This window comes from Dryobates pubescens, chromosome 1 (genome assembly GCF_014839835.1).
Source record: "Dryobates pubescens isolate bDryPub1 chromosome 1, bDryPub1.pri, whole genome shotgun sequence".
NCBI classification, from domain to species: domain Eukaryota; kingdom Metazoa; phylum Chordata; class Aves; order Piciformes; family Picidae; genus Dryobates; species Dryobates pubescens.
In genome coordinates, this window is record NC_071612.1 from 24,884,299 (window position 1) to 25,028,477 (window position 144,179).

The 144,179-nt window shown below is 42.6% G+C and overlaps 1 protein-coding gene and 1 long non-coding RNA gene across 2 annotated transcripts; one reads left to right on the plus strand and one right to left on the minus strand.

Moving 5' to 3' along the window:
- Positions 1–6,903: 6,903 nt before the first annotated feature.
- On the minus strand, positions 6,904–114,428 carry RAP1GDS1 (Rap1 GTPase-GDP dissociation stimulator 1). Its single transcript, XM_054163091.1, has 15 exons — positions 114,153–114,428; positions 77,741–77,851; positions 56,351–56,473; positions 49,211–49,336; positions 37,403–37,549; positions 28,092–28,220; positions 25,341–25,466; positions 20,504–20,647; positions 20,115–20,246; positions 19,564–19,698; positions 17,879–18,004; positions 16,801–16,940; positions 13,072–13,198; positions 11,683–11,811; positions 6,904–7,564 (listed from the first exon to the last, which is right to left on the minus strand). Exons 1-15 carry the CDS (start codon positions 114,154–114,156, stop codon positions 7,437–7,439), a joined length of 1,827 nt encoding a protein of 608 aa, XP_054019066.1. The 5' UTR covers positions 114,157–114,428; the 3' UTR covers positions 6,904–7,436.
- On the plus strand, positions 98,118–99,048 carry LOC128897338 (uncharacterized). Its single transcript, XR_008462344.1, has 3 exons — positions 98,118–98,377; positions 98,803–98,843; positions 98,988–99,048. It is a non-coding gene; the product is annotated as an uncharacterized LOC128897338 (long non-coding RNA).
- Positions 114,429–144,179: the final 29,751 nt, after the last annotated feature.

Consider the following 144,179-nt stretch of genomic DNA (forward strand, 5'->3'; position numbering starts at 1 on the left):
CAGTCCTGAGGAGCTACTGGTGTTTGTTTCCCCCAAGGGGACACACCATTTTACCTGCTAGCAACAGGACAGACAGATCATCAGCACCAGTGTTGTAGCAGTGTGACAAAGTGATGTGGGGAGAAATCAGGGAAGCAGGACTGAAGAAGCAAGCCTACCCAAGAGCTGTGGTTGTGACCCGGTGCTTTGGTCTGCAGAAAAAGAGAGAGCCTGCATTACAGAAACATTCCTTTTTGCCACTGATCTTGAATACTGCTGTTGCTGCTGTGGGTTTCTGAACAAAATCTCATTCCTCTACTTGAATTTCTGCAGTTGTACTGTATTGCCTGCCTTCTGTCTTGTCACTCTGTTCTTTGAGTTCCAGTCTGCTGGACATGCTGTTGCCAGTGTCAGACTGATAGGAAGGTAGATGCTGTGAGGTGAGCAAATCTTGTTCTCAGTGCTTGCACGTGTAAATGCAAATGTGCAGCACTTCTTCTGAGTCCCAGAATGACTGACTGTTCTTAGAAAAACCACTAAATAACCACTTTTGTAGAGCTTGTCTTTGTTGCTGCAGATGCTGCTCTTCCCACACCCCTTTGCCACTTCCAAGAGATGCTCTTGTTTTCCTCATTTTTGTAGTTGCTTGGTGGATGCATACTGAATGTTCAGGATTAGCTCTCTGTGTTGCACATTTTTGTCTACAGATTGGGTAAGATGTCCTAGAAATGCCCTGTCAGCAGCTACTCGACAGCTTAGGCGTCCTGCTTGGAAAGCATATGGGAGGTCTTGGAGATCAATCTATTATTGTCAGAGCCTGCCAAATGCAACCAAGCTTTCTTCCAGAAAACTTTGTGAAAGCTTCAGCTGAGCTGTAACTAGAGCACAACTGCTGGCTACAGGGGCTCATTTTCTAAAGCAATAAGATGTGGTAGGCAGTAGCACTTGGCGATTTCTAGTCTGCCCAGTGTGGTCGTGAGGTAGGTGTGAATTCAGAGGTCAGTCTAGTTATTTCTAATGTGGGTAGTTGTTCAGAGATTCATTGTCAGGCTTATGGCCCCTGTGGAGTGTGAAATAGCTCTGTTTGGGTGATTCATATGGGATAGTGGCATTGCTAATGAGAAGTGTGGTGGCTTTAACGGTAGCCCTGAATTCGAAGCCATTTCCAGATTCTCCACTGAGCCCTGCCAGAGAGCATCACTGTTTTTACTCTTCTGACCTCTCAACACTCTCCATATTCACAGTATTCATAGGCCTTTCTCTTCTTTGAACTCTGTGGTTGGGTTTTTTGTTTATTTTTTTATTAATAGCCTAATGGACAAATATTTGTTTTGTCTCCGTGTGTCTCTTTCAGTAGAAGTAGAATCCTTTGGCTTCAAAACCCATAATTTTGATGTGTCCTTAGAATTTGGAGCTGCAGAGGTGCTTGCTCAAGTGTCCTCTGTCCTGAAAGCCACCTCGGGAGAGATGCTAATTGTAGTTCTGGTGTGTAAATAATGTTTGAAATGTAAATAGTAGCATGCGGATGAAATGATTCTTGCACATGACTGCTTTTCTCACCCTAGAAGTGTTTGTAATAGATATGAAAGGTGTCCTACCGTGAGCGTGGGATGCTGAAGTGGCTCCGGCTTCGCCTCTGCAGGAGGTGAGGCAGGAGTGTTTTCCTCGCCTGCCCTCTAGTGCCTACCCAGCCATCTGCAGCAGGCACCTGCGGCAGGAGGCAAAACCCCGGCCAACCACCCAGCCTCGGGTTAGTAGCAGGACCTCCCTTGCCTTTTCCCTCTGCTACTTGGCACTGGAGCAGCGTGAGACTGCCAGATGGGGAGGGTCGGAGTCAGCAGCCCCTATCAGTCATGGGAAGTTGCCATCACTTGCAGCAGGACTCACCATGGTGCTAAAAGGACTGTCCTGGACGTTAATCTGGTTTTACTACCTTAGAGATGCCCTTGGTAACATTAATTCTGATTAATAATGTTGGTTTCAGAAGAAACTCGTGTGAAACTTTGCTTCTGTTTCCTTTCTTGCTGTGTGTGCCTTCTGGGTGCATTGAAATGGCAGTTCTGCAAGTACCTGGGAAGGAGATTAGATCTCAACAGGTGTTGAGCACCATTGAAGGTTCTCTAGTTCCTCCCATTTTTGTCTTCTCAGAAGCTTTTTCAGGTATCTGTTACTGGTTCTGAAACTGTCTGAAGCAAACAAAATAAAACTACCCTGTTAGTTACCAAATTTTGCCACTTGAATTAAAAAAAATCCATTTCCTTTAACATGCAGTATAACAGTAGGTGTTGTGACTGCTAGTGTGCAGCAGGCAGCACTGCTAGTGGTCTTTTGTGTTTCAGCAATATAAATGTGTTAATGAAAAGCTCCATCTGTATGTGTGTTCATGTTCATGCTGTGTACATGGTCGAGATGGACCCAGTACCACTTTGAGCTCTCAGGAGCCTGGGATTTGGGTTTTGTGGCTCAGACCCATCTCTGATCTGTGTATTCCGCAGTAGTTCCCACTGAGTCTCTCTGTCTCGGGTTCATCCTGGGGTGTACAGCAAGGTGTTGATATTTCCCCTTTGTGTATCATTCCTTTTTATACGAATGTATTCTCTCGTGTTCCTTTTTTTTATGGGTTGTAAAATTGATTGTAAAAGCCAACTACACTTACCAATTGAAAGTATTGCTATAACAGAACTGCATGCCCAGTAGAGTCTGACTTGAGCTTTAGTTTTCTGATTTCTGGTTTTTGTTTGGTTGGTTTTTTTTTTGGGCTGGTTACCTTCAGTCTAGGAGAAAAGCATAGATCAGGTGCATAATGTTATTACTTGTCATCTTTAGCATTAGACTGTGGTATTGTATCACATGCTGAGCTCAATGGATGTAACTGGAGTCTACTTAGGAAGTGCACACAACTTCCTGTTAATTCATTTTAAGCTATTGAAAGTGGTCTTGATCATGCTACTTGTGTTCTTGGGTTCTTGGTTTTTGATAGAGGCATTTTTTTAGGAATGTTTTAATACACTTAACGATGGACAATACAATAGTTTTAATAGTTGTGCAGTATTCTGTATTTACTTGAAGTAAATCATTTTATATGCAATTTGTTAGATAATGACAATTTTATAAATAAAGCTGCGTGAAATACGACGTTGTAACTGCGTACTGTTGATGCAGCACTGCACCTCGACGGTGCAAAGATGCCTTCCTGCGAGATTCCTTCAGGAGAAGACTCCTGCCTGTCCCCCCACCTCCCCAGCTAACTGGGGGAATAAAGCCCCAAGTCTCCTGTATACAATGAAGAATATTGTGTCCTGATTAAGTCACAGACTGCATTGTCACGCTGCCCTTAAATGAATAAAAAGCTAATACATGAAGAGCACACACACATGCGAGGAGATCCCGTATCTGCTGTCGACTGGTCTTAGAAGTCTCTGGCTAATGAACATGCTCTGCTTCTTTCTGACAGGTCGTTGGTGTTCCTCGGGCTGCTGTGGCTGCTGGTTAGTACAACTGTTGGAGCTCTCTCCATAATAATTCTAGTGAGCCTGAAGTGTTCAGGAGTTGCTGCTTTGCAGGGAGCAGCACTAAAGCGGTTTGTCACAATGTTAATTACACTTCTGTAAAGGGAAGTGGGAATTTCGTGTTTCTGAGTGCAACGTGGCGCTGGTTAGGCCACACCTTGAGTGCTGTGTCAGTTCTGGGCCCCTCAATTCAGGAAAGATGTTGAGTTGCTCAGACGTGTCCAGAGGAGGGCAACAAGGCTGGTGAGGGGTTTGGAGAACAAGCTCTATGAGGAGAGGTTGGGGGAGCTGGGGTTGTTTAGCCTGGAGAGAAGGAGGCTCAGGGGAGACCTTACTGCTGTCTACAACTACCTGAAGGAAGGTTGTAGCCAGGTGGGGGTTGGTCTCTTCTCCCAGGCAACCAGTGATTCTGTGATGCCCTTAAAAGTGGTGAGACCTGCCCTATTTTATTGTGGAGGTAAAAATGGGTAGTGATGGCTTGTGCTTGTGTAGTCAGAGGTGGAAGAAGCCCAATTTTTAGCACTGCAAAACCTGTAGAGCAAGCTAATCCAGTTCAGTATCTCAGACCTAGTTTTGTCCACAAAACACCACTGTGACTATTTAAAAGCATGTTTCTATATCCAAATTGAAGTCCAATGCCTTTTCCATGTTTCAGGTACATACAGTTATCTGAATGTAGGGAAATGACTTGGCAAAATAAGAATGCAGATGTGGAGGCCTTGGCAGGGGAAGGAAGAACTAATTCAGCCAAAAAGAAGTTGAAGGTATTGCCTAAATCTTCGTAACATGCAACAGATGTGACACACATGGATAAGCCATGTTCATGCTGGGGGGGTACCTGCAGTCTGTGAATCTTAACAGACCTGTTCTTGAGGTCATGCCTGGGGAACATTTCTATGTTTGAACAAAGGACTTCTGGGTCTGATGGTCTCATTTGATCATTGGGTTCCCTCTGCATCTGCTCATATTGCTGGGGCTTGTGCCTTACCCAGGTGGAAACCGTTCCTTGCATTTCTGCAGTGTGAAATGTAAAAGCACACACAGGCTTTTTGTCTTCCTGACTGGTGTGATGCTGGGTCTTGAAAGTGTCCTACAGGTGCCAGACATATGTAGCACACCTGGGAGGTACTGTCTGCCTGTGTAGTGTGGCTGCAGTGCTGGTTTTGGCTTGGTTTGCTGTGGCAAATGAAAAAGCCCCAAATCTGGCTTCACCTTCATAAAGACAGTCTGAGCAGCAGGTACTGAGCAGTGCTAAGCATCTAATCACAACTTCTGTCAACAGGTTCAATTCAGTTGACTTCTGTCAAGTGAGTAGTGAAACACACATTATGGTAACATCCTTAGGTCCTGTTTCTCTTACTAGAGAGACTCAGATGATAAATGATTTACCAGCTATGCAGAGATGAGCTGTGGGCTGCAGCATACCTCAGAACAGCACAGCTTGCGTGTGCATAGACACAGTCTCCTCAGCTACCCTTTTTGATTTGCCCTTAGGCAGACTTTCCTTCTGTGCATAGGCTTAGCATGGATCTTGCCTAGAAGTGAGTCACTTGATACTCCATCTGCAAGTGGGACATTGGTGCTGGCCTGTGTTTGTGCTTGCTGTGACAGTGATATCCCTAAAAAAACATTTGGTGATATAATGGCTGATGCTCAAGCTAAAGTCCAGTTAAGCAGGTGGTTGGAATGGGAATTTTGCTGGTGTCACAACTTTGTCAGTTAGGATCAGGTGGTGGGAGCATTTAAAGTTTATACTTGTGTCATAAGGAACAGTCTGCTCCTAGAACCAGGTAAGTCATTGAAAACATCTTTCTAATGTATTTTGAAATCTCTTTAAACCAATGCAAATTATTTCCTTGCCAGGGAACACCTGGGGTCGTGTGGGTCATTGTGAACTCTGATTGTAGACACGCTGCTTAACATTCACCAGTCCTGTGTTTGGAGAACCCCCTGATTCACAACATCCTGGTCTGTGTCCACAGCTCTGCATTGTCAGTGCTTTTGCCACACCACTACTAGCAAATGTCTTTTGATATCTTTCTGGTTTTAAGTAAGAGGCTGTTGTATAGTTGTCGTGGGTTGAGTTGAAACTCTGCTGCTGTAATCCATAGCACACTGCAGCCATGCCAGCTTCAAAAATGAAAGTGCTAACCGGAGGGTCTAGGCACTTTTCTAGGCATGGCAGCAAGACGGGTGGGAGTCAGGTAGCTGCTGGCTTTAGTTTTCTGTTTTATGCTGTTTGTTTGTTCCCCCTGCACTGCTTCTGCAAATAGCCTTTAAGGTAATCACGCGTTGTATTATTAGATGAATTGGATTATCAGCTAAGGTAACGATGCATTGTGATATCTTATATTAAGCTCTCTTTATCTCAACCCTGAGTTGTGTGGGTTACTCTTTCCCTCACTTTTGTGTTGGGGAGCAGGCAGGTTAGCCCTTGAATTCACTCATTAGTATTAGACACTGCTTCTGTCTGTTTCTGCTGCCAGATTAAATGGATGTGAAACCTCTGCTGCACTTTGCTATGGTCTTGGAGCTTAAACTATCTGAGGAGAGTTTGGTTTTATACCTGTCTTATATACATAATCCCATTTCCAGCATGACTTCCACCTTCCCCTGAGTGCATGTGGGATAAGCAGTGGTTTCAGGGAGCTGGGAAATCGATTTGGGAAGGTATTTTTGCAACCACATGGCACAAGATTGCACATGTGCTTGGCTTTTTGAGCTTGCCACTTCTGATGATTGAAATAGGAACCTGACACTTCTGAGGCTGGCAGTTGAGCACTGCTAGTGCCAAACTTGGTTTAAAGTGCTATAGATGTTATGATCATTGTGTGTTGTGTCTCTGATCAAGCTGGACAATGGTATTATATGGTGAAAAATAACGTGGAAACTGCTTTCTCAGCTGTTCTGTCTTCCATGAGAGCTGTCTGCTGCTTCACTCACTGCCATGTTACAGATCTACGAAAGAAGAGCTGTGAGATAAGATACTGAAACTGGCAATTTCCCAAATCTACCTAGGAAAGGAGGAAAAGGAAGACTCTTGCATGCTGCATTTCTCACTTGAAAGGGTTCTGTTGAAAAGTTGTTGCAAGATAAGCCTTTAAAAATCCATCTACAAAAAACTGCCAACAAACAAAAATCCAATCCCAAGCAAGCCCTAGAGAGCTCAAACTCTATAAGGAAGAAGGATTGTCCAGTGTATTCCTGTTAAAAAGCAGGATTGTTAAGCCACACAGTGCCTCTGTGTGAGCATACACAGTGAAAGTGGTTGGGTTTCCTTTGTATTTGCTCAGCTGAAAGACAGTGATTGCACGGGGGCCAGAGCCAGGAATGAAAAGTGCTCCTCACCAGTGCGTGGTGGTGCAGCCACGGCTTCTGCATGTGAGTACAATAAAGGACAAACCACAGGATAAAGTGGGAGCACTGAAATTTTTATTTGTTACCTCTAGGTACCACGAGTTTGACATTAACAGGCAAGACCAGTGAATGAGCAGCAATACATTGCATTCAAACCTGAATCTCCAAAGCACCAAAAATGGAGCTAGATTTACTACTTATTCTTACTTTCAGCACGCTAGTCTGGACTTGCTGCCTCTTGTACTGTCCCTAATTTAGTAGTACATTATTATGCAGTTAGGGGCATGAGGAAAGAGTCATTGTGTAGTACCACTTCTACGTCATCATAGGACTACAACATGCACATTCTACTACGTGGCCCAAGCAACGAGAATACAAGTAGAACAGTTACGGGCGAAGACAGGTTCATGGTAACACCACCTATGAAGTTGTAGAAACCTTTTGGGATGGTACCTACAGCAGTTCATCAGTTTGTGTGGGAACATTACACGCATGCACGAATGATACAGTGGAAAACAGAGCAGGAGCAGCAGCAGGACAGAGGACAAAGGTGAAATCTGTGAATGGGATGCACTGGAAACGAGACCTTCCTCAGCTTTCTACAGCAAGTCTCTGCTCTGTTAGCGAGGCCTGCTGGGCAACAGTTTTGTTCTCGTGGCTGCGGAGTTTCGAGACAACTTCTAGAAACGCCATGCTCTGCACTTCCTTTTGGAGAGGCTCTGGAAAAAGAGTAAAAGAAATGGTGCTTTGGATGAGACCAGCAAAAGAACAGAGAAGCTTGGTGAGGGCACAAAAGGCCTCTACACACAAGCACAGAAATGTGTGTGTATGCATCATCTTACTGACTTCTTTTAATCGCTTTTGAGGATGGAGAGCGAACTCTCCAGGGCCTGGGGCGTGCACAGACTCTGTGGGTTTCAGGCAGAGATGCATCAGAAAGCTGCCACATAGCAGTTAAAAAGTCCACCTGGATTGCCTTCTAAAACAGATGCTTGGGAAGTACTTTTTAGTGACAATACTCTTCTGCCTTATTGCTTAAACTAGTCTGTATCAAATTGGCTCTGGCTGTTTGTGAGGGTGTGGAGTGGGTGATGTGGTTCTTTAACGGAAGTGTCACCACTTGGTCACTTAGCTGTCATTAGTAACTCTGAAGTTGAATGCAGACAACACATGGTGCAATGCTGAGTGCTGTGCTTATGTTTTACTCACAACTGTGAGAGCCTGTCCTATGATTCTCATCCTGGATTGCACTGTACCTTGTGTAGGACAAGGGGCAATGGCTTCAAGCTAGAGAAGAGCAGATTTAGATTGGATGTTAGGAACAGGTTCTTTAGTATCAGGGTGGTGGGACACTGGAAGAGGTTGCCCAGGGAGGTGGTTGAGGCCCCATCCCTGTAGATAGTCAAGGTGAGGCTTGATAGGGCTCTAGGCATCCTGATCTAGTTGGGGATGTCCCTGCTTACTGCAGAGGGGGTTGGACTGGATGACCTTTGGAGGTCCCTTCCAACCCAGACCATTCTATGGTTGTATTAATAAGGAGAGGTTGAGAACAGCCCACAAAAATGGAGCAATTAAACAAAAAAGGCAGCTTTCTGAAAGGCCTGTGTTCTGGCTATCTCACAGTTGAGAGCCAAAGCAGTTAGGTTTGTTTCATGCCCTGTTCAGGCCACTCTACTGAACTTCCACTCAGCCCCAAATATTTATGTACAGTTTTGCTTCCCAGGTGCTGCTGGGAGCTTCATCTTTGAGCTTCACAGGAGAAGTCCTAACCCTCTGTTTCGGATAGCTATGCTGTATGCAAATTACTGGGTTTAGTAGCAAATTTTGACATTTGTTTCCCTTCCTACCTACTTTCTTGTTGACAAGTTTCCAGTTTTCTTGCCATTTTAACCCTGCCCTGTAAGAGCTGGAAACTCTGGCATTGCTCTGCAGCTGGGCACTTTAGAAGGGCAACAAAGTTGGGGAGGGGTTTGGAACACAAGTCCTATGAAGAGAGGCTGAGGGAGCTGGGGCTGATTAGCCTGGTGAAGAGGAGGCACAGGGGAGACCTTATTGCTGTCTACAACTACCTGAAGGGAGGTTGTAGCCAGGTGGGGGTTGGTCTCTTCTCCCAGGCAACCAGCACCAGAGCAAGAGGACACAGTCTCAAGCTGTGCCAGGGGAGGTTTAGGCTGGATGTTAGGAAGAAATTCTTCACAGAGAGAGTGATTGCCCATTGGAATGGGCTGCCCGGGGAGGTGGAGGAGTCACCATCATTGGAGGTGTTTAGGAGGAGACTTGATAGGGTGCTTGGTGCCATAGTTTAGTTGATTAGGTGGTGCTGGATGATGGGTTGGACTCGATGATCTTGAAGGTCTCTTCCAACCTGGTTTATTCTATTCTATACAGAGCGGTACTGGTGAGGCGCTCAGGATGGTTATGCTCTGCAAGCAATCTCTGCTCTTCCTGGGATACCGTTGTGTTTCAGCAGATGTTACTGAACAGTTTAAGGAATTCTCAGTAGCTGAGTAACTATTCAGCTATGCTGTTTGACTATACTTAACATCCAGGTTCCTGTGAGCCTGGAGATGTTCACACAGAGAAGTGACTGTGCTAGCTGTGAATGCTCTGCTTTTGCTGACATTCCATGTTTCCATTTTCCATTGTTTCCTCTCTCCACCCATTTACTCAGTTTCAAGAGCAACTTCCAGGTGGCAAAATTGATATAAACATATATATATATTTACTTCTTAACACACAGCTGTTGGCAGTATCAAGTTAAATGTGGTGCCAGATCCCCTGTAACAAAGGACAGTAACAACAGCAATCTCTGGAGAATTAAACTTACCAATAATTAAAAGAATGCAACCCCTTCTGGTCTTTATGGAACTCTACTGGGGGTCAATTACTTTAAAATGACTGCTCAAGTCTGATTACAGCAGAATATGGAGATATCATTATAAATGCTCACTGTGTGGAGATGGTGGTGGAAATAAGAGATGTATTTTAGTATTTTTCACATGCAGAGAACAGGCTTTGCTCTTTTGACACCCTCCCTCCCCCTTGTTTACAATTTAGAAGTGCAAGCCTGGGTTGCTCAGTTGTGACTCTCATGTGCTCACTGGGCTGTTCATCAGGAAGCAGGGCTGAACACTGAGCCTTAACTTTGCATCCCCATACTGCAGTTATATATTGCAGTCTGTTCCCTGTGAGCCTGGGTGTGGGATAAGGCACCTCAAGTCTAAGTTAAGCTAATGGTATGGTGGCAGAGCAAACTCTGCCAGGTGGGTAACACTAAAAACCCCTGAGACAAGACTGGTCCTTACTCTGGTGGAATAGAGACAGGTATTTGATGTTTACTCTGTCAGTCTTGCAGGTGAATAGGACTCAGGAAAGGGATAATGCAAGTGTCAGGCAGAATTTCTGAGGAGGATGATTTTAGCTGGAGCCAGTGGGAATGCTCACAGACATTGCAGTGAGGCTGAGGGGTACCCTCTGCAGAAAGTCTTCTGCTCTGATGTTGAATAGATAATTTCAAGCAGGAAATAGCTCAAGAAGGTTGTGATTAACAAGTACACTACATTGATCTGACATTAAAGTGAACACTTAAGGGGAGCTGAGGCTTGTTAGTGAAGTCTGAGCACAATCTTTGTATACTGAGACATGTATACTGCTCTCAAAACAATTATTTGTTCCTTTAAGATGGCAGCGATGCAGCATTCGCTCACGTGGATGTACAGGCCACCAGAGTTCACTTACAGTAGGCATGGTGAACTCTAAGGGGGAAAAAAAGCAGCTTTGTTTACAGAAAGGGTACATAATTAGCTATGATGACTTAATTCAGCTGAATTGCTCTAAATTCATCTCTGAAGAACCTTCAGATGTTTCATACTTGGCAAATCATATGCAGACAGGCTGAGTTTCTACCTTGCTGTACTTAATCCAGGTCATTGTCATATTAGTTGTAAAGTTCTGAAACCTTTATGGAATGAAATTTGTTCTTCTTCCACCCAGTAAACACTTACAGTACTAAGTAGAGGCAATGTAGCTACTTCTTGAAACCTCAGTTGGAAACCAAATTTCCCCATGAAACGTTGCTGCTTTTTGTTTTATGTGCACACACAGAGGCAGGAAGCTGCAGTATCAAACCACAGCCTGCTACACCATCCTCAGAACATCTGACCTTTTTGCAGAGTTAGCTCAGAAAGATTCAAGTTTACAGTGTCCAGCAGTGAGCAAGTCCTGCTTGCCTTTCAAAACAATCATGGACAATTGTGCCTGTTGGGGCAACCATGTGAGGGCTGCCGAGGGAAGGACTTATCCTAGTGAGGAAAGTGTGGGGATCACTCCTAAAGCAGGATTGTTGCTTTAAGTACTCAGCTGTGTGCACACATGCCCTTGCAAACGTTACCTGTGCATCTTTATTTGTTTCCTACTGTTTTTGGTATGATTTTACCAAATTGTACTTGGTTACGTTCACCAGGACAAAAAATAAAAGCTATCACATTGATTCTGGGGAACTTGTAGTTCTTGTTATCTCCATATTTGCTAGGAAAGCCTGGTAACAGTAGCATTCTAAATGCCTTTCATTTCTCTCCTGTCAGTTGAAATGTCAGCTCGCTGCATCCTGCAGAAGCCAGAGTCCAGTTTCTGTAGTTAATACCTAAAACCGAGTTAACAGCCTCTTTTCGACACTGTAAAGAAACACCATAAAGTGCCACAGCAAATTGAACCCTTCTGTATACACTCCTTGTGACTGGAGAACCAGTCTGAGTGTCTGCACGTGCTCTATGCTCAGGCTAAAAAGAGTTTAAAATACCTAAACCTCTTAGGCTAGCAGCCTCTCCTGAGCACTCACCAGATCCTATAAGGGCACAGATCAGCACCATGGAGTTGTATTTTATTTCTGGAGCGCTCCTGTCGTCCGAGAGCAGTCTGTGTAGAATCTGAACAAGCTGAGCATTTTCCAGATCCTTTTCAGCAGTGCCTGAAACACAAGTCAAAATGTGTAAATCAGAAGTGCTGCTTGCCTTGATGCTCTGTCTGTTAGTGGTTTCGTGAAACATGGATCTCTCACGGTAGTAAGAGTGGTGCTGTGGTGTGTAAAACTGAAACAGGTGGTGCGATAATAAAAATCACAGCTCTTGCTATAAAAATGTAAAACAGCCCCATGGCTTGGAAAGACAATCAGAGTTTAATGACAAAATCCAATCTTAAACATGCAGTGAGCTGATGGAAAAGCCACCAGGCTTTCTAGCTATTTCTGCAATATTTCAGCTTTCAAGACTTCCACTGCCTCGATTTTCTCTTGGAAACTGAGTAAATACTGATGGTGTAATTCTTGATTCCAGGGTAGAGGGAGCTCAGGGTCCATTATAAGGGCTGTGAAAAAAGATCAGAGTGTGAATTATTTCTTCTGTAGTTTTCTAGGAAACATTTTAAAGATCAACAGCTTTAATGTCTGAAGATGAGACAAAGAAGGCCAAGACAATCTGTGTGAATAGGAACATTTTTCCTTTTAATTAATTCCCTGCTGCATTGGAAGAGATGTGGAAGTTTAATGTAGCATTCCTGTAGTATCAATGGCAAGAGATAAAATCAAGAGCAAAAACTATGTAATGTTGCTTGTTTAGTATCTTGTCTTAGTTGACAAGCAAGCAAACAGGATAAACAAAACCTCTCTGGGGCATTTGCCTTTCTATTTGATAAGCTGAGTTATTTCAAAGGCAGGTCAAGACACATAATCATCTCTGCCTTCATATGGTAGCTCTTGCACCTATTGCTGTGGAATGTATTGGGGGCATCATCCACTTCTGCATGTTCTCTGGCTCTCACTGCTGAAGGTAGGTGGAAGCTTTGCTTTGACAAGGCCTCTCAGGAGATGAACTGTTCCACTGTAGGAATGCAGGCAGTTCACACAGTCTCCACTATAAAGAATGTTTTTATCCTATAAGGAGTGATATTTTTACTCCAAATCTGAAAGTTCTGTTGAAGGGCCTTTCCAGATTATATAATCACCTACCAGAATGATGGAGCAGACGCTTCCAGCAGACACCACTCCTCTGCATGACTTTACTGCCTGCCTATGACTGCGTGAACTGTCAACTATTTCCATGCTTCTGAAAGGCAGGTGGAACAAGGAGGTTGCTCTATTCTGTGAAAGAAACTTGGACAGCTCTCCCCGGAGCTCTCTCCTGTTTCACAGACTGGAAGGAGACCAGGTAGAGTGAACTGCTGGGATACTCACCCAACTCTAAGGCTGCTATTAGTGCCAGTGCAACGAGAGCTTCGTTTTGCATTATTACGTGTTCACTGGTTGCCATGGTTACTAAATGCTTGATGCCACCGCTCTGTACAATGGTCCTAATTACATCCTAAAATAAATAAGAGATGAAAAAGTTCTCCATGGCATACAAACTCTATTAAGGAACAAAACTGTCATCAGTACTGTGTTATCTTTGTGTAAGGGTGCTCAATGGCTTTATGCACAAGTAATCGCTTCATCCCTAAATGAGCATACACGTGGGCCTGCAAATATCTGCTGGTACTCTGCAAGTACAGGGCACAAGCTAGTTAGCCACATGACTAAATTAAGACACATGTAACTGACTCCAGTTATGCTGTGTAACTCAAGTTCTTCTGGTGTACTATCAATTGCCTAATAATGACTCTGGTGCAACCTCTGAACACCTTGAGCTGAATTCAGGCACAATTAGTTTTAGAATTACAGAATCACAGAATTGTCAGGGCTGGAAGGTACCTCAAGGATCATCTAGTTTCAATGCCCCTTCCATGGGCAGGGAAACCTCACACTACATCAGGTTGCCCAGAGCCAGATCCAGCCTGGCCTTCAAAACCTCCATGGATGGGGCTTCCACCACCTCCCTGGGCAACCTGTTCCAGTGGCTCACCACCCACATGGTGAAGAACTTCTTCCTAACATCCAGTCTAATCTACCCACTTGCTCCATTCCCCCTAGTCCTATCACTACCTGACACCTTAAGAAGTCCCTCACCAGCTTTCTTGTAGGCCTCCTTCAGGTACTGGAGGGCCACAATTAGGTCTCCTTGGAGCCTTTTGCTCTCCAGACTGAACAGCCCCAACTCTCAATCTGTCTCCACAGGAGAAGTGCTCCAGCCTTCTGGTCATCCTCGTGGTCCTTCACTGGACGCATTCCTGTACATCCCTTCCTTATGGTGTGACATTCAAAGCTGCTTATTAAAAGCAACTAAAAAAACATGTGCTTGGGATAAGGAGACATGAGGACATTGTTTTAATAAAGCAATCAAATGCTTCATCTCTCTCCAAGAATATTCAGGGCTTCTTTAAATCGCTCAGGCAGCTGCAGGCTGCTCTGTAACAGAAAGGCTGTATGTGAAAAAGGTTTTTAGAAATGGGATGGCAAATGAGCTGCACTCTCTTGAAGGGCAATGCCATGACAGTTCAAACACAACTGCGGGTTAAGAAAGGATAGTTATGGGGTGCAAATGTGTTTGTTTCTGTTCTAATGCCACCAATTAAAATGAACTGTTGCCCAGTATCTAAGAAATGAAAATGCTGAATGAGGTAAATGGCTTTAAAGCAGTTCAAAACTAGGCAACTGGGATTCCCTTGTCCAGTCCAAAAATGCTGCCTGCAGGTCTTTGCTTGTTAATGGCTGTTTAAAAAGTCATTTTGCATCTAATGTTTTCTTCATTACATGTCCCAAAATGCTTGCAAAATGTTTGTCTGAGAATGAGGTAACTTGGCCCTTCCAAGGGAAACTGAGGAAATGTGGTTTGGTCTTTATTATTTTTATTTGTTCTGTGAGTGCATTAAGTTTTGAAATAGCAGTTGTGTCTTGAAATAATTTGGTGAAAAAACTGGTGTGCTGAATTTGCATGTGAAGTACGTCTTGATTTCTCACTTGAGCCACAAGCCAAAGCTCATTACCTGGTAGGTGTGTTTAGAATGGTTTCTGTCCCAGTGCTTGCACAGGCTGTGCAATCACATTCTTTATGCAAGCAAACAGACACAGGGTTCTGTGCTTACCACCTGGAAGCCAATGCTTATCCCCTTCCCAAGCTCTTATCCTCCAGTTGAACAGTGAGCATGATGTCACACAATATGGAACAGGCTGTCCAGGGGGGTTGTGGAGTCTCCTTCTCTGGAGATATTCAAGACCCACCTGGATGTGTTCCTGTGTGATCTGGTCTAGGTGATCCTGCTCTGGCAGGGGGGTGGGACTGGATGATCTTTCGAGGTCCCTTCCAGCCCCTGACATTTGGCGAGTCTGTGAATATCCCCTTGGCTAGTGGCTCTACTCACAGCTTCTTGTGACAATTACCCTTATCCCAAGCCAAACCCATGGCACACAATGTGATCGTAACCCTTGCAAAGAGGATGCTCACACTGAAGATGCTAGTGACACAAGTCACAGCCTGGGGACTCCAGAGTTTCACATTTAGAACAACTTTTTGCCTGAACAACACAATGCCAGTATGACAAGCACGTGAGTATGATGCAATTTGTGATGGTGGAACTCCCAAGGACTGTTGAGACTTGTGTTTGAATTGGTGTGGGATTTTGGCTGTGTAAGCCTTGGCAATCAGTCAGCACTTTTGACAGGAAAATTTGTTTTAGAGGTAGTACCAAACACAGAAGAGACGGCAGCAGTCAGGTTTGGTGCTGGTGTGGCTTAATTCACAAGTACTCACTCCCTTCTTCAGAATGAGACATAAGCTTTCTAAAGCACTGCTGCTTTTGTAAATATTACCCCAAATCCTTTAAAATTAAATCCCAAATGTGGTGTGAGGAACCATACAGTCGTGCTCATTCAAAACTAGAGGGCAGTAAAAGCATTCAAAACCTCATTCTCTCAGCTCTGTTTACAGGTAAGTTTCCTCTGTAAGTACAGAAACCACCCCAAAGCCATAACTAACTTCTGTATTAGTATCTATTTGATGCCATCAATAGTGTCTCTTTATTTAGAACTGGATTCTGTTTTCCTGTGAAGGGTACTGATAAAAACTTGCATCTGTGGCAGCGTGTGCCACCTACACAGGCATCTTGGGGACTCTGTGTGTGTGGTGCAGAAAAAGAGAAAACTTGGGGGAAAATGACACCTGGTCATTTTTAGATGCTGAAGGTACAGAATGGGCATTAGAAAGAGGCAGTAATACTGGAAATCAGCAAAGGCTGAAATCTCCCTAAGGAAGGGTCAGTAGAGATCAGGTCAACAATATGTTCTTCACTTTGCAAATGCTGTGCCTGAATGAAGAGGTCGCTGTTGAAGTCTGAGTTCTTTGAATCACACTTGTTATTTAAGCTCAGTCATGCAGGCTGTGTTTCTGTCAGTGAACACTAAATGAACTCTGAGCCTGGAATAGCTTCATTCCAGAGGAGATGCTTTTGTCCCTTCTAAAGCTCTGTTTTGCATAATGCTTTCCTGAACTCAGGACAGCGGGCTTGAGCTGCTCGTGTAAAGGTCTTTGGTCCCACAGTCTCTCTTTGGCATGTTTTGTTAGAATTTGGAATCAATGACAGTTTCTCGTGATCAGGTGGAATCTTAACACACTGAAATAGTCTATCCCCCTACTCTTCATACAGCAGACTTCTGGATCTCAATTTAATACAAATATTTACCAGCATCACAACAATTGAGTGCAGTGATTCCTCATGTACTGCATCAATAAAACATAAAGAATATGCTAAACTTCAAGAGGATACAAATACAACAAAGACAAGGCAGGTGAATCCTAACAGTGTAGCTTCAGCTGGCCTGCCCCTCTGAAACTGGCTATTTTGGGCTTTTTAGCTACATAGTTGCGGTGAGCTTTTAAACCCCTGCTTGTGTCTGACTGGCAGGTCCCAGAGGCAGAGGAGATGTAATCCATGAATTCACCCCCCTGGCTTTCTAGAAGGATTACACCACAGAGCTCAGAGGTAACTCTTAGTTCTCACAAGCTGAGTTTTTTGGATTGTTTTTCTGACTTACTTTTGATTTGCTGTGGCGTATAAGAGCGGAAAGTAGTCTGTTGGACTCTCCCATCACACCTGCATGATCCTTGGCTTCACACCATTCCACCAATCGTTCCACCAGTTTTACATTTTTGCCCAGCTGTTCAGCTGCTTCTGCTACATGGTGCCAGGGCCAACAACACAACAAAAAAGTTGTCACTTTAAGCAAGTGCTAGAAAAATAAGCTGAAAGTTACTAACTAGAATGAGCGAAGAACTTCTTCACTAGCTTGCACTAACAGAGGGAGAGGTCAAGCAAATAAAGCCAGTCAAAATGGACACAAAATACAGAAAAATATTTATAAGCCAGCTTTTGAAAACAATTTATTAGCCCAGTTCAGGGGGCTTGAGTACTGTTTTAGAGCAGGGAAAACACAGGTGATGTCACACCCCCAATGTGAGGGAGCTCCAAAATGTAATCCTGGAGGGAGCCAGGAGGGAGCACTGTGCTCAGTTGAAGTTTTGTGGACTCTGAGCTACATACATTTCCTCAGCGAATTTCGGTTTCACATCTCAGAGTTTTGTGAAAACTGTAATAGAGCTTCCAAAAAAATGTGCAGGACTGGGTCAGAAATAAACACTTGGCTGATTTCTCTCATTAACTGCTTTTGGTTGTTAGCAGAGTTCTGGTTCAATAAATCCTCGTCCTGGAACAGAGTGTTAAGCTAAAAGATACTTTATTTGGTTTTCACACTGCAGTTTGAACAAGTGAATTGGTCTGTTCCAAGGAGCCAGGTAAGCAAACAGCAAAACAGGAGTGGTGGTTTAGAACACTCACACCTCAATATTTCTCCTAATGTGACAGTGTAGAGGTCTGAAGTACAACAGTAAATAAGCATTTGACAGCTTCTGCTGAGCATCCTGCATAGTCAAGTTAGGAATCCAGGGGTGGGGGTGGGGGGAATCCACCCACATCCTACTCCCTTAGATTTATTCCAATACTCTAGGAAATGAAATTTTAAGAACCCCTCTGCTTCTCTCTTAGAAGAATCTTGGCAGCATATCACAGACTGAACCAAAGAGAATCACTTAACGTAGAGAACACTTTATTTTTACCTTGTGCATCTATTAACATTCTTAATGTTCCCAGAAGCTTGAATTGAACAGGGGGCATCTCCGATCTGAGGAATTTCAATACAGCTTCTGCCACGCCAGCTGACAGCATCTTTGCCTTATTTACAACTGCATGAAAAAAGAACAGGGAGCATCTCAGCAGCATTTCTGGAAGTGCAGTTAATTTCCAAGTCTGGAAGTGAAGGCTCAGATGTGGTTTGAAAAATAGCTTGTGAACAGAGACTTGAGGAACATGAGTGTGTGCTGACAGTACTGCCTTGTGAGAAAGTGTCCTGCTTGCTAAGGCACTGGTGTGAAACTCAGTGCTTTTTCCTAGCATGCACATCTGCTTTTCAGTGTACATAAACTGGAGGCTAGACTTTTCCCCCTTAGTCTAGGAAAGGTGTCCTCCACAAAATGCATCAAGTAGAAGCCCAGGCTAGCACTGACACCCAAAAATATGAGGAAACTTCTCTGTTTTCCAACAAGAGTCTTCTGTTTTACATAGGCAAGGGAACTAAAGCATCCAATTAGCAGGAGAACCTCCTACCCACTTCTGACCCCTGATAGAAACAACGCTGTGATTGTGGCCTGACAGGCTGGAGCCTGTAGTCCTTGTATTGCCCCTCTGAACTCTTTCATCCCCTCTTTTATCCCCTCCACTTGTCTGTTCTCTGCTTCTATGTAAGGTGCAAACTTGGTCTGGTATGGAATTTAGCAAGAGACACTTATTCCGTGTTCAAAGTACCATTTCACAAGCAGTTAACCACAGCCACTGGCAGTTAAGCACTGAGGCCAGTTAGGACTTGCTCATTTTTCGCTTAACAGTATACATGAAATGTTATGTAGGCCTCTGGCATCCTTGAGCATGGGCTACAGGGGGGCTTGCTGACTGCTAGAAGTTTATGGAATTGCTCACCTGAGACAGGTAAGCAAGTGGCACACCACTGGAGCTGCGTGGGTTTAGTTACTGTATGTGTGAATGCTTCTGGAAAGTTTTGGTTGTCAGAATTGAAAATACCAGAATGAGGTTAAATGGATGAAAGGTTGTTTTTGGTTTGGTACAGGAAAGCATGCACAAGTATTCCACACCTGCTTTGTTTTTATGTGCATGTGCTCTGCCTGTTATGCTTGGGTAATCAAAACTCATGCAAGTTATTAATAATTGCCAGATTAGCATTTGGTTCACTGCCTAGAAAGAGTAACTAATTGCAGCAGGCTCCTGTTCTAGCAGTCTGCTTCCAGCTCTGCTTTGGGAACTGGCAAAGGCTCAGGAAATTACATGAAGCTGATGTTTCAACAAAGTGGGCACTGCTCTTTGGTGCTCTGTGGGAGCAATCCCAAATAAAACAAAATGCACACAAATACAGAGCTCTGTGCAGAAAGGATTGAGAAATCCTGTCTGAGACCTCCTCAGCTGCCTGCCCATCACTAAGCTTCCCTTGCCTTGGCGGGGGATAATACTGTGGGATCAAAGTGGTTAAGGATGGTCATTAGGCCTGTGATATATTTAAAACTGCTTGACACTACTGCTGTGTAAAAGCCATAAAAATGCTGATGGGCCTGAATGGTGGGCACAAGTCTGACCTGCCTTTAGGACTGGGCAGTCAGTTCTCCCACCCTCATGCCCAGCAGGGTCCAGTGGGAGAAGAGCATTTTACCGTTGGGCAATGCAAAGTGAGGCTTACCAGGAATAGCCAGGTTTCTGAGAGCACTCAGAGCAGCATGCTGCACAGTCACATTTCCATCCTCCACATGTCTGTCTAGCAGATCCATCAGCTTTTGAACTATGCCATTATCCACCATATGGATACAGTTTCCATCTGTGCAAGATGACACACATCACTTATGAATGGAAGATTATTGCTAAGATTTTTATAAGAGCTTTTTAAGAATAAAAGGGCTATTTCCTTGCTCCTTTCTAGATTGCTTTGTTGAGAATCTGACCACTGTCATCTGTGGCATGGTAGTCATGATCAGTGATCGTGACAAATTTAGAAGAGTGATGCAAGAAACACTGCAGGAGGCAAAAATCCCCTGTACTTCTCTGCAAATGTGAAACAGTAGTTTAAAATTAGGCTTACCACTTTTTAGGAGTGCAGAGTATAAAATGACTGATATGGCTGCACAGCTCAATACCAGCTCCACTGCAGCACACAGGTTGTGTTTATAATGTAGAGAAAGAGAAGGACAGAAGGGCACAGATACATTTACATAAACCTTTAAGGCCTTTTCTTACCATTTCTGGCGAAATTTGCGATGGCCAGTGCTCCTGCAAGCTGTAGCTGATGGCTGTTGGAAGGAATCCATGATAGTACTCTTTGGAACACACTGCCTTTTCCTCCTTCAAATAACTTTTGCATGGACTCATCTGGGGTAAAAACCATAGACAGTCAGCAAGCCAAAGAAGTGATTGTTAGGGAAAATTCTTCATGTTTATGCAGCTCTGCTGGCAGGACTACAATTAATGCAGTCCTACCGTGGAATGAGAGGAAAGCCTGACCCATTGAACGTTAACTAGCAGGCAGCAAAGCTTCTAGGTTATTCCGAAAATTAGTAAACAGTAAAACTCAGGAGCTGAATTGCATTACAGGTGTCTGCTGTTGCTTTGTGAGAGACCAGACGTACCTCCGAGCAATAATAAAACCATCAGATCAGAAGCTGTTTTGAGCTCTGCAACATCATCCTCTTTGTCACTGTCCACAGTCTTCTGGACGATCTCAAGTAAGCACTCCACCAAGCCTGCCTCAACCAGCTGCAGTTTAATGACATCTGAAGAACAGCATGGATAAGAGGAGTCAGAATGGTGGTTTTATTTTAAGTACCTCCATGTAAGTACATACACATGGGTCAGACTGTGAAAAGAAGCAGTGATGTCAATGGTTTCATCACTAACAGCTTGTGTAGATAAAGCTGCAACTTCTCAGGACCAACTGCTGCTACCATTTCCCAGCCACTGCCTGAGCAGAGCAAACTTAGGGTTTCTTACTGTGTTTCATGTACAGAACTTCAGTGTATGAAACTAGGGGTGGCATGTTGTAGTTTGAGCTGGGTGCCCCCCTGGTGCATTCACTTCCTGTGTCCAGAAGTCCAGCCCAGAGGGATGGACACAGGAAATTGTGTATTTCCTACCATAATTCTTTGCACCACTATAAGATCCAGTGCGGGGTCTGGCACTTCCTCTTTCCTTCCCTCTCCGAGACTTGGTAACTGGGGGAGAGATCTCCCGGCCATGGGCCTGATTAGGCCCAAGGCCACAGGGGGATGGGCAGTCTCAGGCCTGGCCAGCTGAGACTAGCCCAGCAGAGGGAGGGGGAAGAAGGAGCCCTGGGGGTTTTGCATGCACCCTCAGGTGGGGATGGGATCTTTCTTTGTCACTGCGCTTTGGGTTTTCTGTAACATTCACTGCTTTCTATTTAAACTTTCATCACTTTTGCAATCCGTTTGTCTGAGTCGTTATTTCTGCCTGTGGTGGGGAGGGGATCTGCCCCAACCCATTACATTTTTGGCGCCCAACGTGGGGCCAACTGCAGCTCGGATTGCAAAAGATGGAGAGTTTAAATTTAGTTCTGGGCGTCGGTTTGGGTTTGGAAAGTTGGGGCTCAGGTTTTGTGTTACCGGGGCGACTGTGTGAACTCCTGTGGACTGCAGAAGGATAGCTGGTGCGTAGCTGATGGCATGGAAGTCCCTCCTGTTGTTTGGGAACAGCGAGGGGTGGTTCTTTCTGTGACTTTCTGCCCAGGGTAGCTTAAGAATGCTCGAGTAGCCTAAGAAGGCGAGACCTGCCTTCTCCTCGTTCTCTGCGGAGCGGCAGGGAGCGGAGGAGGGGCAGCGGCAAGCAGAGTGTGGTCGGCCCGCGGCCGCTGCGGGGAGCAGACACCCGCGGCGAGCGGGCAAGCGACTGCTGGAGGTGACTCGGACTCTGCATCGCGGCGACAGAGCCGGCGGGGGCCGGGCCGGGCCGCGTTCAAGCGGCGGCGGCGGCACCGCCCGAGCCGGGCTGCGTTCAGGCGGCGGCGGCAGCTGTAAATCTTTCCCTGGTGTTTTCGGACGTGTTCCAAAAATGGCGCCGAGCACCTGGCTCCGCCTCCCTGCTTCTTCAGCGGGCTGTGGCGCAGCTCCTCCCTCTTCCGGGGGTGGAGGTTGTGCAGCCGGATGCTGTCCTGCCTCGGTACGCGAGCGCCCAGCCGGGGGGTGCGGAGTGCCTCTGACATGCATCCGTGTAGCTTTGGTCCGCGTGAAAGCGGTTGGCTGCGGCACCCTGGATGGATTGAAAAAGGCAGTCGTGGAGCCGGATTGTTCCGACTGGCCTGCCCCAGGGGTGGAGAATTTGCCGCTGAATAGGAGAGTAAAGGCTTGGCTGAGAAGTTGTGAGGTATTTCCAGGTGACCAGGATGTCCCAAGGAGTCCACAAGGAATTCACACTGCAGGAGAAGGACTGCGTCGCTGGGAGGTTCCATCACATGAGGAAGAACAACTGGAATGGACTGATGCTTGAGCCTGAATGAGAGACTGTTTGAGTGGACGCCCAGATGAAGATATGGACTTCGCCGGACATGTCATCAGAAGTTTTCTGATCTGATGATGTGTTTGGGTGCAAAGATTATGGTATGAAATACAGGGGTGGCATGTTGTAGTTTGAGCTGGGTGCCCCCCTGGTGCATTCACTTCCTGTGTCCAGAAGTCCAGCCCAGAGGGATGGACACAGGAAATTGTGTATTTCCTACCATAATTCTTTGCACCACTATAAGATCCAGTGCGGGGTCTGGCACTTCCTCTTTCCTTCCCTCTCCGAGACTTGGTAACTGGGGGAGAGATCTCCCGGCCATGGGCCTGATTAGGCCCAAGGCCACAGGGGGATGGGCAGTCTCAGGCCTGGCCAGCTGAGACTAGCCCAGCAGAGGGAGGGGGAAGAAGGAGCCCTGGGGGTTTTGCATGCACCCTCAGGTGGGGATGGGATCTTTCTTTGTCACTGCGCTTTGGGTTTTCTGTAACATTCACTGCTTTCTATTTAAACTTTCATCACTTTTGCAATCCGTTTGTCTGAGTCGTTATTTCTGCCTGTGGTGGGGAGGGGATCTGCCCCAACCCATTACACACATGGATGTATAAAATACAGAACTTCTTGATTAAATCTCAGGGCAAGTTATCACCTCTTTCTTCTAGCTGAAACAAGATTTCTACCATCTGCTGAAAGGGCTGCAGAAGTACAGTAAGGCCAAATCCAAAAGGCTGAGCTGGGGGAGAAATTTGCCTTGGCTAAAGAACTGGAAACTGATGAAGCGAACCCATGTCTTGGTTACTGGCACCACGGCTCAACAAGTGGGGACACAAGACTTGGGAGCAATATTTTTTTCCTGTGGTTTCTACAACATAATCTGTAACAGATTCTTTTTCCCCTGTGAACTTGGAGGTGACAATCTCCTTTACATGCCTAAATTTCCTTTCTGTTAAGTGGGACTGGCAGGTGGCAGTGCCTGCCTGATGCTGTGCTATGTCGTCTTGTGATGTGAAAGTGATTCTGGTAGTTTTTGCACCGATTTTAGAAAACACAGTCACAAACCTCTGCAGAAATGTGGATTGCTCTCTGTATGACACAACATAGTAACAGTAACAAGTTAGCCCACGTTAAAATGCTTGTAAAGGCCAAACCTTTGAAAGTATTTTTTTATGTAGTTTACAAGCAACAGCTGGGCAAGGAAGTGTGTTCTACCTCTGGTGACAGATGTGTCTGACTGTTTCTTGCTGTCATTAGGCTTTTTGCCCGAGTTCAATTCATTGCTTCTCTAAAAGCAGGTGATGATCTCATGAATTTGTTAGGGAATGCCATATATCCAGTTGGGATTTTTTTTTAAATAGGCAAAATATCCAATTGTGGTTTGGTTTGTTTTTTTTTTAATAGGCACTTCTGAACTCAGGCACTAAAAAAACAAAAGAGAGCTCCCTTATTTACAGGACACCAGGCTGCAGATGTTCTGTGATTTGAAATGTAAATTGCTACAGCAGTGTGCTTAAACAACAACAAAACAAAATGAGCCTCAAAAAAACCCCCAAGGACCAAAACTGAGACTCTGCAAACACTTCATTTAGATGTTTTTGTCTCCTGACCTATTGCTAATTATCTACAATCAACAGCACCTGAACAGTACCAGCACAGTGAGCTCATTGAGGTATGCTTTGAATCCTCAGTGGGAGAGCAGCTGACTACCTCATAACATGCAAGCACTCCAGTTATGTTCAGAAGCAGTGAACTTACCAAATTCTACTGTGACTATAAAATACAGTCTAAAAGATATTAAACATCTGAACTGAAATATGAGCTGGACTTGCCAAAGGTTCGACCCAATTTTGTGCCAGTCTCCAAGGATGGAACCATCTTAGGCCAACTTGCTAGTTACTGTATCATAAATGAGCCTGTTTGGGCACAATGTGGATTTTTGTAACTGACTCCTGTTTTCACATACCACTTCATATAAAAGACAAAATCTTTAGCTGAAGCAAAAATTTACTTTGATTTATACTATGGAAAAAGAGATTCAGATAGTGTGTAGTGTGTACAATGCAGTAGGATGAAACCTGAAGCTTCAGTGTTTAGAGTTCTGTCCAGTAATTTGTTAGCTTTAATGCCAACTTGATTACAACACAGCTACAGAGGCATCTAATGTTGTCATGTCATCCATGCTCAGGACTGCTTCCCACTTCAGTCAAGCTCCAACCCTTAACTGCCTCATTTCTTTCTTGTCTTTAAAGGGCAGGCAGTAGGTTATACAAACCACCCAGAACTCCATTGGGAGGAAGGTCCCTGGAGGGACGATCTGGCACACGGATTCCAGCACTGGCTTGATCAGTGAATGAAACTCAAGTTTCCTGAGGCTACCTGGAGCTACTGCATATATGGCACCAAACACCCAAATTAAATTCCTATGATCCCTCAATGTAAGAGCATCCAGCTCTTAAGCTCTGCAATTAACATGGCCCTTGCAAAAGTAACATACCTTGGAAGTGGAACTGCTGGTGGCTCTGTGATCCCAGAAAATGACATAACAACCCATGTTCTTCTGCTGGAATCACAGAATTATTGAGGCTCCAATAGGCCTCCCAGATCATCAAGTCCAAGTGGACTGTCAGTGCCTGAGCCTGTGTTTTGTAGACAAAACATAAGGCCCCCTAAAAAGCAGCTTTTGATATTCCCACCGTGGGCACAGAGAAGTAGAATGTAACATAACCAGGCACAGAGTGAATTGGAGGTGCAATTAGTGTGTTAGCTCCTGTCGTATGCTCAGACAATTAAGACCTATTCAATTGATGTGAAACTATCATCCCAAGACCTGCTCTAGCAGCTTCTGAACAAGGCAGCCAGTTACTCTGCACTTAGTCCCTAGAAAAAAAACATCTCTATTAAAGAGATCACATACAGGGGATTAGAAATACATATAGGAGAGAAAAAAAGCCCTCAAAGTTTTACCATTTTCTGCCAGGGGAGCCAAAACTTCAAAAATCATCTCTTTTTTGTCATGCTCTATTTGCTTCTTGAACAGTTTCACAAGCTCTTCAGCGATGTTTGTGTAGGCGAACTGCTCTTTACTTGACTCTGTGAAGCAAAAGGGAAAAATCCAGTATCAAGTAAAGAAATCACATCGAAAAGTAGGGCTGGGTTTTTTTTCTCCTCTTTATTACCAAGTTTATTCAATAGTGCTCTTCACAGAGAAGAACAACAGCCTTGTGCTTGTCACTAAATGAAAAATGTCTTGCTGCTTTAAGATAAACATACTGACCTGAATTACTTATGTCTAAGGCTGTTTAAATATACATAAATACACAGTCAAGGTTGTTGGGCTGTTTTTGCCTAACAGAAAGTAAAGGTAGCTATAGAAACAGTAACACTACGAACATATCTATTAAGTCTTTGGCTCCCTTCAGCTTACCAGGAAGGCTAGCAGATTATATGCTGCTTTTTCTTACGTGGGGAGAAAAAGAGTTGTAGTGAATGCTTTAATATTTACATGGTTTCATGATGGTGACCTTAACTTTGAAAGCTGTGTGTGGCTATTGTGGGGCCATTTCATACTGCAGGGACAGCATAAAGCAGCTTTACAGATGGGCTAGCTTGCCACCAGGAGGTTAGCCAGCAGAGAGTGGTTCTTCAAAGGTAGGTTCAACAAAAGCATCTTTTATTTCATTGCCTGTATCTTATTCCTCCTTGCTGGCAGTATTACAGCGGATGCAGGTGGTAGGGTTGGTGTCCTGCATTCTCCAGTTGCCACCTCCTGAGGGCCATCTGTAGTTAGCCTCCCAGCACCTTTTTTACTGCTCTGATGGATGTTTAGGGATATTTTAATGTATAATTGACACCAAGGCCTGGGGAAATGCATCAACTGCAGACCTAGACCCTTTTGTGCAATCCTATGATTGTTTTCTCTGAATATGCACAACTGTATAACATAATGCAATGGCTTTAAGCTGGAGAAGAGCAGATTTAGATTGGATGTTAGGAACAAGTTCTTTACTGTGAGGGTGGTAGAACACTGGAAGAAGGTGCCCAGGGAGGTGGTCGAGGCCCCTTCCCTGGAGATACTCAAGGTGAGGCTCAACAAGGCCCTGATCAAGCTGATCAGTCTCTGCTGACTGCGGGGAGGTCAGACTGGATGACCTTTGGGGGTCCCTTTGGGCCCAGACCAATCTATGATTCTATAATCAAAGTGGATTTTTTGATCTTTCCAGCATTTTTAAAAGCAGAACTATCACTGTGGTTATTGGGGGTTTTGCCCTGCTTTGATACAGAATAAGCGTTTCATATAATGCATCTCAAGGGATCTGCGCCATGCAGTTGTCTCTTAAGTGATGAAAAATGACAACCTCACAATAAAATCCCCTGAGGTTACAAGGCAAAAATAAAATATTAGAGTTACAATGTGACTGACTAAGCTATTGCTTAAGGGAGATTAAAGTATTACAAGCTAAATTAATTCTCTGCCAATCTTAAAGAGCAAACGTCTTTTCAGCCTATGGGAACAGGAGGGGAAGCAGCTGCTGTTAAGCTTCCTTCCCATGGTTCTTATTACTCAGCTGGGCAGAGCAGGATCTTTCCAAATAGGGAAAGAAAATGTATTTCTTGGTGAAGATACCATTTATTCTATTTAAGATCATGATGGGTTTAGCTGCATTCTAGCAGTAGAATTTCCAGTATACCATCCTATTATGCTTTATGCTGTGCAGATACAATATATGATCTTGAAGATCTCTAATCTAGTAATGTCTTCAGTGCTATTTTGATGCCTCTTCCTGTTGTTTTATTAAGCAGAGCTGTCTGCTGTAAGTATAGGTATTATGCATGTGATCAGACTACACTAAATGATGTTCTCTCTGGCCTTAATGTCTATGAATTTAGGACAGCTGTGAGTAACTTCAGGGGACCAGCAGTAGAAACTCACAGGTATTTTTTTCATACTTTGAACTGCTGAATCTTCTTGGCAAAACAGGATGATATCATAACTGCTATATTATTGTGCTCCAGTGGGAAAAATCACACCCAAACATCGTAGGCCTAAAATTTCACATAATAAGCTGGCAAAAGAAAAATAGTAATGTAGAACTCAATTGATAATAAAACATCTGTTGGTTTACATGTGGTGGAATTCCAGTGAAAACTAATCCACTTGCAAAGACACTGGATCAAAGCAGGACCACAAACTTCAATTGAAATGGAGCTAACTAAAAAGAACATCTGCATCTGAGTAGTAGTCATTGTTTGTACATGCAAGTATTTAGACTAGAACACATTAAAGCTCTGCATCTCTACAGGTAGATTTATGGGCTGTGCCTGTCTCAGCTTCATTCAATGATTTCCATGAGCCAGTGTAATCCTGATACAACTTTGTGTAGTTACACCAGAATAGATTATTTGTATCATTAATAAATACTTCAAAGTAAGCAGTGTGCTCATGAAATACTGCTTAGATGATTTAAAACGTGCTTAGGTGTAGTTACATTGAGGAATGTTAACATAAAACATAAGTACCCAGATAAATTCCAGTTACTGAAGGAGGAAAAAAACCCAGACAGCCCCCTATTACAGAGACAATAAGCAGAAATTGTTTGCTTTAACTTTTGAATGTGCCAAAAGGAATGCAACAGGCACCAGTGTGAGGCTTTCCTTATCTTAATATATGACTTTACGAAAACTGGCTGTAAATGGAGATGAGTATTGTGAACTTACCAAGTTCTGCTAGATTGCCAAATGCAACAAGGCACATCTCTGTCAGAGCTGCATTTTGGCAATGAATGCCCAACAATTTCACTAATGTAGGAATAACACCCATATTGATAAGCTGTGACTGCAGGGTATCTACATGAAAAGAAAGTACAGCAGTGAGTTAGCATTTCTGTTCCTAGTTCTATTCATTAAACAAACAAACAAGGCTTTTTTTTTCACATAAAACAACTCCTAGGCTAAGAAGCATTAAAACATCTGTCTACTCTACACTTCTACACTAGGATCTGCTCCAGACTTAAGATATGGACTCTTAAACTCCCCTGCTCCTAGCAATGGGATGTATTTCCAGAAATATTGCCTGCTGATAGGGCACAGTGAATCACACAGCTACTGCTAACTATGTGGTTATTGAGATCCTACCTAGTACATGTGGGGTTTGATTCTGACCTCTCTGACACTAGCTGACTGAAATCAAACAAATCTACATCAGTGAAATAATTATTTGTTTGGCAGGGTGTTCCTATATACTGTTTTCCCCTTAAAGATCAAAACTGGAAAGGTAATATTGGAATGAATATAAGCTGGCACTGCAATAAATGGGAGAAGGTTCATAAACACAGCAAGTCACAATGCAGATTGAGGAGCTTAAGAAAAAAGAAAGTTTAATAAAGACAAAAACAAAAAAGGGAAGGTGTAAGAAAAGTCCTTAGAAGCCATTCTGATTTGTATTTTGCTTAAGATGAAAGTTTTTTAGTGATTACAAGTAAGTAAATTATTGCTTCTAGATGTCTGCAAATAGAAAGATGCTTTGATGGTTAGGCAGAAACATGATTGTTTGAAAAGATTATTTATTACAGTGTTTTCTCTCACACATTTTACCTATAACAGCAAAGAAGAAAAGCTTTGTTTCACAGCTGAACAGAATGAAGCAGGCATGAACATACCAGATGTTGTTTAGTAATTCTCCTAAGCATCTATTCCTTTTGTTTCTAAGCACTTTAACCAGGTTTAAATAATTACTCAAAAGATTCAAAGCCTGGTGAATTCAAGAGAATTTAGCTTTTGGTCAAAGCCCTGCAGGGGAATTAGTTTTAATTCTGAGCAAGTGAAGTAAGTTGGAGTTTTTCTATCTGTGGAATGGCGAGACATAAAAGTTAAGAGGTTTGTACAGGGAGATAAAACCAGTGTATCTTGAGTCCAGAAAATTTGGTATAATCTTGTGCTCTCAGAAATCTTTGTCTTCAAGATTCTGTCACGTGTTTGGAATTTTCAAACAGTAAAAATGATGACTGCTTAGTTCATTTATTATTCAGTGCAAAAATACTTTGATAATAATTCGCCATTTGGTACACTAAGTAAGTGTTATTGGGATGAGCAGGAATCCTTATGGTCTGACATCTTTAATAGACTGTATTACTTACCAGTAACTGAATTTCCCTTTTTTTGGGGGGGGAGGGGTTACCTCTTCCACAGATGTGTGGTGTTTATAGAGAACTTTATGAGAACCCCATGTCGAACACCAAAGAGCTGTTGAAGCTGTCAAATTTCAGGTAAGTACAAGTTGCACCAGCGCATGCATTGAATGCCATTTTACCTCCAGCAGATGTGTGAGTCACTACTGCATCCTCCTACTTCAATCTAAACTGACTGTAAAAAGCTGCCTCTGAATAGGAAAATTGGGGAAGGGGTAGGTGGAATGGTTCTGTGGAGAAAATGATCGTGTAGGAGAACTCAAGTTACTGGTAAATAATCTGGTTTTGTCCTTGGTTTGTGATTGTCCCCTGCAAACACTGGAAAATTCTGAAGGGGAAATGGTAGTCATGGAGAGCTGGAGAACAAAGACACAAATCACAAATGCCATAGAAAATTACATGAGAAGGAGCTGCTTTGTATCTAGACCTATGCCTTTAGTCACTCTAAAATCACTTCATCCAGCTGTAATGGATGAAGAGACAGTTAATCTCTATGGGCTTTGTTTGGCAGAATATTCTGACACCAAAAGCATAAACTCTCTATTTTAAGCTGTTTTTTTCCTTTTTTGAATGTTGTCTCTTTCTCAATACAAAATATATAAGAGGTGAGAAGGAGAAGACTAGTGGAAAAAGGGAAAGCATATCCATCTTTGAATGGAACCAGGAATCCTAAGAGCCAAATAGAAGGCTATATTGTTTTGCAAGAGAGCATGGAATGCACTGAGTAAAGGGCCTCTAGAATTCCCAAGTAGGAAAAAAAGGAAAAATGAAAATAGACTAATTACATTAGGTCAAAAGTCAGGTTTTGTACCTCACTTCATAGTAATCTCATTTCCCTCCAGTAGAAGGATGGCACCTGCACACAGGGAGGGTCTACAGTGTGGTAGGAATGGGATTACAACAGCTACCTTTTAGGTAAATATTGATGCCTTAACTGCTGTAAGCAAAAGGATACATTTTCTCCTCTGCCAAAGATAGGAGAACCCTGTGAGCCACAAAACTGCACAAGAGGCAAAACCTTTGCAAATGAAAGGCTGCCAGCAGCTGTTTGCTATGCTTGTGCTTAAGCCTGAGCTTGCCATGCAAATTCTCAAATCCTGAACGTGTAGTTTGCATCTGTCATTACGACCAATGCAGGCTGCTTCTCTAGTAAATGCAGGAGCAAAGTCTATTAAGAGGTTTAAAAATAGTATGGGGACCTACAGCACTTAATAGTTGAGAGAAATTAGAAACATCTGAGTGGTTCAGTCTTAGCTGAAGGGACTGCCAGCAGTCCTCTAGCTGTTTGATGACAGACTGCAGACTGGGTAACATGGAGTAAGTGCTTACCTCAGCCTTTCACTGCAGGAAGTGTACAAGGCCTTATTGCAGCAGGAGGCAAACTCAGGGGACACATGCATCCTTCCAATGAGCAGTTGCCTAACACAGGATTAAAATGAGCCATGAAGCCAGGCATCATCATGTCTCAGGGCAAAACAGCATTTCTATCAGCTTCCTAAGCAGAACTTGATGCATAGAGAGCAGGAAGCATGAAAAAACAAATGCTCCTTCTGAATTTATGACTTAAAGCTACAAAGGAAACTCAGATTTTACACTGCTGCCGTATGTGGCAGTAGTAAGAGGCCTCTGTGTTCTCTTGAAGTGAAAAGCACTGACAGTGATGCTGTACAGATGCATATACAGGTAGATAAAAGGCAATCAATACATGCGCCAGCACAAAGAATTACCTACCTAAAACTTGCATTTCAATGGCTCCATGTCCTTCGGTGACACACATGGAAACTCCAAAGAGTAAGATCTGGGGAGAATATCCCAAATTGAGAACTTTATCCGGGGGCAATTGAGTTAAAAATGCTGATTTAGGCTTGTTCATGATTTTGGATAGGGTGTCAGAAAACAACTAGTCTCTGCCTGTCTCACGAGTGACCATGATTGTAATGCTGAAGGAAATGTTCTTTTGTACAATTAATGGCATCATTTCACACCTTAGAGAAACCTGCTTGTAATCCCTGTGTCTGTATTAAACCATCACACAAGTGACTCTATTGATTATCCATCAATAGGATAGATAACCATCTTCAGAAATGATCACAGGAAACACACTTTTTATTTGCTTTTAGGTTACTTTGCACTTAAGTGCATTTAGGTCTTGAAAGCATGCTAGACACCTTCAGCTTGTGATGCAAACGAAGCAAAACCACAGCAAGCATGAAAATCAGCAAAGGTAAGTCTTAGAAGGAAGCATTACTGAAATACTGCTGTTAGACCTTAATAGTGGTGCCATAAATCTCCCTTTCATTCCCTATTTATATAGATCCTACAGATTGTAAACGCTGCACTTTGGTCCTCAACATCCATTCCAGTCGCTGAGTTTGTGAGAATTATGAGAGAGGGGCTTGGCAGGTGTATGACTTAACATCAGAATGTTGTAATTTACAAAGGCATTGAGGAAAGACAACCTTGACAGGCTGAAGCTTAATATGAAATGAGATGAGCAAGCAACCTATAGGCAGAATTGGTTTTATCTACATATGTACACCGCTATATATAAATACATGTATACTTTCACACATCTACTGTGTACAGTTAACTTCTGCTCTCCAATTTGACCACCTAGAGCAAGCCAGCTGGCCCAGTTCTTCCCTCCGTTCTGCATTTAACAAATGCTTTCATGGTTTGCTTTATAAATCTCAAGCTACCATGCAGACTGATCCCATTAACTTACAGTCTTGGCTCACAGGTTTGAGATCTACAGTGTAACTACTCACATCACCAACTCTTTCACATGAATCTTTGCATGTGATTATTAGTTGTATTAGAGTAGTTTAATTAGTTTTTCCCTCTTTATCCAAGCCTGCTTTGCCTCTTGGTTTTAAACAGATTTGTAGCTGCACAAAGACTATAGGTAATAATAATAAGTCTTCAAAGCAGGAGAAGCACAACAACATACTGGGAGGTGCCACAAGAGCAGCTTTAAGCATGGGTGCTATGTACCCCAAATGAAGTTTGCATAGCTTGACAAAGGAAGAATTCTTATAGGTCTTTGTCAAGACCTGCTTCTTTTGGGATTAAGCTATGAGCAAAACCATTTCCAAACAACTTTTTTTCATCCCTAGCCATACCTGCAACTTTGCATTTGAAGAATAATGGAAAGCAGGAATGAGCTACTTGTGTCTGACTGAATTTGGGCAGTAAAATACAATTATGATAGATAGGGTCAAGATAATCTGAGCTGAAGGCCAAGGGGTATGCTCCATCAGAAAAAAAACCAAAACCTTCTGATTTCTGGCAACACAATTAAAAACCAACACTCTTCGAAGCTTAAAAGAACTGCAAGAGATGCCAAAGCCAAGCTTGTTTTGTTAACGTAGAACCCACTAATGAAATGATCAAATTTCAAGGAGGCAAAGGAAGAACTGAGGAACAGCAGGCAAAAATAGTTCCTGAACACAAGCAGATGTCACAGGAATCTTGCTTTTAAAGCTTAGTCAACAGTGTTACAGAGTTACAGGAGCGTCCAGAATTGGGACGAGATACAGGAATGCTCTGTTTAGGAAAAGAAAACATTACATGGAGCTGCTCTTTAGTTGCCATTTTTGTGTGACAAATCCCTATGCTAATGAAAAAAGGAATGAGGCTTTGTGTTAAACAAAAAAGACATTGATAGCTATTAAGAATGATGCAGGAGCTAAGTAGCTATTGGAAAAAGAGGGCAATTAATTGACAGGAAATGAAAAACTGTTTAGAACCAAGTAAAACAATTTATATAAAGGATTAGAAAATATTAGGGTGTTCACAGACAATTAGCTGCAACTAAGAACCACATGTGCTGGAATCATTCTTATCTGGACAGCCATTGCAACTTCAAATAGTAGGAGTCATTAAAAGCAGTAAAGAAATCTTCAAAGTCCCTACCTGTGATTTTGTAACATAGCATTGCTAAGCAGGAATAGATTACAGAAACCAGAGAAGGCACCAGTGCTATTTCAAGAATTGAAACGCTTCCCTTCTCAGAGGTCTTTGTGTGTTTGTGTCCCCAGTTTGTTTCTCTAACTACAAAAGAAGAAATCTGGGACTCCAGGCTGCAATCCCATACTCTTCGTCCTTCAGCAAAACCAATCTACTTCCTAAGTGACACTGGGATCGAGCCTTTGCAAGTTCATCCTGGAAATGGTATCTGCTAATCTGTGAGTTCAAGGAACTGTCAGGGCAATCTGAATTTTCATGTTTACAGGTCAGCAAAGAACCAGATTGATTCAGACATCTACTGGCTGCTGTAGTGAACAGAAGTGACTTTCTTGGGCTCATGTTTGACATTGGCTGTTGTCCTGAAAATTGATGATGGTCCATAGATCAGAGCTGTGGTCCTGTTGTACTTGTGGCTCTTACAGCTGGCAAGACAAGCCAACTACTTGCCTCTGCATTCACATGTTGAAGGTACGTCACTGAGTTCTCTTCTAAAATGGTAATCCTCTAATTCCTTTCTAATTAAAAAAATAATAACATAAATCAAAGAACCCACCCCAGCAGATTTAGCAGACTGTCTGGGGTTGAATTCAAGGGTTGTTCCAGTCAGTGACTACATTCACAATGGAACTACAAGACACAAGTCTTACACAGCACAGTGATGGGTGCTGGGCCAAACAGGAGCTGGGTCCCAACAGGAGGAGCCACTGAGTATGTGGGATAAGGTGAGGGCTTGGTAAGACTCCCAGTATTCCTCCCTGATGCAGTGGCAGAACAGGGTGGTGGTACCCAGCTCCAGAAGCTGGGATATCCTTCTGCATTTCTCAGTTCTGCCATTGCCTCGGTGGCTCCTGTGAATACTGTCCATTCATTACTGTGTGTGAGATGAAGATGTCATTTAGCAGAGAGCAGCTAGTGGATCCTCCTAGGTGTCGCTCAACTAGGCAACTGCTTTATGAATTGCATCAGAATAATCTCTCTTAATAGATGGAATTAGCAATTTATTCAATGTTCATAACAGTTAAACTGTTCAGAAGCTGCTTGATTGGGAGATTTATCTCATAATTAATTTTCTGGAGGATCTTCTGGGCTCTTGGTCACTGAAGCAAAGCTGATAGGTAGTTTTCCCCCTGTGCAGCACTTTCTAGACTTATCTAAGCCTTGAGTCACCAAATATACTGCATGCTTATTAGTCAGTCCAGAGTATTCTGCTAGCTTAGAGGTGAGAATATCTAATTTGCTCCAAATATTTTAACAAATAAAGAGAATATGGAGTTATCAGTATGAAATATAATGTCATGCAGACGTCAAGCAAAACAGTTCCTGAAAATGATATGAAACAAAGGAACTAGAAAGTTGCTATTTGGAGAAGAGAGAAGTACTGTAAACAAGCATTCTTAGATAATACTAGGAAAAGAGGAGGGAATAATGTAAGAACAAGAGAAAGAGGCGAGACATACAGCAGTGACACTTGGAGCTGGATGAGTAACACTAAGAGCTGAGAGCGCTGGACACATGGCACAGAAAACACACTATGCTAGAAGAGATGAGAAAAGCAGATTAAAAATTTCTACAGTAAAAGTGAAAAAAAAATTAAGTCTATGGACCATCCCGAGAAGCAGAAGAGATTTGGGAACAGAGTACTTGAAGAGGCCCTACAAGAAAGCCAGGAAGGCACTTTTTACAAGGGCTTGTAGTGATAGGATGAGGGAATGGACTGAAGCTTGAGGAGGGCAGACTTAGACTGGAGATTAGGAAGAAATGTTTTATAGTGAGGGTGGTGAGACACTGGAACAGGTTGCCCAAGGAGGTTGTGGATGCCCTCTCCCTGGAGGTGTTCAAGGTCAGGTTGGATGAGGCCTTGAGCAACCTGGTCTAGTGGAAAGTGTCCCTGCTTGTAGCAGGGAGGTAGGAACTAGATCTTTAAGGTCCCTTCCAACCCAAAGCATTCTCTGAATGTACAAAAGCAAGTTACAGCTAGTGACAGCTTTAAGGATCTGGTGAGCAGCTACCAAAGAAGCTATGCCTTCCTAGGACACAACACTGCAGCTCAGGAAATGGGCATCAACAAAGAAATGCTGTAACAGGCTAACTGCATTTGCAGTCTGTGCCACTACAATACAAGTCAGGAGAACAGCCTCTGTTGAGCCTTCCTCATTCATCCCAATTGGTTTAGAGATTCAAATTTTGAAAACTTGGAGATGTGTGAATGCTGTATAATATGTTTGGGCATACCACCATGCTTGTGAGCAAGAGTAAACTAGGTACTAAGATATCAGCACATCCTTATAGCTAGTGTAGAAAGCTATTTTCTAGCCCTCGCTGGTCAAGGATTGCTCATTTCAGATACTACTTTTTCACTTTCCTCCGAGGCTCTGAACATCTCCATTTAACAGGGTAGAGAACATTAACATACAAATTTTTAGACACAGGCCAGAGTTAATTATACACATTAATTATTTCCCATTTATCTTAGAAGAAAATAACACATTCCACAAGGAGCAAAATAACTAAGGAAAACAGTTTGGCTTACATATCCCCCCAAACCAACACTGCGACACTGCACACCGGCAACAAATTAGTCCTGTGGTGGTGTTTGATACTAAATGAAAAAGGAAGGACTTAATGTAGCCTTCTAGTTTACTTCTGTTGAATCACAGAATTGTTTATGTTGGAAAAGACCTCTAAGATCATTGGGTAGGGTCCTGCATCTGGGTCAAGGCTATCCCAGGCACCAGTATAGGCTGGGCAGGGACTGGCTTGAGAGCAGCCCTGAAGAAAAGGACTTGGGGGTTGTGGTGGGTTGAAAGGAAAGGCCCAGCTTCCCCTCCCCCACTAAGCTGAGATGCTGGTGGATGAGAAGCTCAACAGGAGCCACCAGTGTGCACTTGCAGCCCAGGAAGCAAACCAGAGCCTGTGCTGCATCAAGAGAAGTGTGGCCAGCAGGTTGAGGGAGGTGATTCTCCCCCTCTACTCCACTCTGGTGAGACCCCACCTGGAGCACTGTGTCCAGTTCTGGAACTCTTATTACAAGAAGGATCTGGATATGTTGGAATTTGTCCAGAGAAGGGCCACAATGATGATCAGAGGGCTGGATCACCTCTCCTATGAGGACAGACTGAGAGAACTGGGGTTCTTCAGTTTGAAGAAGAGAAGGCTCTAAGGAGACCTTATTGTGGCCTTCCAGTATCTGAAGAGAGCTACAAGAAAACTGGTGAGAGACTTTTTAGGGTGTCAGGTAGTGATAGGACTGAGCGGAATGGATCCAAGCTAGAGGAGGAGAGATTTAGATTAGACATTAGGAAGAAGTTCTTCCCCATAAGGGTGGTGAGACACTGGAACAGGTTGCCCAGGGAGGTGGTGGAAGCCCTTTCCCTGGAGGTTTTAAAGGCCAGGCTGGATGTGGCTCTGAGCAAGCTGCTGTAGTGTGAGCTGTTTAGGGGGTTTAGAACTGGATGATCCTTGAGGTCCCTTCCAGTCCTGACAATTCTGTGATTCTGAGAGTCCAACCTCGAACCTACCACCACCATGGCCATTAAACCACATCCCACAGTGCCATGTGCACACATTTCTGGAAGGGTTTTTCCCTTAAGATGTATGATACATCTCTATGTATTTCTTTTAGACAAAGAAGGAAATTCTAGATGCCCATTTAAAAGCTTTTCTATGGTACACTACATGGACCTGCACAGTACCTTTGGGAACATCACTCTACTGAAACAGTGAGTTGTATACGTGAATGAAGGTGCTGGATCTTTTCAGAATAACTTGGTGTTGGCATCCACAATGTAAACCTACAGCTGACTTTAACTTTTGTATTTTTTTGAGGGAGTTGTTCTCCTGGTAGATATAAAGCAAATGTTTGGTGTTGTTTACCATTCTCATTGCTATAGTTCATCAGCATGCCACAAAAGACAGTCAAGAGCTTCTCACTGGCTGGGTCTGTTTTACTGCACAGTGACCTTATCTGGTCTACTACAATATGTGCACCACCTGCATGGTCAACTGCGTTCCTGCCCTCATCTGTAAAACAAAGAGTTACATTAAAAAAAAAGAAAAGAAAAAAAATCCCATTGTAGAGTCCCAAACATGACAGTAACCATTGAACACAAAGCTGTTACACCGAGGGCAGCCATTCATCCAGCGCTGTCAGATTCAGCTAGGGACACACTCGAGGGAGAGCTTTTAATGCCGCAGAACTAGGAAAGGGAAAGCACCTACAACAAAAGGGATTAACCACTTGGCACTGATACCTTTGCAAAGAAGTTCAGTGTTTGAGGCAGAGCTGCTGCAGCTGATAAATAACATTCTGAAGATGCATTGGGTTTTGCCAGAGGGAGGTTCTGAGCACTTTACAAAGTCTAGTCCACACGCCCTTGTGGACCAGGTAGCTTATTCTTGCTGTTATGCACATCAAGACATTGAAATACAGAAAATAAATCACTTAGGTTATTTAGAAACAAAAAGGGAAACAAACCAAAGCCAACAGGGGTACCAGTTCCCAGTCACAGGCTGTTTGCACTCACTCTGCCCCACGGCATGTCACAGGCTCACAGGATGTTAGGGGTCGGAAGGGACCTCTGGAGATCATGGAGTCCAACCCCCTTGCCAGAGCAGGACCAGAGAATCCAGTGCTTTTGCTCTTCTGTGCCTGCCATTTAATACCACCAGCAGATGCTTAGCCATTCACACATGGCTAAGAGAAAAATTTGCTCTTAATCTAGAAAAGACTGCAGTGCTCTGAGAGGTGTCATAAATAACATGCTACAACCTTTGTAAGGAACTCCTGTGTAACAAATCAGCTTTGATGTATCAGTGTAGGAACAACAGAAAAATTGCCCTTCTGGTATAGTAATTTACATTACCACCTCCTTTCCCAGCAGGCAATCAGCAACAGACAACAATCAATAACCTGAATTCCAGGATTTCCAAAAGGAGAGATTTCCAAGTGAGTCACAGTTACAATCAACTGGAAAATCTGGACCAAAGCAAACCCCTGGGGAGCAAATCACTACAGGAAAAAATTTTGTAAATTAAGAAAAAAACCCCCACCCTCTCCTCAATTTCTTAATGGCCTCAAAGCAAATCTCTCCCTTCTTATGCACCACTCTATCATCACTCTTATCTCTCCTTCTTGTATGTAGAAGTCAAACTATCAGGTTTTCCTCACTCTGCAACATGTGCAGTCTGAAAATCAAGGCTGTCCACATTTAGAGTATGATCTTCCACTATAAAGTGTTCCAAAGTTCTTGCTAATACTGTTTGTGAAGTATGTATACCCCTTACATTCTATATAATACTGTTTGGGAGGCATGGATACCCCTTACATTATATATATATATATACATATGACAAGTATTATATATACACCTACACTATATATATTCATGAATATAAATATATATATGTATGTGAGAGGCATATAGAGAGACTTCAGATAATTTGCTGAGTGGAGCTGCAAAAGGAAGGGTAATTCTTGCTGGATCTAAGCTATTAAATTGATTACCACTGTAATAATTGTTTTGCAGAATAACTGAGATAGATGCAACAGAGGAAAAAATCATCATTGCCATGACTGTCTCCACCTTGAACATGATCAGGACATCAGGGGACTGTGTTGCACTGCAAGCATGTATCTCCATTTGGAACAAATTGACTCTGTATACAGTTAAACCAATTCAAGGTAAGATTCTGTGTCAAGGAAAGACTATGAAAAAGGGAGAATTTGAAAAGAACTAGATCTCTCACATCCTTGAAGCAGTGACAAACTTAAGCATAATGCTGAAATGAAAGGGAATCCTCCACCAACAGAGAGACAACACAGTCAGGTATTCAGATTCAGTGCTTATATTTACCAAACCAGCAAAGGCAAAAACCAATGCTGGCTGGAATATTCCAGCATCCTGTTTTATCCTTATTTATTCCAGCATCTTCTTCTCGTATTTGTTTATTATGAAAGTTACATAAATACAGGATTTTGTAATTGACTCAAATCTTATGAGTCAAAACAGGTGTGCAAAATAAAACTGAATCACCGATTCTAGGTCAGATAGACTGAATGCAGTCCTGAAATTACTATAATGCAACTGAAATTGGCAAACTGAAGCCATAAAAAAAAAAACCAACAAAAAAGAAAGCTTAATCTCAGAGTTGCCAGTCCTGTACCTGGGTCATGAGAGAATAGAATAGAATAGGACAGGACCAGGTTGAAAGAGACCTTCAAGATCATCATGTCCAACCCATCATCCAACACCACCTAATCAACTAACCCATGGCACCAAGCACCCCATCAAGTCTCCTCCTGAACACCTCCAGTGATGGCAACTCCACCACCTCCCCGGCAGCCCATTCCAATGGGCAATCACTCTCTCTGTATAGAACTTCTTCCTCACCTCCAGCCTAAACCTCCCCTGGTGCAGCCTGAGACTGTGTCCTCTTGTTCTGGTGCTGGTTGCCTGGGAGAAGAGACCAACCCCCATCTGGCTACAACCTCCCTTCAGGTAGTTGTAGAGAGCAATAAGGTCGCCCCTGAGTCTCCTCCAGGCTAAGCAACCCCAGCTCCCTCAGCCTCTCCTCATAGGGCTTGTGTTCCAAACCCCTCACCAACTTTGTTGCCCTTCTCTGGACACATTATGATATGGAACTGCATATGGAATATGTGAGCAGGGAATTATATCATGTTGGGTGAGGGTTGGGAGCAAGAGTTAAAAAATCCAAAACCCAGTTACAAGCCAAGTTCCTTACCTGCATGGAATTTGGCACAACTCCACTGAAAATAACTCTTTGATAATATTTTACAACAAATGACAATCTAACTTGCATATCCTTTTACTTCCTTTCCCTCTGTTTTTGTGGAAGTTGTCACAGAGCAAAAGCTGCTGTATCTGTAAGTAGGGAAATGTCTCTCACTTCAAATACACCACAAAATTCTTAGCCACGCAATAGTTTACTTAGGTGGATAGATAATCAGCTTCTCTCTCCAGACAGCAAAGTAACTCAGAAAGATTCACAAATAAACCTCACTCCAAGAAATGCCTTTCTGTATCTATAGTATAACCAAAAAGTTAGAGCAAAATGAACTTCAGGATCCCTCCCAAGTAGGTGGCAGGCTGTAAGTAGCAGGTGTTGATGTGACTCTACAGGCTGGTAGATAAATAAAAAAGATGACTTAAATGAGTTTGTTGCTCCAACTCTTTCCCATTCTCCAGCTCACTCTGGGTAGCTGCTACTGTGCCTTAGGCAGCTGGGTGAAGATCAGACCTGGGCTAGTGCTATAATTAGGATTTCCTGATGCTGCTTTCTTAGGCTCAAGAGGATTAACTCAGCTCATTAGTGCAGGGCCACAAAGAATCCTGTATCTAATGTAGGAGGAAAAAATCTGAAGGTCCTGACTACCCACTCCAAGCTCACACTGTGCCATCCTGTTGCATCCCCAAGCAAAAAAGCATGCCTGTGACTCAGAATGCTCTATGTACTTATTACTGACTCGCTTCTCCCTGCTCCGTCGCTAAGAAACAGATTTTGCACATAAGAATACTCGCTGGGCTCCAAATCATTTACAGTCAAAACAAGACCACAGCATGTTGCTGTGCCTTGTTCTCGATCCAACTACTACTTTGCAGTTCAGCAGCTCTATGAACTCCCACACTTAACGTGCTTCCAGCCTCCCAGAAGCTGTGCTGAAATTTTTTTCCTGTGACCTTTTAAAATAAACATTTGTTATTCCTCAGAGATCAGTGATGGAACAGTTTCTGCTTAAAACTGCTTCACTGCAGCTCACAAAGGGAAATGCTGCTGTGTAGCTTTGGGTTTCTTAAGTACACACCTCTTTGAAAAGCCCAAGCAACCACAGAGGGTTTTTTTTCCCCCCCCTATAAAACGTACAGTAAGATTTATTACAGAACGAGTTATTACTTCCACCGTATAACTAGTCAAGTCTCTTTTTATATCATGAGTGGCTCACAGAAGTTTTCTGTAAAACTCAGTGTGGATTATCAAATTACTGTGCCTGCTCACATTCCCTCCATGAACACAGGCTTGTTTCGAGACAGCAATCAAATGCAAGCCAGATTCAACGCCACGATTTAATTCCAGTAACGTTTGCCTGTTTTTCATATTACTCTTATGTCAGGCACACATGAGAAAAATCCCAAGGTTCTGATTTCAGACAAAAGAACAGTGATGAGTTTACTGGTTAAGATTTTTTTGGGTAGTATTTCCCTTCCAGTCAAATTCTACTTAGTGGACCTAAGATTTCAACAACAGCAGAAATGTTTTTCTTAGCATTGAGTGGAGGTGTTCAAGAAGGGAGTGGACGTGGCACTTGGTGCTATGGTTTAGTCATGAGGTCTGTGCTGACAGCTTGGACTTGATGATCTTTGAGGTCTCTTCCAACCTTAGTGATTCTGTGAGAAGAAAATGCTGCCGGTCTCAGTACTGGCAGGTGATTTGTTCTGGCTTCCAAAGAGATTACAGTTCTGAAGTGTAGCAAATTCTGTTTGAAAATGAAGAAGCCATCCAGTATGAAGAAGTTCTGCTAGATCTATAAAAGCAAGGTAAAGGCCCTCAAAGCTGAAGAGAACACTTCCCTCTGCCTTCCTTTTCATGTGCAATATGCTGACAGCAAATTCTTCAGTTCAGTTTATGACTCTATGTAATTCCTTAGTAATTCCATTGCAGTCAAACAAATTAGGTTTATGGAAGCATAAGTCAGAGCTGAAGCCAGCCTGTGCTGCTTATTTCATACAGCATGAAATAAATCATGGAATCCAATTACACAGCAAAATATCAGGCAGTTTTTCCTACACTGGCAAATAGACATTTATGGCACCACGGGCTATTAACAAAATAAACTTGCACACAGCAATTAATTTAGAAATGTTACTCTCAGGCCCTGAGTGAAATGTTTCAGACTGTCCAAGAATAAGAAACAAAACCTAAACCCAAACCAAAAAACCCCACCATAAAGTATATTTGTGGGGCCTGCTAGGCACTGGGAAGAAAGAAAATTATCCAGAGAAGTGAGAAAGTAACAAGTGGCCCTGGGATCCAGGAAAAGCTGAGGTGAGTTGTTGGTTTGGGGTCAGTGCTATCCTTGCCCCAACTGCTTTGCAGCCCAGGACGTGATTTGCTTTCTGGACTGCATCAAGAGAAGCATAGCCAGCAGGTAGAGGGAGGTGATTCTACCCCTCTACTCCACTCTGGCGAGACCCCACCTGGAGTACTGCAGCCAGTTCTGGAGCCCCTGTTATAAGAAGGATCTGGATGTGCTGGAATGTGTCCAGGGAAGGGCCACGAGGATGATCAGAGGACTGGAGTCCTCCAAACTCCCTCTGGACAGATGGAGGGAGTTTGGGCTATTCAGTTTGGAGAAGACTCTGAGGAGACCTAATTGTGACCTCCCAGTATCTGAAGGGGACTACAAGAAAGCTGGGGAGGGACTTTTTAGGCTGTCAGGTAGTGATGAGACTAGGGGGAACGAAATAAAACTAGAAATGGGTAGATTCATATTGGATGTTAGGAAGAAGTTCTTCCCCATGAGGGTGGTGAGACACTGGCACAGGTTGCCCAGGGAGGTGGTAGAAGCCTCATCCCTGGAGGTTTTTAAGGCCAGGCTGGATGTGGCTCTGAGCAACCTGATGTGGTGTGAGGTGTCCCTGCCTGTGGCAGGGGGTTGGAACTGGCTGATCCTTGAGGTCCCTTCCAACCGTAAGGATCCTGGTTTTTGGCAGTTGCTGACCTGGTGACAGTGAATATTTGTGGTTGCATAATGTCTGCTTTTTTAACTGAAGTTGGACAAGGTTTTACATTTTGGCCATGTCTAGACACTCAGCTATCAGACTTCATTTTCTGAGGGCTTGCAAGCACCATGACTGTACAGTTGTCTTATAAATATGACCAATTTTTAATAACTTAAAAGGCAATGTCATAGAAGACATGAAATCAGAGGTTGAATCAAAAGAAGAGTGAGATCTAGATTTTGTGTAGTTCACTTTTTGTTACTGAAATTCTAAGAGCTTTTCTTCCTGATAGGGACTTTTTTTAGTCTTCATAAATATTAGGGGAATTCCAAGGTTTTGTCTTTCCTACTTTGTTTTGAACTATGAAGAAATAGCTCAGTCCTTAAAGTCTGAATTCTTAACTGGCTTCTAGGGTGGCAGGAGGATCTAGGGGATGAAGTGGGATTTCTTTCCAAGTCTGCACATGACCTTATTTAAGACTCTGGAAACACCTTCCTTTTTTTTTTTTTTAATGTTTATTTCCTTGCTGCCTGTGGCTTCTGTTTTGACTGTAAATTGAGCAGATGTGTCCTCTGAGCTTGTTGAAGTATGAGCAATACACAAACTTTACAGATTGTGAATGAAATGCTTGAGGGGGAGCAAGTAATGAGTTGGAAAGAGATCTGCTTTGTTTCTTAGACTGTATTTTCTGTGCACCTGTACTGACTGAATTCTGAGCTGCTTTTTCTGTTTATTAAAATAAATCTTCCCGGTAAAATGAGGAAGAAATCAATACTTGCACTGGCAAAAATAAGCAGGACATGCCATGCCTATGCTCTTTAAAACATCAGGTCTCATACCTTAGAGAGTGCAAAAGCTGCAGATCTATGGTAATTTGGGCTTGGTGGCTTTTCATTCAATTTTTTCCCCCATGTGAGCTTCTGTTACGTTCTGGCTTAAGTCATGAGAGTTTTGTTGCTTGTTTCAGTAGAGTTAGTATTTAGAATGTATATTTTGAAAAGAGAAATAGCCTGAGAAGGAGAATTTGGTTTTGATATAATTTCTTTAATAGCTGGTTTTGATGCTCACAAAGAAGTTGGTGAGGGGTTTGGAACACAAGCCCTATGAGGAGAGGCTGAGGGAGCTGGGGTTGCTTAGCCTGGAGAGAAGACTCAGGGGTGACCTTATTGCTCTCTACAACTACCTGAAGAGTGGTTTTAGACAGGTGGAGGTTGGTCTCTTCTCCCAGACAGCCAGCACCAGAACAAGAGGACACAGTCTCAGGCTGTGCCAGGGGAGGTTTAGGCTGGATGTTAGGAAGAAGTTCTATACAGAGAGAGTGATTGCCCATTGGAATGGGCTGCCTGGGGAGGTGGTGGAGTCACCATCATTGGAGGTGTTCAGGAGGAGACTTGATGGGGTGCTTGGTGCCATGCTTTAATTGAGGACAGTCAAACCCAAGAAATCAGAATAATATTGTTTTAACAGCTTCCTAAAGAACATTCATGATGAATTCCTATTAAGTATTAAATATTACTGTGAAAGTAATGTGTTGGTATGCACATGGTATGCTCAGTTTCTAGCTGATGCAGTACTTGTACTGCAGAGGCTTTGAAAATACACTGCATGACCAAGGAGTTCTAACTGTAAGATTGCTATGGTTTTCTAAGGTAAAACACTGCTGCTGTACAATTAAAAACTCAAATTTTAATTGTCTGTAAGCTGTTCTAAACAGTTTTCAATCAACAAGTTAAAGCCTCTGCTCTCAATGTCATGACACTGCTTGGGAAACAGCTTAGTAGATGGTATTTACATCTGGTAGGATCCACTACAATGAAAAGATCGTGGCCGGATGCCACAAGGGTGACCTTCATAAAAATGATTAGCCAGTAGTGTGTCATTATCAATACCAGTTGTGTTCCAGGATTCTGCTGGTTTTCCATATGGTACTGAAAAAGGTTATGCCATTTTTTGAAGAAAACTGAATTTGACTGGTTTCCAGTACATTTAATTCTTCAGTGTCTGGTTTCATGCTTTAGATCCTGAGGTACAATTGAGTAGCTTCTTATTTTTGTACTTAGCCTGTCTTAGCAGATCTCTGCAAGAGGTCTGTACATCCTTGTACAACAGGCAGCTGAGTACACATAAGATCTTTTTAAAGAGAAGTGGTGGAGAATCCCAGAAACAATCAGGTTGGAAAAGACCCTCAGGACCACCAAGTCCAACCAATAACTCTACTCGGCAAGGTTCACCCCTAAACCATATCCCCACCCCACCACATCCAAACCACCTTGAAACACATCCAGGTTTGGTGACTCCACCACCTCCCTGGGCAGCACATTCCAATGCCTGACCACTCCTCCCCTCAAAAAAATTTGTTCCCAATGTCCAGTCTAAACCTACCCAGTCTCGGCTTGAGGCCATTTCCTCCTGTTCTAATTATCTGCAAGAAGAGACCAGCACCAGCCTCTCTACAATGTCCTTTCAGGTAGGTCTCCTCTCAGTCTCCTCTTTTTCAAACTAAATAGCCCCAGTGTTAAAGGTCTGGGGTTAAGAGAGATCTGGGTCTTAGGGTCTTCACTGGGCAATGCCTAAGAATTTAGCTTTGATTATAAGGGATGAAAAATGTAACTGGTGGTTAAAAGGAATGAGTAGGCTTGGAGCTTTGCATCTAGTAATAGAATTCAGTCAAAATTCTGCCCCTGAGTGAGGCTGAGGAACCTGTTGTCTGGGGATACAGAAGTAAAAGCAGCTGTACTTGGTACAGGCTGCAGACATAGTGGGGGAGAAAGCAGGAGGGAGAGATCCTGTCTCCCTTTCTTTGCTTTGCACTTTCTGCTTTGACGACAATTTGAGGGCAGAGGTATATGTGGCATTTAGCATGTTCAACAATTACAGCCTGTACAGGAACATGCCGTAATGGGTCTGTTCTTAAATTGTAGGACATCACTGAACAGTTTGCATACTGTGATTAGTTACATTCATTGCTTCTGATTTAAAATCCTTTTGGCTGCCTCACCTGTTTCTTTCTCTTCTGCGTACAAGAGGAAGTTCTGGGAGACTTAGATGCCTCAGCAGCACTAACAAAGCTTCCTCCTACTCTGCTTTGAAGCTACATTTGCCTGTATTCTTGATGTTCAGAGTCACATAAAACAGATGTCTTCACCACATAAATACTTTAAAAAGGATGCCCTCAGTGTCACTTGGGATAAATTTGACCTAATTTTTCCTCTGCTCATGAAATGCATTTAAGTCTCTGGTTTTTTTGCAACACTCAGGCAGGTGATGAAGTATGATTTTAGGGGGCCAGCCCTGAAGAGCACCCAGACAGTAACTCTGCACGTATGTACCTCAAGCTTCACAGAGAAGAAAATCTTGTAAGTAAACAGAATTTCATTTCAAGTTTTCTGTGAGGAGATTAATCTCTTCAGTAAGGTATCTGGCCAGCAGATGTGTGATTCCCCTTTTACCTTCAGGAAGGTACTAAACCTCTTCCAGCATTGGGACTTACTTAGCCTTGAATTACCTTTCCACAGCAGCTGTGTTTCACGAATAGCCCCCTCCTGAACTTAAGTAGAAATGGTCTTGCCTTCATGCAGAAATTCTGGGACCTGTGAATTCTGAGAAACTGCTGCCACTTTTCATTTCATCAAGAAAAACCTGTCAGGCAATCCCTCTGCTCAGCAAGGCCACTTTGAAGGGGCCTTCCCAGCAGGTAAAGCCTTTCATCCCATAGCTTTTATCCTGCACCCATTCAGCCTTCGCAAAAACAGAGACCTGATGAACAACTTTTTGCACAAAATGTCACTAAGCAAAGTGGTGCATACCTGCTGGGATGAAATACAGGATAATTGGGGCTTCCAATAAATAGAAATATTGCTGTGAGTCATTCAATATGGGCTTGATTTTGTAACTTCAGCCTAACATTGATTTAGGATTTAAAGGCCTTCCTCATCACTTTGTGTTGTAATTACATGGGCAGGAGAAGTGAAAAACCACTCCTGGATATGGCAAAATGCATTCCTGTATGAATCCCAATGCTCAGTAAGGCAAGAGCTGCTTCTTTGTCAATTCAGAAGACTATCAATACACAATGTTTTTCTCTAGAATTACAGGCCTCCACATCTCTTTGTTATACTCTGAAAGTCTTTGGTTTTCTTCTAATTTAAAGGAAAAAAGATTAAATTTTGTAGTAACTGAAAGTATTTGTCCTAAATAAGAATTTAGGATGGGATACATAGATACATAACTACACAATCATTACATATTAATATAACAGACAAAATAAAAGTCAGATAGGGTGGATATGATAAATGAGCACTGTGAATTGCCTCTTCCACTCAAATCCAAGATGCTAATCTTGATTTTTGTAACATTTTATTACATTTTATTCAGTAATCTTCTCCAAATGCACACAGAAGGCAGTGACTGTCCTCCCAGAGGAGCACAGCAAGACATGGCACACAGAACACATCACTGCTCACTGTAGATTTTTATCGGTGCAAGCTTTGCTCCACAGTAGGGCAGCACAAGGTGTGTTAGCACAGCTTTTTGGTCCTGGGTCAATCCTTCACCACAAAAGCCAGCTGTAATCCAAAATAACTGGTACTACACAACCATTTCTGTGTCCCCTTATTCTATTTCATGAAAGAAGGTGAGGATAATGACATGAGTAGCTATGTCGATTAGACTTATAGGAAATAAAGCACTGCCACCTTGGAGTGAGCTTTACATCACATAAGACCCTGAAATAAAATGTAATAAATACATTATGTTATAGAAAGCTTCTACTTGAAGTTTCCAGTTGTTCCAGTTGTTCAGTTGATTGGTCACCTTAAAGAAAATCCTAAATGAGAGAATTATACGTTAACATCCTCGAGCAGCAGTTGTCTGTAAATGAAAATTCCAGCATGGAAAAATCTAATTAACTTCCCTGAGGTCAAAGGCAAGGTAATTAAAAACAATATAAAATGTAAATTTTCCAACAGGGATGAAAAAAACCCCTAGCAAGGAGAAAGGCTACCAATAATTGCATTCTTTCAACAGGGAGTATTCAGAACAGCAAAGCTTTCAGTAAACGCAGCACACGGTACAAAGAAAATTTCTGGCCGTATGAAGTAAGTCACTCAACCTCAAGGTAACAAAATTGTTTTATGGTTTCATCTCACTTCCAATCTGCAGACATCCACAGGCTTCTTTCATGTGCACAGAAAGACGTTCCTGTTGTCCCTGCTTCTGTACCCAAAAGGTTCACCATAATGAGGCTGCCTTTTCAAAACACTGCACCCAGTGGCTTGGGTTTGCAAACAGCATATCCATACATGTGATCAGCACATGGAGTCACAATTGCATTTCAAAACTCAATTGCTTGGCTGTGCAAGCGATTATTGTCCTCATAATAAGCTCAAAAAACTCCTCCCCCAATCTCCCCCTCCAGATCCTGACTACTAAAAAAAACCAGTATGGGGCAACTGATTGGACATGTCAAAATCATGAGAATCAAATGAGAGCTTAGGCATCATTTCAGCCCATATACATAGCTCTGCACACCTCTGAGACTTGTAGAACGTGAATACTCCCTCCTGACTCATCTGTTGCCTTCTGAGACACTCTTTTTGAGGAAAAACTAACTATTCAGGCTTCTATGTATGCTGCACCTGCTCTTTGAAAACCTAGCTAATTATGTTTCAAAAAACCAAAGCAAACCCAGGATCACAAATATTTTGGGGTTTTATATCCAGTTCTACTGCAATAGTGAAAGAGGGTTCTTTAATCTTTCTGTCACAAAAGCATAATGCCAGGTGTGACATACAATTGTGCCATACAATCACAAGAGTCATGTGGTAAATAAGAATGAAGAAAGGAGGAAAATGACCCCCCCATAGCACATGATGTACAGAAGATCAAAACATTCCCCTCCCTCCTCCAGGAGCATCTACCAAGTATGGCATATTTCAACACTCACGGCTGTCGTAGCATATATTGCCCAGCGCACGTCCTGTTTGAAGCAGCACTTCCTGGTCTTTGCAGTTTAAGAGCTGCACCAAAGGCGGGACCAAGCCAGCATCCACACAAGGGTTCCGCATAAACTCTGCAAACAACGGACAGCCTGTTAAAAGCACACCAGCAGTTTCCAGTTTCAGCCACCCTAGGTCACAATGGCACTGCAACTGGGCCTTGTGTGAGAATGAACATCAGCACAGAAAAAGCAATGCCAGTTCTCATGCAAGATCCTAGAGAATAAGCCCAAGTCAGGAGCTGTTATATTCTTTCCATTTCCACACCTGGAATACTGTGTCGAGTTTTGGGCTCCCCAATTCAAGAGAGACAGAGACCTGATGGAGAGAATCCAAGGGAGGGCCACGAGGGTGATTAGGGGACTTGAGCATCTCCCTTAGGAAGAGAGACTGAGAGCCCTGGGGCTGTTTAGTCTTGAGAAAAGAAGGCTGAGAGGGAATCTGATCAGTATCTGTAAATATCTGAGGGGTGGGTGTCAAGTGGAGGAGGCCAATCTCACTTTGGTGGTGTGCAGTAATAAGACAAGAAACAATGGATACAAACTTGAACATAGAAGACTTCACCTCAACATGAGGAGAAACTTCTTTAGAGTGAGAGTAACAAAGCCCTGAACAGGCTGCCCAGGGAGGTTGTGGAGTCTCCTTCTCTGGAGACTTTCAAAACCCACCTGGATGCATTCCTGCCTGGACTCCCCTGGGTGATCCTCCTTTTGGCAGGAGGGTGAGACCCAACAATCTCTGGAGGTCCCTTCCAACCTCTAATATTCTGTGATTATTCATTAATTTAGAAAGAATTAAGTGTATTTAGTTGACTTCCATGGAAACCATTTTTAAAGTTGCTCAGGCTGAGCCTGTTTTTAACACCATAAGGAAGCGCTGAAACGAGCAGTGAATTCACAACCTTTCCTTCACCCCAACAAATTCAACATAAATTAAAACTACTAAATGACACAAAAGATGACTTTAAATTAGTATTCATGCTTCCAAATGAGCAGCAGTTTCTACTCTCTGTTCCCTTAATTAGAACTCCCCAAAAAACCTTCTGCTTTAAACATAATTTTTAGGAAAAGGAATGAAAGCTGAGTTACAGATTCATTATTAGGAGAACAAGGAAAAGAAAGGGAAAGGATGGGAAATATAAGAAAGACTGTGTGAGCCCAACGGCTTCTGCCTTTCCACAGTCTAACATCCACTGGGAGGCCCTCTGCCTTTCTGTCCTTCTTTCCTGCCATGCTCACAGAGGAACAAAGTGTTAGAACAGAATAGAAGAAGAATAGACAGCCGTGTCCACATGAGTCCACATGAGTCACAGAACTAAGCTGGAGTCAGAGATGTAAGGGACTGGCGTCCAGAAGGAGGCACAGGCAGCCAGGCACTGTGCTGCACATTTTATGTGGGAAGTTTACAGAAGCAGCCACCTGACATACCAATAGTCAATGGATGGAGCCAGGCTCTGCTGGGTGATGCCCAATGACAGCACAGGGGGCAATGGTGGAAGCTGAGGCACAGAAGTTCATGGAAACAGGAGGAAATTTTTTTTTTGCTGTGAGAGTGACAGAACACTGGATCAGGCTACCCAGGCAAGTTGTGGAGTCTCCCTCTCTAGAGGTATTCAAACCTGCCTGGATGTGTTCCTGTGTGATCTGGCATAGGTGATCCTGCTCTGGCAGGGGGGGTTGGCCAGGATGATGCTTCAAGGTCTATTCCAGCCCCTAACATTCTGTGATTCTATGATTAATAGTTTACTACAGAGCACCCTTCAGAGATGTGGCACTGCAATATGCCTGTTTTCATTTGCAGCCAGCTGCAAATTATGTTTCTTCCTGATCCTGAACTCTTCCAAAATCCTTTACTTCCATGTTACTTAGTCATTTATTGTCATGGGTTTAGCCAATTGAATCTGCTGATGTGTATATTCAATACCATGCTGCTGTCATGCCAGCTTCAAAATGAAAGTGCTGGCTGGAGCCAAGTATCATGGGGCTGGAAGTTCAGATTGTAACATGAGAGGCTTCCTGTTTCCAGTTGCTGCTTCCAGTTTCTGGTTTGGGGTGTTATCTTTTTCCACTGGGCTGGCTGCAGGCTTCAGGGGTGTGGAGGTTGTTTTACCGCTGGCTTCTGCTGCTGTTTCTGCTTTTCTGAGAAACAGGCTAAGGTAATTCTATATTGTGCTATGTCCACAGGACTGCTTCTGTTGCTTTCCCTGGTGTATTTTTTTTTGGGGGGGGTGGGGGTGGGCTGGGGGGTGTTGCTTATGAGAGCAGGCTGTGTTAAACCAGGCCATTTATGAGAGAGAAGGAACCAGGGTGTGCAGTCCCCATCAAAAGAGATGAGAACATTTTTCTGACTCTGGATCAACAGAACACCTCACGCCAATAACTCAAACATTTCATACAGTGCTTGAAGGACGAATACATCTTCTTAAGCACTCCCTCTGCTGCACTTCATCTATTTCAACATTCTTTGGTGTTTCTGTAGCTACAAAATCTTGCATCTTTTGTGGTTAGTCTTGCAGTGTTACTTTAGCTAACAAAGTAACTGCTGTAGAGGTAAGCAATCCCCATGTGATGGTAAACTTCGGTAGATCAACAAGCAGATTAAGTAGGATCAGCAATATCTGTCCTCTCAAACTAATATTTGAGAACTGTAGTCAGATGCTATGTTGTGATAAATTGTGATTGCATTCATCACAACGAACATGACAAATATCAGTCACATTTTGTCTTTGTGTGGTGGGTTAACGCCTATTCTGGGAAACAGGGGGGAGGGCTTGTGAGTGCTTAGCCTTCCCTGCAGGGCATTTTCCCCCTGGGAAACTCAGTCTGTTCCACTCCCCCCTCCCTGCCCAGCTAGGGTATAAAAGGGAAGGCATTGGAGTCATTAGCCCTCCTTTTGGCTCCTGCCTCTCCTGGATGAGTGGTTGAGCCTGATCCTTCTCCCTGCTGCCTCCATGCCTCTTCAGAGAGAAACTGGTTTTGTATTCTTCCTCTTTGTCCCCCTCCCATCCATCCTTGTTCTTTGCCCTTGTGAACCTTACCTGTTATTGAGATAGATATACATATATAGTTTTGTTTAAAGAAAGAACTGAAAGAACTGTTTACCTCTCTACTTCCAAGCCGACTCCAAATTATTGTTTGGTGATTTGCTCCTTTCCTTTTTTTTTTTCCCTCTCTGCTGGGAGGGAGGAGGAGGGGAGCAGGGGAGAGATCCTCAGCCTTGCCCCCATCTGAGCTCTTAACTCCCAATTAAGGCTTAAACCACCACACTTTGCAACTGCTCTTCCCATGTCCTTGTTAACTTCTTATTTATTTCCTTGCCACCCACTTTCCTCTTCATCTGAATGTTTATTTGCTAAAGGCATTGTTCCTCCCTCTTTCCTCTCTGCCATCTGAAGCTCTTTCTGTCTTAATTGCCTATAAAAACGGTATCCTGTTTTGCAGCTCTCCTTACATCATCTTCTTTTACAGCAGTTAATTTGCTACAGTTTCTAAATCAGTTTAATTATTTTTTTTCTCTTTGTCTGTGACAGGAAGTGGAACTTGTTCTCCTCTGAAAGATTCAGATGTCTCAGTCTGTTACATTGTATGTTTAGGTTCTTGCTCCTGTGGTAAGGAGGAGTAAGAAAGCCCTCCTCCACTGTCTCCCCAGTCAGAGTGAACAGAAGCTTTCACTTTCCCATTCAGCAGCAAAATAAGTAAGCAATATACTAAGACAACTTATATTTACCAAGGTCATGCAAGAGCATTAAGTAAATGAATTGGAACCATATATAGTAATATAGACGTGAGACAGCAAAAAAAATGTAGTGGCTGCAGGTGATATACTACACAGAAGTAATAGAAGTAAGAGAAAGTAAACAACAGGGTCATTTAGAAGGTTTCCACTAACCTGGTGGGGAAGTAAAGCTGATCCTTTGAAGGAAACAGTGAAAATCACTTAAGTTAGGAGAACCATTGAGGACAGAAATGTAACCAAAAGGGGACAAGATTTCAAAAGAGAAATGGAATTGTGTTGTAGCAAATTACAGATTGCAAAGATGATGTTCTCATTTCTACACTTGGTAAAGAAGAGGAGACTAAATTCCTCAGGAGGGGGGTTAAAAGGTCCACAGTAGTGAGAAAAGCTCCATATAGTAAGTGCACATACTCACAGTTGAAAGGGAAATGGCTGTAGCTGGATAGACAAGAGTGGCTAAAGGGAATTCTGTGCAATGTGGGTACCTAAAATGGCAAACAAACACAAGCTCATGCTGGGAGGAGGAAGAGTCATGTGTGGAACATCTTTCTTACAAGGAGAGACTGAGGGAGCTGGGGTTCTTTAGTTTGGAAAGGAGAAGACTGTGGAGTGACCTCATTCATGTTTATAAAGATGTAAAGGGCAAATGCCAAGAGCATGGAGCCAGGCTCTCCTCAGTGATGCCCAATGACAGTACAAGGGGCAATAGGTGGAGGTTGAGCCAGAGGAAGTTCCATGGAAACATGAGGAAGAATTTTTTCACTGTGAGGGTGATGGAACACTGGGACAGGCTGCCCAGGGGGGTTGTGGAGTCTCCCTCTCTGGAGATATTCAAGTCCTGCCTGGATGTGTTCCTGTATGATCTGGTGTAGGTGATCCTGCTCTGGCAGGGGGGTTGGACTGGATGATCTTTCAAGGTCCCTGCCAGCCCCCCAGCATTCTGTGATTCATGTGAGCCGGAGAGGTGAAAAGAGGAGCTGAAGAGGTGAAAAGGAGGAGCTGAAACATGAGAAAACCACTGAGGCAAGTAGAGGAATTTGATGTGACCAGATGTGTGTGTGTGTGTAGGAAGAGATGAGGGGAATGGGAAAGGAAAACAAAAAGTTGGGTAGAAGAAGATGCTCTTTTATCAGTAAAGCCCAGATTCAGTCAGAGGCACTATTCCCAGCTCTGCCAGTGCTGCGTGGCATGACCATAGGGAAATCAGTTCAATTGCCTGTGTTTAATGCCTGCTATCTGTAGGATGTTGATAACACAAATTTCTCCAAGTGCTTGCTGAGAAAAGGTACAATATAAACATGAAACACTTGTGTGCTTATATAAGAAGACAAACAACAGAATTCAAATGAGGTGTTTTTTTCTATCCTACTTAAGCAACTATTTCAACAGAGTTACACTCCAAACACCTAGCTCCTCTCAAGACAAATGTTATTTTGTATGGTGAAGCAGACAGAATGCTAGCTCTTCTGAAGAGTGTACTCTTAACAGAAATCTATAAGCTGGCAGGATAAAGGATACATTAGAAACTACTCAGAGATTCCATTAATTAATTTGGGTTTGAAAGATACTGGCTGAAATGCTCTGTGAGAGAATCTTGCAGGATACAATGCTCAGTACTCAGTTAAAATCTATTCTGCACTTGGGCCAGAAAAATCCTCACTATCAGTGCAGGCTGGAGGATGAGGTGTTAGAAAGCAGCCCTGTGGAAAAAGACTTGGGGGTGCTGATGGATGAGAAGCTGGACATGAGCAGGCAGTGTGAGCTTGCAGCCCAGAAGGCAAATCACATCCTGGGCTGCATCAGAAGATGTGTTGCCAGCAGACCCAGAGAGGTGATTCTGCCTCTTTGCTCTGGTGAGATGTCACTTGGAGTACTGGGTACAGGTCTGGAGCCCACAATACAGGAAACACATGGACCTGATGGAGAAGATCCAGAGGAGAGCCATGAAAATGATCAGGGTGTTGGAGCATCTCTGCTAAGAGGACAGGCTGAAGAAGCTGGGGTTGTTCAGCCTGGAGAAGAGGAGGCTCCAGGGAGACCTAGTGAAGGGACTTACATGAAGGCTGGAGAGAGACTGTTTACATAGGCCTGCAGTGATAGGATGAGTGGCAATGGCTTTAAACGAGAGAAGTGCAGATTTACATTGGATGTTACAAACAGGTTCTTTACTATAAGGGTGGTGGAACACTGGAACAGGTTGCCCAGGGCAGTGGTTGAGACCCCTTCCCTGGAGATATTTTAGGTGAGGCTTGGCAGGGCTCTGGGCATCCTGATCTAGTTGAGGATGACCCTGCTGACTGCAAAGGGGGTTGGACTGGATGACCTTTGAAGGTCCCTTCAGCCCATATGAATCTATGATTGTCTCAAAGTAAGTGAGGTCACACAGAGGCTATCAGAAGCTGTAGTATTGTGACTCCAAAGAAAAGGTGGAAAGGGCAGTAGCGATGTAGCCTCTCCTCTGAAGAAGCATCAGCATGAGAGTTGAGAGGGAGAGAGCTGCCAGACCTGCATGCAGATAGCAGTTACAAAGCATCCTAGGTTTTTTTGCCCAGCATTTGGGGAGGGAAAGTGCACAATGCAATCTGGGCCTCTGGATGGGACAGCAGCAAGTCAAGAAGAAAGTAAGAAAAGTCAGCCACAAACCTCCTCTGCCCTTGGTACAGGGTCTGTCAGTAGTGCCTGCCTACAGGTGAGAGACTATTTTTCTTTTGAGCTCAATCTCTGAAGGGTATAGGATGAGCTTTAAGATAATTCTTACTAATGGGAAAAAACCTAAATAATTTTAGATTATCTACTGTGTATGACTGTATGTAAATAATACATACCAAAATGGAGCCCTGATTCTCATCTGAGATCTGGGGCTCTTACAAGTGTAATGAATGCCCTTTAGGTAGCAGTAACTGGTTTTGGTGTGGTATCAAAGGCCTTATCATGGTAACAATGTTCTTATAAATCTCAGGCCAAAGAAACAATCTATTCTCCCCGAACCACCTGCATACCTACTACTGTTTTAACTGCTGGATGCAGAAATGATGCACACCTTTCTCTTTCTATATGCCTTTCATAAAGCCAAGGGCTTGCTACTTCTGCCCAATATATTATACTATTGATTCTCTTAAAAAATTAATAGCATGAAAGTAAAGACCACAGAATTTCCAGCAGCCAAATGTGATTTTGATTGCATTAAAAAGCGGCCAAAGAAAATCCGACGAAACAAAAAGAGTGGAAGGGAGGGATACAAAAGGTGTTTGTCTAGTCTACAAAATGAAAACATAAATGAAGTAAAACATACTGACAAGTGAGGTGAAAAACTGAAGATGTTCCAGCAGAAAAGTTCTTGTAGAAAACCTCACCATTTCTGGCTACTTCCGCTATGACGTTAGCTACTTTTGCTGTGCAGGAAGATTGTGGCGTCAACAGACTGGCGAACACCTGAAGAACTCCACTTTTCTGGATTTTTTCACTGGTCTCCATATCTGAAAAACAGATCACAGACAGAAAAATGACTTGTGTATCTACTGGCTTTGGGGAGGAAAAGACAGACAAGCAAAAGCGAAGTGAAGTCTTCTCCAAGGTAATTATTAAAGTAATGATTCTCCCACATAGTAAACCAGCTGCTACTGCAATTACCTCATTTAGTTTATATGATGTGCTTACAGAACTCAGTACTTTGCCATTCCTGATGAATTCATCTTTATAAGGTGACTCACTATTATGAAAGTAAATACAGAACCATACTCATGCGTACATAGGGAAACTACTGGAGAGAGTGGTAGAAAAGACTAAAAGTCATGGAGTGATACACAGCAGCCTAGAGTACTATGTAAAAATCAAGGAACAGTACTGTGATTAATTATTGGAAGCGTCTGTGGAATGATGGGGAAGGTTCTTACAGCTGAGGCATAGCTTCATGTGGTGTAGCAGTCAGAAACTGGAGAAGAGGGCGAGCTAAACTGATCCTAGTCTAGACTCTGCTTTACTCAACTTGAGTATCTTCTGTGTTGTTCTACTAAGCTCCAGTAGTCTCAGGAAAAATAACTCTGTCTCGTAGCAGATATCAAAGATCTGGGACAAAATCTTTCCTCTTTTTGCATGCGGTAGTGAGGAACTGTGCAGCTGCTCCATAACAGGACCTCACCCAGCATTTGCTCTGTAGCAAAGTGAAAATTAACATTGATTCAACTGCAATTAAAGTTAAGGCACTGGATGCTAAACCATACTCCGCTAATGCTTTCAAGTAACAGCGTATTTGAGATGAATGAGAGTGTGACATACAGTTATGAGATGGCAGATATCACTTTAGAAAGCAGTATGACTCCTGAGCCATTCATAATGGAAGTTACTTGCACTCTCCAAAGATGACTGTGAGATGCTTTAATTGATGACTTTTGCAAAGCAGAAGAAATCCAAATGAATCCTAGTCTTACTGTTCAACAGCCCTGTCTCACAGGGCCATTTCTAAGCAGTAAAACATGCACAAATCCCCTCACATCACTTAAAATAAAAGCTTTACAGTAAGAGCAAGTTAAAATTAAAGAAATAGGGCTTGCCGGTAACTGTGAGAAACAGATGCAGACATTTCAGAGCTGAGAAGACAGACCTCTAAGTATCACTTTCTGCAGTTTCTTAGAAGCACCCTTACTCTGGTCTGAGAGCTATCAAGACAGGCTGGGCAGCAATAGTAGTAATCAATAGATTTTGGTTTTATATAATACCTTTCAAATCCAGGAGTAAGGTGGGGGGGAGGGGAAGGGTATATTATATACACTTGAATAGCAAAAGAGAAGCCTTAATATAATCCAGTATTTTTTCCAAGATGTTCTCTGTTTTTCTCCCAGTAAATGCAGATTTTGTGCACCACGACTCATCTTCTAGGGAAGCAGTTTGCAACCACTCTTAGCTTGTGCTTCCCAGGGAATTAGTAATGATGTATCACTGGGATCACCATCTCCTCCCATACTGCAGTTGATTTTTGACATGTGCAGCTGCAGGACAGTACCAGCTGCTCACAAGCACAGGAGAGATCCACCCAGGCTGACCCTGAGCAGGAGACAGGATAAGCCTGGCCAAAGTGACTCAAATGGGTTTTGTGACTCACAATACAGGTATGTAAATGCTTTGCTGATTGGGAACCAGCGATGTCTAGGTGACAGAAAATGGACCAAAAGGAGAGAACTTCAAGTTTGGATTACTTTTGTGACCCTAATTCTACATTCAGTTTCATCTTGGGATGTTGATCTTCAGCTAGGACTACTGTACAATTACTTGAAGGGAGGCTGTAGCCCAGTGGGGGTCAGTCTCTTCTCCCAGGCAACCTGTGACAGAAGTGAGAGGACACAGTCTCAAGCTGTGCCAGAGAAGGTTTAGGCTGGATGTTAGGAAAGAATTCTTCACAGAAAGAGTGATTGGCCATTGCAATGGGCTGTCCAGCGAGGTGGTGAAGTCACTGTCCCTGCAAGTGTTTAAAAAAAGATTGGATGAGGCACTTGGTGCCATGGTTTAGTTGATTAGATGTTGTTGGGTGACAGGTTGGACTTGATGATCTCAAAGGTCTTTTCCAACCTGGTTAATTCTGTGATACTCATCTACAGTATGTCAATGATGACATCTGATTACATACACATTAGGTATAAAATGAATATTCATTGATTTTGACATAAATCACAATAGAAGTTCTGATTATTATTCATCTGTTTGCAATCTAGTTAATCACCATTTTTGAAATGGACTAAGTCCTCTTATAAGATACAATGTAAAGGAGATTATGGCTTATTTGGAAGCTTTTAAAATTCTGACATACAGTATATGATTTCACAGATGTATTATCCCATGGATATATCAGATGAAAGAAAGCTTGAACTCAAAAACATCTTGTCAGGATTAAAGACTGGTCCAGACATCTTAGCTGCCTATTAACAAGGAGTTCCTCTTCCTCTCTTAAATTCATAACTGAAATTGGAAATGTAGATACCTGTGAACCTCTATGTTAACCACAACAGGTAGGCAGGAGACTTGAATGCATTTTCTCCTGCCACACTGCTGGGAGACACAGCATCCAGTCTTGTAAGTGTTGAATTACATTTCTGTCTTGGTTTAAAGCACAGACAGAAATGATTTTACTCCCAAAGGAAGTAAAATGAAGATGCTCTCCCTGAATTGCAGAGAAATACAGAAATTGTATTCAGAAATATACAGGAAAATACAGAATACATGAATCCTTAACACCCAATATATATACAGGATACATGAAACCGCCCCAAACACCCTCCCCTCAACCAGACTAAACCACAGACCCCAATGCTCCTTTTCTCTCCCCACTCCCACCTTGTATCCCTGGCCTAAGCAGGCCATAGTTGTGCAGGAGAAAATTAGTCAGGCCTCTGAAGGCCATAAACAGGCCCCATGTTACCAGGATGTTAGGCCTTGAAAGGGATCTCTGAAGATCACTGAGTCCAACCCCCCTCCAGAGCATAGAATTCAGCACAGGTCACACAAGAATGCATCCAGATGGGTCTTGAAAGTCTCCAGAGGAGACTCCACAACCTCTCTGGAGAGCCTGTTCCAGTGCTCTGTGAGCCTCACAGGGAAGAAGTTCTTCCTCATGTTGAGGTGGAATCTCCTGTGCTGTAGTTGATATCCATTGCCCCTTGTCCTATCCCAGGGTGCAACTGAGCAGAGCCTGTTCCCTCCCTCTTGACCCCCAGCCCTCAGATTTATTAGATTTATTAGATCCCCTCTCAGTCTTCTCTTCTCCAGACTAAACAGCCCCAGGGCTCTCAGCCTCTCCTCATAAGGCAGGAGGAGCACCTTCCTCTGTCTGCTGTTACCAGATAAGGACTCCCTAAGGAAGGAAGGAAAAGAGACTGAGCTGTCCTTGCTGCCAACTTATAAAGAGATAGAATTATGAGACTGAATAACCAAGTACAGTTTTCCAGTCCATCCCCTGGACTTCTCTGGTTCTCCTGGAGGACTCAACTCTATGGGGTTTTTTAAAAAGGCACCCCCCAAACCATGACAATGTCTTTAGAAGAAAATACCAAGTGTGAGGTTTTTAAGATGACTTCAGCACAGCTGCAGACACAAAAGCAGCTTGGCTGTGTCTTAGAAGAGCTCAAATGCCTCATGGCTCCTTGAAAAACATGAGCTAAGAGGCTTCTGCATGCTTCTGTCCACATGTATGCCTGCAGCTTTAGCCCCTGCTCTGCAGGATGTGCTGAAGGTGTAACACTACAGCAGTAAAAGACTGCAGCTGCAGACATCATTAAAAAGCAGATAACCATCCTAAACTAAGCCAAGCTTTTCTTCTCCTCTTTTTTCACTTGCAACTAGAGAGTGGCATGGTTGTCAGGGCAGGGGCTTTAGGAAGCATGGATTTAGACTGCCCACCCATTAAGGCCCAGGCACGCCTGTCTCTTTTTTGCTCAGCTTCATGTAACATGAGTCCTGTATCAAAGTGTAAAAGGCAAAGGGACATAGACTGAAATGAAGGAAAGCATGTGTGTGATCATTCTTTTGAAGAGGAGGATGAAGAGTCATATTTATGTAGCAGTATTTTGACTGTGCTTGTAAAAACCATGATATGGTTTTCCTTCTGCAGAACCTAAGGTTGGAAGAGCACACAGCAAGTTGCCTGGGCCTAGGAGACATACTTTGGGTTTTGATAGGAATCAGAAATCGCTTCTGGCTTTAGCATAGGCCACCATCAGTTCTGCCCTGTTTGTTCTCTTCAGAAGCAGGAGGAGGCCTGCCTGGCTTCCTGCCTGCATGTGTATGCATGAAAGAGGCATTATTTCTGAAGAATACGAATGTGCTTCATGCTAGTCTCATTCAGTTGTCACCTTTTGAATTGCTGTTTCGATGTACTGTCGGAACAAGTACAACCAAATGTTTCTCTAGGTGCAAGAAGGATACAGGCAAAATCTCCACCACCTAATCCCCTCCCATGCTTTCTAGAGCAGAGAAAAAGAAATTACAGCCAACAATCATACACTGAAAAGCTGGCTTACCCTCACCGTTTCAACTGCTTTAGCAGAACCAGATCCCCTTTCAAATCTGTTCAATTTGTCTCTTAAGAGAACTTAATCTAGGCAGCCAGATGTCACACTTTGAAGTCCTATATGTTACTGTATGTGATATCCAGATTTCAAAGGCTGTCTTTCAAAGCCTGATTTTTGGTCTGCATGCACTAAGCCACCTGTAGAGCACCCAGTGTCTTCAGTTTTAAGGCAAAGAAACTGTAGTATTGTGATAATGCTGCCTTAGAAACAGCCCTTTTGCACATGATATAGCACAGGCAGGGAAACCTCTAAGGTTAAACCTGCAGCTTTAGATGTCTCTATATCACTGCATATCAAAGCAAAGAGCATGTTAGATCACAAAGTGCCAAAATTTTATTAATGTCACAGCTGGGGTGGTTAAACTGTCAATATCCTTGCTTTTCATGGCTTTTGCAGTGCCTGCAGTCAGAATAATAAAGGGTGTGGGCAGGAAATTCATTAATGCCACAGATAAGAGCTGAGCACTGTGGCTATCAGACTGCTTAATTAAGCAGCAGAAATCACTGCAGGAAAAAAAATGCCAACAAGTGTCTCAAATGAAATTCTAGATTCTCTCCCATCGCAGCCCTATTTCATGTGAAATTTCATGCCTCTCTCTTTCACTCTTTTCTCCTCCCTGCATCACTTCCTCCACCTTCAAGTGAAAGAAAAGGCAGTGAGGGGGAAGGGAAAGGCAAGGCATATTTGTCAGAAGTGCTACTTTGCCCTCAGTAGCAAAAGAAAATTACAGGTTCACCATTCCTGTGCTCTATGCACAATGAGTTTAAGTTACTCTATTGGGTATGACCCAACTGTAGTCAAGGCTAGCACTGCAGTAATTCCCCTGTTGTGGAGCTTTACATGTGAAAGAAGGCAGACAATAGAATTGTAAATGAGCAGCTTTCTGAGTGCCCTCTTTGTTAAGCCAGCCGTGTTTGTAAGGTATGCTTTTGGAAAATGTATGTATTTCTATTTGCAAAGATGCTCTATAAACCTCCTGAAACCACCACAGAAAATACCATTGGCTTTGTAACATCCCTCCTACATGTACTCTCATCAGAAAGATGAACATATGAATAAATAATGATGAGCCATGTGTATCATGAAAGGAACCTCCCACCTGCTCTTGCAGAAGGGAGAATGAAGAGAGCAAGGATATCTAACTGCCATATCCTCCCAACCACCGCAGTAAAAAGGTTCACATGCCCAAGAACAAGTATTGATGCTCTCTCCTATATGGCCTCCCTCCAGAAGCACTGTCTCTTTGTAGCCTCCTACTGTAATTTCCAAAGCACAAAATGCAAATTTTAATCTGACTACAAGAGCACAAAAAGTGTGCTGGAAAGAACCTCAGTGAAGCAAACGCCGTGTCCTCATGCAACCAGGAACGTTGCTTTTGGTTAACATACCTCAGTCAAAAAAACCCTATTCAAATTGTCAAGAATTCTTTCTGTAGGGGAAGAATTCCTCTAATAATAATTTATATAGAGAAATAAATGTGTAAATATAACTTCCTCTTGGCATGCTCCTCCTCACATGGGGAAATCCCATCAAACACAATCTGCTTGCTCACCTATCCTTCAAACTAGACCCTGGGAGACAGGGCAGGAGGATTCTCCTTTAGCTACGTCAAAGTTTTCGTCATGGTGTTTGCTCTGTTCTGTCTCTGTCAGCAGCAGTGGGGAAACTTCAATTCCTATTTTTCATGGAGAAACAGAGATAGTGCACAGATGTTTGTAATTAAAATCTCAGCTCTAACAAGGAAGGAAGGACATATGGAGAGACAGATTCACCAACCAATTAGCTGCAGGATTCCCACTGATTGAATTCTCCAAAGGCTATACCCAAAGAATAAAAGTGAACTTGAGGAGACCCACCCCTTGATAGGCTGTTGCAGCTACCAGTGACATTTAGAGAATCACAAAATCAGGTTGGAAGAAACCTCCGAGATCATCAAATCCAACTGACCACCCAACCCTAACTAATCAACTAGACCATGGCACTAAGTGCCTCATCCAGTCTTTTTTAAAACACCTCCAGGGACAGTGACTCCACCACCTCCCTGGGCAGCACATTCCAATGGCCAATTAATCTTTCTGTAAAGAATTTCTTTTTAAGATCAAGCCTAAATGTCCCTTGGCACAGCTTGAGACTGTGTCCTCTTGTTCTGGTGCTGGTTGCCTGGGAGACGAGACCAACCCCCACCTGGCTACAGCCTCCCTTCAGGTAGTTGTAGACGGCAATAAGGTCTTCTCTGAGCCTCTTCTTCTCCAGGCTTAAACACCCCCAGATCCCTCAGCTCTTCCTCACAGGGCTGTGCTCCAAACCCCTCCCCAGCCTTGTTGCCTTTCTCTGGACACATTCCAGCATCTCAACATCTTTCTTGAATTGAGGAGCCCAGAACTGGACACAGGACTCAAGGTGTGGCCTAACCAGTGCTGAGTACAGGGGCAGAATGACCTCTCTGCTCCTGCTGGCCACACTATTCCTGATCTGGGCCAGGATGCCATTGGTCTTCTTGGCCACCTGGCACACACTGCTGGTCCCTCTGCAGAGCCCTCCTAGCCTCTAACAGATCAACACCCGCTCCCAGATTGGTGTCATCTGCAAACTTACTGATGCTGGACTCAATCCCCTTGTCCAGAAAGCTATTGAGCAGGATGGGGCCCAGCACTGATCCCTGGGGCACACCACTAGTGACTGGCCTCCAACTGGATGTGGCAACCATTCACCACCACTCTCTGGGCCTGCCCATCCAGCCAGTTCTTAACCCAGCACAGTGCTCCTGTCCAAGACATGGGCTGACAGCTTGGCCAGGAGTTTGCTATGGGGGATGGTGTCAAAGGCCTTGCTGAAGTCCAGGTAAATAAACCAACATGCCAGCTGTGCCTCCAGTGAATAAATATGCACATGAAAACTTCCATGTCATAGCACAAGGCAGAATATTAAACTTGGGCAACCCCTGAGTTCCTGAACTGGATCTAGTTCAGAGCTCTGATGTATAGTTTGGGGGATTTATCTGAGCTGTTAGTTCCCACATTTACCTTCTCAGACACACCCTCTGTAGGAGCTAACCACTTTTATAGCAGAGTTGCTGAAAGAGTTTGACATTAATGCCTCAGCTGCCCTGTTTGTTGCCTGGCATCTTAGTACAAATACCGTCCACTAGAATCTTCACGTTTTATACTCCGCCTGTATGGACATTTTAATCTGCCTCCTCTGTTATGTGTACTAACTGGACTCACTTCAGGCTTTACCTAGGGTCCTCTAATATCCTCATTCTTTAGTTTCTCAACTGATGTAACAAATTCTAGGCCCACAATGCAAAACCCTTCTTCTCAATTTAATTCAGTTTAAAAACTAAATCAGATGTGAAAGCTGTGCACTGCACAGGCAGGAAAAGTTTCATATTCCTTTTAAGCAACCTCTTAAAAGTGCCCTCAAGTGAGCTCAAATGCCTGCTGTAAAATTCTGCCTGGTGCTTCCTGGAAGTTTTTAAGCTACTGATGTTTGAAAAAAGTTTTGCTGCCAAAGTAGTGTAAGGAAAAACTCATCTAGAAAGGATCACATTTGTAAGTCACAAGGGACTGGGACAAAACTAAGAATGAAATTTCAGACCTGAAATTGTGAATTAGAAGATTTCTCAATACCCTGACTTGCAAAAAGCAGGCCTTCCCTTCTGTGTCTGTGCTGCCTTTCAGAAATGCAACCTCAAAAGAAACTTGTCAGTTCTATTCTATTTGGAACTGCTATTCACTGATGTCCTTGTGGGGAAAAAAATACAATAGTTAATCTTTATTTGGCACATTGTGTATTCAATTCAAATTCCTGGAATTTAACACTTGGATAAACATCACTTAACTATCTGGCACTAACTAAATACATCACTATTAAGAAGAATTTATGTAAAATAATCCTACTGAAGTAGCAGTGATTACCATTCAGTATCATTAGGCTCTGCCAGTTTACTGGGAGGCAGTCCAATAAAAAGCAGTCACTTTGATTTAGTATGTTCCAATTAAGTAGGTATGCTGCAATAATAGATTATACACAGCACTTAGGATGAAACATTCCTGGATTATGTGTACACAGTGCCACAAAAAGGCAGCAGCCTCATGTGCTAAGATGCAACAACCTTCTTCAGCAAAGAGAAGGAATGCTTTCCAATACAGTATTTGTGCCAAAACTCCCTCCTGTAAAATATCTGCCAGGATCTCTACCTTTCAGAAGAGCGTTTGACTAGAAATCTTCTCAGGTAAGCTTAATGGACTGCAATGAGCTTAACTGGCTGAGCTGGCCCAATTCTGTTGGAACCTGTGGCTCTGCTACAACAGATTATCTGCATCAGAGGCTGACTAGGAATTTTTGCTTGTGGAAATATGCTGGTCCAAGATACAGCGTTTTGGTTTGACAGCTTCCTACCAGCAAAGCCTTACTCTGATGCAGCTATACTGCCTAAAGCTACAAAAATAACAAAGGCCTGTTTTGTTGGGAATGTCACTTTCTGAGGGATGTGGTCGAAGGTGTTGTAGCAAAGGAATGTTGTAGGCAGTAGAAACTGCATGTGTGCTAAGATAGTTTCCACCCTTGCTAGTGCCAAAGCAGGCCTAAGCTTTCCTTAGCAGCAGAATACAAATCCTCCTCACTACATGAAAACGGTCCTGAAAACCCCAAACAGATTCTTTCTTATTTTATTCCTCTGCCATCCATGATTACAATTTATATGCAATGTGAGATATATGAGGTGAAAGACTTAATTTTATTGCATACAAGCCAATCAAAAAGATTTTGGTCATGCAAGATATTCCCATGCATGTTAAATGTTTTATTAACTTCTACTAATACAGACGTTGTAAAACATCATTCAATGGCAAAAGTTAAAGGCATATGTCATGCTTTTTCCTTCAATTTTACAGCTTTTTACTTCCCATCAAGAAAACCAGGTTTATTGGACACCCAGCAAAGACCGTGTACTAAGAAAGAAACTGGAAATACATCTTTGAAGGAAGAACACTTTTCTTTGACACCTAAAAAAACCAGGACTGATTGTGACCCAAACCAAAGGTACGTATTCCAACTCTGAACATGCAAATGCTTTGCCATGTGTATAGCTTTATACATACAAATCCAGCTCTTGAGCTTGGTGGGACTACCAGAATGTAAGAATCTATGTCCTTAAAGGTAAAAATATATGTAAATATTGGCAGAATCAGGACTTCTCTCTACGTTTCTTTTACTTATTTTACTCTGTGGTCTAAACATGCACTATGCTGCCTTAACATATTGAGCTAAATCAATAGTGTTTCTGAGAGTAAGCAGTTGTAGAAGGCACTAGAAATTATTGATGTGGCATCCACTGCCTTCTAGGTACATGCATTTAGTTTGTTTTCTTTCACAAATTTTCTTCTTGCAAATCTCTTCTTCCCTTCTCCCATTTGTCTCCTCTGAAAAATCTTATGCACTACTTTGTTCAGAAGTAGTGTGGCCAGCAGGAGCAGGGAGGTCATTATGCCCTGTACTTAGCACTGGTTAGGCTACACCTTGAGTCCTGTGTCCAGTTCTGGGCTCCTCAGTTTAGGAAAGATGTTGAGTTGATGGGAGGTGTCCAGAGAAGGGCAACAAAGCTGGGAAGGGGTCTGGAGCACAGCCCTGTGAGGAGAGGCTGAGGGAGCTGGAGTTGCTTAGCCTGGAGAAGAGGAGGCTCAGGGGAGACCTTCTTGCTCTCTACAACTACCTGAAGGGAGGTTGTAGCCAGGTGGGGGTTGGTCTCTTCTCCCAGGCAACCAGCACCAGAACAAGAGGACACAGTCTCAAGCTGTGCCAGGGGAGGTTTAGGCTGGCGGTTAGGAAGAAGTTCTTCATAGAAAGAGTAATTGGCCATTGGAATGGGCTGGCCAGGGAGGTGGTGGAGTCACCATCACTGGAGGTGTTTAGGACGAGACTGGATGGGGTGCTTGGTGCCATGGTTTAGTTGGTTAGATAGTGTTGGATGATAGGTTGGACTTGATGATCTCAAAGGTCTTTTCCAACCTGGTTTATTCTATTCTATGCTATGCTATTCTTAGTTTCACTTCTTCCTTTTTAATTTCTATTCCCTCTCCCTCCCTTGATTTGTGTAGATGTTAAATACATCATCCCTGCAACACTGAAGTCCAGAGAAGATAGATCTCCAGTACACAAAGTTAGTGAGGTGTAGTTTCCAAGAAAAAACAGGAAAAATGAAGTGGTAAAATGCTATTTGTCACTGTACTTAATTCTGCTGGTTATAATTTGGTCTAAGAGTGCATTTATCCAACTGGTACCATTGTTAACTCACGAGCTTGTGCTACACTACCTCAAAGTGCTTGCACATGGGTTTGTTTTGTTACAGCTTGCTTGTTACTAATGTATATTAAATCTGTGGGGATGCTGACTACTCTTTTTCTTTTTATATGAGACAAGAATAGACAAAAGTTAATCCTACAAGTGAGGCCCCACAAATAGGGCCTACAGGCAATTTTCTTTGAAGCTGTAAAGCTGTGCAGAGTCATGAAAGCATTGTTACTTGGTCACAATCCACATGAAATTATTGCCACCTTGTTTGATGCTTACAACTCATTTTGCTCTAGTTCTGCTCAGAGGGACTCTTCAAAACAGTGAAATTTTAGTTGGGTGATGTTTAAAAATCAGGTTTTCTTGGGCAAGCTGAGAAATGTGGAGTTTTTTCTCCATGCTTCAGAAAGGCAAAGGAGTAGGTTTAAAGCATCTAGCAAATGGGTAAACAGGAAAGCGCTTTCAGGTAATTCTTGCATCTCAGAATATCTGCTAGGACAACAGGTTCTACAGCTTAATTTTTTCCTATGCTTAGGGTGTGAAGGTAGCCAGTCTTTTATATTGATTTGTGTCAGGGTCACAGAAACAAAAGATTAAATGAGTATTGCAAAATTCTGCTTGTACTAAAGAGGTCCAAGACTCCACCGAAATCAGATGGCATTCAGGCTGAAAGCTAAGCTGAGCCATGTGCCTGGCTCTGCAATGAATAAATAAGGAGATGTACATTGAACTGTCAAAAATGTTCAAAAAGGCAATAATGATAGGGAACACTTTTTCTCTTCATCAATCAAAAACATTACTAGTGACAGTAACACATTTAAAAATTACAGAGAAGCAGATTTTTTTTCCCCCAGTTGAGCCCTGAATTTAACAATTACAAAACATCTCTAAATTCTCCTTAATTTTTCTACTCCAGTAGAGGAATTGTTCTATCTTCTGTGGCTAGTGAAGGTCAAAAAAAAAAGAACACCAAATACCAAACCAGCACAAGCGCTAACAAAATTCAACAACATATGGAAACCACAGCTATAAAGAACAGAATGAAATGAAGGATTTCCAACTCAAGTATAACCTCTGCATTAACATATGGTGGTGGGAACTGGAAATCCACCAAAACATCAAAGACAAGAAACTAGATGCCTTTGAAAGCAAATGCCTACAGAAGATTCAGGCCATTGGCTAGAAAGTTTCAGCACTGATAAAGGAATGTGAGAAATCTGCAGTCTCTGCAGAAATCTAACATTTTCTTAAGCACTCCAGATGCTAACACATCCTCCTCTGAGATGCCATCAAATAGGAACCAACACATTTCAGAAAACCCACTGGTGACTTTCAAGAGAAAACTTGAACAGAAGCTTTAGGTAGGAGGGCTGAGCTCATGATCTCAACAGTAGAAAGCTCGAGCAGCAGAAGTGACTGCAAAGAATGCTAGCAGTTACCCTGGGAGTGGGTAACATGATGTTATTTTCGCCGATACACCAGGGTAAGCGAATTCAAAACAAAACAAAACATGGCCACACGGCCAAAGTACGTTTTAGGGTGAAAGTGAACAGCATAAAGAAACTGCATTCATTATAGGAAGAAAAATGACATGCCAAAGACACCTTATAATAATGTTTAAATACCCAGTTTCAAACAGGTATCAGTTTACAATTTTGTTGTGTCATCTGATGGTTCCTTGAGTTACCAGGGATCAGCATAGCACATGGGGCATCTTAGCCAACCACATCTTTAGGGTAAAGTCTGTTATTTTAAACCTCCTTCTTTGCATCGCAAGGCCTTTCCATAATTTCCAAATCCCTTCCGAAACTGGGGCCCTGCCTTCTTACTTAAGCTTATTTATGTGATTTTGCTTAAGCATTTTGGCACACAAGATGTAAACTCGTATTCTTAGCCTCCCAAAATATACATGTAAAAAAACCCCAACATTTCAAATGCATGTGCTTGCCTCTGCCCTTCAATACCATGGCAGATGTTTTTCAGAGCCAGGTGCTGAAGGCTGGGATCAGTGGGCATTTTCAGCCTCCTTACACTCACTGTATCAGAGCCAAAAAAAATGTTCTGAGCTGATTTTTCAGATTTCTCCTCTGTCAAAATCAGGTTATTTATGTCTGCTAGGGCCTCTTGTATCTGAAATACAGTAAGTCTGGACTAGCAATACCATTCATTTTTTTGTTGTTACTGCAATAATTCTATCCCAGAAGGCCTAGGGTTTAAAAGCAAACTGTTATTTCCTTCTTGTTGCCTTTTCCTCAGGCAGTCCTTTCTTGTGGACCTCCATATGAGGATCGTGGGATAGCCTCACTTTCTTGATAGGCACAGTATTTATGAGACTGCTCTTAACAGATAGAAATCTTTATATGTTGACATAAAATTATGGCAAATACTGTTTTCTGGTTTATTTCCCTACAGAGCAGAGTTCACCTTTTGTTCCCAAAATCCAATAATACATACCTGCATTTTCCTTTGGGTGTGAGATTAAAAAACAAAGCATTTACTGCCTCTTTCTAGAAATCTGTCTGATCTGTTAAAACACTTTTCTCCAGTGCGTAAGTGCTTTACTCATCCTTTTGACAAGCTTTTGTGGTGTTGGGGTTGGTTTTTTTAAAGAGATTCCATGCTGCAAAGCATATGTTAAGCTACCATATTTTTCCCTGTTAGTTTAGTCTGCCATTGCTTTAAAGCTTAAATTAAAAATATCTGAGCCAGTAAAATCATAAATGGATGTAATTGTATCCACTGTCTCACAGGCCTTTTCCTCTGTATTACAAGTTTAGTTCTAACTACTATGTTCTTTCAATTCACAGAATCGCCAAACTGTCAGGGTTGGAAAAGGGACCTCAAGAGTCACCTAGTTGCAACTCCCCTAATATGGACAGGGACACCCTCCACTAGATCAGGTTACCCTGATCTATATTGATCAATAAATTGATTCATAAACAAGGAATTCTATGAACATGTATCAGCCATTAAGAATTAATTCTGTACCAAACAGATGCAGTTATCCAATTAAGAAAGCTGACCTTTAAGTCCAACTAAAATACGTCTGTTTTGAATTCAGGAAAAGAGTTGAAAAGAGGATCCCATTGCTGCTCCATGTCTAAGCATTTCCATGATTTTTCTTTGTCTTAAAGATCACAGAATGTTAGGGGCTGGAAGGGACCTTGAAAGATCATCCAGTCCAACCTCCCTGCCAGAGCAGGATCACCTGGACCAGGTCACACAGGAACACATCCAGAAGGGTTTTGATTATCTCCAGAGAGGGAGATTCCACAACTCCCTGGGCAGCCTGTTTCAGTGTTCTGTCATCCTCACAGGGGAAACATTTTTCCTCATGTTTCCATGGAACTTCCTGTGCCTCAGCTTCCACCCAGTGCCCCTTGTCCTGTCATTGGGCATCACTGAGGAAAGCCTGACTCCATCCTCTTGGCACTCACCTTTTACATCTTTATAAAAATGAATGAGGTCACCTCACAATCTTCTCCTCTCCAAACTAAAGAACCCCAGCTCCCTCAGTCTCTCCTCATAAGGATAATAACTTCTACATTCCTGAAGCAGTTTAAGTCAAGACTATTAATCATCTTAGTTAGACAAGCAACTTTCTAACCACAATCAATCAAAACAATCAAACCTGGAGACACTACAGATCCAGTGATAGAAGAATCCCAAATTGTCGTGACAATCTTGCAAGAGAAAGCTAGAAGGAGCTACTGCTGCCACCAGAAAAAAACCAACACACAGAAGTAGTGTAGAAAGGAATGGTTTAGTAATAGCAAATAGTAGAAGTAGCCAGCTACATCTTACTCATTTCTCATAATAAAGCCAGAAACAATCCCTGAAACAAGCTTTCCATCAATGTTTAAAAAATTGAGTTTCAAAGAGGAAATCTCTTGTATTTCACTTGCACACTGCAGCTGAGTCCAAACATAAAAATGTGATCTTTTACCTTGGGAAATGGGTACAGTTCCTAGATTATTGGTGACATTCTGGTTTGGTTTTTCCTTTCAATTTACAAAATCTCATCTAGAAATTAAGACCAGTAAACTCTCCTTACCAATAGTCATTCATAAAACACAAACCATTGTGCTTTTAGAACAAACCCCTTGAAAACAGTGGTTTTGTTCTTCACAATATAGGTTTTGGTTCCAAACTTGAGCTTGTAACATTCAGCTGCTTTTATTATCAAAAAAAAGAGAGACAAAATTCAGTGATATTCCAGTCAAATTATGAAGCTACTCTTTAATACTGTTATTTTCCTACAGTATTTGCACTGAGAATTTCTGGTGGTCAGAAAAGAGAATATGGCTTCCTTGCATCTTTCAGCACCACTTGTATGGAAGGGAAGAATGAGATTTCAGAGAATGTTCCTCTGTAAGTTGTCATTTAAAAACCCCAAACCCTTTAATTCTTGAAGTTGCTAAATATGATAGAAAATTGGCAAAAATATCAGAGCATATATACAGCTTTCGTAACTATGGCTTACGACCTCAGTGTAGATGGCTGTGGGCTGCAGACAGAGGGCAGCCCAAAGGCCAGAGGGAGGCAACTCAGTGTACTGCAGCGAGCACAGGCCAGTGGCACAACTCCATTTCTCTGAGAAAAATGCATCCAGATTCACTTGCCATAGCTCTCCTTCCCCCTGTTTCGTCCTCTGGCTTTTCTGCAGACTTGAATTCTTGCCCTCTTCACACACACTGCTACAAAACAGCTGCAAGAGAAGCTGTTTCTTAATCTAGTCCATCTGAAGGGCAAGGGGAGCGAAGAAAACGATGACTGCTTGTAAAAAGTCTCAATCTATAGTGTAAGGAACTTCAACATATGAAACATGAAATTTAAATTCATTTTACAACACACAGTCAATCTCAGAGGGGTTTTTTTAAAGCTGAATAAAAAAACAACCCAAATCAAACAGCTGCAGAACCTCAGAATCATGTTCTCTGACAAAGTAATTCCTGTTTTCTGCCTCTTGTGATTGTCATGATCATTCTATCTGCCATATTACTCTGAACAGTCTATTTCCAGAGAGGAAAATTCTTTTTGACAGCACACATCAAATCATGTCTATACAGAAAGTCTCCAACTCTATGGAGCAGCCAATGGAGTAATTTAATAGATAGTTTGTAAAAGCAAACTCATGTCATAGATGAATTTCACCTCCTGATTCACTGTTTTCTGCAGTGCATGGCTATTGCTTTATTTATGGATCATGCACAACAACCTCCCTTTAAAAATATAAAGTATCACACGTTTAGCAGGCTAGAGATGGTGAACACTGGCAGGTGGAAAGAGATCAAGCATTTGTGTTTTCCTTTAAGAAGTAAGGTGGACAGAGTCTCAGCTTATGTGAATGAGATAGAACCACAGAGGTGAAAGGAGCTGTGGCAACTTCCATTATCTGAGACTCTAAACTAGTATTACTGTAAGTCTTTGCTACTGCAGGCTTTCCTTATGGGTGCAAAGTCTGGAGCTGTCCCCAGCAGACTTCACTGGCAATGCTGAAGGAAGGCCACACAAAATGAGGTATGTCCTTATTCCAAAGCATTTCTGGTGCACATTTATCTCTGTTTCTCTGTTGTTGTTGCCTCTTTCAGCTTAAATTCCTTGGTTTTATCTAGTGTTTCAAGCTACACTGGCCTCAGTCAGGAGTGTTGGTGTCAGATAAGAACTAAAATATCTGTGCAAATAGGACTATACATCTCTCCAAACATGTCTCCTCAAGAAACCATCTCTACAGGATTTTAAGACCTGTGTCTCAGATGCAAAGGGTTGGTTGAGGGGTTGGACACGATGATCTTGAAGGTCTCTTCCAACCTGGTTTATTCTATATCATTCTAATAGTAGCTAAACCAACTTGAATTTGGCTTGCCAAATACTTACCAGCAGATACCACATTCAGCAAAGTATTTAATTTACCCTTGTGTGCTATAGCATGTGTGTGAGCATACAACTTCATTTGATTGCTGTGCCAAACTTCAGAATAGCTTGTAATGCCAGACAGGAGGTATCATGTTGCAGGTTACTGTCTGGGATTATCAAAAGATTGGGAAGAGTGTGCAAAACAAAAGAAAAAGAGTCATATTGCACAAAAAGAAATTAAAAGCTACAATATTCATTATAAGTTTGCCACCCCTTTTTACATGGTAGACAATAATGGATGCATTCCTGTTTGGACTACCCTTGGTGATCCTGCTTTTGGCAGGGGGGTTGGACTTGATGATCTCTGGAGGTCCCTTCCAATCTCTAATATTCTGTGATTTCTGTAATATGGGAAGAAAATGGTTTGTAATGCTTTAATATGATGAAAGGTTGAGAGATTGCATGTAAAGTAAATGCAATTATAATTGTCACTGTATTGTTACAGAGCAAGAAATTTAACCTTTAAAATCACAGAATCATAGAATTGTAAGGGTTGGAAGGGACCTCAAGGATCATCTGGTTCCAGCTCCCCTGTCATGGGCAGGGGCACCTCAGGGACATCTTTGTTTCTGCACCACCCACGACCCTATGCTGCATGCATGGTTAGCAATTAAGAGCAGTGAAATGGCCTCTGAAACATTCATGTGTACATTTAATATGCCCAGACCAAAGTTGTGTAAAGGATTATTCCCTTTGTTAAAAAGCCTAATGTTGTATTAACACTGGGTTTAACTGCTGGTTTTGGTGAGCAGTAGATGGGAGTGAGTTGCATTAGGGTATGAAAAATATACTACTTTTTTACAAGGTAAGTTTTTGATCCCCAAGTCTTAATGAAGTGAATACATGCAAGTTCTGTGATTTATGATACCACCAGGAGCTCCCAATCCTATAAAATTATCTTAAACTATTCCTTGCATGCCTTATTTTCTAATGCTACTCTAATACTATGATTTACTGAACTATAAGTAGCATGCATACATCATTAATGTCATCATACACAGAGAAGCACACCAAAGGAAAGCAGAATGAGAAAATAGGAGAAATCCTATTTAATTGACTTCTGTTACAATTAACATGTGGTTCTATATAAACAATCTGATTTATAATTGTTATTATACAGTAGTGCATGCACAAACACAGAGGTACAGCCCTGTGTGTATCACCACATCTGTGTGACGTTAGGTATTGTATACACGCTGCAACTAAAAGTCAATTGATGAATAAAATCTGTATTAAGACCTTAACTGGATGGATGAGAAATACAGGAAAGGACTTTCATTGGTTGGTTGGTCAAAGGAAGGACAGTCATAATATGCTGGCAGCTGAATAATAACTCTGAGACTTGCAGCATTTAGAAAACCAATTCTCTACCTATTTGTTGAATCCATCTATTACATGCAATTTCATACAATTACAGAATGTTTTGGGTTGTAAGAGACCTTTAAAGGTCATCTAGTCCAACCTCCCTGCAGTGAGCAGGGACATCTCTAACTAGATCAGGTTGCTCAGATCCCTGTACAACCTGACATTGAACGTTTCCAGGGATGAGGCATCTCTAGGCAACCTCTATGGGCAAACCCAGGTAATTTACCTCATAACCTTTGAAGTTTTTTGAATGTACTGCTGTTCTCACATATTTATTCCAAATCAGAAGCCAGCCTTCTATGAAGACTATGCTGCTTTTTTCCTCAAATCATCAAACTATCCTCGACAACGAAAGCCAAAGAGTCTGAGAACTTGGGTATTGAAGCACCTAATTCACTTGAAAGGGAATTGATACACAGGCTCTTAAATCATCAGCAAGCTGTTGAAAGAACTGTCTCATCTGGCCTATCTAATTTTCAGTGAGTTATTGTAGCTGCCCTCAATTTTGGGCAACTGAAACTATGTGGAGATAGAATAGAATAGAATAAACCAGGTTGGAAGAGACCTTCAAGATCATCGTGTCCAACCCATCAACCAATCCAACCCACCTAAACAACTAACCCACGGCACCAAGCACCCCATCAAGTCTCCTCCTGAACACCTCCAGTGACAGTGACTCCACCACCTTCCCAGACAGCCCATTCTAATGGGCAATCACTCTCTCTGTGTAGAATTTCTTCCTAATATCCAACCTAACCCTCCCCTGGTGCAGCCTGAGACTGTGTCCTCTTGTTCTGGTGCTGGCTGCCTGGGAGAAGAGACCAACATCCACCTGTCTACAACCTCCCTTCAGGTAACTGTAGAGAGCAGTAAGGTCACCGCTGAGTCTCCTCCTCTCCAGGTTAAGCAACCCCAGCTCCCTCAGCCTGTCTTCATAGGGCTTGTGTTCCAAACCCCTCACCAACTTTGTTGCTCTTCTCTGGACTCGTTCCAGCAGTAATAGATAGAAATAGGTAGATTCAGATTGGATGTTAGGAAGAAGTGCTTCCCCATGAGGGTGGTGAGACACTGGCACAGGTTGCCCAGGGAAGTGGTAGAAGCCTCATCCCTAGAGGTTTTTAAGGCCAGGCTGGATGTGGCTCTGAGCAATGTGATCTAGTATGAGGTGTCCCTGCCCGTGACAGGGGGTTTGGAACTAGATAATCCTTGAGGTCCCTTCCAACCCTAACAATTCTGTGACTCTATGATTTGACAGTTCAGGAGGATTGTATTCACATTACTGACTTAGATGCAAAAACCATGGTAAATGGTGGAGGTATTATAGCTAAATTTTGTGTAACTGCCCAACATGAGGGAGGTCAAAATCCTAATAATCTGCTCATCTGACCTGGCAGCTGTGATTCTAGAAGAGAAAAGATTTTGTAAGTAAGCAAATCCCTAGACTGAATTGGAAGAGCATCAGCTGGTTGCAAGGTAGCATTGGTAATTTGCTCTACCTTAGTCAAAATTATTTTGCATCTGTCAAACTAGTTCTGTGACATAGCCTTGTGACCTTCACAGACAAAATGATAGACTCTGTTATTTATACTAAGCACTTTGTCATTTTTCATACCATGTTTTAATACTTATCATTTGAGACTTAAAAGTACTAGAAATACAAAATCCCACTGGAAGTTGGAGATACCTTATAAATAAACCTGTAAGAGTCAGCATCCTGAAGAAATGGGTTGATCTAAACGACCAATATTTTATTCTTTCCTGGCTGACATCCCCTTGCAAACTATTCAGAATTAAAAATCCACTACCACTACCAGCAGACTGTAAAAAATCCGTATTTGATTTGATACACTTGGTGCTTATATTCTGCTGTAATGAACCTCATGAAGTCTTCTACACCAGATAAACCAAATAGCTCTGATTTACAGGATACCACCACAGAAAAGAACTAGGACTGATTAATAGTATGTACTTTTGAGTGTACTGATATTTACAAAGGACCAACATGTTTGGGGGTTTTTAATGAGGCATTTCTAATCGCGGTATCTTGACCTGCCATCTTACAATGATTTTTCTTCTGTCACCATCTGAAGTGCTAAGTAAACTAAACTCTGTAAAGTCTTCTGAGCTGTCATCTTCATTTACCATACCTTTCTGCCTACTGTGAGTGGGGATACACATTCTACAGCTTTTGGTGAAAAAGACACCTTGTTCCATTCTTAAGTTGGTTTTGCTATCATACCACATGTCAAATGTGGACTGTCTTTGGCTATCCAGCCTATTGCTGCCAATTGAAACTACTGGAAATAAGAACTACGTAATCAGAAGTATGAGGAAAAATACATTACAAATACAAAGCTATGCTCTTTTAATCAGAATTATGAGCCCTGTGAAGAGAGACTGAGAGACCTGGGTCTGTTCAGTCTGGAGGAAAGAAGGCTGAGGGGGGATCTGATCAATGTCTGTCAATATCTGAGGGGTGGGTGTCAAGTGGAGCGGGCCAGGCTCTTTTCTGTGGTGCACAGCAATAAGACAAGGAACAACGGAGACAAACTTGAATATAGAAGGTTCCACCTCAACACGAGGAGAAACGTCTTTACAGTGAGGGTGACAGAGCCATGGAACAGGCTGCCCAGGGTGGTTGTGGAGTGACCTTCTCTGGAGACTTTCAAAACCCATCTGGATGTGCATCCCTGTGTGGACTCCCCTGGGTGATCCTGCTTTGGCAGTGGTGTTGGACTGGATGATCTCTGGAGGTCCCTTCCAACCTGTAACATTCTATGATTCTATGAATTAGCAAGCAGCTCCCATATCCCTCTCCTTATACTATCAGGCTTACTTGCCCATCTTTGTTTTTTGTTTCTCCAGTGATCAACTGGAAAACTAATTGTGCTGTTTCATTATACTGGAAAAAAGACTGGACTGCAGCTGTTCCAAATATCCAGGTACACACTAACACTGTCTTCAGTGCTATCTGCATGTTCCAGATATATATGGGTTAAAGCCAACCCAGCCTACTGCTTCAGTTAGTCTTCCTGCCCCACTTTAATTCACTGATCTCATCGTCCTCTTACATATCTCATTATAGATAAAATCTGGAAGGTCTATGCAACTTACTGTTTTGTGCCAGAGCCTGAAGCAAACAGTCCAAGCATCCCTCCAAACTATCTGTTGTGCTGTCAGTGCTTGTTATCTTCAGCTTCTTCAGGGCATCACTTAGATTATCTGCTTGATGAACAGAGAGAAAAAAAACAGACAAATCAGTGTCCTCCTCAAGTTGGTAACAGCATTATAGCCTTGAATGTAAACAGTTACTGTAAAGTAAGCAAGACCCAGGATCAATGAAGGCAGGAAGTATGGTCTGTATTCTGAGAATACAGAAAGCCAGGAGTCAAAGGCTGTAGATTAAATTAAACTTCTCAAATTTAAATATACATTTATCACTCTCCATCTGAGAACAGGATGCCAGCAGGCACTTTATGAAATGCCATGGAACAGCAATTTAGCTATCAATATTTTCTCAGCCTATATGGTGCAGAAAACCAGAAACAGCTTCTTCCATTCTATGCTTGTGTCTAAGAAAAAAATGATGGAAGTTAAGTGCCTCTTGAATTTCTTCATCAATAAATGGCAAGTACCTGAAAATGCCATTTTCTGCATGCTGTCTTACGTTTCCATCTTGGCTATACATCCCAGATCTCAAGTGCTAAGCTTACAGCTTTTCAAGTATGATGCCACTTTCCACCACAATATTAGAATCACCACTGTTCATATGAACTGTGTTGACTCTTTAAATTCAACTGATCCATAAAAACATAAGGCATCTTCTAGAAATAAGAAGGTTCCGTTGTGGATGTCAGATGATTAAGTAACTCTCCCCTCTTTAAAAAACAAAACAACATCCAAACCACATAATACAAGTCTCAATAGATGAATATTTTTTTTCCCACATGAGTTGGGGTAATATGATTGCTACCATTTCAAATGTTCTGTCTGTTCATGAGTAAGGTCTAGGTGTTAGCAGCTGCAGCCTGAGATTCTTTGGTTTGCCTGATGATGACTAATCTCTCTCTGAATGGACTGTCCTTTTAAAAATGAGCTGCTTCAGTTTCTATGCCAACTCTGTCAGTAAGCAGAAAGTGTTACTCAAAGCAAATAATGTTAAATAGTGTCTACCCCTCTCTTGTTCTCCAGTGACTAATCAGAAAGCCTTGACCCAAGCCTTGCAGAGCCATAGGTATAGTTTCTTTGCAGCACATCACTAGTATCTTCTGCACCTGCTGCCTTAGAGCTTCACACTAATGTAGGAAGCTCCTTTCATAGATGAGCTGGCAGCTGCTGGGCTTTGCCTCCTCTTCATTTGCCCACATATGGGATGGTGCAAAGGAAAGGAGGCATGGCAAGAACTTCCCTTTATTTGTCTTTGAGGCACTGGTGGCCCAGCAGAGACATAACACAAAGTATGGAATTTCACTCCTCTTGGAGCTGCTTTGCTTCTCAAAGCTGTAGCTTTGTCCCACCTCTATATTTTATCAGTGTCTGCTTTTGTGGCCCGATATCCCGTACAGATAAAGGTAAGATGCTTCATTTTTTAACTGCTCAGTATTCAGGTGTAAAATTCATCAAGAAATTGTTTATCAGGCAGTTAGTGTCTATTCAGCAATGAACAAGTTTCTAAGCTACACCATAGCCAGGAATGTCATTACTCCTAAAGGCAGAGAGCCAGCAGTGTGCAGGCAACACTGTAAAAGCTATTGGGGCAGCTGCACTTAGTGGTGCTTCTTGAGATAGCGGTCTCCGTATCACCTCTCACCACACTAAACAGACACCTCCTGGAACAAGGTACCAAGAAAAAAAAGATCTCATTTTCCCTGGTACTAACTTATGTTCCTGTCTAGCAGGCTTATTGCAGCACATTTATTGGATGATGCAACCAACAGCAGAGCTGAACATGTACTGCTAAGTCTCATTGCTTAAATCAATTATTCAGGAAGTATCACTGGAATTAGTCAGAAGACAGAGGTGCAGGGTACCCAGGACTACAACTTAACATTATGCACTCCCCCTCATATTGTACTTTCCATCTCCCATCTCATACTCCTCTCTTCATTTTTTGGCTAATATAGCACTAATTCTCTTCCACCCTACAGGCACATCATCTCCCTTTATACTCACACACTTAGCTTTGAAACTGTAGCAACCATTGGAAGTGAGAGAGCTGAATCTACTACACGTACATAAAAATGAGGGGGGTTTCTTAGCGTAGGTAAAAACTTCACCTTCATACCGGTTTTTGCAGACTATGGAGAGAGGCTGTTGTTATTGGAGAGCACACCCAGACTTTATTGCTCTCTTACAGACTCTTCTACGTTGTATGTGCCAAACAAATCACAGAATCACCGAGGTTGGAAGAGACCTCAAAGATCATCAAGTCCAGACCCCATGACTAAACCACGGCACCAAGTGCCACGTCCAATCCCCTCTTGAACACCTCCAGGGATGGTGACTCCACCACCAACCTGGGCAGCACATTCCAATGATGAATGACTCTCAGTGAAGAACTTTCTCCTCACCTCGAGCCTAAACTTCCCCTGGTGCAGCTTGAGACTGTGTCCCCTTGTTCTGGTGCTGGTTGCTTGAGAGAAGAGACCAACCCCCTCCTGGCTACAAGTTCCCACTTATTTAATTTTGCTGTGCAGAGAGTTGAGTGCTTTACCTTAAATACTTGGAATTTCTTCCAGTCCACCCCACACTAGAATCTGCTACCTCTATTAAGGTACCACAGCCTCTTCAGTCTTTTTTCCTACCTCCCATTTTTACTCAGTGCCGTGGTTAAGTTTTTCTGGGGAAAACTATTTTAGTATGATATGGTTGCATGTGATATGCAGAATGATTCATTCATTCCCTAGGACAAGCAGCTCAGTTTTTCATGCTACTGAGTATGTGCAAATCCTGCTGATCTATGTGGACATTTAACTGAAACTTTAGACGCCCTTCAAGAATCAATGGACGGGTGTGGCAATGGGATGCCATGTTACTTTTCAGATGTCTCATGAAACCATGCAGCAGTATGTGCCAAACTGCCATTCAGCCCCAGCTAACTGGATACTGTAAGTGCTTTAAAAATAGTAATAGAAATTAAATTAGAAACCATATGCATAGAATGCTTCTGAAATCACTTACAATAACCCTTGATTTTCTAACAGATTTTTTAACTCCAGACTTCTTGCAGCTTGAGACTTACTCCATGTTCTGTGCAAAGGAAGAAATGGTGAGTAGGAATACTGTAGAAACCACAGATCTCTTGGCTCGGTGATAGAAGGCCATGGGCACAGAGGGGAAAAAAACACAGGAGAGACTTGCCAGCTTTGTCTCTTTGTGCAAACACAAGTCTTTCTAAACAGGGTCAATACCTTGAAAGACACATTTACTTCTGAAAGCTGAGAATCTTGGATATATGCAAATACATCTTAAACAAGATTCTGGTTTTGGTTGGTTGGGGTTTTTTTATGTGTGTGGGTTTTTGTGTGTGTGTTTGTTGTTGGTTGGTTTGGTTTTGGTTTTTGGTTTGTTTGGTTGTTTTTTCCTTTTGCTGTTCTGAAAAGAACAAAATCTTACAGTTTGAGATGACACTGCCAGGCATATTCAGAAAGCAAACACTGCAGGGTACTAGCAGGCTCTCACCATGTAAACGCATGAGGCTTCCTTGCTTCTGCAGTTTCACAGTTGCCCTGAACCTGTCACTTAGTGAAGAAGCTGCAGTTGCTTGTCTCCATATACACAACCCCCCATTGTTTTCCTGTGATTATCTCCTGTTCTCTTCTTCCCTTTCTACAGAAGCTGTTTCCAGTAGGCTTGTAACTGCACAGGCTGATCAGATACACAGAGATAAAAACCCAGTGGGTAAAACCAAAGTTATCTTTCTGGCTGAGTGTCATGGAAATGTAAGTAGATTGTCTTAATGTATAAGGTCACGTGAAAGCTCACGTTGGTTGGGAAGAGCCAATGAAGCAAGATCAGGATGGTAATGGTAAAAATGAGGCTGGTAATGTTCCCTGTGGCACAGCTGATCAGCAGTCTGGTATCAGCTCATGAGTTTGTGAGGCATCAAGTTAGAAATTCCATGTAAGTATCTAATTTTATTATGAACCCAAGCACAGGGAGTTGCTCAGTTACACCTGGATTAGTGGTTTGCTTTCAGAAGATTTGGTTCTTTTATCTAGACAGAAAGCCCTGAATCCCATAGACCTTAATCCCCTATATCCGAACGATAAAACTGATAAATCAGGAAGTGGAGTCTGGCAAGAGCTGTCAGAGCTGTCAGGGCTGTCTGGCACATCCCACCTACTGTTGCATTTTGCTTTCCCCTGATAACTACTCCTGCACAAACACTCATAAAAATGAGGTGGTTTGAATTCTACAGTAGCTCATGTTGCTTTTGGTGGCATAGCATCACTACTATCTCTCACAAACTGTTGCTGTATTTCTTACACTGGCATTTTTACAGAGAAAAAGAGGAAGATACTAACAGAAGTAAATGCTTTAAAATTCCATTTCATGTCATTGTGCCTTTTTTTTCTGAGTGCTTTTCTGTGACTCATCCCTATTTTCAATCACTAGTGTGTTTTATACAGAAGAACTGTTCTTTCATCTTGTAAAAATGTGGTAGTTGCTAAGGGTCAGGGCCACAGGAATGCTGGCCAGGCTGCAGATAGTTTTGCAAGGTACTCAATAGCGTATCTGGGGATGCAGCTTCTGAGCACAAGAATCAGCTTGCTAATTTTGCCTTAAGTGCACAGCATCTTCAAACCACTAAGTCAAGGTACACCAAAAAAAAAGCCATCTTCTAGGACTGATATTAAAAAAAATATGCTACAGGCTGGGGTCAGAGTGGCTGGAGAGCGGCCAGGCAGAGAGGGACCTGGGGGTACTGGTCAATGGTAGGCTGAACATGAGCCTGCAGTGTGCCCAGGCGGCCAAGAGGGCCAATGGCATCCTGGCCTGCATCAGGAACAGTGTGGCCAGCAGGAACAGGGAGGTCATTCTGCCCCTGTACACTGCACTGGTTAGGCCGCACCTTCAGTACTGTGTCCAGTTCTGGGCCCCTCAGTTTAGGAAAGATGTTGACTTGCTGGAACAAAGTTGGTGAGGGGTTTGGAACACAAGCCCTATGAGGACAGGCTGAGGGAACTGGGGTTGCTTAGCCTGGAGAAGAGGAGGCTCAGGGGAGACCTTCTTGCTCTCTACAACTACCTGAAGGGAGGTTGTAGACAGGTGGGGGCTGGTCTCTTCTCTCAGGCAAGCAGCACCAGAACAAGAGGACACAGGCTCCAGGGGAGGTTTGGTCTGGATGTTAGGAAGAAATTCTACACAGAGTGATTGCCCATTGGAATGGGCTGCCTGGGAAGGTGGTGGAGTCACCATCAGTGGAGGTGTTTAGGGGGAGACTTGATAGGGTGCTTGGTGCCATGGTTTAGTTGATTAGGTGGGTTGGATGATAGGTTGGATGTGATGATCTTGAAGGCCTCTTCCAGCCTGGTTTATTCTCTTCTCTTCTATTTAGAATGTTCTGGCTGAGTATTTAGATGGATGCTTTTTGTCAGGATAGCTTTTCAATGTATTTTTTGTTCTTTTTGCAGTATAGGTATTTTCTCTCTAAATAAGGCTTTGTTTGAATACATCACTCACACTCCCTGTACCCTTTGACTGACACCTCATATATTGTTGTTATTACAGGACTGTTGTATTATACCTGCAGCCGAACAGATTGAAAAAAATCAGAATTAAGAGACATTAAAATGGGATGTACTGAAACAGGCTAACCAGATAAGAAGTTCAAGCAGTTCTGCTATTACAGGGATGTATTAGCCTCAGAGCCTTTTGTGTCTGTTCCACTGCTTCTCAGGAGACAGTGGGCCACCAAAGTGAGCAGAAGGAAAGATGCCATTTTCTGGGCCTCCTTCTGTTACAACAGCATAGATGTCTTTAAAATGTAAGCATCTACACAGACTAGACTTCAGAAATTATTTAAATTTCTGGTATGGCCTTCAACTTCCTCTAATTTCAGTACAAACCTGTATGGAAAAATCCACCACTGATCCACCACAGTTGTTTGGTTTTGAATTAAGTGTATTCTGCAGTTGTATTAATTGAGAACATATGAACTGATACACATCCCAGACATGTAATAGGTGAGCATTCAGTGTGTGGGTGTATGTGGGGATGGGTGTGGGAGTGGTTTGTTGATCCTGAAGCTGGCTGCCTGAAGAGTATGCCTATCTGGCCTGAATTACTTTTTGCAGTAGGAAGCTCAGAAAGTGGTGAGGTTTGAGGCATGCCTTGGTCTTTCACGATATCAGATGCCCCTTCCCCAAAGAAGTGGTGCCCACTAGTTCACAGGACATTGAATAAGCTGGCAGTAACCCACAGGATGGGTCCTCCATGAATCCACATAGGGAAAAGCTGAGATGCTTTCCCTGGTATACCTTGCCAGAAGATACCTAGTCTGATACAACAGTTTAACTACCAAGACATAAAAAAATATAGCCATGCAAAATACCCAAAATACAGACAGTTTCTTGAGGACCAAAGAATGTCCTTATGTTTAGGCCACTGCCAAGCAATACTCCCTCCTTTGCAGCAGCTGCCCTCAAGTCTTGCCAAGGGTGCAGTGTTTTCTGTTAAACCACCCCAGTTAATTGGTCACTAGAAATGATTCTCTGTTCTTAGCCTAGTAGGAAATACTGTAATTTGGTATCTGATCAGGAGGCAGATACATGCTGTCAGAGATAAAGAATTCAGGAGAAACATAGCTGGCTATTGTCTCCTAAAGGAACAGAAGTCTTCCAACAGTGATCCTCTAATGGCAGAGAAAGTCTAGTGCAACTCAATGGATTCCCACATTTTCCTCTTCTCAGGAATGACAAATGGCTGACAGCAGGACCCTGCAGATGTGCCATTTTACATGCTACCAGAATGCAGCTGGGATAACCTCAAGGTGAACCATATCTGACATACAGCCTGGAGATGGATCTGCATGTACTACGTGAGCCTATACTCCATCCTCCTCCACTACACAATGGCATTGCAGGGCAGAGCTGGGAGATGGAGGTGCTAGCCATCAGAGTAAGCAATTGCCCTTCTTCCCTACCAGGCCCTCCTGCACCTAGGTGCTGTGGAGATTTAGGCCACTTAAAAATTACCGGCTGTTCTGCAGATGTCGTTCAGTCAGCAGTGTCAGAGAAGGATGAGGCACAGAGAAAACTGACAAACAGGCATTGGTGCTGTAGTCAAGCTGGTTATACCTGCAGGTGGTTCTTTTCACTCAGCATTGTTTGAACAAGATGGTTTTGGCTGTGCTGGTGCTCTTCTATATGGACTTTCCAAGTCATGACCTGACACAGGATTCCTCTTTGGTCCTTTGAGATGTTGCTTCTCTGAGATCTGTCACTGATGGAATAGGCAGTCTGAAGCACTCCTGTTGCCTTGAGTCTCTGGAGAAACACAGCATCTCTCCAGTGCACAGTGGGTGTAGCATGAGCCACAGGGTGCTGGTTCCTCTCTGCTGCAATACAAGATGTGTGCTGGCAGACTGGGGTTATCCCTAGCAGCAGGTCATGTAAACTGCCTCAGGATGTGCAACCAGCAGACCTGTAAGGGCAGTCCAGACCAAATGGTCTATGGCAGTTCAAAGATCAACAGCTTTCTTGGGCAACAGGAAACAGAAAACAACTTTGCCACTGCAAAATTTTTACTCTACACCCACATTTTTAATATTGCATACAACCCTGGACACCTCATGCTGCAAATGACTTGCTGAAGCACTGGAAAAGGCACAGATATGGCTGAGCAAACATAAGGAACGACCACTCCTCAGGAAGTTAAGTATACAAGGATCCTTTCTTTGGAAAAAAAGATGACTGAGGGTAAAAAATGACTTAGACATATGGAATCATGAAAAAGACTAAGGTAATGAAAAGAAAGCTATCATTTATTGCTGTTCCTAACACAGCAACCAGAATACCAAAATGAAATTACTGAACAACAACACAGTGCACATAATTAAGATGTGAAACTATGAAGAGGCTGGGACAATACAGAGATTGATTTAATTTATTCATTTAGAAAAAAATATGAGGGCTGGAGCAACTCTCCCATGGACACAGACTGAGAGAGTTGGGGCTATTCAGCCTGGAGAGGAGAAGGCTCTGAGGAGACCTTGTTGTGGCCTTCCAGTATCTGAAGGGGGCCTACAAGAAAGCTGGGGAGGGACATTTTAGGGTGTCAGGTAGTGACAGGACTGGGGGGAATGGAGCAAAACTAGAAATGGGTAGATTCATATTGGATGTTAGGAAGAAGTTCTTCACCATGAGGGTGGTGAGACTCTGGAACAGGTTGCCCAGGGAGGTGGCAGAAGCCTCATCCCTGGATGTTTTATAAGGCCAGGCTGGATGTGGCTCTAAGCAACCTGCTGTAGTGTGAGGTGTCCCTGCCCATGGCAGGAGGGTTGGAACTGCATGATCCTTGAGGTCCCTTCCAACCCTGACAATTCTATGATTCTAAAGTCCATGCATACTTACTTTTATTATGAAATGCATAAAACTCCTGGATTAGGAAATTCCTAAACATCAGATTACTGGAACCTGGGAGAACATCACCCTCTCCTTCCCTATGCCCTGCCCCTGCCCAGGGGGACATAAACTACTGATCATTCACTGTAAGGAACAGGACAATAGGGTGGACTGACTTTTGGCTACAGGTAGTCATATGGCATTGGCATTGTCACACTGCACCTCAGCACTCTGGTTCACAAAGAAAAGAAGAGAGCCAAACAAATCTCCTCAGATGTGTTTAGACTTTACTGGGCCATCTGTTTGGATCTAGCAAGCTTGAAAACATTTCAGCCTCTGTAGCTTCTCCACAGCCAGTAAGGCAATTCCTACGTTATAATCTACATCTTTGGTGCTGAACAGGTCCTGAAGCTGATGCTGGCCCTTAGCCAGATTAACACTTAAATCCATGAACATCTTAATCAGGGAGGAACTTCACTTTGTTTGTTAACTTATTTAAAGAGAAATCTTGCTTGTTCTTTTCAGTCCTACCACACTCACTGAGATGTGTGTACTTTTCTTTTTTTCCCCATCTGATATTACTAGTTCTAGGGAAATACTGATAGATCATTAACTGCAGGGCTCCTGCTGCAACCTGTTTTTAACTTAGGTAATTTGCTCTACTTTTTTGGCATAGTAACTAATTTTAATAAGCGTGCCTATTTCTGTCAGCAGTTCAGCTGCTTCATTCTTAAAACACTTTCTGAATCTTAGATCTATACCATCTGCTCTTAGAGACTTGTTACTCTTTCATTTATCCCTTTGCTTCAGCATCTGTTCTTCTGACATCTTGCTTTCTCATGAAGCTTCTTTTTTATTACCTAAAAATACTGACACACTGTGACTCATTGCCACCTGAGCAGTAAGCTACCTAATTATCTTTTGGCAATGATCAGGTCAGTCTATACATGCTAACAACTCCTTTGTCTATATTTAAGATCAGGAAAGCAACCTAAACAGAGTAGCATCACCCAGCATTCAGTTCACTTGAAACCTCTTGACAATGCAGATTTTCATTTTGCTGTAGCATTCTGGCTAATTTTAAGCAGAGAGTGGTGTGAGGTTGTGGAGAGGCTTTTACTGCTTTGGAACTGCCTCAGTAATATGTCTGTAAGCAGAATTAAAAGGCTCAGATCTAAAGATGAACAGAAATGGAGATTAACTACAATTATTTTTTCCCCTTGTTTTCTGGGTTGTTTTTGATTCAGTTAGTTTTTTCACCTTGGAGGAAATTGGAGCTCTGTAGTCACAGATAAACAATAGATATTAATGCAAACATATTCACAATATTGCAAGGTATATTGATCTGCAGCTGCTGCAGTTGGTTTCTGTAGGGTAATGATCCTTTCTCTATTACTTAAATCCTGAGGTGCAAAGGCTAGACTACAAGAATGACATTTCAGAAGATTTTGCAGGATGTTGGAAGACTTTTGTCCCTTCCCTAAGAAATTGTGGTACAGCTTTAGTTACCTTTATATTTCCTAATTAAACAGTGATGATCTGGAGTTACCTTAAGGTCTGAAGAAACTGATCAAAATTCAGTAAAATCAGTGTAACAACTTGTACTGATTTCTAAAGAAATCTAAAAGGTCTTGCTTAAAACAGGCCCCAAAAGAAGGATGAGAGAGGGGTTTTTCATATATAAAAAACAAATACATTGTGTCATAATCTGTACTGGATGAATTTCACTTTAGAATCAGCTATGATAGATAGAAAAGTAATTGTTTCAACTCAAGAAGACATAAGGTTCCCAATTTATGGAAAGGTCTTTCCTGGTATTCTGTTACTAGGAATAGAAGACAAAATCATATACAAGATGGCTATCAATCTGTAAGGAATTACATTTAATTGACAAATAACTGCACATTTTAGTTTCTCCAGGTGCCTGATCTTCACTGAGCCACACTGCAAAAAAACCCAGCAGAGATGCAGAGCATAACAGAAAATACTAATGGGGACTTCTGATAGGCAACAGCCTTTTAAATTCTTGCTGGGTCCTCAGCGAGTAAGAAACACAACATCTTCTGCAATCAAAACTGAATCCACATTACTGGGTTTAGTCAATGCTGTGTTATAAAACTGGTAATTAGGAAGGTAAGATGCTTGCTTGCTTGTTTGTTTTTCCCTAGGTGCTGTGTTGTATCAAGATAGTCAAATTTCAGTGAAAAAGTGTTTGGGTGCTGAATGGAAGCAAAATGTTTTACTGTCTCTACAGTAAGTAATACAGAATTTTCCTCTGTGTCCTATGGTTTAATTCTCACATGTTCATATGACTGTTTTTATAGTTAATTTCTTCAGAATCACCCTACTGAATAGAACCTACCCTTTCTTCTTACTTAGAAAGGGTTTTGGTGATTGTCCTCTCCAGATTACTACACAGGGTACCCATGTTTCTGGAAAGCAGCATCAGAACTTGAATACAGAGGAAAATCTACATCCATGGGAAAAAAGGCTAAGGTAAGGCAGGGCACGTGCCCTGTGTCCCTTACAAAACAGAAATGCCCTTTGATGCTTCAGGTACTGCCAGCAATAAAACAGAATGCAAAGCTGGCAAGATAGTAAAGAACTTAATTTTAGCATCTTGGGAGTTTGTGTAGTTTCTATCTGTCCACTAGGAGCAGAGTCTCTGAACCTCTTCCAAGGCAATCTGTACCCGTAACGTAGATCAGAAGTAGTAATCTTCCTAACCTTCCTACTGTATTTACATGGAAGAAGTGCCAACTCATCTTCTGGGTGATGAGATCCCACAGCACAGATGTATGTCAAAACCAAAGGGAAATCATAAACTATATATCACAACCTAAACCTTCAAATAGCAAGTCCTGTGAAGGCTCAATTTTTTTTAGATCCTGAGATTATAACTAATGCAGGAGACAAATGTCTTGTGTATCCTAATGTATATGGATTGTTCTTACTCTGGGTAACTGGGTAAAATCTGCAATGTTATCCAAAAGGGAAAATTTGACAAGATTTTGTCAAAACCTGTGCTAATTCCCATGCTACATAGAAGCACTAAGGCCAGGGGCATTGCTGCCTCTAGACAAATGCCTTAGTTTGTTCAGAAAGGGGATGGAAAGCATACAGTTGCTTGAAATCATGTTGTGTAGCACACCTCTGCTTGCTAGGTGTGATGGCTGTTGTGCAGCTTCTTCCTCCTGCCCCCCATAGGTCTGATCTGTGGCTGCACATAGATGAGAGCTCATGAAGAACGCTTGGGAGATGAAGCTCAGGCTGCAGCTACCCTGTCTCAGCACTGCCAGTCTTCCTGTCAATCCCGGAGTGGCCACCACAAAGTAAGCAGGTTTCTTCCAAGATTTGGGTTAGAGGTTGGACATGATGATCTTAGAGGTCTTTTCTAACATTAATGATTCTATGATTTAAGCTCTTACAGGCTGCAATGAACTGCTTTATGAAAGAGCTATGCAGCTGGCCACTATGTGTGGGCACAGCAGTCAGTTCATGAGAGACAACAGGATCTTTCCTTGTCAACCAGACTGAGTCTTTTTAGCCCAAATGGTTGGTTTGGTGGCCTCTCACACTATCTCCCAAGAACAGTTAAAAATGTACAATTCCCAGGTAGCAAACTGTCACAATATTACTGTGTTAGCTGGTATTTCCCCAAAGGCATGACTCTCTCTGAGTCTCAGACCTGGGAGTATAAGGTTTCATTTCTCAGTGTACTCTTTTTTTTAGCCCTTACATATGGAAAAAATCAACAACTTGAAAACATAAACTAGATATTGCAAGAGAAAAGAGAAAGAACTTAAAGGCTTCCCAGAAAGAGAGACTGGCCACAGGAATGTGCTGCCCTGGGAGGTGGTGGAGTCACCATTACTGGAGGTGTTTAGGAAGAGCCTGGATGGGGCGCTTGGTGCCATGGTTTAGTTGATTAGATGGTGTTGGGTGGTAGGTTGGACTTGATGATCTTGGAGGTCTCTTCCAACCTGGTCTGGTCTATCCCATCCCATCCCATCCCATCCCATCCCATCCCATCCCATCCCATCCCATCCCATCCCATCCCATCCCATCCCATCTCATCCTTCCCATCCCATCCCATCCCATTCCATATAAAAACACCTTTATACAATTCACTAAAAACCTGTTCTATTTGAATTAATATACATCACACATCTCTTTTTCTTAACCACATCACAGCCATGACAACTTCTGAAAGAGTCAACATCTCTGCATTCAGGAAAGGTATGTGTGTAACTTTCTGTAGTAGGAAAAAAAACACCAAGCTTCCTGACACATTCTTTGCAAGTGTTTCAAAAATAGTAAGTTAAGAAACAAAATCTCAGCCCTTGTCCTGTTGAGTGTTAATAAATTTCCATCTGGTCACTTAGGAGCTGTGCCAACACCACCACACAAAGAGCCTTTGAGCTGTCTGAATGTTCAAGAGCAGTTTGACAGCTTTCTTTGTTTACCTTTTTTTTTTTGGTCAAGTATGCACCTAATAGTGTACAGATGGCTAGGTTCTAACAAGTTTACTTGCATGTAAACTTGAAACTAACCTTGAAAGTAAACTGCTGAGGTTTTGCTTTGGGTGGCTGCTTGGGTTTCTATTTTTTTTCTAACATCTAGGATTGTTCAGTCTACTGCTGCTTCAAGCTTCTTATTAGGCAAACACAAAGTGAAAGTGAAAGCCTGGTGCACAGCTGCTCTAAAACTGCAAGCATAGTAAGAACCTGCTCAGCCTGCTCAGGGCCAAAGAATGGGACTAGGTAACTGGGAGTTAAAGTTACAGCAGAGAGCAAATTAACTGTTAAGGAAGGAAACATGGGAAACAGATCTCAGAAACCACTCTGAGCAATGAGAGAGATGTCAGCAACAGATGGGTATGACAATCAGTATATATTGATTATACATCTTTTAGTGCCAAAATCAGTTAACCATTTATTCTCTAGTCATTGTGCTAACATACCTGCATTTTGTCAGACTGGAGGACTTCGCAATGATGTCCCAAAGAGCACATATTACTTGTATTTGAAGTCTTACCAGTGGTTTATGCTGCTCTCCAGGGAACTTTCAACATCTGCTTTTGTTTTTTATTAATTTTCCCCCAAATAATAACAATTTTAACCCCCCACTACTTTTAATTACAAGCTACATGATAATTACAAACTATGCATGAACGCTTTCAGCCCTCAAAACCCACCGTCTGAACGTGAAGTTTATAACGGAAGCAACCTGCCATTTGTGATATTGTTTGGGTTTGAGTGAAAGTTTGTTAGAAAGAGATCAGTTGCATGTTTCATACCTGACTCCAAACCTCTTTAATTACAATTGTCTTACAATTAAAAATTCACATGGTGGTAAGTGCTCCCACTGAAGTTACTCCTGCCAAACCCTTTTTGTCCCTAGGAAGGAAGGGAGGGAATGACTAGCACGTAAGAATGTGCCTTTCCTCCTGGGAACACAGTTTTTAGAACCTGTAATTCAATAATCTTCCTTAACCACAAAAGGGCTGATAGAAGGGTGACAGTCTCCTCATGCCTTAGAGAAAAAGGCTTTCAGCAGTTTCTAATGTTGATGACAGACATAAAGGAAATTAAGTCAGTCCTGGACAGCACCACTTCCTGCCTGATGAGACTGATGCCACTAGTCCTTCAATTTAGCAGTTTAGCACAAATTGCTAAAATGGCCTCAAATCAACAACATGCACTTTGTAGGCAGATTGTGGTGCCCACATATTGTAAACTGAAGACTGAGTTGTCAGTATTGTTCATTTGGCCCTTTATAGGGTCAATATGTACTCTAGAGTTTGTGTTTTAAAGGTATCATGTACTGCCTTAAACCTGGTGTTACTAAGATTATGAGACATCTGTGGTTAATCCCTTTAGTGATAAATATTTACCTAATAATGCAGTTATTTGTTTCACTTACAAATGCATAGGACAAAGAGCATCAGTAAAAACACTACAATGATAAGATCAGCTCAGATGCTCTCTGAAAACTGAGTTTTCATGTAAGCCTGACAGATGGCAAAATTAAAGCAGTGCACAAAATATTTAATACAACCCCATTTTAAAGAAAGATTGCCACAAAGCCTACTAGTATTCTCTGTGACTGCTGCAGTTTTAAGTGATCATTAACCTCTGCACAGTATTTAAGAGCTTTATTGAGTAAAAAATCATACAACAGTGACAGTGCAGTAAACATGGTGCGGATGTGCTGAGGCAGCACATTACAGTATGTATGCACAGCTGGGTAAATCACAAATCAAATGTTACAGGCCTCAACTATTACTTCAAGCCACTGTGATGAACATTTGAATGAGTGAGGAGATGTGAGTCTGGAACAATCCTCACTATCAATACAGACTGGGGGATGAGGTGTTAGAAAGCAGCCCTGTGGAAAAGGACTTGGGGGTGCTGATGGATGAGAAGCTGGACCTGAGCAGGCAGCGTAAATTTGCAGCCCAGAAGGCAAATCACATCCTGGGCTGCATCAAAAGATGTGTTGCCAGCAGATCCAGAGAGGTAATGCTACCACTTTGCTCTGGTGAGACCTCACCTGGAGTGTTGCATCCAGGTCTGGAGCCCTCAATGAAGGAAGGTCATGGACTTGATGGAGTAGGTCCTGAGGAAGGACATGAAAGTGATTGGGGGGGGGGGGGTTGGAACACCTCTGCTAGAAGGACAGGCTGAAGGAGCTGGGGTTGTTCAGGCTGGAGAAGAGGAGGCTCCAGGCAGCCTTAATAGCAACCTGCCAGTACCTCAAAGAGGCGTACAAAAAAAATAGAGAGAGACTGTTTGCAAAGGCCTGTGGTGATAGCATGGGGGGGAAATGGCTTCTAACTGGAGAAGAGCAGATTTAGATTGGATGCTAGGAACAGGTTCTTTACTATGAGGGTGGTGGAACATTGGAACAGGCTGCCCAGGGAGGTGCTTGGGGCCCCACCCCTGGAGATATTCAAAGTGAGACTTGACAGGGCTCTGGGCAACCTGATCTAGTTGAGGATGTCCCTGCTGACTGCAGAAGGGTTTGGACTAGATGACCTTCAGAGGTCCCTTCCAACCCAGGCCATTCTATGATTTCTGCCAAATGCCACCTGTTACATTAAACTGCAACTCATGTGTTCCCTTCACAAGCAAGATCTGAGTGCATTTCAAAGTGGAGGAGTGCTTTGCTTTCACTGCTTTATAACCATCTCTCAGTCTGAGAGTCATGCTGACAGCAACTGAAAGGAGTCAGGCTTTGCATCCAATCTGCAGGTCTCAAGAATGAAAGGAGGTCATACAAGTCCTTGGGATGTTTCACAAGGGAGGCAAGGTTCTGTGACAACTGGGCACAGTTGTAAATATCGTGGCACTCAAATCAAGACTGTCTGCTGTATTTTCAAAGATATATTTATCCCTCTGATGACCAAGCAGATCCTGGCTGAGCTTTTAAATCACAGAGGGGGGAAAAAAAACCCAAAGGATTCAAAAATCTGGTTATATATAGAGGTGGCTCTAGAAAATCTACCTCCCATGGTCCCATTCACCTCTCACCAAATTCTGGATAAATGTAACCTTTTTCCTTTTGAAGTTCCACATGCATTCAGCTCAAGCCCAAATCCAGAACTCTCCTAGTCCTCTCAGGCAGCTTAATAACTAAATCCATGTATTAGCCTTCTTGGGATCTCTGAAGGAGAGGCTCTTCTTAAAAGGTGCCCCATACACACAGGCAACACAGCAATTCCTGGGAGAAGGCACTGGTGTCCCACAAGAAGTGGATGGCAAAAACATGAAAGTGCCTTTTGCACATTAGCTTAAACACAAAAATAAACCATATTATATTCCCTGCCTGAAAGGCCTTCAATGCTAATTCCCAGCAACACACTCAAGTCAGATTTTTTTCTTTTTCATGTTAGGACTGAAACACCTTCTACATCTTCTTGTTGAGATGGAGTTTATATTAAGCAGCCATTGCATAAAACAAATGAGTCACAGGGAAAAGTGCTGGAAATCAACACCTCCACCTTTTAAGAAGCATGCCTTGACTAACAGGCTATGAACACATACTACTCTTAGGCTGTTTTCTGGTCTGTTTCAGGGCACAGCTTCAAGTTTTGGGCAGAGAAAAAGCCTGGGCTACCTCTCTTTCCTGTGTACAAGTGTGTCTATCCCAACAAGGGTGAAGACGGTAACCCAGGTAAGTCCTTCCTCCATTCACATTTGAATAGGAGGAATGAAGGTTCAAACTTTCATAAAAAAGGTGCAGGCATCCATCTCTAATAATTCAAGGCCCTGGGCTTAAGGCCAAAACTGTGCTGATCAGAAAATGGTTTGCATAGTAATTACATGTGGTTTCTTGCTGAGCTCAGTAGTTGAACCTACTCTGAATTCTCCAGGCACTGTTAATCTAGAGAGCCAAAACTCCTGGCTTGGGTTTCTGAATGCCATACTGGGAACCAGCACCTAAAATCCAGAGCATATGTGTAAGGAAGTCTGTCCTTAATCACACATCTACAGAGAAACTTCCACTGCAGTTCAGGATATTCTGTTAACTGCAGTGCTGCTGTTACACTTGTCTATAATGTCACTGAACTACCCATCACTGACAGACTTTTAGGACGGAGCTACTGATCAGCTACCAGTCCTTTTGCCACTAGAGCTGAAAGATGCAATCATACTTCAGAAGGCAGAGCTGCAGAGAACAGAAGTCAAAACCTAGCACAGCCTTCTGAGAGGTGATTTCCCAAACAGCTCCTGCCTGCATGTAACATGGATGCTGCTTCTGTATAACTGAGTGCACTAAAGAGTTATTTCTGGACTGCTTGACAGTCAAGAGACACAAAGAATCTTTGCAACAGTCTTGTCAATAGTCTGAAAAACTCCTAACAATGTGCTGTAGCCCATCTTGCACCAGCATTATAAGGAACAGCACAGTCCTCTCTGCATCATATGTTTCTACTGTTTGTGCCAAGGAAATTCCTCTTGGTCAGCATATACAGCTCCCACAGATGCCAGCCACAAATGGACCACAGTTGAGGAAAGAATCTCTCCTATTAAGTTTTCCAATTATGGTGTTGTTTGCGTTTTTATCCCAGAAACTTTATTTTCTCAGTTATAATTGGTCCTTTGAATGTGGAAGGAAGGGAGAGTAGAGAAATTAATAGTTCAGAAGCTGTCACACATTACAGGAGGAAAGCTTAGAGATACATTTCATGGAGTACATTTATGGCTAATGCACAAGCCTAAAGCTGCTGTCAGTTTCAACTACTGTTGATATGCTGAGATTATAATGAAATGAGGAAAAGACCAGGATGCTTCAGCAAGGTATAGATCAGTGCAGCTTTGTTGCTGGTGATATTCTAGAAGCAATATAAGAATTACCATTTTTAGAAGCGTTATCATGTTTAATATCCTTCCTCTCCATTTTATTAACACATAGAAAAGCCTCATGTGGGATGTTACTGAGGTAATACGGAGCCAGCAATTGATCCTTAAAGCAATATCTATATGGAAAATTGCTGATGTTTCACCTATAAACAAAAAGTAAGTCTCTCCTTCATTGTGTCCCATTTGCCCCTGTACACTGCACTGGTTAGGCTGCACCTCGAGTACTGTGTCCAGTTCTGGGCCCCTCAGTTTAGGAAGGATGTTGACTCGCTGGAATGTGTCCAGAGAAGGGCAACAAAGTTGGTGAGGGGTTTAGAACACAAGCCCTATGAGGACAGGCTGAGGGAGCTGGGGTTGCTTAGCCTGGAGAAAAGGAGGCTCAGGGGTGACCTTCTTGCTCTCTACAACTACCTGAAGGGAAGTTGTAGCCAGGCAGATGTTGGTCTCTTCTCCCAGGCAGCCAGCACCAGAACAAGAGGACACAGTCTCAGGCTGCGCCAGGGGAGGGTTAGGTTGGATTTTAGGAAGAAGTTCTATACAGAGAGAGTGATTGCCCATTGGAATGGGCTGCCCGGGGAGCTGGTGGAGTCACCATCATTGGAGGTGTTCAGGAGGAGACTTGATGGGGTGCTTGGTGCCATGGGTTAGTTGATTAGGTGGTGTTGGATTGGTTGAGGGGTTGGACGTGATGATCTTGAAGGTCTCTTCCAACCCGGTTGTTTATTATTCTTATTAAATAGGCAGCTAGGCACAAGGAGTAGTAGTTTGGTAACTCTTGGCAATTTGTAATCTCCTATAAATCCAGTAGATGACAGGACGTGCATACCTCCTTCTATGTCTCATCTACACAGGAGGCCTTCTCAGACTAAGCACTCTCCTATTCTGTGTCAGCACTTTCATGTGTAATAAGAGCTGGATCCCTTTAAGGAAAAGGCTACAGGAAGGCTCAGAGGGAGGGAACTAACAAACTCTACTAGTACAGAAGAATCTAAAATATCCCAGGAAATATGTCTGTGCATTTCCACCCTTCCATACTGAAGTCTGTCTTTCTTGTGAGTAGGATCCACTGTGATAATCCCTTGAAAAACAGCACTGTTCTGTCCCACTAGAGAAGCACTAAATGCCTCTGTCAAAAGAAATTACTGTCTTATGTGGCTGCACAGGAGTTTTTATTGTCCTATTTCAGGTCTACATCATGCTCTAGAGGGCTAAAAATAATGGCAGATGCTATCAAATAACTCTGATAGTGTAGACTCATCTGTCTTGAGAAAGTTTATTTTGGCTCTAAGTTGATAAAGATTTAATATTGAAGCTGGGGGGTGGGAGGGAGGGTTAAATAAATAAGAATACATAGGTAAAAGCACAATGTGTTGAGGTAAATGATCCTAATTTAAGTTGGAGCTTTTACCTCTATAGTTAAGTCAGATATGAGCTATGACTCAACTTCGGGACTTGGGAAGGCTTCTGGGCTCTGGATCATCATATTCCATGTCAAAGAAAGCTCAAAATATGCAATGTCCCCTGCTTAGGTGGCCAGGAAACTGCATGAGTAAACAAGGTGTAAGCTATAGCATGTTCAGTAAGGCTCTCACAAACCACTGGGAGATCTGGACCCAGTGGTTTCCCATCGATGGCTCCTGCAATTCAATCTCAATTTCTCATCAGCTATGTAATGTAGCACAGAACAAAGCTGGAATCCTTCTTCCCCTCTACTCTGCCCTAATGAGACCACACCTGGAATACTGGGTTCAGTTTTGGGCTTCCCAAGAGAGACAGGGATGTGATGGAGAGTGTCCATCAGCGAGCCAAGGTGATGATGATAGGGGACTTGAGCATCTCCCCTATGGAGAGAGAGACCTGAGGCTGTTTAGTCTTGAGAAGTTGAGAAGGGATCTGACCAATAGCCATAAATAGCTGAGGGGTGGGTGTCAAGTGGAGGGGTGCAGTAATAAGACACAGAATAACAGATACAAAGTTGAACATAGAAGGTTTCACCTCAACATGAGGAGAAACTTCTTTACAGTGAGGGTGATGGAGCACTGGAACATATTGCCCAGGGGGATTGCAGAGTCTCCTTCTCTGGACATATTCAAAACCCACCTGGGTGCATTCCTGAGTTGACTACCCTAAGTGATCCTGCTTTGGCAGGGGAGTTGGACTTGATCTCTGGAGGTCCCTTCCAACCTCTAATGTTCTGTGATCCCACTTGGCTACACCTGAGAATCCGTATTTCATTATCAGAGTGATTCTGCAGAACCAAGGTTGTTGGGCTTGCACAAATTAAGGTCTGCCATCCTCTATTCACTTGCCTTAAATGATTGCCAGTAGCTCAGGTTGACTTGCAACTGCAAATGGTAGTCTAACAAACGCTGAGGCATTTCTGCAAGCATACAGACTTCTTCAGTTTTCCTACAGTCACAAAGTGTTTATTGTTGCTTTACTTAGCAGCAAGAAGTCATATATATGTGAGTCTACACAGCCCTGTATGAACTGGTTAAGCTGCAGGGTTTGAGTACGCAGTTTGTGTTGGAAAGCAGTATAGCCTGAAGGCAGATAGGCATTTGTCATCTTTTGCAGACATTTCCTAAGTTTCAGGGCATGGCTGAAATACCAAACAGCAACCCAAAAGCACCTCTCAGAAACTCAAGGGCTGGATCAACGGAAGTCTTATCAAGTCCAACAAGGCTAAGTGCCAAGTTGTGCAGCTACGGCAGAATAACCTGAGGCATCGATGCAGGCTGGGAACAAACTGTTGCAAAGACCCGGGGGTTGCAGTGGATGCCAAGTAAAACATGAGGCAGCAGCGTGCTCTCAAGGTAAATAAAGCAAGCTGTGTATCGCTTGTATTAGGAGTGTGGCCAGCAGATCAAAGGCTCTGCTGGATGCCTGGCAAGGATTTGTGTCCCAAAATTCACTGTCTTGTTCTGGGTGTCCCAGATCGAGAAGGATACTGTACAACTGGGGAGAGTCTATGACAGGGCTACGAGATATAGGTATGTGTTCACAACACATAACATGTAAGGGGCAGTTGGTGGCGTCTTTAGTCTGACAGAGAAGGCTACCTGAAGGAACACAGCCTCCGTAGTCTTCAAGCAGTAGCTAAAGTCACAGCTGACCTGGTTTTAGTCTTGGCAATAGTCCTGCTTCAATACCCTTCCAAATGACCATTCTGTGTATCTTCTAGGATTCCATGCATCTGCCCAAATTTCAGCTCAAAACATCTTCACTGTTTCTACCACAGGACTAACTACAGTGCCTGTGAGGAGGACACGCTTATTACAGGTACGTCTAAGTCTTGCTGTGAGACAGAAATGTAACTGCTTGGTCACACCAAAAATTAGCAGAGCACAGATGGGAAAAGTCCTGATCTGCCTATTCCTGCTATCTAACTCTTACATAACAGATCTTTTCCTCTTCTTCCCAAAGATCCAAGTACCCTTTTGTTCAACAAAATGTAGCAGTTTGGAGCTCCAGAAGAAAAATCCTCAAAACACAGGTAAGAGAGCACTCCTTTGTATGTACAAAATTACTTCTTTTCTCTTGCTAACATACTGCTAATTTTTATTGTAAGATTCTTGTCTTGCATTTACTCAACAGCATATGTGCTTTTGGTACTGCCTGAATTCCCACATATGAGAAGACAGACTGTGATTATGAAATGTCACAGAGGTCAGGTCTTACTATTGGGAAAAAGCAACATGTTGAGTATGATGCAAAATCCTCTTGATTGGTAAAGCCTTCAAATTATTTCAGAAGGATCTGAGCACAGTTTTAAAGAGCAGAGAAGCTGGTCTCCTTTATACCGTGGTCTTGGGTTGTAAGGGCAAACACAAAGAGCTTGAATGAGGCTTGCTTTCTGCAGCAATGTTTTAATACTGAGGAAAGATTATTAATTATTTTTATCTCTGAAAAAAAAAAGGATTTAAATTGTCAATTATGGTTTAAAAAAGAATCTCAGGATTTGTGACATGACAGCGTGCGTGACATAAATGGAACAGAAGTGCCACAGAGGAGAGTTTATGAACTGTTTACTAGTGGAGCTACTAAAATACATTAACTCTCCACATGCCTATTAAAACAGGCACTTGGAACTATTAATTATAAGGAGATATGTATATAAGGAAATAATTATCAACATACCCAGGTGAATAGGAGCTGTGGTCTGAACACAGGCCTTTGAAAATAACTGTTTGAATTCTAGCTGTCATTATGACACCATTTGCACCTTGGTATCTCCTTCAGTGATGCAGTGTCACACTAGATAACCACCACTTAGGAGCAAATGGTTTCACATATCATGAACCAGTATCTTCTCTTGTACAGCATGCCTCTCAATTGTTAGGCATTTCATGTCTCTGAAACGTTCATGTTTCAGAGTTCAAGGAAAAAACATAGTTTTCACTATTTCCCATTTCCCTGAGTCAATAGCAGCCTTCTGCAATACATGCCCAGGGAGGTGGTGGAGTCACCATCACTGGAGGTGTTCAGGAGGAGACTTGATGGGGTGCTTGGTGCCATGGTTTAGTTGATTAGGTGGGTTGGATTGGTTGATAGGTTGGACGTGATGATTTTGAAGGTCTCTTCCAACCTGGTCTGGTCTATTCTATTCTATTCTATGAATGTTAAATCCTGCATGAGAATCAGCATAAAGAGGAAGACCATTTTTTACAATCTACTGTCTTGGTCTTGTTTTCACTTTTTAAAAGAAACAGATGGGGTGGGGGGAACTAACTTTAAGTTTGGCTTTATTTCCCTGTTTCAATTTTCATGTAGTTGAACATAATATTACCTTCCCCCCAACACCTAAGGCAGCTATTCAGATGAATGCTTACATACCTCACTGAAGAGGTGTTTTTTTTTTTTAATAATGCTTGAGTTCAGTGTTCTTTTCAGTAACTGTCTGTTATCCATGACCACAACATGTGATAGGACAAGGGGCAATGGTTTCAAACTAGAGCAGATTTAGACATTAGGAAGAAGTTCTTTACTATGAGGGTGGTAAGACACTGAAATGGGTTGCCCAGAGAAGCTGTGGACACCTCATCCCTGAAAGTATTTAAGACTTGGCTGGATGAGGTTTCGAACAACCAGGATTAGTGGGAGGTGTCCCTGCCCAAGGCAGGGAGGTGTGAAATTAGATGATCTTTAAGGTCCCTTCCACCTTGAGCCATTCTGTGATTCTATGATCTACCTTTTCTTTCCAATGCTTGAGAAGTCAGATTACCTCATCTTTGTCTGACATAATGATACACTGAACTGACTAGTCTTTTGAGAATGCAACTCCTCACTCTCCCCTGCTGCAAATTCTCCAGTGTACCAAACATCTGCAGCTTCTTCTGGCATCCACAGCTGTGAGTCACTGCAGCTTCAAAACTGTATGCAGATTTAAAAGCCATTAATTCCACTAACCTGTGATGAGTATTTAAAAATGAGAATCCAAGTCATTTCAAATAGGAAGGCATCATATGCATCATTTTATTACCCATCACCTTATTACCCATTACCCTGTGGGCATTTATGCCCAGGCAGAATATAAAAGCTACAATCTGGGCCCAGTTGCTATCTTAAATCAAATTTGTATTCACTTTATGCATAATAAAGGAGAAGGCTCTGGGGAGACCTGATAGCAACATTCCAGTACCTGAAGGGGGCTACAAGAAGGATGGACAGAGGCTGTTTAGAAAGGCCTGCAGTGACAGGATGAGGGGCAGTGGCTTCAAACTAGAGAAGAGCAGATTTAGATTGGATGTTAGGAACAAGTTCTTTACTGTGAGGGTGGTGGAACACTGGAAGAGGTTGCCCAGGGAGGTGGTTGAGGCCCCATCCATGGAGATACCAATATTAGTCTCAAGAGGGCTCTGGACAGCCTGATCTAGCTGAGGATGTCCCTGCTGACTGCAGAGGGGATATGACTAGATGACTTTCAGAGGTCCCTTCCAACCCAGACCATTCTATGATTCTACTCTATGATCTCTATCTGCCCAAACAGAGACTAATCTTAATCCACACACAGGCTCTGCACCATAGTTCCGATTTTAAGAAATTAATTTCTGGTAATGGGAAAATAAAACAAAATAAAGAATAGACAAGGCTCATCTATTCATTTTTTTTTTTAAACATAAAAGGGGTCAAACAGAAAAGTGTTTGTGTTTTGGAAAAACCTGCCAAAGATTAAGCCATTTTGTAAACTGTGCTTTTTAACCAGCTTTCAAAAAAACCCAGGAAGTTCTTCATGTACAGCCAAAAATGCTGTTTCGTTGATGACCCTTTCTGATTTCAGAAAAGCAAGCAGTTTGGTTTAAATAGCTGCTGAGTATGCTGGCTCCCAGGCGACACCGTGCTGCTGTGATCAGTGACACACAGGAAACTGGTCACCACTGCAAGAGCTAAGTAGGCTAAAAACAATCCAGTAGCCCTCAGCTGTAGCTTTTTATCAGAAAGACAATTTAATACCAATTTAAAGAAAAAGAGGAGAACTAAAACAGGCCCCCCCCTTGCTAACAGAAAATGCTGCATTATCTAGGGCATTTCTCTCTCCAGCCATCTGTTTTGAACTAGGTACATGCACTAAACTCAAATTTTATGTTCACAAGAGAGCTCTTCCAGTCTCTTCCAGAGACTGTATAAGAAGTCTTAAATTCTATCTTGTTCTCAACAGACAAAAAAAGAACTGGGCTGCCTTTGCTCGTAAAGGGAGAAGTTATGGTCTTCATAAAGATAAACAAGCCCTTCAGATCATTTCTGGGATCAAAATGCATTCTGAAGAAGCATATTGAATTGATTTTTGTTCCTTTCCACCCTTCCTGCCTTTGGAGCATTAAGTGTCTGCACTCTGATATATGTCTTTAGAAGCAGTCTTGCAAAGAGGGATTTCTAACATTTTCTGGGAATATCAGAAAGCATCAAAAGCTACCATCTAATGGCTACAAAGCCAGGTTCTGGAACAGAATTCTGAAAACAAAATTTTTCCTTTCCCCTATGCTGCCAGAAGATAAAACAAAGGTAACTGTATGTATATTAACACCACACGACACCGTGCTTCCTATTCCTTTTACAGGAGGAGGAGGCTCTAAGACGATGGTCTCCATGCTGTATTTGTTTCTTCTTTGATATAACAAATTATATACACTACATAAGTCCATCCATTTTTAGGAAAAACTAAGTCCACCAAATCATTTTCTTTATCAAAGGATGTGGCTCTTTCTTCATTTGGTGCTACAGGTTAGCATAGCATCGTACCTATGAATAGAAGACATTTGAGCAGTCAATAATCAGTCCAATGTTTGCCATTCTCCCTCCAACTGTACAAACATGGCAGCAAATATCACATCTTGGAAGGCTATTTCACACCAAAACAGGACAGTTTAAGCTCTACTACAGCTGAGCCAGAAAAGCAAGATCCCAGTGACTTCAGTAGTATCAGTGTGGGCTTTGTGTGGGTACAAGAATGCTGCATAAATAGCATTTACATGAAGAGCCCATTTCTGTACAATTTCTTTCCTAAGAGATACATTCTGCCATATAGTCACATTTATTGTACATCAGGCAAAACTGAAGCATGACTCTGATATTTAACTGAAGTGGAAAAAAGAAATCACTTCAGCTCTCTAAGTGGAAAGTGGAGCACCAGTTTTTCAATTCTTCCCTCAACAAAGATAGTGGAAAGGGCAGATGATGGAAGATGCTGTCACATATTTAATTAATAAAGACAGAACAAGAGGAGGAGAAAGAGTGGGAGATAGGAGGAAAGAAGGAAAAGAACAGATTACTGGAGGAGGTAGAGAGGAGGAAGACATTATAGAAAACTGGGCAATGAAATAAAGAAAGCTGAAGAAATAGAATCATAGATGGCTGTGGAAGACAGCGCAAAAGGACCTTCAGATAAACCAGAAAATACTTGAAGAAAATAAGCACGTTGTAACAACAGAGAGAGAAGTGTGGGTTTTGCCTGGAAAGTGCATACTTGTATTTTGGGCACTGCTGCACGTAAATATATTGGTAAATGAGAGGTAAAACCTCTCACAGAACTAAACAAAAAACACCCACAAACAACAACAAAACCCCACAAAACCCAAACCCCCTGGCAACAGCTGTCACTCACAACCAGTAAATTCCCAGATTAACTTGCTGAGCTGAATTCTTTTACCAGATGGAAAGTTTTTTTGGGGGGGATTCCCCTTTTATTCTCAGGAAACATTTACCTCAGTGTCTACAAAGTATTCTTCACTGACCAATGAGAAGTTCTGAAAAGAGCTTTGTTTTCAGTTAGGGACAATTATTGGGCTTCAGCATGTAACATAGGTCTTGTGCCAGACAAGGATTTGCACAACAATAACCCATCGTGCAAAACGTTCTGTGGAAAAGCTTTCACTCTATGGCTTTGATTCAGTCTGATCAAAGCTTGGACTGATGCACTATCTAGCTGTAAATGGGTGATTTCATTTTTATTGTGAAGGCTTGAAAACAAACAAAAGCACCACAAAACCCCTGAATCTGCTTGGTTTCTGTCAGCAACACATGTTCCACCATCTCTTTCCCTCAGTCACCAGTGTTTCCCTGCTTTTCCCCTAATTTCACATGCCAGGCGCCAGCATATTCTCCTTGATCTTTGTGGAGAACCAAGTAAGAAAAGAGAATGCCCAACAGGTTTTGCAGGATGAGAGCAAATCTATTCATACAAAGCATTTTAATAGATTTCTAAATGTATTTAATCATAGCAGACATTCTTACAACAGATGTGTTCACAAAGCAGTGCTATTTCATGGTTGGCCTTCCCCCCCCTTCCCCCCCCCCATCCTGTTCCTACAATCAGGACTGGGAAAAGAGAAAAAGAGAAATGCAGGTGTGGAAACGCAGCTCCTTGCTGTGGCCACTGCTCTTCATGGGCATGTTCACTCACTGCATTGCCTTGCAAACTGCTCACTGAAGCTCAGGAGGGGTGTCTGAGGTATTTCATAGAACCACAGAATTGACTGGGATCGAAGGGACCTCAAGTATCAGCTGGTTCCAGCCCCACTGCCCTGGGCAGGGACATCTCACATTAAATCAGCTTGCCCAGAGCCCCATCCAGCCTGGCCTTAAAAACTTCTAGGGCTTCTACCACCTCCCTGGGCAATCTGTTCCAGTGTCTCACCACCCTTATGGTGAAGAACTTCTTTCTAACATCCAAGCTGAATCCACACATTTCTATTTTTTTGCTCCATTCCCCCCAGTCCTATCACTACCTGACACCCTAAAAAGTCCCTCACCAGCTTTCTTGTAGGCCCCCTTCAGATATTGGAAGGCCACAATAAGGTCTCTTTGGAGCCTTCTCTTTTCCAAACTGAACAGCCCCAACTCTCTGTTTGTCTCCATAGGAGAAGTGCTCCAGCCCTTTGTACAAGAGTCCTACCATGACCAGCAATCCACTGACTTTCAGTGTGCACATCAAAACATTGCTGAAGGAAGTGGTCAGAGATATGAAGATACTATTACCAAATACATCAGACTCAGAAAATTGACTTCAGTCTGTTTCCTCTAGAGGCCCAGGAGGGGCAAGTTAAACATTCTGTGGACAGGGAAGATTTAGAGAAGAAAGATGTGTACAATCCTGCTTTGGTTTTAAATCCCTTTTCTCTTCCCATGCTTTGTACCTGCTGTCAAGATAAAACAGCATTTTGATTTAAGGGAACCGTTCCAAAGCCTTCATGTAGCACAAGTAGCTATTTGGCAGCAGTGAACTCAAGTTATGCCTGCAGGATACTGGGTGCTGTTGACTGAGATCACAATGGGAATCTCTCCATAGAAAAGGGATACAGGAATCAGCTTAGCAAGGCTAGAGAAGGGAACAAGGTGTGCTACTGGCCTTGTAAATAGTGCCATGTACTTGTGAGGTTGCATTTAAAGCTAGAAATGTTAAAATAGTACCATTAATTTAAGTCACTGGATTCTCAAGTCCAGCATCAAAGACAGGAAGCATTTCTGATACACTCCCAAGAAGAGTTCCTAGCTGCCAGAGAGCAGGATGCCCCCAGCAACATGCAGACCCCCCAGTCAAACACTCCACTCACTCCAGAGACCATATTTTATGATTTTATATTTAATAGCTAGGATAGTAGAATTTTCAGCTTCCACCCACAAAACATTGTCACAGAATTAATCCATATGGTACAATGCAAGTTTAGTTTCTGGTCGGGGCATAATTAAAAGCAAAAGAGGGAGAATGGAGTTTGGAAAGTGCTGGATGTAACATTGTCTTCCAAACTGCAGACTTCTACTGTATGGAAGATAGGATGAGAGGAGGATGAGTATGCTGTTATGCCTAGGGAGTTTACCAGACTAGTGTTGTAGAGGTAAAGACATTTACTGAAAGGTGGAGGAAGGATAGGGTTTCAACTGTAGGTTTTGTCCCCTGATGCTCCCACAGGTCATAAAAACATACAGACAGCTGACAGTGGATATGCAAACTCAAGACTACCAGGATATGCTGAGCTGTCATCTCAACAGGTCTCCCAGACATAAGCCTGCTCCCCACAGGCTCCCTGGCAGCCTTGACGTATTTCTCCAAGGTTCTGTTCCATTCTCATCACATCACCCATCCCATAATGCTGAGCTGCTCTCCTCCTTGAATCTCAGTCTTCTCACTCAGTCTCCATCTCTGTCATAATTTTCATATTATTCTGTGTCCAGTTTTCCCTCCAAGTACATTTGCAGAGCACAGGTAGTAAGCCTGAAAGAAAGGATGCTATTCTCTCCATGGATTTAAAAACCTGGCTAACTGGATTTAATCAAATATTGAAACACCTTGTCAAATGTGAGTCAACTCTGATAGGAAGGGTCCACAAAAAGGTGATACACACACTTTGCACCTATCTTCAAAATCATGTCCATCAGCCTAGTAAGTATCAGCAGATAAAACCAACTGATGGATTTAAACAACACTGATTAACTTTCATAAATCTCCCTGAGCTATCACCAACACAATTAATAGCTCAGTGTTTCAATAAAAGCTCAGAATTAAGTTGTCCTCAGATGTTCCTATAATATGTGACTAGGAAGCAGTAAGCTTAAGAGCTGTGAAACATGAGGAAAATGGAACCTAACATTAAAATGGATCAGTTAAAGTATTTCCTTTGCAAAAGTGGGACTGTAAATTTTTTTTCTCTGGTATTTAAATGTGATTCTTATTTGGTTCACATATAATCTAGAAATGGAAAGCATGAAGTGAAAGTGCTTTATTGATTTTAAACCACAGATTTTAGCACAACTTTGTAGAGGCATCCTATATTGTCTCAATGTATGTGTATTTTTCAGTGCAACTACTTTAGGCACACACATGTTTATGCCTTCACATTTCTTGTGAAGAAGATGCATCTGAAACTGTTTCAAGTCAGAGACAATTCTACAACACCTGCCTCGACAGCACATGCTTCTGCTTGTACAGTTAAGGTATGATGTATTTATTTGCAGATCCCAAAGCATCCCACACTAAGCTCTGTCCTCTATCAGGAGTTAAATGAACAGCAGTCACCTGGTTTACAGATTTGACAAATTCTCCTGGATATCTGCTGACTTTGTAATCTACTTGAACTACATCTTAAGAATGGCATGAGATTACCAGGGCTTCAAAGACCCCTAAACTACAACCACATAATTCCCAGTCTGAACAAACAACACCAGGCTGCAAGCACAGCTTTAAAGGCTCCTTGAACCACAGCCATTTGTTCCAGCGTTTACAAATTCTACTAGGCATATCTGGAGCACATGTAAATTTTAGTACACAACAGCTATTTTTCGAGCTAAAAGGAAGATCAACATTGATAAATCTGTGGCTTTTAGCTATCATTACAGTCATATTATACTAAAACACATTTTGTTTGTCTGCCATTATAGTAAAATTTGCAGACAGAAACAATTTTCTAGGCCACATTTAACCAAAAAGAGGACCTGAAAGATTGTTCTTCCAGTGAAAGCTACTACTTGTAAAACCCCTCACTAGGAAAGATGCTACTTACAAAATCCCTTACTAGGAAAAGCTCCCTGAAAGCTCATTGGAAAAAAAATTCTCCATTAGCTGAAGAAGACACATGAACATTTTAAGACTCCTTATTTCTAGCAGTTTAGGTGTTCCTAATCTATTTTATCTAGACACAAGTCAGAATCTGAAATGCAATACCTCCACCAGTATCAAGACAGCAGGGATGCTCGTCTTCTTGAACACACCGCATGTGAACAGATCCAGGTGGACTAGCCACAGTGCAAAGTGGGTTTTCTCTTATGTAAGTAACTGGGTCACTATCTAATGTCCCTGCGTTATCCTAAATCATGAATTACACCCTGCAACAGAGTTAAGAAGGGATAACAACCAACCTGCTTGACAGATGGCATAGATGAATAGCCATAGCTTTTTCTCCCCTCAAATGGTGACGGACACCACTCTCCCCTTTATTTAACAAATGCTATTTTATGGGACAATCTTTCTCTCTATCTAACAAATGCTATTTTATGGGACAATCTTTCTCTCTATTTAACAAATGCTATTTTATGGGACAATCTTTCTCTTTTTTTCTTTTTCTTCTCCTCTTAAGATATTTATAAATGATTAACTTCTCGGAACTTCCAGAAATACATCAGCTTTACTTGAGGACGATGGAATATTATGAATCTTCTCAAGGACTGTCAGATGGTACTACAAAAGAAGACAGTAAAAATTATCTCTTTGCTTTTATACCACAACTGTGTTTGAACTATTTTTCTTTTCCTTGTGTGAGGGTGGAGGGCACAGACTAGAATTCTTCATTTCTTTCTCCTGTTTCCTATGTTGTTCCACTCATCCATCTATTCTCCTTGCCTTTCCTCTGTTTCTAGTATTTCTATCACTCCACAAGTTCCCCTAAAGGGATTTTTGTTCCCTTCTATTCCTGTCTTGGTAGCCTTCTCATTTCCACTGTTTCCAGTTTGATTCCTTCAGGTTTCAGCTATTCTTTTACCCTTTCCCTTTCCACTGTTATTTTGATGCTAACAGAAAGCCAGATGTTCCTCACAGACTTCCGAAACTACATCTGAAAAACCTGTTCTCAGGAAACAAACTTGTGAATGAAAAGATGAAGACAAAATTGGTTGGTTTCAGTCTCATGTAACAAAAGATCACAAATACTGGCCAGAATACTGGAACATTATTCATTAAGGAAGTTCAGCCAGACTAACTTAACCTCTCTGGCTGCTTCAGCAGCACACTGGGGGCAATCACAGTGCACCTGCAGGACAGCCAAAGGAACAGGCCTAGCCAACATAGATTTAGGAAGGGCAGATCCTGCCTGACCAACCTGATTGCCTGAGGAGGTGGTGGAGTCGCCATCATTGGTGGTTTTCAGGAGGAGACTTGATGGGGTGCTTGGTGCCATGGGTTAGTTGTTTAGGTGGGTTGGATTGGTTGATGGGTTGGACACGATGATCTTGAAGGGCTCTTCCAACCCAGTCTATTCTATTCTATTCTATTCTATTCTATTCTATGATCAGGTGACCACCTGGTGGATGTGGGGCAGGCTGTGGATGTAGTCTGCCTGGACTTCAGCAAGGCCTTTGACTCCATCCCCCACAGCAAACTCCTGGCCAAGCTGTCAGCCCCTGGCTTGGACAGCAGCACTCTGTCCTGGGTTAGGAACTGGCTGGAGGACCGAGCCCAGAGGGTGGTGGTGAATGGTGCCACATCCAGCTGGAGGCCAGTCACTAGTAGTGTCCCCCAGGGATCAGTGCTGGGCTCAATCCTATCTTTACTGATGATCTAGATGAAGGGATTGAGTCCACCATTAGTAAGTTTGCAGATGACACCAAGTTGGGGGCAGGTGTTGATTTGTTAGAGGGTAGGAGGGCTCTGCAGAGGGACCTTGACAGGCTGGACAGATGGGCAGAGTCCAACATGATGTCATTTAACAAGTCCAAGTGCCGGGTGCCGCACTTTGGTCACAACAACCTCATGCAGTGCTACAGGCTGGGGTCAGAGTGGGTGGAGAGCAGCCAGGTAGAAAGGGACCTGGGGGTGCTGGTTGACAGCAGCTGAACATGAGCCAGCAGTGTGCCCAGGTGGCCAAGAAGGCCAATGGCATCCAGGCCTGCATTGGGAATAGTGTGGCCAGCAGGAGCAGGGAAATCATTCTGTCCCTGTACTCAGCACTGGTTAGGCCACACCTTGAGTATTGTGTCCAGTTCTGGCCCCCTCAATTTAAGAAGGATATTGAGACACTTGAACATGTCCAGAGAAGGGTAATGAGGCTGGGGAGAGACCTTGAGCACAAGGCCTATGAGGAGAGGCTGAGGGAGCTGGGATTGTTTAGCCTGGAGAAGAGGAGGCTCAGAGGAGACCTTATTGCTCTCCACAACTACCTGAAGGGAGGCTGTAGCCAGGTGGGGGTTGGTCTCTTCTCCCAGGCAACCAGCACCAGAACAAGAGGACAGAGTCTCAAGCTGCACCAGGGGAGGTTTAGGCTAGAGGTGAGGAGAAAGTTCTTCCCAGAAAGAGTAATTGGCCATTGGAATGTGCTGCCCAGGGAGGTGGTGGGGTCACTGTCCCTGGAGGTGTTCAAAAGAGGACTGGACACAGCACTTGAAGCCATGGTTCAGTTAGTCATGAGGTGTTGGGTGGTAGGTTGGACTGGATGATCTCTGAGGTCTTTTCCAACCTTATTAATTCTATGATTCTTTGAGGATCCTGAAGTAGCAAAAGGTTGCAGTCTAAACAGAGTTTCCTGCCTGTGTTTTACAGACAAGACTTTTCCCCAAACCATTCTCATTTTTAGGAAATGCTAATGCAACATTTTACACTGGATGAAACTGGTGTATTCTGGCTCACTGGAGCTAATATGCTGGTGTTGCTGGAAATCTCACTGTTTTACCAAAAACTTGAAAAGAATTGAAAAAAAAATACTTTGTGCACTTGCTGTATATCCTTCCCAAGCAGTTTATTAGGTTGACTTGCATTTCTCAGGAGAAAACTAGCAAAAGAACTCTCAAGGTAGAAGTTTTTTTCATTAGCTTTTATTCCTCTCACATCTAAGGCTGCTGGTTTTTAACAAAAGGGAGGCAGGTTTATTCCTGTCTTCCCAGAAGCAATTTTGCACACAGCCATGACTGAAGGTACATGCTCCCCTGCCTCCTTTAGTTCCTGAAGTGATGTACAGAAGACAGGCAGTGTCCTGTTAGAGCCTGACCTGTGGGGCTGTTTGGATTTGGTGTTTGGTCACCACCAGGTTGGCCCCAAAACTTGATCATCTAGTCCAATGCCCCTGCTAGAGCAGGATCACCTACAACAGGTCACTCAGTGACTCCTTTAGACAAATCCTGATGCAATAAACTGACCAAAGCAAAATGGAACGTGGAAATCCAGCCCCTTGCACCAGATTCCTCTCCATTCTGAGAGGAGCCAGGTCCCTGTTCCCAGGCCAAACATCTTCTCTCATGGCAGAGCAGAGCTCCTGGACACCACAGGTGGAGGAGGGAACTAGAAATAGTTCTTCTCTTTCTCAGTGCTATTTGAGAATGGCTGCAGTTAGACTTTATTCAACAGTTATTATGCTTTAAAAAAATCAAGTTCACACAAAAGTATCACGCAAACATTCCTTAAATAACTGCTGGCGCTCAGGCAGAACTGAGCCTCGACAAATAAATCCATCTGTGTTATAGCTGGTGTACCTTACACAGCTTGTCACTGGGTCTAGCAGGTTGCTTCCAGTTTGTTGTCCAACTAAGCACCTAATTGTGTATTAAGCTTGAGAGTAGAAGGTGCCTTCTGTTTCCTGATAACGAAACCAGTGCTATCAAAATGGAAGGATATTCATTTACAAGTTTACACTATCACAGACCCTAAGATCAAAACTTCACACAAACTGGTATAAGCCATAAAAAGAATTGTGGTCTGTATTTGTCTTCTGCATGAACACTCTTGTATGAGGTATTACTCCACCTTTTGCAGCCTATGGATTACTGGTGGAATAACTGCAGCCTGCTTACAGTCTGTCAGTTCCACAAGACACGGCTCTAAAGAGGAAAGATTTGCTTGAATACAGTGTTTGCACGAGTATACCAGTTGTAGCAAAATTTCAACCCACCACAGCTTTTTTGAGGTTAAAAGAAGAATTGACTGGGGAAAGGGGCAATTCATTGTAAAACTGAAGTATTACACTAGTAACTGAGAAGATAAAAATCTGTAATTGTTCTTGCAAAAGAAGTACTGGTGGGTGCACATGTCATCTCAAGGATTTAAAGTGCTCTACTGCCAGGACTATTTAAGGCAACCTGCCTCTTCAAGCCAAAAGTTGAATATTGTTTAAACTGTACTCAGTCATAACTTTAAAAACTATAAATGCAAGCAACAAAAATGATAATTTTGGAAAGAACTGACACTAATGACAGGAAAACACTCTCCTCTAGGAGGAAACAGAAGCCATGAGAATGTCTTCAGAGGACTACACCCTTGAAAGCAGAGTAGCTGCAGAGATATTTCTATACAGTAAAGTAATGCAGATCCATGTATACCTAATGTCTTTTTAACAACAGAAATCTTTTGATTGGAGTTAGGTTACACTGGAGTTCCACTTTGTATCATTAGTATACAAACCAGCTAATACCACACCAACTTTCATAAATAAAGAATACATCATATGTGTAACTGCAAGACATAACTACAGTCTGTCACAAACACTTGTTTGTTGAGTACAACTTATGGAATGATACACAAGATACAGAAAGAGCAAGTTAACCCTTGATTGAATCTTAAAGATGTTCAGCTTTTGTGCAGTACATTACTAAAAAAAAATACTATAGGCTGAATGGACTGAAATATAAATCTTAAACTTGGGAAGTCATTATCAGTCGCTAGCCAACATGAAACTAATGTCAGTCTTTGACACTTGGAGTAACAATATCTGCTGCCTCGATTCAAAAAACAGTGGAATCAGGCCCTGATAGATGAAGTGAGGGGGGGAAAAATTCCTCTCTTTTCACAAGCAATCCTTCCGGCCAATTACAGGTAAGTGCTGATGGATTTTACAGGAAAACCACTTCAGTCTTCCTGAAAAGAACTGTAACTACTCTTACCTATGCAGGAAGCCATAACAGAATCTCACAGAGTTTCACAAATGTACCTGCAACCAACGCACAGCCTCACCCAAAAAGGACTGCTGTGCTCATTCTGCACAAGCTTTTCAGAACAGCTTTCAGATGAGGCCCTTAAGTTTTTATTTTGGAAGCCAAAACAGAGTTAGATACAACTAGACTTTGACCAGTATGATGAGTAATTCTACTTTGTGAATGGAGGCAAGAAACATCACACAAACTAAATTCTGATGTTTTTTTCACACCTACATGAAAAGAAAAATCTTCACCATGCTGTTAACAGTTTTACCTAATTCCGATGAAAGCTGATAGTTTATTCCTTATGCCTGACCCTGGCAGCTTCTAATTTTAAAATTTCCACCAAAGGTTCTTCATTATTTTAAAGGAGTTAACCAAGTATTTATCTGAGACACTGCCACCGCTTCTTGCCATGGAAACTTCCAGTTAAAAGTGCAAGATGTGTGATCTGCAAAGAAACTACTGATTTACCTAAGGCCACAGGAAGTGCTGATGTCAAACCCAAGCAGAATCCAGGAACTTGCACCTCCTTACCCTGGTTGCAAACAACAGCTCCTTGGCCCTCCAGATCTGCAGCCTAGGTCCTACCATTGTATCTGGCAGGCTGGCTGAATCTTTGACAGCTCAAAGTGAGGCACTCCTTACCCATCTCTGGGATCTATATTATAGTAAGATTTACGCAAAATCTGTTTTACAGCAGCTGCTTAACACCAGGAGAGCTGTAGGGCGTGCAAGAGGAAGGGGTGGAGAAGGCAAGAGATAAATCATTTAACACTCTGCAAAGAAAAACCAAATACTGTACTTTGCAGATTCACATGGCATGTGTTGGAAGCTCCATGCAAGTGGAGATCAGTGTGAAACTACTTAATTTACAATCTTAAGATAAAAAAGGCAGAAGTAATATGGCTGCATTTGTACGTATGACTAATGCTCTTTCCAAAAGCCAGAGAAATACAAAGATCCTTGTGTCTTCCAGAAACAATGAATGGAGATTGCAAAATAATCTCCTAAACCTATTACCTTAACTGTCTCCATTATGCAAACAGTAACTGGGAAAGCGTCCTGGGGGTGCCTTACATAACTCCTTGCTCCGAACCCCCCTTCGCACTCGGGGAAATTCTTTTTCCTCCACCCCACTTGAATTCATTCTCCAGACCAGGAGTGCCGTGCGGCGAGTACCCCGAGGCTGACTAGCCGGGCGCCGGGCTGGGGCAGAGCTGGCCGGCCGGCACCAGCGCCGGAGCCACAAAAACTTCGCGCCGCAGGGGCCGGGCACTGGCCACGGCAGCGCTGGAAGGGCTCGGCGGAGACCCCCGTGCCGTTCCGACCCTCCTCCAGAACTAAGACATGAGGAGAACGAAGGTGGCCGATAAGGAAGTTGCACCAGTCGCCCCTCCCCGCCTGCCACAGACAAGCGGGCGGCGGCCTCCGGGGGCAGAGGGGCGGCGGCAGGAGGCTGCACGATGCGGGGCTGGGGCGACTTACCCATGGTGCCGCGGCGGCCTTCTCCTTCTCCTCCTCCTGCTGTTGCTGCTTCGGCCACCTCTCCGCCAGCGCGGAGGGAGCCGCGGGAGGCGTGTGCGCGGAGCGGGCGGGCGCGGCAGCAGCGCGGAGCCTGCGTGCGGCGGGGCTATGAGTCAGGGTAGCACATCCGGGCAAGGCCGCCTGGGAGACACCCCGCCCGCCCGGCGGCACCCTGCTGCCGCTGCCGCCGCCGCCGGGGAAGGGCGGGCAGCCACGGTGGGAGGAGGCGGTGCGTGAGCCGGCGGCAGCGCCCTCGGCCGGGAACGAGGGAACTGAGGGGCGGGTTCCCACGGGGAACGGCAGCTCCCGCCCCGCTGCGCCGCCCCAGGCCTTCTTTGTTAGAGGGGCCGCCGGGATGCTATGGCGGTGAGGGAGTGAGGGGCGCTGGGCCGACCCTTAGGAACGGCCGCGAGCGCAGCGCGTGCTGACTGCCCCACCCCGCTCCTCTGCTGGCGCCTGAGGGCGTTCCGTTATTTTCCCGCCGCCCTGCACCTGTCCTGCGGGCAGAAGGAGCTGAGCTGTTACCTATGAGGCGGCGTAGGGGACGTGTCTGCCCCCCTAGTCATCCCTAGGTGTTCCGAGGAAGGCAAGCCGCCTCGGCTGCGGCTTGTGGTCGGGGCTGCTGGATGGTGAGGGAGAGCGGAGCTGAGAGTGGGCTAGGCAGTGGGGCAAGGGTCGGTGGTCTCTGGGTGGGAAGGCAGCCGTCTCTTGGATGGTACGGCAAGGCGCGGGCCCTGCCGAGGCTCCCTGGCCGCAGGGCTCCAGCAGCCCTCCGCCGCGGGGTCGAGACACAAGCTGAACCTACCAGAAGGGGTGGTCACGTTTAAGAATACAGGATCAACTTGCGGAAATCTTGCTAAAAGGAGGAATTAAGGTGAATGGAAAAGCAGATTTTAGGTGGGCTGTGTGAGGGAGGAAAAGAAGCCCCGGCAGGAACTGCCAGGTGAACTCCGGTTGCTGTCCATTTTGTTGAACCAACAGTATAAATTTACCTGCAAAACTGGCAAGGTAGTTGAGTGGAAGGCATTTTAAACAAGAAAATGGGTCACACTGTATTCAGTGTTCCTTTCTTTCCACCCTGGGATCCTCATCTCTATAGTGCAGGGAACAATGTGGAACTGTTCGCTGTTACAGCCCTGGAATTACAGTGCTTTCATTGGGAACCATTTATGGGTGGTGGTTGATGATAACCGAGGAGCTCTGGTAGCATTTTCACCTTTTCTAGACCTTTGCATATTTATGTACTCATAGGTTTACCTGAGTAAATCTTAAAAGTATGGATAAATCGAGTAAGACTGAAGAACGTGATAGATGGTCTTGCTTGCTCTTGCAGAAATGGATAGGCCAGGGACAATTCAGATGAGGGATGCAAAAAGGAGTTGAGGATGAGTCACCCCTCCCAGTGGCTTCCCAAGTGGCAGCAGTAGTGTGGTTCACCAGCAGTCAGCAGCTGCCAGGGGTTTCCTCTCTGGAAGAGATCCTGGGAGCTTGTGTGCCTATAAAAGGGCAGTGTAATATGACAGGCAAAGCATAATCAGTCCTATGGAGTACAGACTGAAGATGGAATTGGTCCATTTACTTTGGTGTAGCCCCATGATTCGTCAGCACTTTCCTTAGTACATCAGAATTTTGCAGTTCAGCAGGGTTAACCGCTGTCCCAGTATGCAGAACCTGGTACTGAAGATAGGTAATTTCATCATCAGCTGCTACTGAAAATTGGTATATTTCTGCTGTGGCTAGACAACACAACTGCGTTTGCTATTCTTTTCATTGCGCTGTGGCTGCAAACAATTCAAACCTGAGCATGTTGGGTTTTTAACTGGGGGGTTGTTCTAATTCAATATCCAATAAAATATAGGGATTCTTAAATGAGTCTATGTAATGGAAGGTTGTGGGGTTTTCTGCTTCCAACAGTTCTCAAATCTTGCCTGAAATTTGTCCTGTGTTTTTGCCAGAGAAGACTGAGAGGGGATCTGATCAGTGTGTAAAAATATCTGAGGGGTGTGTGTCAAGTGGAGGGGGCCAAGCTCTTTTCAGTGATGCATAGTAATAAGCCAAGAAATTATACAAAACTTAAACATAGAAGGTTTCACCTTAACATGAGGAGAAACTTTACAGTGAGGGTGACAGAGGACTGGTACAGGCTGCCCAAAGAAGTTGTGGAGTTCCTTCTCTGGAGACTTTCAAAACCCACCTGGATGCATTCCTGTGTGGACTCCCGTGGGTGATCCTGCTTTGGCAGGGGGGTTGGACTTGATGATCTTTGGAGGTCCCTGTGATTATTTCTTGTGATCAGTTTTGCTTTGGCTTTGTAACTCTGATCCAAATGTTTCCTCTACTTGTCCTGGGAAGAAGGCAGTAAAATTCTTTCTGATCCATTTCTGAGGGATCATGGGGTAGAAACTCCACATAATATTTCCCATGTGGATAAGTCCCTGTAAAATGACTAGGTTTCCCAAGTCTGCTTGCATGTCCTAATAGAAATACCCAAGCATCTCTTTGCAAGACCCAGGAAGGTAAGACTGTTACTGGTAGGAAGGAATTTTGAGGACAATGACTTCCAAAGAGTTCTGCTTTTACCAAAATTGTCCTAAGTCCTGGCAGTGCAGAACATCTTGGATTATAATTGGTTTTAGTGGATCTGAAAGAACCTTGAAAAACTAGGGAGGATTTTTGGTCTTCTGATGGGATACTTATTCTAGGAGAGAAAGAAAACTCCAGAGGAGCTGACAGCTTGATTTTTGTCAATCTTGATTGTTTACAAGTTTACTACAGAACAAAAGGGATGTTGTAAAAGTAAATAAATAAATTCAAATGAAACTCTTCTGTTCGTGAAGCTGCATATAAGATCCTGTATATATGGCTACTTGTGGCATAGTGCAAAAGAAACAGAGAGGAGTCTTCCTGAGAGGAATTTGCATTTCCAAGGGACTCTACTAAAGAGTTTCATCTCATCAGACTTTACCTCCTTTATCTATGGAAGATAATATGCAAAAATCAGTGCACTGGTTTGGTTTTTTTTAAGTGCTTAGCACCTGTGAAGTGTGGTGCCGTGATGCCTGTGACAGTATCTCATTAAAAACAAGGAAATTACAAAGTCCTTTATGTATTTATTAAGGAGAAAACAAATCCAAACCAACAAACTCAAGTTTCTGATGGAAAAGGAACTAGAAGTAAAACACTAAAGCAAGTCTGCTATAGAAACCTGTGCAAGAACGTTTTGTGGATTTCAAGGGATGTTTAATTTCAGCAGCAGAGAAGAAAGTGGAAGAGTCTTTCATAAAGAAATATCCTTTAGAACCGTTTATGAGATCTCTGCTTGTTGCTGCACTTGCAACACAGCTGTGAGGATGAGTTGTATACTACAAAAATTACTAAGTTACTAGCAAGTGCTCTCCCTTCACTCCCAAGCAGTATCTCTGATGTCTTGCAAGGAAATGGAAAAATGGGTCAAAGTGACCTTCCAGTGCTTACTCATGAGATTTCTTTTTGTTACCTTGCATCAGTTTCCACTTCTCAGCACATCTCACCTCTGATGTAGCAACTCCATGCAAATCTTCTGCTGTGCCATTTAATTTGGCACAAAGGTGCATGTAAGGAAGGTAATTGTCTCTACTGATGTTAAAAGCCTACACAAGCAGCAGGAGTAAGTTGGGATGATCCAATACATTGGGAAATAAGGTACTGCAGCTTGGTGGAATTTGGATCATCTGATGGGAAATAGGCTCTCACAACTTGTTCCCTAAGTAAGGAAGGGCAAAGAAAGCAGGAGTGTGAGTAGTGCTTTACTTCTGTTTCCTATTAGAGGCACAGGCAACACCTCAAGTCCTGGCACCTTGAGAAATCTTTTAGGCCTAGAGGTGGAATTAATGCAGTGTTGGTGAACTTGCACATGGAAAACAGGACAAGACTTCTTGAGATCTTCCTGTGATATGTGAAAGGGAAGACAACAAAGTGTGCACAGGGAGAGTGTTGCCAGGGATGCCTCACGTTTTCCGTCAGATAAGAGCAATTATTAATACAGAAGTGAACACCTGACCTTGGTCTGTGATAGCTTTTATGTTCCCATATCTGGTGTGTAAGTATGCATGATAAAGCCTTCCTGGTGAGTGCTGGAAGTTGAAATTGGAAAACTCCAACCTTGACAAAAAGTACAAGTTTCTAGCTGTGACTGCAATTTAAATACCAGAATGGCTGACATGGGAAAGTGGAATCTCAGGAGCTCCAAGGGGGTTTGTGTCTCTCAATCCCAAGCTTTCAAAAAGCAAGGCTTTAATCTGGCTGAAGGGAAAGCCTTCATGTGTTACATGTAGGTGCATATACGTTGTGTCATGTTACAAAGCTCTTTCTGTCTTGCAAATCTGGGAATTTTTTTTAGTGATCAGTATCTCCTGCTTTCTTCCTGCATATTGGGGAGAGTCAAAATGGCATTCCTAACACACAAAACCAGTAGCTATAGGCTAATCTTTTGCAGATGAAGGAGTTTTCCTGCTTAGTTGGGAAAGAATTTCTTCCTTCTTCCCTTCAAATGTAATTGGACAGTTACATTGGTTTTTTGCTTGCTTGCAAGAGTTTTCTAATGTAGCTTTCCTAGAGCCCTTAAGAAGAGGTAGGAGAGCAACTGGAGGTCTCCAAGATTAGTTTGTGTGCATAAAATCTACTTGGGTGACCTAGTCACAAAATCTGGGCTTGAGAAAGACTGCTTCCAGATGTGATATGTAGGGGTCTTGCCTATATTTGCCTTTGTCTTCACTATAAGAGGTGGTTTGCCAGCTGGACTCTGTAAATCTCACTTAACCAGCATCTGCTCATGTGTCTGTCTTAAGTATGAGATCTTGGTGGTTCCCGTTCCTCAGTGGTGGTACACAACTGAATTTGACTAAATTCCATCAGGGTTCAGACTGATCTATGGAAGGCCAAGGTTAAATTTTTTGGCCCGTGATACACAGGTGGCCTAATGGCCTCTGCTGGCATTATTGTAGAATCATGTGGGTTGGAAGGGACCTCTAAATGTCATCTAGTTCAACCCCCCTGCAATGAGAAGGGACGTCATCAACTAGATATGTCTCCCAGAGTCCTGTCGAGCCTCGCCTTCAATGTCTCTAGGGATGGGGCCTCAACCACCTTTCTGGACAACCTGTTCCAGCATTCAAACACCCTAATTGAAAAGAACTTTATTCTAACATCCAATCTAATTCTACTCTAATTTCAAACCATTGCCCTTCATCCTATCACTGCAGGCCTTCGTAAACAGTCCCTCTCCAGCCTTCTTGCAGACCCCCTTCAGCTACTGATAGGCTGCTCTTATGTCTTCCCAGAGCCTTCTCTTCTCCAGGCTGAACAACCCCAGCTCCCTCAGCCTGTCCACATAGCAGAGGTGCTCCAGCCCTGTGATCATTTTCATGGCCCTCCTCTGGACCTGCTCCATCAGGTCCATGTCCTTCCTATATTGAGAGCTCCAGAGCTGGATGTAGTACTCCAGGTGCAATATGTTTAAGGAACTGATTCAAGACAGCTGAGAACGAAAGTAGTAAAAGATGAAATAGCTTTCTGACTTATATTCCTTAAGGATAACTCAACTTTCCTAGGCAATTTGAATACCATAAAATGAAAGAGGATGAAATACTCATCTAAAAGGGATTTTGTCTGCAGACATCTCCAGCTGTTCTGTAAGAAAATTCTTCCCAATATCGACTGGCTGTCATCACCTAATGTTAGTCATTTTCCTGCTTAAGTTAGAAGAATGTGAAATAAATTTAAAAGCCCCCAACAAGCCACTTGTCTAGATTCACACCGTTTTGTTCTGACTATCTGCTAATGCACAGTGTTGTTCTGGGGTAAAGGCTCATTTTGGAGTTCATCAGTCCTCATAGAGGGTTTTTTTTACAAGACCATTGTGTCCAACTGTAACCTGGCTCTGCCAAGTCTGGTGCTAAACCATGTCCTTTAGCACCACATCTGTGTGTCTTTTGAGCATCTCTAGGGCTGTGAATTCAGCTGCCTCTTGGGGAGCCTATTCAAGTGTTTGTGAACGCTTTCAGTGAAGAAATTTCATCTAATATCCAATCTAAACCTTCCCTGCTGCAGTTCTCTTCCTGCCACTTGCTACTTGAAGAAGACCAAAACCTGCCTTGCTACAACTCCTTTCAGAGAGTTCTAGGGAGTGATAAGGTCTCCCCTCAGCCTCCTTTTCTCCAGACTAAACAAACCCAGTTCCCTCAGCCCCCTCCTTCTAAGACTTGTTCTCCATGACTCTTGACCAGCTTCATTGCCATTCTGCTGACTTGCTCCAGCACCTGCCCTTCATGAGCTTATGCTGGCTGGGCCTATGCTGCAACCAGATTGACAAAGCAGTTGTATAGTGCTCTTTATTTTTAACTGTATACCTTTTGTATATATTCATTTGTGTAAATCACGTGGGTTTGCACTTCACCCAGTGAATTGCATGCATCTGGCAGAGATGGTTTATGGAAGTATAATGAAGCATTTTATATTTAAATGTTATAATTTATTGCTACATTAATAATGTTGCTCTTCTACTGGGACAATTATGCCCTATTTATTTCTCTGCTTCCACCAATGTCTCTGCTTTGGTGCAAATGCAAACTAAGCCTGTAAGTTATTAATTATGAAAACAGCTTCTGATTTGGTAATACTAATGGCAACAATTTGAATTCTACCTAAGCAGTAAGACTTGAGAGAGCTAAGGTTTACCTAATTAAGGCCACTGTGTTCAGCTGTTGGTGAAGTGTGAACCAAATGACTACAGTACAAGCAAAAGGACGCTCAACACTTGTTAGACCACACCTTGAGTGCTGTGTCCAGTTCTGGGCTCCTCAGTTTAAGAAGGACATTGAAATACTTGAGTGTGTCCAGAGATGAGTGACAAGGCTGGTGAGATGTCTCGAGCACAAGCCCTGTTAGGAGAGGTTGATGGACCTGGGGTTGTTTAGCCTGGAGAAGAGGAGGCTCAGGGGAGACCTTATTGCTCTCTACAACTACCTGAAAAGAAGTTGTAGACAGGTGGGGGTTGGTCTCTTCTCCCAGGCAACCAGTGGCAGAACAAGAGGATGCAGTCTCAAGCTGTGCCAGGGAAAGTTTAGGCTGGAGGTGAGGAGAAAGTTCTTCATAGAAAGAGTAACTGGCCATTGGAATGTGCTGCCTAGGGAGGTGGTGGAGTGCCTGTCCCTGGAGGTGTTCAAAAAAGGATTGGATGTGGCACTTGAAGCCATAATTTAGTTGTCAGGAGGTGTTAGGTATTAGGTAATAGGTCTGGCAGGGGGGTTGGACTTGGTGATCTTCGGAGATCCCTTCCAGCCCCCAACATCTTGTGATCCTGTAATATCCATCTGCCCAGATGGGGTCCTTTGAAAGGCTATCTTTAGCTCAAGCACATGAAATATGAGTTTTATTATTATTATATATTTAAATTATTTTGTGTTCTTTAGTACAGGAATTCATTTAGTCTAGGCTATATATTAATGTCTTTGGGTGTTTTGTATGTGTATATGTAATACATTTACATGCAAAGTTTCTTTAGTGTGTATACATGCAGGATGTTGTATATTTTGTGGTGGTAGGTTTCATTGTGTTTCAGAAATGGAAATTCCAGCAAATATAATTCACTACACATACACACATATATCTTCACATCTATTTAGTATGTATACATGTCTCTCTGTATATGCAAACAAATATGTATATGTACATAGATATTTCTCAGATGTCTTTAAAATGTGAATTTGGTTATGAATTGGAAAAAAAACTCTCTTTTGTGGAAGTCTGAATTAATGACTCTTGACTATCACAGACAAAATCCTTGGGCTGTGTCAATATTTCAGATTTTGGCATTTCCCCATATATGTTGCAGTCTTCACATTCCTGTTAAATGTGCTATGGTCTATTCTATTCTATTCTATTCTGCTGCAGCTGTGTGCCCTTTTTTTTTTTTTTCCCTTCTCTTTTTTCCTCCTCTTTTCTTTCTTTCTATCCATTCAGCTACTGTAACACATATTTTTCTGACTGCATTCCAGAACATAAATCATTAGTTGCACCCTGTTGTCCTGGGTCTTCTCGGTAGAGACCACTTTGGAACCAAGGCCGCTCCAGATGTAACCTGATGATCTGAAGTGATTTGTTGAATTGTCAGTTTTCTCAGGCAAGCTCTCAACACCCATACTGCTTTTGAGATACTGCAAGAAACATAGCCTGTGATTTCTATATGCAGTTGCCAAATCTGAGAAGAAAAAGGAATTTTCAGATAGACCAGTCTCACTCTCGGCCGCCTTCTCCTTGTATTTCCTTCTACCATGTGGCTTAGGAGGTCAGGGTGGAACAGCTGTGAAAGTTATTGTGACCGTTTGACGCTGTGCCTTTAAGGAAGGGGCACACTGGCTAAATGTTTATAAAATATTTTGGTAGTCTAAACGAATTTCATTGGCCAAGGAGGTGGGAGGTGAGATTGGACCCAGGGGAGCTGGGAACTTTCTCTCAGTCTTCCTTCCTTCGCTATCCCTTTCGGCTGGATCTGCTTCTGGGATTCTGGCCAACTAAGATAAGATACTAACACCTGTGCCAGGCCTCTCTTCCTTTCCTGCTCTGTTAACCGTCCACGTCTCTTCTTCTACCTCTTTGGGGGAGAAGGGAGGTAGGGGGGTGAAGGGGGCACAGGGGGAAGCCCCCTCTGTTGGGGGTCTGGTTTCTGACTGTGTTTATTCCTGTATATATTCCTGTATATATTGTAAAATACCTGTATTTGTTGTGTTACATATAATCTGTTTTCTTGTAAAATACACTCTCATCTCTCCGACTGGATTTAGCCGTGGTCTCTTTCTCAGTGGGGGAGGGAAAGCAGAGCCTTTCCTTTCAAACCACCACAGTTATTAATGTATAATAGCAATGGCAGGCTATGTGTCTGACTGTCTGTCTGTACAAGGTGCTTGATGGAGCAATTGACCCCAAGTGCTGCTTCAGGCAATGAACATGCTAGTGTTCATGAAAGGATCAACAAATGTCTCTTTTGGTTTTGTTAGTTGTGAATTTCACATGCTTTTCATCTTTTCTGTATTCTAGGTACCAGCAATGATATTACTACTCTAAACCACATCCATTGTGGTATCAGTGAGGTGAGTGTGATAGGGCACTGGAACAGGCTGCCCAGAGGGGCTGTGGAGTCTCCTCTGGAGACTTTTTCCAAAGACTTCTGGATGCGTTCCTGTGCAGCCTGCCCTACATGATTCTGCTTTGGCAGGGGGGTTGGACTTGAAGACTTCTGGAGGTACCTTCAAACCCCTAACATTCTGTGACCAAGAAGAAGTTGTAGCAATTCTAGAGAAAAACAGTCTCTTCCAAAATAAGAATTAGGGAAAATTTGCACCTAGGCAACAGCAGTGAGGCCTTTATGTTCTCCCAATACTGTAGTGAGCTCTTGGCAAGCTTGGCTGTTCACCAAGGCTGAGAATTTCAGAAAGACAATTCTGAGGTTTAAATGCCACAAGAGCTACTTTGGGGGTGTTGAAGCATTTCATTCTGTCTGTAACTACTTACAAGTTAAATCTAGACATTTGTTTCTTCAGATTTCTTGGAATTTTCTTCCACAGAAAGCTTGATGTCTCAAACTGTTTGTCTTAGTTTCTTGATATCTCAAACTGTTCATCTTAGTTTCTCTTTTTCTCCAAAAAAGAATTAATCTGCATAAAGTAGCAAGAGAGCTCAAAAATTGTGAAATGTACCATTTTAACCGTCTCCCACAAAATATTACTAAAATGATTTCACTAAGCCTAATTCTCTACTTCTTACTGTTTGCCTTTGTAAAGTTAGGTTCGTGTAGAAACCTCGAATATGTTTATATTCCAGGATCAAATAAATTTATTTACTTTCCCCATTGGGACTGGAAACAAAAAAAATTGTATTGTTTAAAAAAAAGATTTCAAAATCTTGCCTTGAGGGATAGACTGATTTGTTTCTAAGCTCCTCAGCTTGATCATAAGACTTGTCTCTTCCTTGAGAAAGACTGAGATTTCAGTACAACAGGCAGATGATGAATTTGAAAGAGAAGTGTTGCTTAGCCTGGACTTTTTAATATGATGCTTCAGAAGGCTGTGAGAGTGGTTGGACTTGATGATTGAAAGTTTCATGTATACAACAGGAGATTTCAGGTACAGCAGCTTGGTTGCAGATGCAGCAGTCAGACTAGGAAGGGGACTAAGAAGGTAAGGAGATGATAAATCTGCATGTTTGTATTGCGACATCACATGAGATAAATAAGTTTATTTTTTGTTATCGTCCAAGTAGTGAGGGAAAACTGATTTGATGCATCAGGAAAAAAGAAGGCAACAGAGAGAGAAAAGGAATCTAATGTTTCTGTTGCATGATGGGTAAGATTTGTGGTCAGCAGTAGTGTTCTGACATGTAGGAAAAGCTGCCAAGCTAGAATGCATCCAGGCTATAGCATCAGCCAGAGGGGATCAGGTCACAGACCAAATAAAGTGCCAGTGCAATTAGAAATGCAAAGATCCTTTAATATTGCCATATTTTCATTACTGAACAAGCCAACAACAACAAAAGCAAAATAAAAAGAAATCAAATCCATGAATAATGTAAGGATTACTTCCATCAGCATTTTAGGCCAAAGTGTGGGTTATTCCTCCTGGTATGGAAGCCTCAAAATTGGCATAACAAGAACGTGTAAGGATGGAAGATTGCACTGTTCTTTTCTTTACTGACAAAAACATTGTGAGACAGATGTGAATCTGTGACAGACTCATATTCTGAGTCCATGTGATGAAACTTGGACATAATTTTCCAGCAACTGAATAGGTGTGCTCCCAGTGTTTGGGACCATTTCTGGGGGTGCTGAGCATGACTTAACCAGTATAGGTCCAGCCTAAGTATTCTGTAAGTAGAAGATACACTTGTGTTCACAGTCACAGCTCTATTTCTAAAACCTGCTAGATCCATACTTTTTCTAATAATGGGTATTAATATACTGGGTTTACTCTTTAGGCTTTCTGATTTTGAAGTTTAGAGCTGGTTTGAAGTTGCCCTGGTTTAGTGCCCCATAGTTTTCCTACCACTGCGGTTAATGTAGCCCGTCAAGCACTGTGACAAACTGCAAGACCTTGTAGGTAGTTGTCATGTCTGAAAGTTTTATCCATAGCAGTGCAAATGAGGGTGGATATCGCACCAAAAGTAATTACCACCTATCTTGATCTTCAGGCAATGGAGGCTGGGCTTCAGAATGATTTCCCTTGGGGAGAATGGAGAAGGCAGGAGTCAGAGCTTGCAGTGCTGACTTAGTGTACTCTGGATAGTTTTTGGCATGGTGAGGGCTGCGGCAGCAGCATAGGACCCACAATCTAGAAGAGAAAACACAGTCCATCAACAACATTCGGGGCAGAAGCTGAGGGAGAGGTGATGGGAGGGAGAGCACATAAAGAAGGAGGTTTTAAAAGGAAAATTTTAGGAGAGGCATCTTATGTTTTAGCCTTATAAAGACATTCCTGATGTAAATGGCAGTTCTCCAGTATTCTCTATTACTGCCTTTCCTAGCTCTGTGTTATGGCCTCCACCTCCTCATCACCCCAAATGATCCTGTGGTTTGCCTGTTGATAGATTCTATATTGAAAAAAAACCCCTCTCACTTGATGTCAGTCTGCATTCCAGGACACCTGTGTATTTTTAGTTATAAGGACCTCTGGAATTGAAATGAAAACAGTGTTGTCAACACCAAACTGAGAGGCCTTTGAAAAATTAGCTTTGAAGTCTTAAACTTCTTGCTGCAGGGCTGACTGCAGCTGTACTTCTTGCACTTCCTGATGGCAAAGACTGCAGGGATGTGTAAGAGGAAAAAAAAAAGGAGGTTTCAGCTAATCTCATTGCTGCTGTGTACTGCTGAATTTTTATTTCTGGTTTTGCATTCAGGGTTCTTTGTGTATCCAACTGGTAACTACACAAGCTTTAAACTTAAAAACGTTTTAAATCAGTTAAACAGCCCTAGTATTCTCAACTAACAGTCCCCAAAACTCTGTTATCTTCACAATCTGAATTAAGGGACAATTAGCAAGAAAATAAATAAATATAATAGACCCCCTGAACCAATGTAATTAACATGGCTCTTTGCTTCCCTGTTTGCTTTGATATATGTGTTCCATGTGAATCTTTACTGACCATTTTATTCTAAGTTTTCTTAGCTCCTCTGAATATTATCCTAAATGGAGGCCCAAGTGAGAATGCTACTTGGTGAAAGCATATTTCCTTCCTTTCTTGGGTTTGCATTAACGATGATGAGTTTCTTGTGGAGCTTTCAGAGCTCTTGCCAAAAAGATAAGGCTATCACTTCTGTGCTATTGCCATTCATTAGAGTTGCTGCCGCTTGGTGTGCCAAGAATAGTTCAGAGATTAGCTGGAGCCGAGCCCATGGATACACCTGTGTATTCATGCTAATTTTGTCAAAAGAGTGGACTTGGAAGTGTAATTCACATGAAGTATGAGCAACTCTGTGTGCTTCTGACTGGCAAATTACAGAGAGATAGTGTATTACCCTGATAAATTGGAAGGCTTGAAAATAAAAAGTCCATAGGTAATTTTACAGGAGAGAACAAACATGGAGTCTCCAAAACCTTTCATTTCTGCCTTGGAGTTTCACTGCAATACTTGATCCACTTCCCCGACCTCTTTCTCTATCAATTTAGAACCATTATTTGGATGGATGATATTTACTCATCAGAGAGAGAGCTTAAAATAAGGGGGATGCTGCATTCGATAAGGTCAATGGGAGAAACAGTTGATAGCTTCATGTATTCATTATTTCAGTATAAAATAGCCAATTTCATGTATGCTTTTGGGCTGAGGTCTTTTATTCTCAGACTGCAAAAGCTAATTTTCATTGTGGTATTTTTATAATGTTTTCCTTTGATCTTCTACTCTGGATTTTTAAGACTGATTTGGTTGGTTGTTGTTTTTTTCCCCCTGTAAATTTGCATTGCCCCAGGATATGAGACATTTGTTTGAACTCATTTAATTGGCCAGTGATGTGAAAATGCATTGTTTTCTATACTGGAAAGAAGCTCAAGTAACCCCTTCATGGAGTCTTCATGACCTGTTGTAACTTCTGTTCATTTCTACTGTCTCAGGATGCTCTTGTCTGAAAGGAGAATGAACACTTCTAATCTTTTCTAAGTTCCCGATATTGATTTTGGCTTTGCAAGGCATCATTATAAAAATATAGAAAATTAAAAGATACTTAGCAGTGCTCTTCAATGTTCTAATTTCAATGAAGATTATACACAGAATCACAGGATGTTAGGCATTGGAAGGTACCTCTGGAGATCTTTGAGTCTAACCCCACTACCAGAGCAGGACCATAGAATCTAGTGCGGGTCGCACAGGAGCACATCCAGACGGGTCTTGAAAGTCTCCAGAGAAGGAGACTCCACAACCTCTCTGGGGAGCCTGTTCCAGTGCTCTGGGACTCTTACAGTACAGAAGTTCTTCCTCATGTTGAGGGGGAGCTTCCTGTGCTGGAGTTCACATCCATTGCCTCTTGTCCCGTCACAGGGTGCAAGTGAGCAGAGACTGTCCCTTCCTTCCTGACCCCCGGCCCTCATATATTTGTATACATTTATTAGATCCCCTCTCCGGCTTCTCCTCTCCAGACTAAAAAGCCCTGGGGCTCTCAGCCTTGATAGATATGATGTGCCTTGCTTTTTAAAAAATGTATGCTTTCATGCTGGTTTATATTGTGAAATTCACAAGGCTGTGTTTTTATTTACACAGAGAACGTATCTTACCAGGAGTTTTGGAACAAGAAGAAAACATTCTTTAAATGTTTATCCTTTGAAAAACCTGGCTGCAAGATTCTAACCTGAAGCATACAAAAGCTGTGTGACTGATCTTCAAATGTGTTATTAAAATATTTCTATGAACTTTTATGACAATTGCTTGTGGATTTTTCTAGAGTGTTAGAGGGGGAAACTACAACTGTATACATTAAACTGGCCATTTTCTACTGAAATAACAAACACATGACACTGTCAACTGTTTTTCCTATTGACCTTATCAACACTCCTATGTTTCTAGTAATCTGCTTTGTTCTGCTTTGTCCTCCCTTGTAATGTTTTACTCTACTCACAATTGCCAAGCTTTGCATATTTAGTCCTATTTAAAAGGAACTTGTTTGTACTTTGAAGGTGGGGTGTGTTATCTTGAGATTATGAGGAAAAGATGGTAACTTCATTAGCTTCAGTGTTGTTCAGAAATCATTATCTCCTGCTCCTCTTCCCTTCCCCCCACCCTCAGCTCCTAATTTAAATAATGTAAAATAAATGATTGGGAGGGGGTGTGGGGGGTGGTGTTGTGCTGTGGCTATCTTTGTTTTGTATTGGTTTATTGTGTTTGTTGGTTGGTTTTGGGGGGGTTGGTTGGGAGGTTTGTTTGCTTTTGATTCTTTGGTTGTCTTTTTAGATCTTCTGATGCACCTGTTCTCTGTGATTCAAAGTGCATTAACCAGTGTGCTCAGGAAAGAGTGTGCACATGGATTTGCTGTTGGGTTTCATGTAGCAGTGCTTTAACATTACTTAGGATTGAAACTTATAATGGCTAAGTGACAGGACCCTTATAGTGATGAATTTGGGTATATGTGTTATGGTACAATTGCTGTCATTCGTAAGTACTCTGCTCTTGAACTTGTATCTTTGTATTGAAAATCATTATTAATATTCCTGTTTTTCAGTGCAGATGCTGAATTATGGTAGTTTAATCTGTGTAAACCTTTTAATAAGACACATGAATCTTTTTCATCATGTAGTTTTGAATTTCTGTAAGGCATGTTAGCTATAGACAAAAAATGCCATGGACAAACTAGGAATAAGCACATTGGAGGAAAAGAAATGATTCTTAACCCCTGAAAAATGCATGGAACTTGTGCTATTTCACTACATACTCTAGACCTAAAATATTAAGATGACAGGGATAGTAAGTGTTTGTCATTCTAAATTTTACCTTCTATTGACTCATGAAAGTAATGTATCTTATGTGTCTGGTCAGTTTGACTGCTCTTGGTGGTCTTGAATGTAATCCCCTTGCAAGGGATTGACTGTTGCATGCTTGCCCTGTTAAGGCACACGACAAAGAGGTTATTTTAAAGTGGTTAGCATAGTTCTGCAAACTGTTCAGCAGACCTTCTGCATAATAGAATTAACTTGACATGCTTGGGCTTTCCAAACTGAAATTCCACATTGAAACTGAGACTGTCATTCACATCACATCACAGACAGGGCAAGAAAATAATCACAAAGGAAAAAGAACAGACGGACTGCGTTCCAAGCATTTGATGCTGTCTGCTTCTATTCTGGAGTGAACGTGCACCATAGGTAGAAGTATCCAGACTGGGAGGGTTACACTATTAGTACACTATTTCCATTTAATTTTCTTTGGAGGAGGAAAATCCAGACTTATATGTTCAGGTTATCAAATAATTATTTTTCTCATATATATGTGTGTGTGTCTGTGTGTGTGTGTATTAGTTAAATGAACAATAGGAAGCAAACACAGTATTTTTCTTTTGTAAATGATGTCTTTTGGAGCAATCTAAAGTAAATGGTTGCAAAAGCTGTATATGAGGCTAGTCAGAAAACTACAGAATGAGCTCCTTTCAACTATTCATAGCTTGCAAACTCTCCTCCATATCTAGCAATGGTTTCAGCAAACTTTTTGTATGTAGTCCTAGTGAAACTTCCCAGACTTTGGTTTCCATAATTGATTTATTGATTTCTATACTTCTGCAAACCTCATTGTGAGGCAATACCCCAGATGTCGTCTGTTTGCAAGGAAACATATTTGTGTCCTCACTTCTTTTAGAGTTCTAAGTCTATTGAGTCTTTTAATTAATTGGACCATATGATTTTTTGCCATATGATTTTGCTTTTTATGTGAGTGCTGTATTCTTTCCTGATGCACTACATATGGTGTCTAATTAAAACTGAGAATCAGACACAGAGGAGACATGAAATTTGACACTTTCACAGAGACCAGCAAAATTCCAATTGTTTTTCTATTTGTATTGCCCAGGGAGGTGGTGGAAGCCCCATCCCTGGCAGTTTTTAAGGCCAGGCTGGATGTGGCTCTGGGCAACCTGATCTAGTGTGAGGTGTCCCTGCCCATTGCAGGGTGATTGGAACTAGATGATCCTTGAGGTCCCTTCCAACCCTAATAATTCTATGATTCTATGATTTGTCCTTGGCTAAAGGGGAACTAGGATAAACCAACCACCACAGGATACCACTTCAATGCGAGCTGCTGGTGTGGACAGGTTACATTCACACCCTTCCCTCTGCAGATGAGCCCACAGCCAAGTTGACAGGAATGATGTTACATCAATGTATGTATGCATATCTTAATTAAGGGTGCACATTGTTGGAGCTGACAGAAATGTCAGGCTCTTTAGATTCCCAGAAATACTCTAAGCCTGACAGGAAGCTGGTATTGGCTAAGTACATTCAGACAATTTTTCACAAAAGCTGAGTCACTAGTCTTCCCATGTGAATTAGTACCATTCCCATCATCAGCATCTGAATGTTCCCTGCCTCTGTGAGATTTTTTTTGGTAAGGCTTTACAATTTGGAGACAGAGCTGTATATATAAATGCAAGCAAATGCTATGCTTTTGAGACACACACAGAGAATTTAATCTCATTCAGGAAAATTCTCTTAATGTTTAAAGTGCTTTCAATGACATATATTGAGTTACAAATGTAACTCGTAAAAGAAATGCTGTGTTTTTTTCTGGGCAGAGACAGAAGAGCAATAAAGTCTTGGGAAAAAGTGAGGGGTGAGGAAAAAGGGAGGGGTTATCCTGGGCCCTGTAGATTCTTTGTCTAAGTTTTATCTTACCCAAACCTTTGAAGAACAAATCCTAACATTGTATGGTGCTCTGAGTAGCTACTTTGGTCTAGTAAAGAGATGATATTGTTGTTGTTGTTATGACTGTTATAAACTGGCATACTGATAAAATTCCTATTATGGAGGCAATGTTATACTTTAAACATGTATAGCTATCAGTAGAAATTGCCTTTATGCAGACATCAGTGTGTCAGTAAAATATGTATTGTTTAACTCTATCAGTGGGTACATAAACCCACTTCTTTCTGGCATTTGGTTCAAGTAGCCATTGAGGTCAGATCTGCACTGTGGAGTTTTGCTGGCATAGCTGTTGTTACTTTTATTTGATAATCAATAGCCACTGATTTCCTTTAATCTTTTATTCATAATAATCCTTTTCTTTGTATACACTTGCCAATAGTCTTTCAAGTAAAAGACCCTGGAAATCTGAGATCAACCTGCTGGAGCTCAGTGAGGGAAATAGACTTATGCCTCATGGGAGATTGTCAGAGAAATTAAATGGACTGGGTATGAAGTTTTAGACACAGACACAGCCCTCAGGCAGCATTAAGGAAATGTTTTGAATACTACAGCTAGGACTGAGAAGGAAAAATATGTAAAAGATACCAAGCACTCTGGTACTAAAGATAATAAGGACAATTTTCAAGTAGTTGCTAGGACTGAGTATTTGTCTGGGTAGGAATAGTATTTGCAAGTTAAAGAATGGTGTAAAGGTTCGGTTGTGTCAATACTAAGTACAGTTTGTTATTTACTAGTTTAATGTAAGCTTTCTGCCAATAATAATTTTGATTAAGGGCATTAGAACTGGATCTTGCCCTGGCATAAGTACAAAACCACACACAGGAGGATTCTGTCTCTTTTGCTGCAGTTGGTCCTTAGTTAAAGCAGCACAAAATCTGTGTGAAATGAAAGACAGGTATAAATATACATCACCCATTAAAAAAAAAAAGGAGAGGGAAAAAGAATGCTGTGAAAATGCAGAATGAAATTCTTCCTAGGACTATTTGAATTAACCTGATCCATTACCAACAAAGGGCTAAATGAACAGAAAATGGCAAAGAACAACTACCTCAGTCATTTCAGTCCTGATATTTTGGTAAAACAAGGGGATAAATATGGCTGGATTTTGTACTTCTTTCAAGCTAGTCTGTAATCAAGAATATAATTTTTTTTAAATAGTGTGGGTTTTAAGAGAGTTCAAGTAAGAGATGCATTAATCCAGGGCTGCTGCTGTTAGGTGGTCAGATGTACACATCCTTAGTAATGCCTCCTCTTCAGCATCTCATAGGTCTCTTGATCTGTTTCCAATGTGAAGCTTCAAGCTGTAAAATGCCTCTTAGTGGTTAGGTTTTTATTTAGGATCGCTATAAAATTATGATTGCCCATGTTTAGGAAAGGCAAATTGAAATTTGTCTTAGAGGAGAGGAGGAGTGTATGTCTTTAAAGTGGATTACGACTTCCTGTGCGGCCTGAAAATACAACCTGGGAGACTTCATATTTGTTCTTGAGTATATTGAGGTGAGAGAAAAAAGCGGAGAGGAAGGAAAACAGATGGTGTAGGGACATAGGAGCATAGCCTGCTTGCTAATTAATTTAGGCAGGTCAGAAAAGCCAGCCATTTAATTAAAATAAAAATAAGATTTTAAATCAGCCTTATGAATCTGACTGGTGCTAAGATGGAGATGGCTGTGCTTGTGAGCATGACTGACTGCGTTACAAAAGGTGGAATTTTACTGCTTGCTTCAGTTCTCAATCAGTCCCTGACCTTTACGCCAGTTCAGAGCTTCCTTTGCCAGTACCTGAATCACATCTCTCTGCACTGTTGTGTATAGATGTCAATTAGCAAACACATCCTTATTAGATGAGGTCATTCAATCCATGCCAATTCTAGAAGCAACTATTTACCGGTATCAGAAAGGTGAGATACTCCAGGTTTCAGTGATTGGGAGTTTGTAGTATTATAAGACTAATGAGCAGCCAAAATTCAATTAGTCTCTTCCAATATCTCAAAATGTTTTGTTGGACTTGATCCAGACTCATCTGGACTAGAGCTAGTCCATGGGCTACAGCAATTTTCATTTCCCTCTGGGTGTGCTTTCAGTTCAGTGTTGTGTGGTTGGTTGGTTGGGGTAGGGGTTGGTCTCCCAGGCAACCAGCACCAGAACAAGAGGACACGGTCTCGTGCTGTGCCAGGGTAAGTTTGGGCTGGAGGTGAGGAAGGAGTTCTTCCCAGAAAGAGAGATTGGCCATTGGAATGTGCTGCCCAGGAAGGTGGTGGAGTCACCATCCCTGGAGGTGTTTAGGAAGAGACTGGATGAGGCACTTGGTGCCATGGTTTAGTTGATTAGATGGTGTTGGGTGAGAGGTTGGACTCGATGATCTCAAAGGTCTTTTCCTGCCTGGTTAATTCTGTATTCTGTATTCTAAATGCTGCTCTGCTGATGAGCAGCCACTGCTTTGTGCCAGACAGGAGGCATGAAGCAGCCCTACAGGTGCTCTACCAGTAGTATCACAGCATAGGCACAATGCAGAGCTCATGGAATGGCTCCTACATCCCTCACCTGTCAGAAGAGGTACTGGCAAGGAGTGGATGTATCATAGTGGTGATGTATCATAGTGGTGGAGTCACCATCATTGGAGGTGTTCAGAAAGAGACTTGATAGGGTGCTTGGTGCCATGGTTTAGTTGATTAGGTGGGTTGGATTGGTTAGAATACATAGAATACATAGAATAAACCAGGTTGGATAGGTTGGATGCAATGATCTTGAAGGTCTCTTCCAACCTGGTCTGGTCTAGTCTGGTCTGGTCTAGTCTAGTCTAGTCTAGTCTACTCTACTCTACTCTATTCTATTCTACTCTGTTCTATAGTAACCTTGGGCTATTAGCTTCACCTGCTCCATAGCCAGCCTGCTGCTTTGGTCCTGTGCTAATGACAGACAGAAACCAGATATGTATCATTTGGAGAATAGTGGACCTTCCTAACCCTGTCTCTGTTTTTCATTGCCATTTAAGGGCTGTAATACAGGAAACAATAAAAGTGCTCTCCAAGGCATTCAACCTTCATAGACACCCTATAATTTTCTCTGGTAAATGTAGGCTGAATTTTGATGTGCTGGTGTCAAAGTGAGAGGATTTTCAGGAAGAAAATTTGTAAGGTGGTATTCCCTTGGGTGTAAACCCAAACAGAACTGTTTCAGAGATGCTGGGAGCACTGAGAGGCAACTGAAAGATGTTATAAGAAATCCAGGAAATGAGACATAAGAACTGGAGGTTTTGCAAAATTAATTCAGATATCATCTCCCAGTTCCTTCTGTGAGACCTCCAGTGCTTCGTACAGAAGAAATAAAAACTCTGTTGGCCATGCAGTTAAAAGTATCTGAGTGAACACAGGTGCCAAATCACAGAGCTCTCAGTCTGCAAGAGCACTACAAATTGGTGAGGTGCTCAGTCACCTGATTGTCATGACCCAGAAAGTTTTCCAGGAAATAGAGGAGATGTGAAAAGTACTGCCCAGCTTGGAAAATGCTGAGATAGGATGTTCTAAGTAGAAAAGGAATTAAATAGTTAGCTTGCAAAGAATAAGATTTCAGGCTGCAGTAGGAGCTGGCTTTCTAGGTGAGACATTTTGAACATCCAAAAGGCATAGGATATTTTTCATCCTGCTCCTGTTTTACACTGTATTTATAATCTGCAGAAAGCAGAGGCAAGAAATTGGATTGGCTCAGTTTAAACAATGTTATCTTTGAAGAGAAAGCTCCTTGTGATGACTATTTGACTGTAATGAACAAAAAGAGGGATTTCAGTAGACATCTTAAGTGACCCACCTCTGAGGGTGCTTCACAATTTACCTTCAGGAAAAGAAATCTCATCACCCAAAGCTTAAATGAATCTGTAATATGCACCTTAGAACTACCCATCCATCTCAGCTGGCCAAGAGACAGTTGAGCAGTAGAAGGAAGGAAAAAAGAAATTTAATCTGAACTCTTAGAGAGATGAGATGGTATTTGTTCCTTACACAGCCAAAAGCCCTTGAGGCATTCTAGAGTAGATTGGTAGCATGCCAGTTTCTTGTTCTTTGGAATTTAAGGCTAAAGATGAAAAGCTCCAGTAGAAGACAAAATACCTACTAGTGAGAATACTAAAGGAGGGTGATTGGTCTGTATGAATACTGATATGATGTGGCCTTGCTTGAGAGAGTCTGGCAGTCAATGTTCTTTAATAGCTAGGCAAGTAGAGTAATTTAAAATAGTTGGAAGTCTAGCTGGAAGGAATCCAGAATGTTGTAACAGGACACAAGGTGTTCTGTTGACTAAACTCTTCATTGCACTTGGGGTTCTGAATTACAAATATTTAATTCTAAGTAGGTTAAAAATAGAAAAATCAGCCATTCTAGCACTTCTTGCAAGGCAACAGAGAAATGAAAAGATGTGAGTTTGTTAACTACTGTTTCTTTTGATGGCATGCTTAGCTGTCAACAGCATGCCAGAATGCAGTCTCTCACAGTCTGCTCTCTGGTTCTGAGAGCACTAAAGTAACCTTGTGAGTGGAAAAACTTGGCTAATTCAGGTATTAAGGGCTGCAGCATAGACACCTAGATGGGATGGGAATTTTTACAAGGGCTTGTAGTGATAGGATGAGAGAGAATGGATTCAAGCTTGAGGGCAGATTTAGACTTCTTTAGGTAGAAATTCTTTACAGTATTGGTGGTGAGACACTGGAAGAGATTGCCCAGGCAAGTCATGGATGCTCCTTCCCTGGAGGTGTTCAAGGGCAGGTTGGATGAGGCTTGAGCAACTGGGCCTAGCAGAAGGTGTCCCTGCCCATGGCAGAGAAGGTTGCAACTAGATGATCTTTAAGGTCCCTTCCAACCCAAACCATTCTATGAATATGTGTTGCAGAATTGACAAAGAACTAAATAAAGCCTGAAGCCAGAGATCCTCTTGTCTTTTGCCAGGCAATTCAGGTGCATGAATATCTGACTTCCCTATTCATCAGATTTTTTTAAACTGTTCTTAGCCAGGTTACAGTGCTGGGTCTACAGTGACCATATGTGTCTGCACTGCACTGCATCTGACATGCATCAGAGAGAATCACATCACTTAGGCCTGTGACAAGAATTACCTTGAGCAAAGCCAAACTTATGAGCTCCCATTCCATGATTGCTCTGCTGAATGCATGCCAACCCAGAAAACCACCTTTTCCAGAGTTCAGTTGCTATTTGAGAGCAGGCTAAAGACCAATTTCACCTCCCTGAGGAGACAGTAAGTTGCATAAGGATGTGCTGGGAGCCTGGATCTAATCTGGTGATTTGGAGAAGGAAGATGCCATAGGAGGTAGGAAGCTGGAACATGTTGTACAGCCTGAGGGCTCCCTGATTTATTGTGTATAAGGTCCAACTGAAATAGCCTTTGGGCACTTAAGATCATGCAGCAGCTAAAACTATCCACACAATTTCTTTGTTGAGATGATTAACAGAAATATCATATGCAGTCGATAGGATGCCTGTCACGTGGCTTCTGTGATTTTAGGTCAAGCAGTAAGTAACATTTAATGAAGTGTGAGACAATATCCATGGTTTGTACACTAACCTTTCAGTTTCCAGAGGTTTTGCAGAAGGACAAATGCTTCAGGGTATTGAGGTGCTGGAGCGGGTCCAGAGGAGAGCGACAAGACTGATGAGGGGGCTGGAAGGAAAGTCATGTGAGGAAAGGCTGAGGGAGCTGGGGGTGTTCAGCTTGGAGAAGAGGAGACTCAGAGGGGACCTTATCACTCTCTACAGCTACCTAAAAGGAAGTTGTAGTCAAATGGGAGTCAGGTTCTTCTCCCAGGGAACTAATAACAGGACAAAAGGGCATGGTATGAAGCTGCACCAGGGGAGGTTTAGGTTAGATATTAGGAAGCACTTCCTCCCAGAAGGGGGAATTAGGCACTGGGATGGACGGCCCAGGGAGGTGGTGGAGTCGCCATCCCTGGAGGTAGTTAAGCAAAGATTGGATGTGACATTTGGTGGCATGGTTTAGCTGATGTGGTGGTGTTAGTTCATAGTGTAGACTTGATGATCTTGGAGGTCTTTTCCAGCATCAATAATTCTGTGATTCTGTGATCAGAGCAGAATGCACTTCACTAACTAGTAGCTGTGGGCTAGAATTGCAAGGTAAGGGAGGAAACTGTGCTATGTTGCAGCAGACCCTAGGAAACAATTGTGGACTTTGTTCAAGGTAGCACATGGACTAATCATCCTTCCTAAAAGCTAAATGGAAGGAACAGCCAAAAGTTCAAATGTCTTTGCCTGGGATCCTGTGCCATGAATACAAGTGTGTGAGAAAGTGAAACTTTTCAATACAAAGGAAATCCACTTTGGGACAGGCTAGTTGCAGCTGAGATTGTCTTTGGGAAGTTAGACACAGAAGGTAACTGGAAATTAGAAAAAGCAAACAAGAAGTCATGAGCATGAATGCATATTTCATTCTCAGACATTCTGGGATTCATGTGTCCTTTCCTTCTTACTCAGTGTTTAAAATTACTCTCTTCTTATGCTTGGATTGGAAAAGACTTTTTTTTAAAAATTATTTTTCCAAGATAGTGAAGCAAACTGAATTTGGATATATTGGTGAAGACTTCTGTAGAAACCCATATATATGAAAAAGTGAAACAAACCCAATAGCTGGAGGTAAGAAGTAGTTTAAGAAGGACATCAAGACGCTTGAACGTGTCCAGAGAAGGGCAACGAGGCTGGGGAGAGGCCTTGAGCACAGCCCTGTGAGGAGAGGCTGAGGGAGCTGGGATTGTTTAGCCTGGAGAAGAGGAGGCTCAGGGGTGATCTCATTGCCCTCTACAACTACCTGAAAGGTGGTTGTAGCCAGGAGGGAGTTGGTCTCTTCTCTCAAGCAACCAGCACCAGAACAAGAGGACACAGTCTCAGGCTGCACCAGGGGAAGTTTAGGCTGGAGGTGAGGAGAAAGTTCTTCCCTGAGAGTCGTTAGCCATTGGAATGTGCTGCCCAGGGAGGTGGTGGAGTCACCATCCCTGGAGGTGTTCAAGAGGAGATTGGATGTGGCACTTGGTGCCATGGTCTAATCATGAGGTCTGTGGTGATGGGTTGGACTTGATGATCTTTGAGGTCTCTTCCAACCTTGGTGATACTGTGATACTGTATGGTTTAAGATGAAAATCAGAAGAATCCAGCAAAGCTTTTATCATATAAAGTCAGCCACCCTACAAACCAACAATTGCGCCTTGCAGCATTATAGAAAACATTAGTAGTTCAGAGAATATTTGTAAACAGTTGGCTCTGGTGTCAGAGGAAATGTTTACATAGTGTCTTTTTTTTTTTCTTCCCCTCCCAAGCAAATGAAAGAAGTGCACAATGTTGCTTAGCGTTTTGGGAAAAGTCTTTATGCCTGGAATGCTGGAATGTGCTGATTGGAGTCATCAGTCATCCCTCAGCTTTCACGCTTGAGCTGTCTGTGTAACAGTGTGTTTAAAGCAAAGGAAGTACTCCTTTCATCAGCAACCTGCAGGCACATGAGTTAGAACTTAAATTCTGTGTCACTGCTGTGTCTTTTATCTCTGTTTACAAAGCAGGTATTTTAGAAGCATATATAGAGACCTTATCTAACTTCAAGGTGTAGATACTGCATAAATGTGTCATCCTAATCCATTCCCTGAAGAATTTGCATTTCTAGAGATAAAAAGGAGGCTATAGCATATTTACATGCATTCTCTGTATATGTAGTAGTGGAATAGCAAAGTATATTACTTGGCAAGTGTTCTGTTAGATCCACAGTTTTATTGCTGCATTTTTTAATGTCAAAGTGGGGTTTGGTTGGGAGAGAGTTGAACTAAACTGAAAGACAAAGGAATGATTACACTATTTTCTAGTGGGAAAGGAGGGATAGAGGTAAGTGTGGGCAGATCATCACCTAGGAGCTTGAAGTGAAATGTCAGCCTTTTGCTGAAAAAAAAAATCACCCCAACACTATACCCACCATCCTGCCAGCTTTTTGCTGTTAGATGTGCACATGGCTGTTAGCTGTAACACCTAACAGCTCAAAAGCTTTTAGGGCCTCGCAAGCCCTTGTCCACCATGAACAGCCAAGTTGTGCTTGCTTTGCTGTTTTATCTCCTGGTGCTGTTCCTGAAAAATCATTTCTAATGTAACTTTTGCCTCTACTAAAGGGCAGAATTACCAAATGTTGTTACACATTCAGGAACAGGCATGAGAACCCCAGCACTTAAAAATGAGGTGTAGGGGGGCTACCCCCAGTAAAAGGTGTCCTCTAAAGTGATGATTGAATATGAGGGTGGGGTGGGGGGATGTGTGTGGGAAGTTAGGGAATGCTGCTCTGGAACCTATAGCACCTGCTATACATTGCTTGCCTCTGAGCTCACAATACAGCTGGCATGCTATCAAGTATCCCAAAGAGTATCAGCAGTGGGATTTTAGTGAAAGCCTCTGTGTTTAACCAGTGCTTTTTAAAAATAAAAATGTGTCCAGCACTAAGTAGAGAGGAAGAGCCTAACAAAAACCCAGTTGTGCAAGTCTTTTATTTCAGTGTGTCTGTATCTTTGTAGAGCAAAGAACAAATAGTAGGATTTGCTAATGCAATATTTCCCTAGAGATAGTTGACATCTTTCCACCTTACTACTTCAATTATTTTGTTCGGTTTTGTTGTCCAAATTCTCAATCTTTTTTTCTCAATGTCTCCTTCTTCTTCTTGCAATTCCTTTGTTTTTAGCTTTTGACTCTCCCTTTCCCCTTCACCACTGAAGCGCTGATCTAGCTTCTAAAAGCTTTGAAAAATATATAATCCATGAAGTCCTTTCTCCTTGACCCCTTCGTGACTGCTGCTGGAAGTACAGTTCTACGTTACAGCCGTGCATTTCAACCTGTCCTTACAGTTACCATAGAAACTGGCCCCAGGCTGCATAAAGCCACTGATGAGGTGAGGAAGGGCTAAGCCTTTTAGTTCCTAAAATAGAATAATAAATGTAAGGCTGAGAACAAATCTCACTCTAATTGTCCAGGATGCACACCCAGCAAAGTAGGAACTCAGATGGTGCTGTAGAGTAACATTCAAATAACCTATATCCTTCAGGGAAATGTATGCATTGTTCCAGTCCAGTTGGTTTTCTCACAGTGCTGTGGAAGGTCATTGTGTTCCCAAAGTGACCTGTCAATGGGCAAGCTGTCATGGAAGCTGATAAAGCTCTTGTGCCAGAAAACACCTCAGTCACGAAACTTGAAACAGAAACACTGTAGGATGCTTTGATCTTACTGTAATAGGGGAAGCTCTCTCTTGCTCTTCCTTGCATTTGCACAGGTTTGTGCATGAGCATTTTTTGTCCTGGTTAAACAAGATTGAATTCAGCTTGATTCAGTTCTGGGACAAAATCCAATTCTCCCTTTGAAAAGAGGTGATACTAGTTTTTCTGAAGGTTTAGAGACTAGGTTATTGTATTCAGCTGAGCAATGTGAATGTTGAGCACAGGTATTATGCTCTGATAGCAATCTATAGATGGTGTGAGTTGAAGACAGACTGATTAAAGTTGAGCCTGGCAAACCTGCAGCTGGTGAACGTAGCAGAAACTCATCTGACATCCACTCTGCCTCAGCAATCCATTTTGCTTCTGAATGTGGGTGGGATTTTGGGTGGCATTCAAGCGATACCACTGCGTGCCCAGAACACCGAGGACCTAGCTGGAAGCTTGAGTTTCTTTCCTTCTGTCTCCTGTCTTGCTCTCAGGTTTAAATATCTCCAGTGGTAAGAAGTTACTAGGAGAAGGCCCATAAAGCCTCATTTTGTAACTTCAGGATTTAACAGGAGACATTTAGTTATCCAGGTCTTTGGCGACATCCATTTAGCTGAAGGTTTAATGGACAAAATGCTCTGTGTACTTCTCCATATGATGAAAAGTGATGAAGGGCTTCGATGAAGGGCAAGAATGGCCCATGCTCCATATAGACCAACAACAGGTGTTTCAGACAGATGTGGCCAAGCACAACTTGCTCTTACAGATGACCAGAAGTTATATGACTGTGCCATTATATGTTCCTGAGCCGAGGCTAACAAGAAACTTTCAGGGCTAGTGTAATGCTAACAGCAGCCGCATGGCTTTGGCAAATGCAGGGTGTGGACAAAACTGCTGAATCTGCTGATTTGTCTCACTGTCAGTTTGGGGATGCTGATTTTTTTTTCCAAGCCAGGCAGCTGCTCACTGGCAGCTGGAGTAAGAACACTGCACTCTCAGTTCCCACAAGCTGCTGAACAGCTGTCAAGGAGAAGCTTATTTCTATTAACTGCTTTTACTGACTGCATTTGGATCATGAACAACTTCGTATTCAGTTACCAGATCTTAGCAACTGCTCATGCAAGATCCTGGCCTCATTTGTAACAATTAACCTGGGATTACACATTTATTTCATCACACTTGCTTTTCACAGCAACCCCATGCAGTGCTACAGGCTGGGGTCAGAGTGGCTGGAGAGCAGCCAGGCAGGGAGGGATCTGGGGGTACTGGTTGATGGTAGGCTGAACATGAGCCTGCAGTGTGCCCAGGCAGCCAAGAGGGCCAATGGCATCCTGGCCTGTATCAGGAACAGTGTGGCCAGCAGGAGCAGGGAGGTCATTCTGCCCCTGTACACTGCACTGGTTAGGCCACACCTCGAGTCCTGTGTCCAGTTCTGGGACCCTCAGTTTAGGAAGGATGTTGACTTGCTGGAAGGTGTCCAGAGAAGGGCAACAAAGTTGGTGAGGGGTTTGGAACACAAGCCTTATGAGGAGAGACTGAGGGAGCTGGGGTTGCTTAGCCTGGAGAGGAGGAGGCTCAGGGGAGACCTTATTGCTGTCTACAACTACCTGAAGGGAGGTTGTAGACAGGCAGAGGTTGGTCTCTTCTTCCAGGCAGCCAGTACCAGAACAAGAGGACACAGTCTCAAGCTGCACCAGGGAAGGTTTAGGCTGGATGGCAGGAAGAAGTTCTACACAGAGTGATTGCCCATTGGAATGGGCTGCCTGGGGAGGTGGTGGAGTCACCATCATTGGAGGTGTTCAGGAGGAGAAGGTCTCTTCCAACCTAGTTTATTCTATTCTATTCTATTCTATTCTATTCTATTCTATTCTATTCATTTACTTTCATTATAAATGACACAAGACTGCCAATACTATCCATTCTTGGTGAAGTCTTACATTTTGTATTTGTGTAGCCTCTATGGAATTACTTCAGTGGGTCTTACTCAACCTCTTTGTGCCTAGTAGAACACATTTTAATTCTTTTTTTTAACAATGTACATACAATTTGCCTGTGCAGTAACCCAACTAGTAGCAGTAGTTTCAGCTGCAACTTGCTGCCTGTATAGTTATTTGGGAATGGGAAAAGAAAACAAACCAACAAAGCCTACAGCAGACTGGAAGACAATAATGTGATCAGAGTGAGGTCTGAGCCACGGGAAGAGCCCTGGTGGAAAGCTATAGGTAGATATTTTTACATGACAGGCTTGAAAAATGAAACAGATGCAGAATTTGCAGCAGAATGTAGAAAGACATGCTAGGGTAAGGAGAATCATCTCTTGGGAATATTCCCAACAGAAAGACTTCTGGAAATCTGGACTATTTCATTTGAATTATCTTGGAACACTGTGTAATTTATCACTGTAATGATCTTCATCTTCCCTGTTCAATGTTTCTTTTTGCAGCAAGGCCAGTTTTAATGCCTTTACCCTCCCCCGCTTCTTTCCACCCCCCCCGTCCCTCCCCTCCCAAATTGCAGTCCTTGCACTGCTCCATTGTCTATAGGCAATACCTTTGTATAGTGTAATTCAGAGAAGATGAGTTCCAGAGTCTAAATGATCTTAGGTGCCTCAGGAACAGGAGCACAACGTTATTAAACGACCTTTTCACACTGCTTGAGCACTTCTTTAGAAAGTATATTTAATGGTTTGTATTTTGAATATTTACAGTATTTGTTTTTTCTCTCTCCCCCCCCCCCCCCTTCTTTAATGTCTACAAGTTTGATGAAACAGCCTTTCCTAGGAAGCTTTCCTTAATGTATAATACCTCTGTCTCTCATACTGCATTTTAAGCCTGTGACTTCTCATGTGAACCAAAAATACATCTCTTCTTTTTATACTGGTTTTTATGCTGGTGTTTTGGCAAACTGCTTATCTGCTGGTTTCACATTGTGAGATTGCTTTTTTTTTATGAGGATGCTTGTGTGAGTCTTCTAAATCTTCTTTGGAGATGTAAAACACATATTTTTATTGGCTTCCTCTCCTTACAGGATTTTATACAGCAATTTCTTTTCAGACTCAGATAGGAATATATGGCTGCACCCAATTCAGTTAGGGAGGATACCAGAAAAAGAGAGCAGCAGAATCTTCTAGTTTTTGCTGTATGAATCCTGTTCCAGAAACGTCTGGACAAGAAGAGACTTCTATATACTGAATGCATTTACTGGCAGAGGGGTCACTGGCAGTCCGGGATCAGAGGCCCATACTGAGGTCAACGCTGACCCTCGTCACTCATGTTTAAGACCTTGCTTATGTGAGAGCTCCGTTAACGTTTCATACATGTAACCTGGATAAAAATCATGAATGCTTTACCTAAACAGGAGGATAGTCTCAATTATCAATTGTCGTAGAGGAGTTTCATTACTGATTTCCACTTGTAGCAGCTTTTAAAGGGATCCTTATTGCACATAATTCTGGATGTTGATGCAGCACGATTTCTGGATGTGAGCAGATAGCACAGTGTGGATATGTTCAATCTCAGGGCTGCCATCGCCTGAAGATATTCTTTATAAATAAATACACATTTTTTCCCCCTCCTTAAAACACTGGAAATGGGAAAGCTTTCTGCTGCATCATGTTTGCAATGGTGAAATGGGCAGAGTTCAGTTACACCGCGTACAACCGGAGGAAAATTGGGGGAATACGCCATCTACAGCTACCTTTGTGGTACTGATTTTCTTGGGGTTGTGTCTTTCTTCAGCAAAGCTGTTGCTGAAAACCACATCAAGAAATGCTGTCTGTTTAGCACCAATAAAGATGAACACATATTTTTAACCTTTGTAATTTTTTTCCCCACACATG

What these genes read in the sequence shown, in the direction of transcription:
- RAP1GDS1 (XM_054163091.1), bottom strand. An exon ending in GAACTATAGCAATGAGAATG is followed by an intron (nt 28,221 to 37,402) that starts GTAAACAACACC and finishes CTTTTCATGTAG; the next exon opens with ATACCCTGCAGTCACAGCTT. An exon ending in TACGCCACAGCAAATCAAAA is followed by an intron (nt 13,199 to 16,800) that starts GTAAGTCAGAAA and finishes TATTTATTTTAG; the next exon opens with GATGTAATTAGGACCATTGT.